Consider the following 144,179-nt stretch of genomic DNA (forward strand, 5'->3'; position numbering starts at 1 on the left):
GCATATTACACTGTAAACAATGAACACAGATCGATTCATGACAAAATTGTGTTTTGGTGATGGTGATTTGTTTGTAGATCTTACATTACTGAACATTCTTGCTGCCTTCAATTTTCTCTATCTATAATTAACTTAGCCCTTTAGTTACAGAGGAAAATATTTTGTAAAAATTTACAAAAATTACCAATTTAATGAAAATTATTAAAAATTTACTATAAAAGGCAATAACTCCTTAAGAGGTCATCTGACCATTTTGGTCATGTAGACTTATTTGTAGATCTTACTTTGCTGAACATTATTGCTGTTTATAGTTTATCTCTATCTATAATAGTATTCAAGATAATAACCAATAAAAGCAAAATTTCTTTAAAAATTACCAATGGGGGGGGGGGGGGGCAGCAACCCAACAACCAGTTGTCCAATTCATCTTAAAACTTCAGGGCAGATCGATATTGACTTGATAAACAATTTAAACCCCTGTCAGATTTGCTCTTAATTCCTTCGTTTCTACATTTTACCCCTATGTTCTATTTTTAGCCATGGCGGCCATCTTGGTTTATTGGCTGGATCACCGCACAGTAGTTTAGACGAGAATATTTTTGTAAAAGATTACAAAAATTTACGACAAATTGGTAAAAAATGATTACAAAAAACAATAACTCCTTAAGGGGTCAACTGACCATTTCGGTCAAGTTGACTTATTTGTAGATCTTACTTTGCTTAACATTATTGCTGTTTACAGTTCATCTCTATCTATAATAATATTCAAGATACTAGTAATGACAAAAAACGGCAAAATTTCCTTAAAATTACCAATTTCGGGGCAGCAACCCAACAACGGGTTGTCCGATTCATCTAAAAATTTCAGAGCAGATAGATCTTGACCTGATAAACAATTTACCCCCCATATCAGATTTGCTCTAAATGCTTTGGTTTCAGAGAAATATGCCAAAATCTACATTTTACACCTATGTTCTATTTTTAGCCATGGCGGCCATCTTGGTTGGTTGGCCGGGTCACCAGACACATTTTTTAAACTAAATACCCCAATAATGATTGTGTCCAAGTTTGGTTAAATTTTGCCCTGTAGTTTCAGAGGAGAAGATTTTTGTAAAAGTTAACGACGACGGACGCCAAGTGATGAGGAAAGCTCACTTGGCCCTATGCGCCAGGTGAGCTAAAAAGGAGACAACTCTCCACAAGAGACCAAATAATACAGAAATTAACCACCATAGGTCACCAAAATGACACATGTAACAATTCAAACTAGAAATCTACCAACCTAATTTATGAACGAAAAAATGAAAAAAAATATGTAACACGTCAACAAACGAGTCAGTGAATTACAGGCTTCCGACATGGGACAGGCAAATACATACAGAAGGTGGCGGGGTTAAACATGTCAGCGGAATCCCAACCCTCACATTAATCTGTGACAGTGGTGTAACACTCCAACATAAGAACGAACTATAGAATCAGTTGAAAAAGGTTCCACTCATCGGATGGGTACACATAGAAAAACATATAACTGAAACACAGAGTGGAAGTGGCCGGGTACTTGTATATCCCAACAACAAAAAGACACTAAGTACGAATCTGGGAGTAGTCGCAGTTACTGACAGCTAGTTAAAAGCCACTAACAACCATGTCTATTTCTGACTGTGTGAAATCATCTAAAGAATAAATTTCATGTTTGTCAATGCGACCACGTGTTTCCATCAGTCGAAAAGGCTTTGAAAGTGAGTTATTGTTTTAATTTAAAAAAGGATATGTTATTTACCCTTTTTATGTTCTTTCGTACATTGAAAATGGATAACATATTTTTCATTGTAAGTAGGTTAATGTACATAAAATTTGACGTTCCATCAAACAAGAAATACAAATGTATTGAACATTTTTTTAGTCTCTAACTTCCATCCTATGTAAGGTCTTAGAATATACTGTACATAGCAACATCATGGACCAGTTTGACAAAAATAAAATACTAACAGATGCACAACACGGATTCCGCAAAAAACGATCATGCGAATTCTAGCTCATCATAACCATCAACGACATTGCCCCAAAATTAAAAAGCAGCAGCCAAGTAGACATCATCCTGCTAGACTTTGCAAAAGCATTTGACAAGGTACCAGATCACCGCCTCCTACACAGGCTGGAATACTATGGCGTCAACCCCAAAACCAACAAATGGATTCGCTCCTTCCTACATAACAGAAACAGAGCGTAATATTAGAGGGTGTCATCTCCTCACAAGTACCAGTACTCTCTGTGTACCCCCAAGACACAGTCCTTGACCATTACTGTTCTTGGCCCACATGCCAGAAACAGCATCTATATCAGAGACCAAATTATTCGCGGATGACAGCCTACTCTTTCGTACCATCACCAACCAAGCAGACAGTGAACTTCTTCAAAAGGACTTATCAGCATTGGAAGACTGGGAAAACAAATGGCAGATGAGTTTCAATGCCAAAAAATGCCTTGTCATTAGAATATCACCAAAAATCGACCAGTACCATCGTACCAACTTCACGATCATACTCTAGACGCAGTGGAAGCGAGCAAATATCTTGGAGTAACCATCAGCAACAACCTAACCTGGGATAAACACATAGACAATAGGCAAAGGAAACAGAACGTTTGAATTTATACGTAGAAACCTCAAAGGCTGTACAAAATCTGTAAAGACAACTGCATATGTTTCCATGGTAAGACCTGTAGTGGAATACGCAAGCACAGTATGGGATCCAACAACCCACCCAAAATGAAATCAAAGCAATTGAACAGTTACAGAAATGAGCTGTACGATTTGTGAATAACAACTTCACAGACCGACAACCTGGCTGTGTCACAAATATGGTCAAAAATCTAAAATGGGAAAGCCTCGAAGAACGGAGGAAAACGAACAGATTATGCATGCTATTCAAGATCCAGCATTAGCTTATAGGCATAGACCAATCAGTCAACCCCGTATGATAACCGAACAAGAGGTAAAAAAAAACCCCACTTCTTCCAATAAAGAACGAGTACAGACGCCTACGGCCAATCTTTCTTCCCGAGGACCATCATGGATTGGAGCAACCTACCAACATTAGTTTCATCAGCCAAAACCGTTGAGGGATTCAGAGCTGCCCTAAAGGCATAATCTGAAAGAAAGTAGGAAAAACCAGTTGTACATAATTTTGATTGTACATTATTGCGAACGTTTTAAATGTAATTTGTAAATAGCCAAGAGAGAACTTTCTGTGTTGCCCGACACTGCGTAAGATTTTTGCGCGAAACTAATAACATTCAGCTTTGAATCCGGTTCCTTACCTGGAAGAAGAAGAAGAACATATCTTAATTTTACAAATTAATTAAAAATTCCTCCTCGCAGGAAACAAAACAACAAAAAAACGAATTTGTCTGTATAGCTCTTCAAAAATCGAGAGTATTATCATTAATCTTGAAGTTCTCATTTAAACTTAAATAAAGATTGTCATACATTTGTGTCTTATCAAATTAACTCAGAATCGTATATGCTATACTAGAATTAAGTATGTTTAAAATACATTATTTATGGGTTTTTTTACCTTGTGTGTGTGATTCCATTCTCACTTATGGTTATATTTTTCATTAATTTCCACTTAGGACGTAACTTACAAAAATATGTCAAAATACATGTAGACCAAACATATAAAAAAATCAGCCGAAATGTTTTATGCGATAAACGACAAAGTTGATAACAATGAAATGATTGGCATTTAACTCAGTTTATAAACAACCTTTATTCATATATGACCATTATATGAATTTGCTAACTGTTAGTTCCTTTACTGTGTGGTCAAATTTGTAAATAATGCATTTTCGTAATTGTTATTCCGAAAGCTTTGCGGAATACAAATCATTTATTGCAAACTAATCTACTAGTAAATCTGTAAACAACATTAATTATCACAGGAATAATCATTTCCAAACTGCCTTTAGCTGGAAATTAATTTTAGTCTTTAAGCTTATTTCCTTTATTAGCATTCTCATTTCCGTTTAGTGTCCAGTCATTTTTCTCGTCATATCAGAAACGTTGTTTACGGAAATGATCTTCATTTCAACAAAAAAATGACCGTATGTCAAATTGTAGTAAGAATCAAAAGAAAGACTATTTCATTAAAAACACGACTGTGATCTTTGTATGTCTATTGTCTAAAATCTATTTGAATTCATTTGATTTCTCTTCACATATTAGTTTCTCTTTACGAATTGTGTGATTTTTGAATTTCTACCAATTACTCAAAAGAGCAGCGGGAATAGTTTACCGTATGCTATCTTCTTGGACTTCTCCAAAATAACTGGAACAACTGGAAACCTTGTTAACCACATTAATTTCTTTTGTTTCAGTTTTAGGATTGATTGATGTTCGGCTATTTTAATCAACCCTTTTCTCCTTGCATATGCTTAGATTATTATTGTCCATGATAATTGTGTCAAGTAAAAGGTTTCCAAAAGCATGTGTTATAAGGTACTAACTGTGTACGGAAACATTCTGACAGTGTTTACACATTACATATTCTAGCACCAATCATAACTTCTTAATATGGAACGAGAAATGCTGGAATACAAATAATCCAACATTGCAACAACCAAGGTTTAAAACGATACACACCAAGGCATCTAACAAATATGAAAAAATAATTTGAAAATTGAAACGTTTTACATAATAGCATCAGAAGAGAAAAAAACTTTTCGTCTACATGTTTAGTTTGGACTAGGCATCATAATAAGACGAACGCTTGTGAAACTTTTTTTACAGGGATCTGAAAAGGTTAATACATCTGAATATTTGTTTTGTGTGGTATGAAGTTCCTTGGTGTACTTCCAATTCTTTATCTTCTAAAATCTGTTTAAATTTTAGATTTATGATACATATAACTAGCACTTGGAATAGATGTACATTTTATATTTCAAAACACAGATTTTATAGTTTCTAAGTTATTGATACTCAAAGAAGAAAGAAGTAGAAATTACATAACTTTTCAGTTAAAAGACTGGCAGAAGATCCCAAATGGAAAACGAACTGACAATGTCATGGTTAAAATTAAAAACAACAAAAAGACAATCAAGTCAACAAAACACAACATACAAATTACAAAACCAGACAAAACGAACCCAAACATAAAAACCGGGATATCTCAGATATTTCCAGATGAGTACGCTGATCCTTCTCCACATGTAGAATCCGTGGTGTTGCACATGTTATATCAATGGGTGCAAAGTTTTATTCAGTAGGTGTTATTGAGGGGAAAAAAAACGTTGTGATTGTCATTACAAAATTTGAAATATCCATCGTCGTCTGTAAGATTCGTCTCAAACGGTCAGTCTTTGACTATGCTGTTTATATTTATGATGTACAGAAAATGTAGCATTAATATTTAACACTCAGTCTCTTTCCCGTACAAATATTCTTCATTAACTATAACGGGACATCTGTTTCGAGGCTCATTATTCAGGTATACCATCCGTTTTATAAACATTTAGAAATTGTTAAAGTTTTATAGCGACAATAATATATATATTTTAGATTTAATGAACCTTCCCTACTAAAAGATTTGTTTAAAACAGAGGCGAATGATATACTTATCTTGAGCTTATAAAGTTCAACGGATTGTGTTTATATTGAGTAAGCAATCAATTATACCCCGGCGTCGCTATTAACCGAGTTTTTAATCCAGAGATGCATAAAATATCAGACTGTCTCGTATTTTTCAACTACTTTGCAAAACATGACATTAATGTTTACAACTTATTTTGAGTGCAAACATTATTAATGTAGTTTTTCTTAATTAAAAGCTGTAAATCAAAACATGTTTATGCGTTACGTAATTGAAGAAATTCATATGTACTTTGTTAATTATGTATTGTTTTACCTTATCTACAATCACAGATAAGAGCTTAACATGTTTGTGACATGCAATCATTTGACTTAAAAACAAAATCGAGATCTTTATTTTCAGACTTCAATAGTATCATCTTTGCACTGGTAAAGTTCGATTAAGTTGTTCTTTTGGAAGTCTGTTTTCTTGGTTAATAGCTTAGATTTATTTACTCTTTATTCACCAATACAACATGCATTTGTTATCAAGTAGGAGGTGTTGTATTTGATGGAACATGCAAGCGGGTGCAAAACTCTGCCCTGATCTGGGACAGCACAACATAAGGATAAACTACAGAAATCAGTTTAACAGGTCTTAATTCAGCAGATTGATACATAGCACTGAAACATGTTACAAAAAAACGCAAAAGACAGAAAGTAGAACTGTAAGTACCAACAGTTACTGAAAGCTATTTCAAATCCAATATCAAGTATTAAAAACATGTAACTAAACAATCAATCGGTACGCAGCCAATATTCAATATTCAATAGATATAGAATTATAATGTTTTACTTAGTGTAAGTTCCATTTTGTTCTTCGGACGAAATCATAGCATACGTAAATAAATTGTGGTGTTAATTTAGGAGAATACATGAGTACGTATTTTCCAGCCCGTAAACTATTCCTCAGTGTTAGTTCCAATTCAAGGACCATTAATCATTATTCATCATATCATAATATTATTTTATCTGTTCTTTCTATGAATCGCATTTTTGAAATACTATCACTGTTATTGTAAGCGTCTTGTGCATTGACATTGCTACTACCTAACTGATTGACAAAATAAATAAAGTAAACGCATTAGCTGTGATCCTTTTGCATGAAATGCGTTGATTGCTGTGTCTTTTGTTCTTTTTTTTCTGCTCCAGTTTGTGGTAAGATAAATTCTTTAATGAACAATAAAAATGTAAAAAAAAAAGGAAAACGAATTAGTCAATAATGATATTTGAATTGCATAGGTATACCGAATAATAGATTGATGTAGATAAACTATTAAGGGATCAGTACCGATGTTTAAATCGTAGTTAACAATTAAAAAGACAAATCAACGTCAAAAACGAAAACTTGGGTATTCGCCTTCAAGGGCTACGAGCTGCCAAATTAATGTTCACCAATTGAATCAAATTCCTGTATTTGATAAATGTATCAGCATTGCGTGTATGTTTTAGTCTAGACCCTTTCTAATTAATTATGGAGATGACCTCCGAAGACTTCCGACGGTCATATAACCCTATATAAATATTAACAAAAGATATAAAGAGATAGAGATCTCGTGCAATTGAATTTTTCTATATCTGTTTGATTTCATCTTATAGGTTAAAAAATAAGTTAATTATCGTTAAGTTTTCACCTGTATAAGATATTTAATTAGTGGATCAAATCAGTCAACAAAATGGTTTTCTTTTGATTCACTTTCAATGTTGACATTTTTTTCCTTGTAGTAGTGAACACGGCAAATGCATGCGCAACCAACCTCTAGCCAATGGGTAAAATTGAATCTCACATGAATACGAATTCAAAAAAGTCGAATTATTCATTAGCAAGTGAATAGTTCATCATCGATGTTTCAATGCATATTTTGACAAAATTGAACCAAATTGGCTGCTAAAAGCGAATTATTATTTTATTATTTCCATCTTTTGAATGATTGAAACAAACAAAACAATATAATAAATTTTCATGTCTCGTAGCCAATGTCCCTTTAACTTCAAAAGTACCTGGTTAGTCACAAGGACAAACGAATCATATTATATACGCAGTATACTTTATACATACAACACATAGTCAAAATAGTCCATTCGGTAAAAGTACAGTTAGGACTGCTATTCTTGTACCTAACAGTTAAAACAAAACTTCAAGATATATTGCAAATGTGTTCAAACACAAAAACATAGCGTATTAGCCAATTAATTATTGAAAGTGACTGTAAATCCAATTTGAGTCAATATGCAAGTATATATGTTTATTGTTGTAAATAAATTTTTTTTTTTTATTTATTTGTACTGTGAATTCCATAAAACACGTTGATTTCAAACCTAAAGGAACGTATGTCGAAGACCGTCTCGCTAATGAAAAAGAAGACCTTTCGATATTATAAACGTGTTATTTTGACATTTAACGTTAACGAACGGATGTTGTTGGGGTTTGATTTGTTTCTTTTTTGTAATATTCTACTTCGATTAGAAAAAAAGCCTTTACTACCATAATTACTTTACGTATGTCAATGTTTTCTGTTATAGAAATGACTTTAAAGTATATACAAGACAGTGATTTGGCTGCTTAAATTGACCTGTTAGCCTGCAACTATGTCTAGTTTAATTTATGTCAGATTTGCCTAATAAGATGACATCCGAAATGATCTGTGTAATTTGAATAACATATATGACAGCATAGGTATGACTGTCGTGTTGATAAAGGAAACTATTAATTCACCGACATATAGGAAATCATTGTTTTATTTTGGTCTCACAGCTTGGTTGACTACACCCTTAATTGAATCCCTTTTGACTAAATTAGCCCATGTATTGCATGTCTTGATCTATGTATGGGTTTTAGTACTAAACCCAGCATTCCCATTTCGTGGTTGAACGACATACGTTTTCGAATTTATTGTTAGAACACGAACATTATATCAGCTCAGCTAAGCAAAAAAAATCTTCCTCATACAGAAGACCATCGGAAATTCAATTACGTGTATGTCTCTGGTTTTTCCTCTTTATTTTCAGCCATTTGATAACATGCTTGTACCAAGTCTTTTACTTATGTCCGATTACAACTTTGATCATAAAGTTTACTAGGCGCTTTATTTATGATCTATTTTCAGGTAGAATTATTCATAGTATGTGGTCTGACGCGTTAGTTCAAAACATATAAATTGAGTACCTTTACGCACGAATATTAGTTACATAAATTTCTTTCAAAGACATTTATTTAAAGTTAAAGTATCTTTGTCAGTGGAATCATGATCATTATTTACTGATTTAGTCTTAAAGATATATAAAACCACTACAGATCTTAATCGTAAAACATTTAGGGAATCTTTAACAAACATTTTTTTTAAGATTTTATATAATTCACTTTAGAAAGAAGGTTTGAGAAAAATTATTCTGACTTCATCTTTAAATTCCTCATTTTTCGCATATTATATTTTTGATCATTTTTTCCATCATAATCAGATTTGTAGAAATAACGTTGTGTTTCTGTTGTGTAGTTTGTTTCCTCTTATATTTGAGTGTGAATTCGCATTGCAATAAGATGTGTCACGGTACATTTCTATCATAAATTCATGTATTTGGTTTTGATGTTATATTTTTTATTCTCATCGGATTTTGTCTAAATTAAATGCTTAGTTCGTTTCTGTGTGTGTTGCATTTTATTGTTGTGTCGTTGTTCTCCTCTAATATTCAATGCGTTTCCCTCAGTTTTAGTTTGATACCCGGATTTTTTTTTCTATCGATTTATGAGTTTCGAACAGCGGTATACTACTGTTGCCTTTATTTAAATAAGTCAAATAAACATGACCGTTTTATGACCGGGCCCTATTTCCAATTGTGGGCTACAAAATTGCAGTCCTGGTATCATGAGTTGTTCTACAGTAATCAATCGGGTATGTTTCTTCCAAAAGTAAAATGAGTGTGGTATTCCTTTTATTTAAACGAAAAATTCTATGCTCTTCAACTTCGTACTTTATTTGGCTTTTTTTTATTTTTTTAGATTCGAACGTCACTGGTGAGTCTTTTGTAGACGAAACGCGCGTCTGGCGTATATATAAAGTTTAGTCCTGGTATCAATGACGAGTTTATTGTTAATTAAAGGTTTGTGGTTCCAACTTGAATGCCGAGTTTGAGGGTTGCGATGCTTCGCAATCAATCCAAATGATGTTATTGTTTAATCGGGTAATGACGACAGATATCTGGCTTGGATTGTAACCAGTTATTTCGAATGTTGACATTTATTGAGTTCACTGGCAAATTCATATTACAACTTAGTGGTTCTAATAACTTATTCAGAGTTTATAGAGAAACGATTGATCATGTCACAAAGTCAACAGTAGATTTTAACTACAAGTTTCAACCGTAAAATGTGTGATCTGTCTGGCCATAAAAATATAATATATGCCGAAACACATCATTAAAAGCGCATGGTGATGTTTCATAGCCTGATCAGTTTCTGTCTATAACGGACAATCATTATGAAACAGAGAGAGGGATTAATGTACGCACCCTATTTATATAGATAACTTAGGTAGCCATCTATATAAATATAGATTTTTCTGGTCATTGTGACCAGATTGGCAGAAGAAGAAAATTATTTTTTTCTTTTTTTTTATTGAAATGGGTAAAGTTATTTTTTCAAATCCGTAAAGGATTATTTCCCGAGTCATAAAGTTTTCTGTTTATTTTTTGGATGTGTGAGATATCGGACTGTACTTACGAAAGACAGTATGGTTTTTAAGGGCAGACATTCGGCATTTCAGCTATCAGGTTCTTCAGTTTTATATGTTGTGTCATGTGAACTATTGTTTGTCTGGTTTTTTTTGTACATTTTTAGCATGGCGTTGTCAGTTTATTTTCGATTTATGAGTTTGACTGTCCCTCTGGTATCCTTCGTCCCTCTTTTGCAATAATTAATAGATATTTGCAAGTTTCTTTGAACATACAGTGAGCGATGCAGTCTCACAACCTGATCATTTGCACCTCTTGCGACTGAAATTGACTACTCAATCATATATCTCGTTTACCAAATCAAAACAATACACTCAGCACGAGTCTAATGGTTAGACAGTACGAATCTAATGCAAATTTTAATGAGAGATTAATTTTATTTCCCTCAACGTGAGTTCTTATTATTCGTCAAACAAATGTGTTGGGTTTAAACTCTTACTTTGCGTGTCAGACATGTTTCCTGATATTTCAGGGTTTATATGTTATTACACCAGGCTTATTTGTCAAGTTTGAGGTGAGGCTTAATTTATGTTTGCTGCTATTTTTTTAGCAGTACTTTTGAATAGTTAACTGTGTACATAAGTTGATATCCTGTTGGTGTTATTCCTTGTTTATGCGTATACAATAATCATTAATGTTTATGTGTACAATAAAAAAGACTCGAGAAAGACTCTTATCCCCGGCTTAGTATATATCTAGGAATTTGATTGGTTAACGCACGTCGTTACAAAACCCATAGCCCCTGGGTGTTGCTAACCCATATCTTCGGACGTTGCTAACCATTATCCCGGGGAACTTCACGCAAGTTTTCCTTAGTTCCATGATTGCTCCTTGTGAAAAATTGAATTCTGTAGATTATCCATGATGTTTGTAATTAAATATTTAATTCATTAACGATTTTGTTCTATTATGCCGATCATTTACACTCATTTCTTAAAATGCATCACTTGACTGCCACATTTTCAAGGAATGGGACTATAGACCTAGCTATGCAAATGACCCATGTTGATGTCACAACATCTATGACGTAACTCTCACAACATTGAGCGCCAAATTTGACTCGTTCCAGTTTCTCTGTCTCTGTATTAAAAACGTCTTATATTTGACTACCTGCAGGGTTCTACCAAAGGTAGTACCCTACACCCCGTAAAAAATATGTAAAATTTCCAAATTTCAATAAAACTTTTTTAGATTATGAAAAAAACGTTGTTTTCACGTTACACTTTGTACCCGAATTTCCATAAAACTCGGCCGATTCGGACTAAGACCGGGGATAAATTCGTTATCTACGTTCATATCCGTAGACATGGGTATTTAAACACTCTTCAGCTATGAACGTAGATAACTTATAATATCGTTTTCCAGCATTAATGTCAGGCGATATCAAAAGAATTATAGAATAACTAATCGAAGAATTCAAATAGAGAAAAATATTTAACGCGTGACCGAACAACACATTAATTCACTCATGCGCGTAGCGCATGAGTTAATTATCAGTGTTGTTCGGTCACGAGTTGAATATTTTTCGATATTTGAATTCTTTAATTAGTTATTCTTTTTATTACATTGGCAAATGGCTTTTTTGTAAGAAGTTAATGTATAACATGTAAGGAACTATATTTTTTTCTACGCATTCACAATTTGTTTTGATCCGCCGTTATCGACGTCTTGACAACGCCTATTGTTGTATGACGTCAGAGAGTGAAATAACCACGTTTATTTCACATGTGAAATTATCGGTTTTTATCTAACTGGGAAATCAATGTAATTCATTGCAACCAATGTAATAAAACGTTTTATCATACAAACAATCATTCAAGAAGATTTAAAAACTTAATTTTTAGAAAGAAATTCTCTTTTCATTTTTAAATAGGTTCGTGCTATTCAGCAAAGATATTAACAATCATACAATGAAAGATATATTTTCTTCTGCACTGATCATATTTGTAAAAAACAGGAAGATTTCTATTGGGAATTGTTTATTGCGTTTCCTTCCTTGTTGATAAAAGTGACGATATGTTCTTAATAAGATACAATATATAAAAGTACTGCTTGCCTTGTAAAACAAATTGCGGATTAAGATATCTATCGTATGTATACAATGAAACCTATAGGTAAATCAGATGGATTTGACATCTAAACAAGGGCTGTCAAGTTGAATGTGCTTGTAACAATCAAGTCTTTCAGGACTCCTGTTGAACAAATATAGGTCGTTTTAATCGATTATGAGTATAAGTTCTATAAGAATCATTTTCATAACAGCGTGCACAACCGCAAAACTTTTTTTGGTAATAATACTGAATCAATTACCGTTAACTTGTTTGATCGGCTATCGATAACAGTGATTGTACGCTCACTCAGTCTGTCAAGGACTTTTCGATGGGGATTTAAATAGAATAAAAGAGTTAAGTACAAATACAAAGGAAAATACAGTTTACGTATTCAACATTTAAATTAACATACAAGGTTAAGTCAACTGCTTGTTATTCGTATTATTTGATTTGGGCTTTTAAAACTTTGGCGACCCCACAGTTGGAATGTCTATAACACGAACAATATTACAAGTGGCTGTTACAGACGAACGTTCACCTTATCTGACCTAGTCATATCGATAACCTGAGCGCGCAAATAAATGGTCTACGCTAGCTAGTGCTGTTATGAACATGATTCTATTTTCATTATTCGTTTGTTTTTAAATTGATTTTAGTTAACCTTGTGTTTGAAAGATAGTTCACCGTTCTTTTTGTGACGCCTGGATGTATTCGGTTTAACTTAATGCAGATTCACTGTACACCACCATCTTGGATGATACAGTTGCAGTACATGATTGGTCTAGTTATTTGCCCAAATCTGCAAACCGTGAGATAGATTTCCGGATTATGTGTAAGACTGTTTATTTGCCTAAAACTATAAAGGGATTTATTGCATTACCAAAAATGTTTAATCGACTAACAAAATCTTTGCTTTTAGAATTAATTTTGCAACTTTAAGGGGTGATAAAGCATATAGTAAATAAACTTATCATAGATACTAAAAATAAAATATTTTTGTATTTTAGTTCGATGCGCGTTTCGTCTAACAAAGATTCTTCAGTGACACTCGATTAAAAAAAGTAAAAAGGCAAAATTTAGTATGTGAAGAGCATCGGTGATAAATCATGTCAACACAGAAGAGCTGACCACAAGGCTGGTAATACTATCGTAGAGTTAAAACTCCACCAGCAGTGTCATCGATTCAGTGGTTGTAAATAAATTTATCATAGATATCAGGATTTAAATTTTGTATTTGCACCAGACGCGTTTTTCTTATACAAACGATTCCTCAGTGACGTTCGAATTAAACAAAGTTATAAAGGCCAAAAAAGTACGATGTTGAATAGCTTTGAAGACCAAAATTCCTTAAAAAAATTGCTAAATAATCTTTTTTCATTTTTAGCCATGGCGTTGTCAGTTTATTTTCGATTTATGAGTTTGACTGTCCCTCTGATATCTTTCGTCCCTCTTCTATTCCTGAAGGAGAAAAGCCTTAATTAGTTTTTCAAAAATTCAAAGTTTTGTAAACAGTTAAGTATGATTATGACCAAATCAATTATAATTCATGTCAATAAAGAAGTGCTGACTTCCAGGCTGGTGGTACCATCATGGAATAAAAACGCAAAGCGTTATACTGCAATGATACTGCAATTTTTGTAGCAAAAAAACAAGTTAGATGAAACATGTTTTCTTTTTTTTTTCTTAAACCATATTATAAAACCTGTCTTCTCATATTCTATTTCAAAATTCCATCTAACAGGTTTCTTTTTATTCGCATAAATGTAGGATTTTTTAATTCACAAACTATGCAAATACTTTGCACGACTTATGGCTTAAAAACTCGCATGGTGACCAATACTTTTTTATGTTAAAAAAACAATTAGTACAATCTTCACTTTGGGAAATACAAGAAACCCCATCTGAGGGAACATAATGTCAAATGTTCTTGCTTTCCTCTGAAAATCATATTGTGAGTCATAAAAAAGACATCCATGTCTGATGACGTCTCATAGAAATAAAACTCTTTTTGAAGGTTGTTCCAAAGGTAGAATGAAATTCAAAACAGTGTGGCTGTGGCCATTGATTGACACATTAAATTCATCCATTGACTGGGACAATTTAGGTGAACGTTTGTATGTAACGACCACTGCTCACTATGTACTTTTTAAAGACACTTAAACTATGGGGTCACCAAAGGTTCTCAACACCTTAATAAAGTAATTCGATAAATTAATCAGAAATAACACGATGTTTTGATTTATATCAATTATATAAGTCAAAACATAAAGGTTATTCCTGATTAATTTTTCGAATTATTTTATAATTAAAGGCGTTAAGAAACCTTTGGTGACCCCACAGTTTAAATGTCTATCGTAGGTACGTCGTGAACAGTGGTCGTTACAGACAAACGTTCACGTAAATTATCCCAGTCAATGGGTGAATTTAATGTGTCAATCAATGGCCACAGCCACACTGTTTTGAATTTCATTCTAGTATTGAATTGGCTGAATTTTGTTTAATAATCGTTAGAGAAACAGATTACACAACCAAATCTTGTGCAATACGATATATATCAACTCTCGCTGTAAAATTTTATCACCTTCGATACAGTGGTAGATTCTTTATATGTTAACAGTAGTGAATTATTTTTTAAATAATTGTTTCGCAGCAAAACCCTTTTAAGAAGACGTTATTGTGGTGCCATTTGAACTATTACTTGAAAGTCATGAATGGTCCGATATTGGGCTTTAATAAGAGAATATTACATAAGAAAATGCCTGTACCAAGTTAGGAATATGACAGTTGTTATCCATTCGTTTGATGTGTTTGAGCTTTTGATTTTGCGATTTGATAAGAGACTTTCAGTTTTGAATTTTCCAAGGAGTTTGGAATTTTTGGTATTTTACTTTTTACAAGCGCTGCATGATAACCATTTCAGTAAAGTGAATATCAACATTTTGAAAATAAGAACGTATCTTAATTTTTGAGATTTTTAAACCTTGTTAAGTATCAATTCGTGATGGCGTCTGTAAAATTCACGAAGGAATGATTTCAACATAACAGTTTGACAATCTTGGTTTTATAGCTTCCTTGTGATCAAGAACCTTCTATCAAGGAAATCATTAGGAAACACAAGCCCTAGAATATCGTATTAACTGGGAGACGTATACTCCGTTTGCAGGTCCGGATTATTGCTCCATAGAATTGGAAAGTTCACAATTGGGAAGCTGCAGTCATCTATTTTGTCGTAAAGTTTTGATTTCAAGCGACCCTCGTCCAATGTTGTACAGAAATTACATAACATTTAACCAACTCGTGATGGCATCTGAACAATATACGAAGGGATAATATCAATTTCACCGCTGGGAATTCTTGGTGTTTAAGCTTCCTTATGAGCACTGACCCTCTATCAAGGAAATCGTTTGGAAACACAAGTCCTGGAATACTGGAATATCGTATCAACAAGGAGGCATATACTCCTTATCCAGGCACTACTAGAATGTTGCTACATAGGAATTGGGGAGCTCAAATCATATCTTTTATCGTATAGTTTAGTTTTCAAACGATCCTCAATGTAAATTTACAGATATAAGTCTAGATATGAAGCAACACTTATCTGTATATGTTGTTTTCTTTGTCCAAGTTCGATGGGAAGGATAGGTTCAACATAGCCACCAAGTTCAATTTATTTAGTGAGATAACATTGTCTTTATAGCGGAAATTAAAGTTTACGGGTACTGCTTCTCAAGACGTTTCTGTATGAAGTTATCCTGTTATGAATAAAGGAACAAATTTGCAAGACGTTGTTGTGCATAAGTATTAAAAATGTTGATTGGGTCTACCACAAAATGCTCATTTGTTTGATGAGAAGCCAAAACTGGTACCCGAAGTGAAAGATTGCAGTGAACAGTTTAAGTTTAAAATTATATAACTGTTTTGCTATATCTTTATCTTTAAGACATCAACAACGTTATAATGCAATACGTTAACGACCAAAGAAAAACAAGATCGTTGGTAATATGGGCTAGTGAAATGTTAGATAGTGGAAAAAAGAAAAAGTGAAATTTAAGCTGATAAACACTTTCATGAGCTGTCTAAACAAAGGACTGCTGTTAACAAATGAAGCAGTGTTCCTTTTAGATAAAGTGTATTTCTTAAAGCCGACAATTATCCATTCATTTCTCTTTTTAATGTGTTATTGATAGGACTATGTTATCCGCCTTTTTTTACTCGATCGCAACAGGACAGTCTTGAACAAATCAGAATAAATATCTAAAAAAGAATTCATTTGCATGAAATAATTGATATCGCCATCATTTAATCCGCTATTTCCATAAAAAACATGAAAGTTATAGCCTTCGTTTGTGACGTTATGCCTATTTTTATCATTAAATCTTTTTGTCCTCTAGAAGGAAAATATCTTTTTATAGATATCAAATTGAACCTAAATGACTAAATGACCTGGCTTTGGAATGCATTTTTTTACGTGTTTGCATTGATTTTTCAGAGTACTGACCTACTATACTACAATATAATCAATACCCATCCTCATATGTTACAATAATTGGTAATGACAAATGAACAATGTGTTTACATTAGTATTTTTGTATAAATAATTCAGACTTGTTTTATGTTTTTTTGTTCTATAGTGCGGTAGTACGTTGTTCGGATTAGCAAGTTAATATTTATCTCATTGGAAATTAGCAATATCAAATAATGACAGTTCATTATCACTTAAATAAATCTTTATTAAAAAAAACAGTGTAATGAAGTGTTTGTATAGAAGAATGATACTGTAAAAGCAATAAAAATTTCGCACTGTTATTTTGCATAAACAAGTCAAAAATTGTGGTTTTCTGTCTGTTTAAAGATCCGAATTTCATTATAATTTATTTTAGTAAACTAAAACTAAAATTGAGTTTGAGTAAACAAATAATTTAAACTTCAACTAGAAAAACGAAGGCATAAATTTTGTAGGAAGCATGATGCCGCATGTAATGAAGGATTTTGACAAGTTAAACCTTTAGTTTCCTATTATGGTTATGAAGTTATTGTCGAAAAAATTAGAGTGTAGGGGTGTATCAACAGGTTTATTACCTTGATTTTAAAAACTGAGAGTATTCATGGATAAATTTATATTTATTATTGCTATAGTTGTGTCTGTTTTGTTATCTTTTTGATAGTTGTTTTTGTGTATAATTTTGTTTTATGCGTTTTTTTCTATGTATATTTTTGTATCTGACTGAGCGATTGTCTATCATACTTAATTCTTTTGTACTTAATATTTTTTTATTCACGGATTGATTTAGGTCTATACATTTTATGAAAACTTTAATTAGTGTTGTAATATTTTAAACTCGAAACTAGATGTCTTAATTTTGTATACTGCCGCCGTGACGGATCATACATCTTTTCAATCTTTTTCTATATTATTTGCTTGAATATATATAAATGTGTACATGCACTTCGGGTGACTGTAATGTCTTTTTAGATAAACTGATCTAATTTCTGTTCCCATCTTGATTTGCAGGTTTGCTGGTTGTTTTGTTTTTACTCTTTATTTACCGAAATACAAGTTATGCAGAGTACAAGAGGTCGGAAAATCCTTGAATGTATGTTAAGCAACCTATGAAATTTGCAGTTTTTCTAGCTTCATATTCAAATTGAATTTACGAATATTGACCATCGGTAATCGGATGTTGCCTCTTTTTTTAAAGACGTTGATCCAGATCAGACTTTCTGGCACCACTAACAAGACTGTGGAGACGGCAGGAAGTCAATGCATATGTTTTTCTCAGCCGAAAAAATATCAAGAAGAGGAATACGTCATTTCCATGAGAAAATATCATGTTTTTTACCAATTTACTGTATATGGATCAGTGTTGACAGCAAGTATTCGTGTAACCTTCAAATGAACTTTTGTGTTTCGTGATTTATTAGTTCCCGTGTCCACTCAAATGTTTGTCGACGCTGGTTCTATCTGAGATTGTTTTCATTCATTAGCAGCTTTTATCAGCGCTTTCCGTGTAACAGAAAAAAATATTAAGTCAAATTTCAAGATTATTGCTGAGTAATATGTGTTAAAGTCATGTATAATTAAAGATTTTTTTATCGTTTGACACACGACACGTACATCATTTGAATTTGACATTTAATCGATATTTGAAAGCAATCAAAGTGTGCTTCGTGCGTCCTGTAATTTAGCAATCTTAACGTTCTCTTCTTTACATTTTCTTTTTTTACGAAACAAAAACATGAGGGTAATTAAGAGACAACAATGCAAGTCTTGTCTTTTATGCATTTAACCATAAGTGAAAAGTTCCCATTGATAATACATACATGTAATCATAACTACGACATTGTGTAAGATATGTTGCCCCTGTATATAACAAAAAGTAATTTTTTGATATACAAATATCCAAATATACAAGGGAGATGTAGTATGGCCTATACTCCTTGGACTACATGTATAGGAAGAATATGTAAACAACTAAAGATCAGATACGAGCTATGAAAACTAGCTGGTATTAATCTCTACGATCTGCTATAGATTTACTCTCATTTTCTACGATATTTCCAATTTGTATCTGTGGACACTAATTTTCACTCTTCGAACACTTTAAAATACTTCCAAATATAATTGTTTTACTGCTTTCTTTGCTTTTTTATATCGTTCTTCAGCTGTTTTTATATTGTTATTCTTTACACGATTGCAAGAAATCTTAAATTGTGAAGACGTTTCTGGTATCAGTTTATGTAGCCCTGATGCATTTACTTTGTAAATTCCTTCATTTGGTCGCTATGTCAAACTTTTATATATTACTGTCGCGTTATTGTCAATTAATTTTCTTAATATACTTGAAATTGCTCCCTCTAAATAAAGGTTAATCATTTTCAACACACTCTTTCTTTTTTTAATTCCAAACGTAATTAAAGATTTCTATTTATCAAAGACATGTTTGATGGACGAATTGAAAAAATAGAACAATATATACCTATAATAATCAATCATTTTCAGCTGTGTGGTATACAAATAAGTCGTTAACTTATGATACTCGGTCGATACATCAAGTTCACTAGTCCATTTTCAGTAACGTTGTATAAAAATAGGTCGTAAACTTATAAAACTCTGTCAATACATCAAGTTTCTGAATAAAAATGAGCACATTAGCAGATAATTTTTTTATTGATTTGAATGGCAGATTTTTTCCTATTTGAATTTTGTACATCTCCAATTCTAAAGTTCTGTTTTACTAAGCGAAAACATTGTTTGTGTGAATAAATGTATTTAATATTCTTATCATAATTAACAGACTTTTAATCTGCAGTAACCATTGTTGAACTATTATTAATTATCACCAGCCCAGTAGTCAACATTTCTGTGCTGACATGAATTTTCATTGATATGGTCATATTTATAAATTGACTGTTTTCAAAACTTTTGATTTTTTTTAAATACTAAGGCTTTTCTACCTCAGGAATAGTTAGTTATCAAAGGTACCAGGATTATAATTTAGTATGCCAGACGCGCGTTTCGTCTACATAAGACCCACTAGTCGCGTTTCGTCTACATAAGACTCATCAGTGACGCTCATATCAAAATATTTATAAAGCCAAACGAGTACAAAGTTGAAGAGCATTGAGGATCCAAAATTCCAAAAAGTTAGATTACCATAGCTGTATTTGGCAAAACTTTAAGAATTGTTGGTCCTCAATGCTCTTTCATTTCGTACTTAATTTTGACTTTTTGAATTTTTTGTGATTCGAGCGTCACTGGTGAGTCTTTTGTAGACGAAACGCACGACTGGCGGAAATACAAAATTTAATCCTAGTATCTCTGATGAGTTTATTTATTGTACATAATTATAGTGATATTTTCATATTGTTTGATTGTTACTTGTTAAATATTAAAGTAGTAGACAATTATGGCAATGAAACTTACAGGCGTGAAATTAAAATGTTATCACTGATTCTCGCTAAACAAAAGTAGGTGACATTACAGGACGAGTTCAAACAGTCAACAATCATTGAATTGGAATTGAAAATAATCTATATACAAAACAATGTTGTTTTACTGAACAAACTAGTAAACAATGATATTTTACCAATTCTGTTCCTTTTAGCGATGCCTTGATACAGTATGTCACGTTTCCGACAGAGTGTGCTGCTTTCTCCAAAACCATTAAACATCACGTTATTTATGATTGAGGTAATTAGTCCGTACTCTTTCCTGTGATTTAGTTAAAAGTCTTTAATAAACATATTGAAATCGCTAAATTAAAACAAAATAAATAAGACTAAAGTAAATCAAGCTTAATAGCAGTCCTCTCTAAAATACAATATGAATATATACAATAATAATCGAAGGAGCAAGCATGCATGTATATCTAGCGAACAGGTTATAGAATACGAGCTACAATGTATAGATAAAACACAAAGAGAAAAGAAGGAAAGATTGAAAGTCTGCAAAGTCATATAATTCTGTGATGATGACTTAGATGGTGATGATCATGGTCCGTGTCAGTATTAATAAAGTTTAATGAACGTACGAAAAATCGGTTTGACCTTTTGATAATATTTGATCATGTTTGAAAATTCGGATATGTTGTACATTCGAAAGTTCTAAGTTTCTGCAAATTTTTTCGATGTACTTTTACATTTACAAAGTTAACTCGAAAAAGGCAATTATAGTTCAAGAATAAACCGGAACGTCGCTATTGAGTTAGAACAATATTTAATTTCCTATAACGGACAAATAAATAAAGGCAACAGTAGTATACCGCTGTTCAAAACTCATAACTCTATGGACAAAAACAAAATCGGGGTTACAAACCAAAACTGAGGGAAACGCATTAAATATTAGAGGAGAACAACGACACAACATTAAAATGTAACACAAACAGCAACGGACTAAGCATTAGACAAAATCCGATGAGAATAACCAATATAACATCAAAACCAAATACATGAATGTGGGATAGAAAAGTACCGTGGCACGTCTTATAGTAATGTGAATTCACACTCAAATATAGGAGAAAACAAACGACACAACGGAAACACAACGTAAAAATGTTACACACACAGAAACGAACTATGATATAACAATGGCAATTTTCCTGACTTGGTACAGGACATTTTTAAAGAAGAAAATGGTGGGTTGAACCTGGTTTTGTGGCATGCCAAAACTCGCACTTTAATGGCATTATTAAATATAACATTAAAATGACAACATAATAATATAGGACTACAATACAAATAAATAGGAGAACGTATTAGGCAAAGAAACGCATGAATAATAGAAAACAAAAGGCATCAGGTTTAAAATTCATTACGTCAAAAACGCGCCTCGTCCAAACAAGACTTACCAGTGACGCCCAGATATAAAAGTTTCAACTAGGAGACTATCGTTTTTCAATTCTTCCATCAATCTAGATATAGAGTCGACGCAGTTTCTTCTGATATTCTGGATTAAGAAAAAAAACAGTCTTGAAAAAATAGCTTCCCTGTAATAAAAAAGACCCTGATATAACTCACGACCTATTGATCAATTACTATATACAAGCGTTATCTAAAAAGTGAGACAAAACACAGAAGGCAATCAACAATATTAAATCTATACTAAAAGTTATGTTGTTCTCTACTGATTCCATCCGGATCCAAAGAGAGTTAGTAAAGGGGTGAAGTCGAAGGTATGGGGGAAACAAACTGTCTGGGTTCTTTAAGGTTCGTAGATTTTCTGTATTTCCGGAATGGATATCTCCAAATCAAATGTAAATATATGAAGGTACGTTCAGACAAGTCCTTAACGGAAAAGGCTACTAGAAGTAATTATCGATAAGTCAGAGCAGACAACAGTACGAAAATCAGCTATGAGGTCCACCTTAAAAAGAGAAAATTGGGGAATAAGATGTATATCAATGTCTCCGCCAAACCATAGGCGTCTTATTGGTGGATGATTCTTCTTGTCAGGTCCAAACAGAGTAATGAAGTATATGAAACCCGTAGTGATCCGGAGAGATTATAATGTACGATAACCTGTCGCCAAGTGCAAGAAAATAGAGAATAGAGCTCTTTGAGGGAAGTTCGTCTTTTCTAGCTTTTTTTTACTGCACCGGAATTACTGTGTATCGTAGTTATGAAACCCAATATACGAGAGACCAATTTTATCAGTACCATTGGGACAGTTACAATGTTCTGTTACCAAACTTTACACACATAAAACCCTATATTGAACCTGCCCTTAAACATGTTTTATCTTATCTGCCAGGTTTCTCAGATAAGGAAACTTGTTTCCCGATAATGCAGGGATCACCTGAGCTGATACCGTTAGGGCAAGACCAGCCAATACTATGGTATCCTTGTATATCGAGACTTATAACAGAAACTGAATAGCGATTTATTTTTGGTTTTAAAGACATTCTAACGACTCAAACCAAACAGAAAGTCACAAAAAGAAAATTGTTGGACTGGGCCGACCGGGTCCTCTTATCAACCTCTAATGTTGGGATCTGTGTAGTTTTTATATAGGTTTATCAAACATGTAATTTTCTGTATAGTAAAAATGTCAACCCTTTTTATAGATTTACTGTTAATTGAATTCCAAATTTGTAATGCAATATATTCGTGTAAAAGATTATCCATAGAATCAACAATTTATGCATAAAGATTCAAATAACATCATTTCTACATTCAACAAACACGAATCGAAATAGTACCCGCTGTTTCAATTGCAATTCGTGTACCGGTTTCGTTTCTATTTTCAATTAGTGTCACTAATATTGACACGTTGAAAGATTATTTTTGTTGTTTAACTATGCGATCAATATATTGCACATCTGCTTTAGTTTACAATATATGATCTGTACAGAAATCAGATCTCCGTATTTTCTGATTTATCAATTTGTTTAATTGGCCGCTATCTACATCTATTGTCGAAATCAATTTCGCTAATTCGTTTGTTTATCATCGGACAAGATGGTGTCCTTTAATGTTGATGAATTACTGTTGTTTTGTTTATCTTTAAAAAAGAATATCGATCTTTCTCTGGATTTTACCTTGGCTTTCATGAGCTATGTTTCATTCGGCACTTAAAGAATCGCAATAGGATGAAGTATTTGCCAATGGAATCAATCATTCTTTCGGAATTCATTGTAATCATTTTGTGAGGACGTTAAGAACTTAAAACAGGTTTTAAATTTTAATGAGATATAACAATAAAACCAATAACGAAAATCAGTTTTCTTCCTTCTACTACAAAGGCAAAATATCCAATGAAAGATTTGAGTTTTAATGACTAATGATTTTATCTTTTCAATTATTTTACATGTACAAAATGTGACATTAAATAAAGGAAACACGAATTATATAACGATGAGACAGCGACTCAGAGGTCCGACATCAACAATGAACAAAAGTTTATAAATTAAGAAACATGAAGGTGAACCCGCAACTAAATTGATTAAATGTTGTTTGCTTAATGTCGAGTGGTAAATATGCATTTGCATTTACATGACGAATAAAAAGTAACAATACTCCAGTTGGTAAGTTTAGGAAAGTGTGTAAATCTGAATAAAAGACAGATATTTTGATTGACACCTGAAAATGAAGTAATTGCTAGTGAAACTATTACTTTGCAAAAGATCACGTACACATCTCTCAGAGTGATTGCACAGGTTTATAAATGTACAAATATCTCACCGCTTTCCTAACACGAGGCACATACAAGACCTAATGTGTATGTGTATTTATACGTCCATGGGTAACAAGCCTTCTATACCTCGGCCAACCCGTTGGTGGCAAGGGATGTATCCGGTTGGCTCTATTTTCGGATGTTGAATAAAAATAAATATTTTGCATCACACTTTCCTCAGCAATTCAGAACAGATTTACTTCATAATTTGACAGTAGGTCAACAGTGATGAGTGCAATGGTGTGTGTTTCATTTCAGACAACTATTTCCTGGTTTCTGATACTATGAATAACAAGAAAGATATGTTTAGCATAACCCGTGCATTTTAAATGTTTTAGACATTTCCTTATTCTAAAGTTTCCTTTTCAAAAAGTAAGATCGCAAAAATAGTGAACTTAGAGGAAAATCAATTCGGAAAGTCCATAATCACATGGCAAAATCAAATAACAAAACGCATCAAAAACGAATGGACAAGAACTGTCATATTCCTGACTTGGTACAGGCATTTTCAAATGTAGAAAATAGTGGATTAAACCTGGTTTTATAGTGCTAACCCTCTCACTTTGATGACAGTCTCGTCAAATTCCGTTATATTTACATTGATGCGTAAACTGAACAGACACAATAAATAAAATAGTTAAAATAAGGGTACAGCAGTCATCATCGTATAACAATGTATACGAATTACCAGGTGTAATTATATTCACAATTATATTGATCCTCATATTACATGAGCATTTTTGTACCTAATTTGCTGATAAACATAGATTCTACCAAAGGCATACATGTGTGATACAATAATTCTCAAATCGAGACACTTAAATTCTCAAATTAAATCAAAACTCGAGGTTCGCGGAGCGTTTACAATATTAGAAATTTAACTTCCGAAAGCTGAGAAACATCATATTGCACGAGATTTGGAGGTGAATTCTGTTTCATATTTTAAACAATAATTCAAAAATATTTTACTTACTATTCTTGACAGCGGTTCATTTGATGCAAAATAAAATCGGGAACTAGTGATTGACTACTAGTTTGTTCTGCTTTATATGTATGTCACATAAAACCATTGGGACAAAATCACGACACATTTCTTATCTTCCTGTCCGAAGTCAGGAGCCCATGATTGAGTGAATTTTGTTTGTTGCTCTATCATATTTGTTTATTACTTGTATAGTGTGTTCTTGGTTTGTGAAGTTGGACCACTGCTCCAACTGAGAGGAAGGTTTGGCACCATCTTACTAGTAAAATTCTGCTGCCTTTTATGCATATGTTATAAGTCGGGAGTACGTTTTATACATTGTGACTTGGATGGAGAGATGTCTCATTGACAACACTATAACAGGCAACAGTACATGTATAATAAATCGCACAGCTATTAACCCGAAATAGGTAAATAGGTAAATTGCTTCAACACTCAAGTTGACAACGAGGATAAACAGTTATTCCCAAGAATAATACAAAATACAATCTATTTATAAGTATCTACAAGAGTTATTATCAAGACAATAATGACTTAATTAGGCAAGAATTAATGTATTTCCGTTTTTCTGTAATGCATGCCAATTTCCTTTCATTTGGCATTTCCTTTAATTCAAATGTCCCATGCATTGTACAAAGGAATATTGCTTTGATGGTTGAAAACGTTATCAACTTGAGGATTACAATGAAGATAAATAGAAGTTTGTTAACAAGATTATATATCGAGGGTCAGATATGTAAAGAGGAAACGTCGGTAATATATTTGTCTGAAGAAGTCTGAGGCAATGATAGAGTTTATTAGAGAGGTCAATTATACGTAGATTTGCTGATTGCTGTTGATGAGGTTTTTTTTAACGTCCTGGACTACCCATGAGGGTCTTGCATGGTCAGTAATTGTTGTGTGCTAGCGTCCAGTGGCAAATATACACTTTCTTAATGCATTTTAAAATCAAAAATGATAATTCTGTATATTGGAACGATTGGGATGATTTGTTTTTATTTTTTTAATTCGGGCGTCACTAATTAGTATTTTGAAGACGAAACGCATGTCTCGGGAACAGAAATTCAATCATGTTTTTTTGTATTTTTGATTCGGATTTTTGTGTTTCTGTTTAACTTGTATATTTGTGTTACTTAAGTTACTCTTGTCTCAATTTCTATACTCTCTAAACCTAACAATTAATAAAATATCCAATTAAATTCCTGTCCCCATTTGAAAATAATATTTACATTATAAATGATAGCAAATAACATATAGAACACACATTTCAGCCTTCATCTGACCTATAGATTGATAAACGAGATTGTGAAGACTTTATATTCACCTCTTTATGATTTATGAGCAAAAATAAAAACATAACGTTGTAACGGTGAAGAGATATATCCAGCACCAGTAATTCAATCTGACCAACTAGTGTCCATATAACGATGATTCATGACCAATGTATCGATTGGAAGGATCTTTTAGTATTGTCTTTAGTCAAATAATACATTTCTCGATTACGATCAGACCTTTCATGACCTACTACTTGATAGCATGATGTTTATATACAGATGGGGACGAGTTATAAAAACACTTAACTATTTCAACCACAAATTGACTTCTCCATTTGTTGGTATAATTGACCATTAAAATAAGTTAACGTATAGAAAAAAATCTATTTCTTTTCATTCAGAACCGTAACAGGCTTAATTGAAAGGTCATTTGCCAGCTGTTTTCGCATTGCTTTGTCCAAGTCATTGATCGTCCTATTTATGAAGACAGTGCTAATTAGATAGCTGCAGATATTTTGTACTGCAACAGGTGTTCTTCTATGATAGTTAAACAACATCACATAGTCATCGCCATGTATAGTTTATGTATTCATTTCTTATTAAAAGCGGAACTCCAATTCAATCATGAGGTTTTGTTTACCATATTGAATTATTGTACAGATGTAAAATAACAACAAAATAGTTGATGTAAATTTCCTGTATGCCATTTCACCTCTAGTTTTTTGGGGGGTTCGTGTTGTTTCTTCTTTGGTTTTCTATGTTGTGTCATGTGTGCTGTTTTTTGTTTATCTTTTTCATTTTAAGCTATGGCGTTGTCAGTTTGTTTTAGATTTATGAGTTTGACTGTCCCTTTGGTATCTTTCGTCCCTCTTTTATGGTGTCTTACATATGACTAAAATGAGTTGTGAGACATACATCTATAAGACAGAAGCACTGAAATTTATAAATCAAAAAAAGACATCTACAGGTAAACAGTTCCTGGGGTCTTCGACAATATACAATTATGGCCCGTTGAAGAGATGAATATCCAAAATTGTCAACACGAGAAGGTTATTTCATTGAGGGCTCAGCCCGAAGTGAAATAACTTTTTAAGGTTGACATTTTTGAATATTCATCGATTCTAAGGGGCCACAATTATTTTATTATACCGAACTAATAGTAGTAGAAGGGCCTTTTGAACGCTTACAGTAAATACTATTTTTGTTTACATGACTAACAAATGACGTTTGAAAATACCTCATTTGAATTTCTCGAATGTACAACAACGATAGAAACTTTTTTGTAAAATAATGATGGCCCTGAAAAGGACCGTTACTCTTTGAGAGATATCTTCTGCTTTTGGCACTCTATTCACTTCCATAGCCTTATTTCCTCGTCTCTCGATGGGCTTCCATTTTGTTTATTTACGTCTGTGACGTCATTTTCATGGGAGATAACTCAAGTACAAACCAACAAATTCAAAAGGTAATTCACCGGTGAATAATAGGGTTATTCACCACTGGTTGAAATTTTTATGGTTTTTCGTCCTACCTTGCAATTGAATGAAAAACAACTGAAATATTCCATGTCACGTGATAACGTTTCACCCAATAGAATTGTTTAAAATAAATGTAAGGTATAATAATAGAAAAGTATACATGTTCCTATCATAAATAAACCTAAATCCACGCACGTTTAGACAATGTTTGAATAAATTAAACAAAATATGAAGACGGAAAATGATGTAATTGATCAGGGCACAAAATCCAAACACGCAGATGGTAAAGCTTTCATTGTTGCCTTTTTTCTAGAAGTCATGTAGTAATTCAAGCACGGAAAAAACCTCACATCTCACAGCACCTTCAAGACAGTCTGGAGTTTAAACAGTGGGACTACAGACTACTATGAGGATAACCCTGAGATCCGTTATGGATCAGATCATAAAAAATTATTTCCTAGTCTTACAGCCCTAACTTTACAGGAAGAAGTCTTCACTAATGTTTTATAACTTCTGTCCAATCATCAATTTTGCTACTTTTGCAAAACAAATATGTTTAAACTAAACTAAACTAGTAGGTGTTATACCCCTTTTTAAAGAAAATTACTTGCTTAAGGTTCAAAACATATGTTATATGATATGTTAATCTTCTTAAAGTTTAGGCATGTTGTTTATTCTTTAGTTAATACAGCTTGCAAGTTCAACACCAATATAACGACAAAAGGTTTTGTCTCGTTTAAACATTAACAAAATATATAAAGTCTGATTCAGTTTCTTAAACTATTAAATTATGTATTTCTAATCGACAACTCGAGCTTTGTACACATTACATTGAAACATTTTACTGACACTATTCGTAATACTTGTCAAATGTTATCAGAGTTTTTTTACTAGAAACACATGCAATGCTGTTTTGTCTTCTCTGAATAAGTATCATTAGTATTTTGTGACACGCCTTTCAAACAAGTCTAAACAGAGTTACTACATCATAAAAAATCAGTTACATATTTCATTTTCTAACTGCTCCTCCAACATTTACAGAACAATATACGTTAGACAACTGTATTATATTTATAATTATAGATGATGTATTTTCCACAGTTGTAATTTGTTATCCGGATTTGTTTTTCTCACAATCGATTTGTGGCTTTTGAACACCGGTATACTGCTGTTGCCTTTATTTATCAATGCATCTGCAGGCATTATTCTGGAAAGAAAGACAAGACTTTTGCAACAATTTTAATCCCTTATATTTATTACCATAAAATGAGTATTCAGTTATATCATTTCATTCTTATCAATATCCTGCAAGTTGTACTTATAGAATGTGATAAGATAATACCTTGAATAAATTTGATTATTGAGAAAACAGAACTCAGTAGGAGTTTTGTTCGTTTTTTCCTATAGTATGTATTTGATTTTTCTTTTACTTCCGACAGCATCAGAACTAGGAAATGAAAATAACAGGCTATAAATGTAGACTTGTTTATTGTTATATCATTGGCGATCGTTAACATTCCTAAGACAAAAAAAATCCTTTTTAAATAAGAACACAGATGAAAACATTACTTTAACAGTCCATTGTTCCGAGGTTATGACAGGTAGGAAACTCTTAGGAATGCAGATTCTATAATCATTTGATATATCCAATATTCCCAATTCAATTAAAACTGCTCATCGTGGTATTATTATAATCATTACAAAATGATATATCATTGATGATAATTGCAATACTAATATGTATTGTATTGATTGTGAATCGTAAGTGATTTTTAATAAACATGAATACAAACACGATATTGGTTAAACTATATATGACTATAAATATATAAAACAAAACAACACTTATTCGGTTTAGAACACTAACGAGACATGATAATGTCCTTATCAGTACATGTCTCATACTGTCATCGACATCCAACAGGGAAAAAAATCCAAAAAGGGATTTAGTACTTGTACTTGCTGAACCTGTATCATGACAAAGTAAATCGTTTCTGTCGTGTGTGGTTTTAATTCTATATATTATTCCATCTTCGTGGAAAAGAAAATCACATGACAACTGACATTAAAGTACGAATGTGCTTTTGTTACTCACTGGAATGACACAAAATAAAGGAAATGTTTTTTAAACCCCATGGACTTTAAACATCATTAAAGGAACAAACTATCTTCTTTTTTAAATACACCTGATTGAAAACTAAAACTCAGATAGCTCTAACGTGTTTACCTTCTGGATGACAAGGTTAATCCAGAAGGCTTTTCGGACGCATCGACATCCAACAGGGAAAAAAAATCCAAAAGGGGTTTAGTACTTGTACTTGCTGAACCTGTATCATGACAAAGTAAATCGTTTCTGTCGTGTGTGGTTTTAATTCTATATATTATTCCATCTTCGTGGAAAAGAAAATCACATGACAACTGACATTAAAGTACGAATGTGCTTTTGTTACTCACTGGAATGACACAAAATAAAGGAAATGTTTTTTAAACCCCATGGACTTTAAACATCATTAAAGGAACAAATTATCTTCTTTTTTAAATACACCTGATTGAAAACTAAAACTCAGATAGCTCTAACGTGTTTACCTTCTGGATGACAAGGTTAATCCAGAAGGCTTTTCGGACGCATCAAATTAGTAACGACTTTACGTGTTGGTTTTTTTTTATTATTTAAAACATTGGAAATGCACAAATGTAGTAAAGCAGGGGTTAAATTGCATGTGGAACCTCCGTCCATTCATTTGAGACTCCAATTTTTCACTGAAATGATCCCAGCTTTACTATAGATTATCTAGTTTGTATTTATTTTGGAATTTTGAGTCTTCAATGCTCTTAAACTTCGTGCTTTACTTGCACTGCAAAAGTTTAAAAGTCTGAAAAGACCAGATTTGTCTTGATTTGCATCAACCTTTACTCGACATTCTCCAAAAGTATAACTTGTGTCTTAATTTTTCTTGACAAATCTCATTTATATCAAATTTGTATGAAATTTACTCGACATATTCTTGTCATTCTGAATATGGTCTTAAAATTTCTTGACAAATTCTTGACATTTGAATACTTTTTTGAAATTTCTCGACATTCTTATTTTTTCTCAGAATGGCTTGACATATTCTAAACATTTTGAATTGTAGCTTAAATTTACTTGACAGTTCTGAGTTTTACAAATCATGACCAATAATATTCATGATAAAAATTTAATCTTTATTTATCTTTATATAATATACTGATGTTTCTAGTTACACTTCTTACAACAAAAATAAAAGTTGGGCATGCAAAATAATTGAAAATTTGAGTATCTAAATATTTTACAAATGCAAATATGGCTATGAAATCTATGTATAACATAATTTAAATGTTGTTGTGTTGATTTAAAACAATTTAAATGTGGATTTTTAAAAAAATGCAAATTTTGATTCCTAAATCTTATAAATTAAATGATTAAAACCAATCATACTGTAGACATATTTCAATCTACATTCATAATATTCAGTGTTAATATGGTAAATAATTCGAATGTAGGACAGAAAGTCACAGGACAAAAAGTGAGAGGACAAAAAGTCACAGATAAAAAGTCACGGACAAAAAGTCACAGGACAAAAAGTCTCAATTCAGTTTTGAGATTATTTTTCTTTGAATAATGAAACATTAATTTTGAAAATATTTTTTTAATTTTTTTCAAGAACTATCATATAAAAAGCAACTTTTTAATTAAAATGTATTCAATAAATATCAATTATGACCAAATGATTGTTATAAAAAAAAATGTCATTGTGGTTTGGTTATTAAATGGCTTTATTGTGCCAAGAAATGTAAAATTGTATATTTTTTCATTTATCAAGGCATATGAACAATATCCTAAACTTAGAAATAAACATATCTAATAAATAGAAAATATTTCAAGATCTTTCTCTTATATATTCAACAATGGTCAAAAAATTATTTTTGACTTTTTGTCCTATCAAATTTGTGACTGTATGTCCTGTGATTTTTTGTCCTGTGTCCGTTTACCAATAATTATTGTACACAAATGTGGTTTATATAAATAGCAAATTATGATGATACACAAACCATTCATTTAACAGAAGAAAAATGTGTGTAATGTCATCTGTTGGAATATATTATATATATACACATATATGTATTACACATCGACAGGATGTTCCCCATAAAATTAAGGTATTCCACATCCCAAAGTACACGCAACTGTCAAATTGGGATTACTGCTTTACCTGTAATCAGCCATACAACTTATCAGTTGATCAGTTACATCAAATTTAAACTACATTGGAGATTATTCAGGGTATTCCAACTTAGTTGCACCAAAAGGGTTTCTTACTACTAGTATATAAAATTAATCCTTGATTCTTCAAAGTTTAGTTTAGCCATAATAAAAAGGAGTATATAACAGCAATAGAATGACATAAACAGGGCAGAATAAGTCTGTACACATTTCAGGTGAAACTTATACTGTTGAGATAGTGTGAAGACATATTTAAGAATGTCAAGAATATATCAAGACAGATCGAGACAAATTGAAGACAGTCAAGAATTGGTTGAGACTAATCCAGACTCTTATCAGATGATAAGGAAGTGTCGAGAAAGAAATTTTAAGACAATGTTCATACTGTCAAGACACTTGTCAAGAAAAATCAAGCACCTTATTAGACAAATTCATACTATGTCAAGAATTTTTAAAAATTATTCCGACAAATTAAGAATGTCGAGTAAAAATTCATGCAAATTCAGACAAAAAACTGGTCTTTTCAGACTTTTTGACTTTTGTAGTGTTGACCCTTTGAATTTTTGTAGATTCAAACTTCACTGATCAGTCTTTTGTAGACAAAACTGTCGTCTGCCGTACAGAATATTGAGCCTGATATCACTAATGAGTTCGTTATAAGATTATGTCTGTACTTTTAACATTCGAATTGACATCCGTATACTTTCTTCATATCTTAATAATTACATATATTAATTAATACAAATAAATATATTTGTTTCATTATGATACAGTTATTTTAATTGGCTAACAGCAATTGTGCGTCCTTCGGAAATTAACATTCATTACACAATGAAGATGACGCGAGGTCCCACAATAAAGTAGACAGGTGAATTAAAGAAAACTTGATCGAAATAGTGTTTTCATGATCCTAGATATAAAAAAAAGCAATTATAAGTATTGAATGCTTATTTTTTTTTAACTTCATAGGGGTATAAAAGCGTTGACCGTGGGCACATTTTTAGAATGAAGCGCTTCCGTGTTTCATACAAAATGCACTTCGGTCAACGCTTTTACACTCCAATGAAGTAACAAATAGAAGCATTCAATTCTTAAATGTATTATCTATTTTTGAATATGCATAAACAATTTGCAAGAGCATAAGCAAGCAACCGTTAATGATAAAGCCATTCCTTTAAATTATCTTGCTGTGACAAATTATGATCTTGAGTATCCTTAAAAAAGTTAGTGTTGGCAGAAAAAAAAATTAATGCTGTCAAATTCAGACAAGCTCATTCATCGTACGTTTATTGAAGTAATCATGTAAGTCATTCATGATACAGCATTCATTACACATGTCCTCTGGATAGTGTACTTACAAGATAATAATTCAACTTCAAGAAATTATTTAGAACCAGAAAAACAAAATCGGTATTGATTCCGTTGCAGAATGTATAAATATGAGTTTAGATTGCTTGATAAACTTTTGGTGTTTAATGTTACTTTTTAAATGTAGCACATTTGGTTATATCATGGCAACCAGTCTTCATTGTAAAGGAGACTGGAGAGAACCACCAAGGTGCGGTTTAAAAAGAAGCGGTAAGTCTTTTGAGATCGGAATCGAAAGTATCTTGACACGAGTTGGGTTTAAACTCACAGATCAGTAGTGGCCACAGTAGATAAGCACTTAGATCGCTAGACCACCGAGGGCCAATGAATTCAGATAGAGGAGGTAAAATTTATGTTTCATCTGAATTGTATACATAAAGTACAATATACTTTAGACAAATATCTTCTTAACTGTTATCAATGTATTTTCATGCATTATGCTTAAAAGATAGACAAGACTTTTGCAACAATTTTGTTCCCTTATTTTTATTACTATCAAATGAAAATTTAGTTATAGCATTTCTTTTTTATCAAATATCCTGCTAGTTGGATCGTACTTATAGAATGTGATAACATAAAAGCTTGAATTAATTTTGATTATTGAGAAAACTGAACTCAGTAAATGTCTTATTCATTTTTTCTACATTTTGTATTTGATTTGTTTTTATTTCCGACATCATCAGAATTAGGAAGTGAAAATAACAATCTATCATTTATTGTTTTGTCATTGGTTATCATTTACATCCCTAGGACAACAATGTTCTTTTGTAATCAATTACACAGAAGTAAACATTACTTCAACAGTCCATTGTTCGAGGTTATATGACAGGTAGGAAACTCTTAGGTGTGCAGATTCAATAATCATTAGATATATCCAATATTCATAATTATAATCAACTCCTCATCATGGTATCATAATAGTCAGCGCAATATGATGTATATCAGCAATGCTAATAATTATTTATTGCATTGACTGAATATCGTTAGTGATTTTTAATAAACACAAATACAAACACAGGTTGGTACAGCTGTGGGTAAATAAATAAAAACAAAAACTTATTCAGAAACACTAACAAGACATGACAAAGTCCCTTATCAACATATGTCTCATACTGCCATCGACACCCAAAGGACAAATTATCCAAAGGGGATTAAGTACTTTTACTTGCTGAACTAGTTTCTTGACAAAATAAATCGTTTCTGTCGTTTGCGGTCTTAATCTTATCTATAATTTTATCTTGGTGGAAAAGTAGAACACATAACAACTGGCATTTAAGTACAAAGGTACTGTGTGTTACACTGGAATGATACAAAACTAAGAAAATGTTTTCAAACCCCATGGGCGTTAACATTCTTTAAAACAGCAAACTATCTTATTTTTTCAATACACCTGATTAACAAAAAACTCATTTTCATTTTCTACCAATGTAACTGTTGCTCAAACATTCACAGCAATCAAATCCACAACAATATGAAAGACCCTGGGCACCTTGTATTCAGAGCCACGAATGAGATATACTGTAACTAAATTGTACACATAATAATAACAGAATAATCCGACAGTGAAACATACGTATTAGCTCTGGATTGTTATTGTTTAAATTCAATTCATTTTCTAACATATGATTATTTTAATAAATCTTTATTCAACTTTAACAAATTATTTTCAACCAGAATAACCAAATCAGTATCGATTCCGTTGAAGAATGTACGCATACATTATTATGGGTTTAGAAAATTATTCAATTTTGGTTTTTACTGCTATTATTAGAATGTAGCATCCTTGGTAATATCACGGCGACCAGTCTTTATTGTAGAGGAAACTGAAGAGAACCACCGACCCTCGGTTGGAATACTGGCGTTAAGTCATTTAAGATCGGGATCGAACGCATATTGCCACGAGCAGGATTTTACCTCACAAGCTCAGTAATGTTCAGTATCAATAAGCATTTGGACCATGGGACCGTCGAGGCTAAATGAATCCAGATACAGAAAGTCAAAGTGTATACTTCGCCTGAATATGATACATAGAAATGTTTTATATATTCATCTTTTATCAAAGTATTCACAAGCATTAGATTTAAAAGAATGAAAAGACAATTACAAAAATGTTGTTTCTTTATTTATATTACCATAAAAAGAAAATTCAGAAATATCATTTCATTTTTAACATATTCTGTATGTTCAATTGTACGTATAGAATGTGATAACATAAACGCTTGTTTAAAGTTTCTATTATTGGGGAAACAGAACACAATAAGAGTCTTATTCTTTTTACTTAAATTATGTATTTGAATATCTTTTTTCACTTCCGATAGCATTTGAATAAGGAGATGAAAATAACAGTACCTAAAAGTAAACTTGTTTATTGTTTTTCATTGGTTATTATTAACATCCCTAGGACAACACTTTTATTTTGTAATCAAGTATACATAAGAAGACACTACTTTAACAGTCCATTGATTGAGTTTATGACAGGTATGAACTTTAAGGGTGTAGATTCAATAATAATTAGATATATCCAATATTCCAAATTCTAATAAAACGCCTAACTATGTTATCTAAATTGATATATCAGCAATAATTATTAAAATATTAATAATCATATATGTATTAATTGTAAATCGTTAGTGATTCTTAATAATCATGATTAAAAACAGATTGTTGATACAGCTGTATGCGACCATAAATAAATAAAAACAAACACACATTCAGTTTAGAAACACTAACGAGACATGATAATGTCCCTTATCAAGGGAATTAAGTACTTGTACTTGCTGATCCTGTATCATGACAAAGTAAATCGTTACTGCTGTTTGTGGTTTTTATTCTATTTAAAGTTCCATACTGGTGGAAAATTAAACACTCAATCTTGACATTAATGTACAAACCTGTACTATTTTGTTACTTACCGAGATAATAAAAAAGTAAGAAAATGTGTTTTAAACCCCATGGACTTTAGCATTTCATAAAGTAACAGAATACCTTATTGAAAATTTTACTTTTAAAGAAAGTAACTTAGTAAGACTTACTTCAAAATATTGGAAATCCTAAATGGCGTTAAGTAGGAGGTACCTCCGTCCGTTTTTTTTTAGATTTCTATTTTGTTCACTGACATGATCCCAGGAATGATTATCGATAACCTTCCCTGTACTAGATGAAACCTTTAGGAATTTCGAGTTCTCAATGTTTTTTTACGTTAAACTTTTTCACTGATCAGACTTTTGTAGACGAGTCTTGTCTTTGAGTACACAATTATAAACCTGGTATATATCTATGAGTTCATTATTTTTTTGTGTCTGTACTTCAAACTTTTGAGCTAACATCCGTATACTTTCTTCTGCATATCTTATTATATTGTCTGTTTCTGAATAAAGGTATACGAAGATATTGTATGAGTGTAAGAGAGGGACGAAATATACCAGAGTGACAGTCAGATGAGATAACTCTCAATCCAAGACACAATTTATAACAGAAAAACCCTTATAGGTTAAAAGTAAGGTCTTCAACACGGAGCCTTGGCTCACACCTATCAGTAAGCTATTAAGGGCCCCCAAACGACTAGCGTAAAACTATTAAAGCATGAGTAATTTGCTAGAGAACATAAGAACCCAATCATCAATGATCAAGCCTTTCTTTTACGTTAACTTTCTGTGGCAAATAATGATCTTAAGTATCCTTAAATATGTTAGTATTGGCGGAAACAAATTTAATGATATCAAATTCAGACAAGCTAAATTATCATACGTTCATAACAGTAATCCTTTAAATCACTCATCATAAAGATTTCAGTGCAAATGGCCCCTGGGTAGTCTAGTGACGAAATAGTGTACGGAACTACCCCAAAAGATGCAGATCTCGGTGCATATGGCCTCTGGATTGTCTACTAACAAGATGGTGTACGAGACTACTTCGAAAAGCTGAAGATATTAGTACTAATGGACTCTTGAAAGACTACTAAAAAGGTAATGTACTTTACTTTTTACAACTCCAAAAGCAACAGATATTAGTACTAATGGAGTCTGAACAAAGTACTAACAAGATAGTGTACATAACTTCTCAAAAGCTATACAATTTCGTGCATATTGAATTGCAACAGACTATTAACAAGAAAGTGTAATGTACTACATCAAAAGCTGCAGATCTCAGTGCTAATTGAGTCTGGACAGACTACTAACAAGATAATGTACTGGACTCGTAAATAAAGACTTGAAACCTAAAAATATCATGGTGAGAACGTTACAATGTTGTTATAACGTGTGTCCAATCCCTTTTGCTACTTTTGCAAACACAAATATGTTAAAACTTACAACTCAACTAGAAGGTGCTATACCCACTTTAGCGAATATTGCTTGCTTAAGGAAAAAGACATGTGTCATATGATCTACTAGTATGACTGCTAATCTCCAAAGTTCAGGTATGCTATGTAAAATTATTTAGTTAATATAACTTGAAGTATAATACCAAAATCATGACAGGGGGTTTTGCCTGGTTTCAACATTAAAATTATATATGTAGTCTGAATCAGTTTCTTAAACTATGAAATAAACTATTTTATACTCTAAAACTCGAGCTTTGTAAACACTGTATTCAAACATTTTCTTCTTACTCTTCGTAATATTTGTCAAAGGTTATCAACGGTTATTTATTAGAAAACCATGAAATGCTTTTTGTTTACTCTGAATAAGTATCATTAATAATTTGTAATACGCCTTTTGAAACAGTTCTAAACAGAGTAACTATGTGATGAAAATAAAAATTCTTTACATATACATTTTTTAACAATTTAATTGATGCTTCAACATTTCCGGCAATCAAATCCGCAACAATGGAAAGTTTCTTAGCACATTGAATGAAGAGACAGTCCATTGGAAATATACTGTGTATAACTTGTACAATGAAGCAATAACAGAATAATCAGACGTTGAAACATACCTTTAAGTCTTGGATTGTTATTGTTTCAATACATTTTTTTTTTAAACTTAATGTTCATGCAAAACTGAACATGAAAATATGAGCAAAATAATTTTGATAAATCTTAATTCACCTTCAACAAATTATTGAGAACCATATAGAATAACAAATCATTAATGATTCCGTTGAAAAATGTACAAAAATGAGTTTAAATTAAATGATAATATTTTGGTGTTTAATGCTGATTTTAGAATGTAACACTCTTGGTTATATCGTAGCAACCAGTGGAGGAAACAGGAGAAAAACACTGCACCACGGATTGAATACTGGCATTAAGTTATTTAAAATCGAAATCGAGCACTTTTTGTTACGAGTTTGGTTTGAACTCACATGTTTATTAAGGGTCACTGTAGATAAGCAATTCGACCAACATGCCCAATGAGATCAGAAAGAGGAAGTAAAAAAATAAGTTTCATTTGAATGGGATAGATTAACTTAAATAAGTACAACATAGTTTTGACAAATGTGTTTTGTTTATATCAATGTATCTTCACGCATTAGGCTTAAAAAGTAGACAAGACATTTACACGTTTATGTTCCATAATTTATATTATCATAAAAAAAGTATTTTTTAGAAATATCATTTCATTTTTATCATTATCCTGAAATTTTGATTGTACATATACAATGTGATAAGTTAAAAGCGTATATAAAATTCTGATTATTGGGAAAACATAACTCAGTAGGAGTCTTATTTCTTTTCCCCATATCATGTTTTTTATTTTGTTTTTACTTCCGACAGCATCAGAATTAGGAAATAAAAAATAACAGTCTATAAATGTAAACTTGTTTGTTGTTGATCAATTGTTATCATTTACATCCCTAAGACAACATTTTTCTTTTGGAATCAAGTACACAGAAGAAAACATTAATTTAATTTACTTTAACAGTCCATTGTTCGAGGTATGACAGGTAGGAAACTCTTAACCATACAAATTTAATAATCATTAATATATATCCACTATTCCACATAATAAAATTCCTCATCGTGGTATTATAATAATCATCTCAAAACGATATATTATGAATGATAATTGCTGTAATAATAATTATAAATGTATTGATTGTAAGTCTTTAGTAATTTGCAATAAAAAATATTAAAATCATGTTGTTGGTACAGCTGTATGCGCCCATACATATATCGATTAAACACATATTCACTTTAGAAACACTAACGAGACATGATAATGTGCCTCTGGTATCTTTCGCCCATCTTTTATAAATATATGCCATATACTACCATTGACAACCAAAGGAAGAATCATCCAAAGGGGATCAAGTTCTTGTACTTGCTGAACCTGTATCATGACAAAGTAAATCGTTGCTTCTGTTTGTGGTTTTTATTCTATTTAAAGTTTTATCCTGGTGGAAAAGTAAACACTGACATTATAGTACAAAAGTGTTTTTGTTTTTCCCGGTGATAATACAAAATTAAGAAAATGGTGTTTAAACCCCATGGACTTTAGCATTCCATAAAGCAAAAAACTACCCTATTTTAAACTTCATTAAAAAACAAAACATAAACATAACTAAAAAATATTCAAACGTGTTTCTTTTCTATGTGACTTACTTCAAAATATTTGAAACGCACAGATACTTATGGCAGGAGGTACATAGTATGTGGAACATCCGATACCAGGAATAACTATAGATGACCTTACCTGTACTTAGTAATACCTTTTGGAATTTTTAGTCATCAATGATCTTCAACTTCGTACTTAATTTGAACTTTTTTATTTTTTGTTGATTCGAACTTCTCCAATCAGTCTTCTGTTGACGAAACTCGCGCCTGGAGTACACAATTTTAAGCCTGGTATCACTGATAAGTTCATTATGAGATTGTGCCTGACTGTACATGCGCCTGGAGTACACAATTTTAAGCCTGGTACACTGATAAGTTCATTATGAGATTGTGTCTGAATGTACTTTTAGCATTTGAGCTGACATCCGAATGCTTTCTTCATATCTGTTCATATTATCTATTTCTGAATATGCAACAGACTATATTAAGCCCCCCACCCTCAATGATAAAGCCTTCCGTTTATGTTAACATTCTGTGACAAATTATGATCTTGAGTATCCTTAGATATAAGTTAGTACTGGCGGAAAATGTAATGATGTGAAATTCAGGCAAGCATATTCGGCGTAAGTTTATTGCAGTAATCATGTAAGTAATTCAAGCTGCTGATTTCAGTGCACATTGCCTCTAGATCGTCAGCTAATGAGAAAAAGTAACGGACTACCCCACAATAGCTGCAGATATCGGTGCATATGGCCTCTGGGTAGTCTATTAACGAGAGAGTGTATTGAGCTACCTAAATAGTGCAGATCTCAGTTCTAATGGTATATGGACAGACAACTAACGAGATAGCGTACTTGACTATTCCAAAAAGTTTAGGAGCTCAGTATTAATGGACTCTGGATAGACTAATAACAAGATATTGTACATAACTTCTCGAAAATAGATTTCCGTGTACATGGAATCCGAACATACTTTTAAAAATATAGTGCACTGTGCAGTGAAGACAGAAGGCTGTAAGGTGACATGTAGTTGTTAATTTCTTTGTCATTTGTTCTCTTATGAAGAGTTGGCTTATTGGCAATCATACCACATCTTCTTTTTATATGATCAACCCATCGCTGCAGAATTCATTGCTCATGCACTCCGTACAGACTAACAACATCATAGTTTATAGAACTACATATATATGCAAAAAACTTTAGATCTTATTGCACATTTACTCTATGTCGCTACAAGGCAGCCCTCGCATCCGCAAAGTGAAAAGGAATATATATATATAAGTTGCAATAACTTGTTTCCCAATCCACTATAAATAAATATGTTTAAACTAAATTTACTCTGGATAGACTGCTAACAAGGTAGTGTAAAGAGCTGCTAGACACATGTAGATCTCAGTGCACATGGACTAAAGACAGTACTATTGATAAAGCGTATTGAACTAAAAAAAACACACTCTCAGATCTCAGTGGACATGGACCCTGGACAAACTAGAAACGAGATAGTGTACAGAATTACATAAAACGATACAGATTTGAGTGCACATATCGAACGATTCAACAGGAACTCGAATTCCTTTCGTGTAGTATTAGGCATCGTTTATAGTTCCATTTTGTAAAAACTTATTGATAGCCTAGCTTTTTGTAGTTTTGAAATACCCAATTTTATACATACAATTTTTAGTGTACGTTTCAATTCCTGTGCAATGAACGCTAAAGTGCATACAAGTAATCAAGTGTTCAAAAGTGCCTCATTCAATACGTCGGTTTGAACTGTTACCTCACTACGGCTTCCGACACCAATATGAAAAGTATCTAAAAACTTGCTTAAGTGACTATTCAAATAGGATCTAAATGTTGCATCCAGATAGTCAGATCAATAGGCAGAGGGTAAACGAGTCTATGTTCTTCTTGATGTCATAACTGTAAAGGCAGATGAAATACAGTAAATTTATTCTACATTATAATCTGCGTTGACCAAGTGTTGAACAATTCCATCAAGAAAACCAACGTCCGCTTTTATGCCACTGCTGGTGGAGATTTATTTCCCCGAGGGTATCACAAGCCCAGTAGTCAGCACTTTTTGTGCTGACATGAATTGTCATTGATATGGTTATATTTATGAATTTACTGTTTACAAATTTTGGATTTTTTTTTCAAATACTAAGGCTTTTCTACCTCAGGCATAGATTACCTTAGCTGTATTTGGCAAAACTTTTAGGAATTTTGGTCTTCTAGCTCTTTGTATGTAAAGTTAGAAAAACCTCACAGATTTCTTGTCGTAAACCAGATATACGCCGGCTATTCGATGAAATTTACAATACGACCGACACGATTTAAGAAAGACAAACAAGCATTTTTTATCCAGGCATCAATATAATGTGGTAGGGTTTATCGTGTTAGCTAGCTCTTAATCCTCCCATAACCTTGGGCATAACATAAGAATAGAATGATATCTTATAATACAAGGCATATTAAACAGTTCTTGTATTGAAGATATAAGCATTTCATGCAGTTCTTGCATTGTAGGTCCTTGCATTGAAGATTTAGGTCTTAGAGCAAAGACATCTTATATGTTCCGGTATTTCACATCCAATCGTTTATGGTAATATTCTTTGCAAAGCATAAAAATGTCGGCATTCACCTTAAAGGCTAAACAGACCTTTAAACAGACTTATTTAGAAGGGATATAGTTACGATACTGTGTTGTCAGGTAATTAAAGATGGCATATTTTGGTATTAATATTGATTCATTTATAGGGTCTTTGCATTGGAAATAAACACATTTATTCTAAAACCAGCTAATGGCATGATATGGTTTATGCTTGATGTCACATGACACATCTTTCAATCAGTTTAATAGAGGTCTAGAGCTTGCATGTCAGTAACTGCTAATAGTCCTTTGTTAATGTATGTATCATTACCAAAGAACTAATAGCAGTTACTGATAGAAGTCTGAAGCTGGCATGTCAGTTAATTGCTGGTAGTCTGTTGTTATTTATGTATTATTGTCATTTTGTTTATTTTCTTTTGTAACATCTTCTGACATCAGACTCGGACTTCTCGTGAACTAAATTTTAATGTGCGTATTGTTATGCAATTACCTTTTTACATTGGCTAGAGGTATAGGAGGAGGGTTGAGATCTCATAAACATGTTTAACCCCGTCGCATTTTTGCGCCTGTCCCAAGTCAGGGGCATCTAGCCCTTAAGTGGTTTTGTAAGGTTTTTTTTTTATTTTAGTTCATTTATTTGTTTTGGAGTTTAGTATAACAATTACGTCCATTTTCACTGAACTAGTACGCATTTTTGTTAAGGGGCCAGTTGAAGTCCACCTCTGTGTGCGGGATATTCTTGCTGTATTGAAGATTCATTGGTGGCCTTAGGCTGTTTTTATTTACTCTTTAGGCGGGTTGTTGGTTCTTTGACATGTTCCCCCTATCTATTCTCAATGTTATTGTATGTATGACAGATTATTATATTGAAAACATATGAGGAATCTTGTCTGATACTTTCTGAGCACTTTTAATGATCCTTTTCAAGGGATAAAACATTTATATTAGGTAGTAGAAGTTTTTGCGAGATGCGTCTTATGTAGACGAAACGCGCGTCTGGCGTACTAAAATAATCCTGGTACCTTTCATAACTATTTCAGAATTACGATAGTTAGTCCCGGGGGTGACTTGTATGGAGTTAGTTATTAATAACTTTATAGAACGGTTCTTTGATCCCAACATTGCATGTATTATTTTTGAACTAAATCTATCATTGAAATTCGGAGTCGTGATATGCTTTGAAGTGTATTGTTGGACTCATAATCATATATCTTAGCATTCATACTTTATTAATCTAAGTTTATTTTAATATTTATGATAGCTAGCTGATGACATTGCTTTATTTAAAAGTGCACATTTATTTGTGTTTCATTAAAAAGGAAGTTTATGGAGACTACCCTAAACAACTTTGATTCGAATAAATATTTAAAAAAAAACAATACACACATTATATTCGTTATTCAATAGAACACCACATTTATTCCAATTAGAATAAAGCATAGATTTGATTATGATAATTATATTATAAAACGTAAATTCAGAAACGGGATATAGAATTTATTCTTTTTTAAAATCGATTATCAATTGAAAAGACTATTATTTCAGTGCTCGATAATATGAAAAGTTACCATTAAAGTGTCATTTAATGTATTAAATAGGATTTAAATTTGTGGAAAACCCAAAACATAATATTTATTATGCGAGTTCAACTATCAGCTGACGATAGTTATTGAGGTTCAAAGGGCTTTCCAATCGACTATAAATAAACTTTAAATTATCTCAGCTGCACTGCTATGTACCTCAAATTATAGAGAAAATCTGTTCTCTTCGGTCATAAAAAATTACAAAAAATCCATAAATGGAAGAAAACCAACCCTATCTTCAAATATAGTTTTGTTTATATTTTATAACATGCCAGTATTAGATATCCCTCGGCCACACTCTACTTAGCATGTGTACGATCGATAAGCAGAGTACAGGTTTCCGCAAAATGGTAATGAAATGCCTTTTGAAAAATGAAATTTTAATGAAACTGGACCTATAGCCAAAATATGGATTGTATGATACCGTTTTAAAGGACTATTTTCTAAATGGATATCGTTTAAATGGACTTAAATACTTCTGCGTTTTCCGTATTCTGTATCATCTATTTTTAAAATTGTAGTAGGTCAACCACAGTACTCGATAAAATGTAAACATATAGTATTCTCCGTAAGGTAAGTGAAATTAAAAGGTAGAATGACACTAAGCTAGACATTTATATGACTGTATTGTTATATATATTAAGTATATTTGTTAGTTTCAATGGTAAAAACATTAACCTTAATTTGTCAACAAATTGTAATGTTGCTGCAGTTGTGAATTATAAAAGCATATTGGAACAATCCGTATTATTGATTTCGTGTTACGAACAATAATATTTGTATATAGCTTTATTTATATTTTTAAAATGATGTTGGGTTTTGGTTTTGCGTAAGTGTGGTTTGTTTAATTAAAAGGTCAGTGTCAGATTTATCAAGGGACATAATTCAAGCTCTGTGGTGCTCGGATCGTCAACAATGGAATGACGTCATTAATTAATTAATGCGGCAATGTTGCACAAACAGAGGTTCTACTAAGGAACTGTCCTTCAAAAGATCGATTTTTAATTTAAAGAAAAATAGTGATAATATTTTTGATAACTTGTTATCATCATCTTTTTAAATCATTAATATTTTATGCAAATTTTCTAATGATGAGATTAATCAATTAAAAGCTCAGGAGCATCATGGAAAACCCATGTTTACCAATAACTTATCGCAGCCTCGTAACAGAACATGCGTTCTCAGTTCGAATTGTTATTAAATTCTGAAGAAAAACATCAAAATATGGCGAAAATCAATAGCAGTGGAAATACAACTGAAAATAGTAATAGTGGTTGGATTTATTTGCATTTTTTCAAGTGGAAAGTAATAAAATTTGAGAGACTAAGTGGAAGAAAAGCTGTATTCCATATATTATGACGATAGTGAAACATGGAAAGTCCTAAAATATGTGGAATGAGGATTGAATTTGATTTTACTATTGTTTTGTTTACTTGTGTAGTCTCTATTCATCGTAGTTTTTATCACATTATGGAAGAATCAGGGTGAGAGTTTTCAATTTAAGTTGTTCAGCCCTTATAAAATAAATACTGCCTTACTTCTTGACTGTTGAAACAAAGACATTTGTATAGTTCCTCAATTGTCTTAAATTTGAGTCGCCTATTATTTTGTTAGGCAAGTATACTGTCTTACCAGTAACTTTAGTTCTTACAATAGTTTGTATAACCATTTCTAAATATTGTTTAAAGGATTTTCAAATCTAGACATCTAAATATTTGGAAAATACGTTCATTGAAATGGTTTCTTTAGCCATTTTCCGGGTTTTCCAAATATTTCCAGCATACTTTTATATCTGAAAACCCAGAGCTCCATCGGATACCGTCACGATTGATCGAGGAGCAAGTAATTGTTTGTCAGAAGACAATTTTTTTTTAATCAGGCGGTTACCAATTTTTATTATAGAAAACTTTTACGACTTACAATAACTGTTTATGTCGGGGTTTATTTATGTATATGAATTGAACATTTTCTTAAGGAGACGTTAAGTTTATAACCTATAGTTGCTTATATCCATGTCATTTTTTATATTTTGGGTTTGTCATAGGTTTTCAAATATAAGCATAGCCTGTGAATATTTGAAAATGAAAATGAAAATGTACTTTCCTGCCATTTTTTCTTTATTCATTATTTATTCATTGTTCTCTTCTTAGTATACAGCGTACTGAAATTGATACCCTTTCCAAAAGTGCTAGACCTAGCTGTAAAACTTCTTTTGTAATCCGGTTGCCATAGATATAAAGATTTTACCTGACGAATAGTTGCGGAGAGGATGCGGTTTTTTTTTTTTTTTTATTTGTTTGTACTTTTATATTAGACATACAATTCGTATCAGCACAGTTAAGGATTTAGTGTTCTGAATTTCTGAGTAAGATATTTAAATTTCAGTTTACGTCACTTTTAAAAACTTTTCATCAGGTAACAAACTAAGCATCAGTTACAGTAAGATAATTGGAATAGAGAATAGTAATAAGGACGAAATTGAGTCCTTTGTTTTTGAATATACATGAAACAATTAAATCAGGGACTTAATCCGGATTTTTAAAAGGGGACGTAATTGCATAAAAGTGAAGAAATTAATTTTACAGGATTTTACAGTAAAAAATATATATATTTTCCAATCAAAGGAGGGGACTACGACCTGTACTCACACTCCTGAATCCGCCACTGCAAATGATATATTTTTCTTCAAATTTTACTCTACAAACTCGTTAATCTAAAGAAATATCCGACTGACTTCAGTAAGCTTGGAAAAAAATTACCATGGGTTGAACTCATGCATATGAAGGATATAGCTCCGCTTTCTCTCTGATATCGTAAAATTTACATATTACATAATAACAGTAATTGGGTGAACCCCTACCCCCTTTTTTTTTGGGGGGGGGGGAGTCAAAGGCAAATAAATCAGCATAGATAAGTGGCTGTTTCTGTTCCACTAGTGATATCCATGGGTTTCGTTTGCTTAAATCGGTTGATTAATAATAACCACTCGAAAGGTATCAATAACGTAGAAAGAAATGAAAGTGTAAAAATAAGGTGATATGATATGATGGCCAATTTGACAACTATCCACCAAAGTTGAAATGTAGTAGCAGGAAGTCTGTATCTTATCTGACCATGATTTATTACCAAATTAACAGTGGTTCTATCATTTGGACAGCGGCTACCTTCAATAGACAAATCTTCCGTGCACTTTGTTAAAATCATATATGAGCTGCAAAGGAAGTGATCGATATAGCTGTTTACTCTTACGTCATATTTTTAATAACGGTGGTATATACCTGTACAATATTGAATCCATTTGGAAAGATTCCAGATTATAAATTTACTTTTGTAAATGATCCGTTGGTGAATTTACAAATTAGTAAGTTACTGAAATCCCTTAAACAAACTATATAACTTTAGAAGAATTGATTTAGAATTAGAATAAAATCCCTTTAGTCGTTCAGATCCTTGCGTATTCGGTTATTTATACCTACTTGACTTCAACCTTGTTGGAGTTTCTTATAGTGGTAATTCCAGAAAAGGTCGAACCACAAAATTTATCTACATGTATGAAGTGTATGCTTAGATTGAATGATTGCATCCTATTTTGTTTCATGAAAAAGAGCTTCTCGTTTGAATTGTTTAACATTCAAACAAATGGAAGTTTTTAACGACCTTGACTGGCTATACAGCCCTTGCACGGTCGGGTCCAACATTGTCATATCGGGGCCTTTTATAGCTGACTATGCGGTATGGGCTTTGCTCATTGTTGAAGGCCGTACGGTGACCTAGAGTTGTTAATTTCTGTATCATTTTGGTCTCTTGTGGACAGTTGTCTCATTGGCAATCATACCACATCTTCTTTTTTATATTTAAATTTACAAGTATTTCAAAGTATGATATTTTAAAGCTATGTTTGACAGTGACAGTCACAATGAATATATGGCGGGTCATCATTAGATGTTAATAATCATATACTTATTAAATTCTTAACCTTGGTTAATAGTAATGCAAATAACATCCTTTCGACTCACATTTGTCGTTTTACATAAAAAAAACAAATCATACATGTATATACAATGTTTATATAGGTTACTACAGCCAAACATGTGGTGTAAAGTAAACAAATAACAACTGATACATTCAATAAAAGATTTTAAAGAGATTTGGCTTTGGTTGTTGTTGTGTCTGGATGGCTATCATGCTAAGAACAAGCGTAAAGTAAGTTGGGAAGTACCAGGAACTTAAGTTGTACGCTAGAAGACAATTTGTGCAAATTATTTTATTTCTGAGACTTTTCAACTTTGTGAGGGCTTTAGACATAAACAAAAGTAATCGGGTAACAAATTGGTTAACTAACTTTAAGAATAGATTATCATGAGATTACTCTTTTGTAAGTTGATTAATTTAGGGTCACAAAACAATAATTTTTTGTAATAAGTAGTTTTATAAAATTATAAAGTCTGAGGTAATTAAGTCTACGATAAACGTTCTCAATGCTACTAGCAAAGAAAGCCATATATCCTAATTTTATTTTTTTATTTTTTAGTGTTGGCTAATTCTGTAATATATAATCTATACTTTACAGTGAAAAAGCTTCATGCGAGAAAGGAGCTGAAGATGCATTACACCATTTGCATGAAAGCAGACAAATGAATGATCTTACACGTTCTTCATCGTCATCATCTAGCGATAATTGCAACTACTGTGTTAACAACTGTTCCTGTTTAGAAACAGGATACGTGAGTCAAATAGGAGAAAAAATATCAACTTGTGCAAATGGGAAACGAGAAGAAGTTATCTGGGCCTTTGGGATTAATATATCAACAGCGGCAAAACCCACACCAAGAACTACATCAACAAGACGTGAATTCATAACCATTTTCTTTCGAAATCTCATCGGACAAAAACATTTATTTGTGAAATCAACTGTTTCGTTAGTTTTGAATTTTTTTCTAGCAATAAGTATTTTATGCACACTATTTTTATACGGTAATAGAGATTCGCCTAGAATTTTATCGACTTTGAACGAAACACAAGTATGTATTGCTTGCAATGGTCTTGGACTACATAGAAGTGCATTATCCGCTTATAAACAATTGTATAATATTGACAGAGTGAAAACAGATGAAGGTAGCCTTCTTTGTTGTTATGAAAATCAGCGTCACGTGTACTGGTTACTTCACATGGTAAGTATAAATAAACACAGTAGCCTCACTTTTCCACTCTTCTTTATTATAGTGATTTACTCTAATTCTAATAATTTATTATGTTTCTCTAATTCTTGAGTTCGTCAATTTATCCCTATCTGCACCCATTGCATAATCAAAGAGCAGATTGCTCTGAGGGATACTATTGCCATTGTTTTCATTGACACATGTATACATGTAGCTGGATAATATTATTTTCAAAACTAATTCAACTGCACATGTAAAATGTAATTTACGTAATCTGAATAGTTACAAAATAGCCAATCCCGGTTTAAAGTGTATGAACAATAAACTTAGGCCTAACCTATTGTGTTTTATTTTTGTACTATCAATTCCAAATTTACTTTCCACAGCAGTCACTGAGACTCAGAGTGAGAGAAGTATTTCAATTCGTATCTTCTAGGAGCAACCCCATTCCTAACTCTTCAAATATTTAATTTCCTTTGGGTCAGTGATCATGACTCCTTTCCGTACACATTCCTCGGTTTAAATTGCGATCGTTTTTAATATAATACGACGTTTATCGACAGAACGAGTTAATTGTTCTCAACGTGTTGTTTTGATTAAGAATTCACGAAGGTGACTTCCGGAAGGGAGACAACTCGAAACGATAATACGGAAGACTCCATTTCGCCTGAATGGGTGTTGAAGTTAAACCTTTACGATGTAAACTACATTTATTTAAATTTAAATGATGCATATGATTTAAAATTATGCAACAACAATAACCCTCAATAGCAGACTCTGACGTGTTTCTAAATTTATAAAACACTAAATATAAATACTGCTTAATTCTGTTTTCCGTGTTGTTAAAAACACGCATATAAGTCAAGGGAAATATCAAACATGAAGATTATGAAAAGAACATTATAGGAAAGTTGTATAAGTTCAATCCCTTTGTTTGTTTTTATCTTTTAAACCAAGACAATCATATGAATCTGAGGTTGTCCTTAATGTTTAGAATAAAACGGTTGACGTGAGGGCATTGTCCTGAGCCAATGGTATAAGTCTACAGATTGCTTGAAAGCAATTGTATCCCAAAAAACAATTTAATCAACGTGTGGTTCGTTTGATTCAGATCTTCATTGGTTAAAATCCGATTATGACGTCGAATTGTCTTGCTTTCCTCTGAATTTCCTTTTGTGGCGACATGAATAAAGGTGACCATGCCTGATTACGTGACGTAGAAAGAACACATCTTTTTGCATATCACTCGAAAAGTAAAAACGTTTTGCCTGCTTATTATTTGATATTTATCCACTCTCGGCGAGACTCGCGTTTTAAATTTGAAAATTTAACTGTCTCGAGTGAATACATATCGTATCACACTCGATGCAGTGGTAGAATCTATGAATACATCAGCTTAATCTCTATGATTCTTGACCATATCAGCTCGTACAAGTACACATTGAAACAATAAGAGACGATATATTTTAATGATTAAATAGATTTTTTTTGGCATCTTATAGTTTGATAATACCGGTGCATGAAACGAACAGTCATGCTTGCAAATATATTAAATATGCATTTTTAGTTTTTTTTAATACTGAAATTTTGAACGCCAGTTATATCTTTCCTTTTATCACAAGGAATATTCAATCTGCTTCAATTAGTAGTTCAACTACAGTTTACATTACATAACGGCCAAGGCATGACACATCAATTAATAATCAAAGTATTTACAATGTTATTCGTGCGTACTGTTTAATTTGGTTGCAGAATGAACATTATGAAAGAAGTTGTGGTTTCTTTGATAGTAAACATGATTTGTTTTACACTTGGATACAATGTACTTTTATCTTCAGGGACGAAAGACAAATTTCCACATAATTACTTTTCAATTTAAATTCAAAGAACTACTGGACTACATTACTATCTATATTACCATATAAGTTTGCACACATGTTGAAGGATAGAACTACTATATAATGATGTTTAAACATTTACTTTCATTTTTAATATTTTGATATTTGCTTATAATATATTCAAACATATGTTATAGACTATCCTTCTTTTAAAGACAACATGTGAAACCTGGCCAGTTAAATATGTGTTAATGTGTTTACTTTTTAAATGATTAATTGTATCGTTGTCAGAATATTTTAACAGTAGCTATTTATCTATTCAATGTAAACATGAACAAAAGCAACAATACAATATTTTCAAATTATTTATTAGACGTCCGCCGTTGTTTGAGATGTTTCAAATAAGCAACTGATACATAATTCGCCCGTGACGGTATTAGAATGACAACCTCGTTGTACGAAAAAGGACCCTTTTGCATTATTCTTTCATAATAGACCCATTGTGGACAGTTGCCTAGGATAAATTGATTAACTCTATCTTTTATGATAATTTTTTTTTTCTTTTGCCTCGTAACTCATTTATCAGTTTTCTAATTCACTTTTTCTCAGCTTTCTGGACCATCTTGATATCTGCTAGGCTGAAGTTTTATTTAGAAAAAAAAAATGTTTTCCTTTTTTATAAGGTCGTGACTAAAAAAACTAACCTACGTTATTAGGCATAGCTGTGATAAGGACAAAAGCAGCTTACAAGATAAACCTTATTCTCGCCACGATGCAGCATTTTGTGCTAATCCGAAGTCACAACCATAACGCACATATAATATATAATAATTATTCATAATAATGTATTTCTATTAGCTCGATCGTTATTTCTTAACTGTGGGTTGTCAACTAAGGAGGAGCTGGTATGGTCATAATTTGCAGCATTCAGTTCAAAAAAAAAGGTAGACCACAACAGCTCTATTTCATTTGCATTATCGTCATTTTGAGTAACGAACCAGTTCAATATTCCTACGGAAGACTGAATGTTGAATATTCAGGGAATTTACTTTTTTGAGAAATATATCGTCACCATGTTTGCTGTATACCTACCATTGAATTTTAAAATCTTGAAATTCAAACATTGCTGCAAATCGAGTTCTTAACATTTCTTTTCGCAGAATTTTTTAATTTATTATTATTCCCTAATATAGGTGAACGACTAATTTCCCCGAAGGTCATCTGACTTTTGTCTAAAAGAACAATTTTCCTGCAAAATAATTATTAAAGAGTCATTTAAGATATTTCAACAAAGTATAATAACCTTATTAAAGAAAAAAGCAGATTGACTACCTTAATACATTGCATGAAGCCATGTCCTGAAATGTAAACCGTGTTATTCTATATCTTTAGTTTTTCTTTTATGACTCCTCGTCTCTGAATGATCGAGTAAAATGTAATGGCTTTATTATTAGAAGAAAATCATGAATGTAAAAGAAACGATAATTAAAAAATAACTAATCAAAGATTTCGTGACTGAACAACTTGATTCAGGAACGCGTAGCCCATGAGTGAATTACTGTTGCTCGATAATTACTTGGATATTTTTCTATATTTGAATTCTTGGATTAATTTTAAAACGGGTTTTCCGATGGGAAAATCCGGTCATGAATCTGGGGTAGTACGTTGGTCCAAGTTGTTTTCGTCCAATAACTAAATAACCGTTCAAACAACGGTTTTCAAATTTTAACACACACAACACGGCTGGTTCCATATGTCGAGCAAGATTTGCTTACCTTCCTCAGCACAAGATATCACCCTGGTTTATGATTGGGTTCGTGTTGCTCAGTCTTTAGTAATGTTATGTATTTGTCTTTTGATCTTTTTTTCATTTTAGTCATAGTATTGTTAGTTAGTTTTGGACTTGTGAGTTTGAATATTCTGTTGGTATCTTTCGTCTCTTCTTTTATAACTAATGACACTACAGAGGTTAGATATGATATAGATGTTTTTTACTCCAGTCATTTTAAGAGTGTTTAAGATTTATGATCCATGGTCGATTAGAAAACTAAACTGTATGATGATTCCCTGCTTTCCTTTTCAAATATGAATATTTCAGTGTTGTTTTTCTTGACAAAATGGAGACCAAGATAGCGTTTGTGGATTTTACTTATGCCGATCATGAGCAAAGCCTTCATTACTTTAATCATTTTACACTAATAAGTTTAAGAAAACCGCGTAACCTGTAAAAAGACCTTTTATCCTTTTTTTTTTTTTTACAGTTTTAGTTTTGATATGGATTTTGGAAAATTCTTCGACAACGTATTGACACAAGTTGTGTTGTATAATGTGTGTCGTCAGAGAAGTAAAAATAAGAGATTTATTTTACACGTGAAATATTGAGTTTCATTGTCTAATAAATCGTAACCACTGAAGCAGACTGCCATTCGAACTGATAAACGCATCGAACAGTTTTACATGTTTTTTTTACATTTTCATTTGTAAAAAAAAATAGTGTTTTATATTATATATCATAGAATATACGAATATAATGTTATTTTATACCATGTAAACAAGATTATTAATTCATGCGTATATATGATATTACATAGTATGTATAACATGATACCATATATCGACCTCACTTGTTAGCTTACAATGTGTGCCTTTATATCAACGTTATTGTTTTTTAAACTGTTTGCACCCTTTTAGGTCACTGTGACGAGGACGTTAAAAAATAATACTTTAAGATATATACTGGCGAACTATTGAATATATCATCAGATTATTCTTTTGAATCGTCATGTTCAAATACTTAAGTATGCAATACTTGTATAATACAGCTATATATAAACATGCACTTCATTCATGACATCATTGTCTGTGTAAGGTTTGCAGTTCGAAGTTTCGGTTTATGTGGCATGCACTGAAACCCTTGTGTCCTCTTTATCAAATGAATGTGCCACCGTTAGAAGTAATAATTGTTTGTATTCATCGCCAAATTTATTGAAAAAAAATTCATCAAGTTCTGTTTGGTATTTTTTCATTCTGTATTATAATAGGTAATTACCTTATGCAAGTCAGGTATGGTATTTTTCTGAGAGAAAAAAATATTGTAAGCATGAAAAGCAAATAGTTATTATGATTTTGTAAATTTATATCCCCCAAAATGTCTGTTTCACTTTTAATTAATGTGCCGTCAGTATATTTAAAAAAAAATGTCACGATAAGCACGAATTCTTTACATGCGTAGCACTTTTTTCGTTTCATATATGCACTAGGAACTTTTAAGCAAATGTCTAACAATAATGACCAAAGGCGTTTAATGTCAATTTTGAATGAGAAATAGGTTTTATGAAAATTGTAAATGCTAAGAATCAAGTGAGATTTTTTTAAGTCGGGTCCTTTAATGAAGATTTTTAGTTTCTATACTTCTCTATTATTTAAATTATAATATGTTTGCATCTTTCAATATCTCAGGTCGTTTGCAATTGTCTACCTTTTGTTGAAAATGTGAATATCTCGTATAATTATTGTTTTATTGTTTGAACACGTTGTTTGTGTTTCTCTTTGACTTTTGTGCATCGTCTTGAAATGCCTCCGATTCCTTAAATATACAAACAAAAAAACGATTTTATCTTCAAGTTAAAATCTATGTAGTTATTTATATTCAAATATTCACACATTGATCACAGAATTTTGTCCGTCATAAATCTGTTGACCTTAATGCGAGATCCACTGACGGCATGATTACCAAATGCCTACTGTTGTCAAGTAGGTTTGTCAAGTTTATAGTATGAAGTACAAGGCAATATACGATCTGAGTATACGATACGGGACTTTTTTGTGTGAAAGGAATCGATAATGAATTATTACATAAACCGAAAAAAACACTCCGACGGAATTTTTTTACGAAAAAGTATAGTTTTAATCTCTCTTGTCAATTATTGATAAAAAAAAACTAGTCGTGTAACAGACGATTGAATGGAACCAATCATGAAATGTCCACATGAAAAGTGAGGAATTATCACTGTTGTGATTCATCAGATTCTGGAAAAACCCGATCGTAGAAATATCGACAGAATCAATTTATTTCTGAAACAAACATTTCTTGTTGTCGATTTTTAATAAACCTAGAAACAACGACAACACATCCGACATTAAAATCATTTTTTTTTTTTTTTTTTGGTTTTATCAGATTCTCCTGTATATTAGGTTCGACCTATATTGAATATTATATAAGAGACTAACTGAAGACTATATACTTTGCTAGTATATATATATTTGACACATTGAGTATAGTATCATTTGTATATATATATATCAGTTTTGTTTTATCTCTAAGAGATCATGAAACAGTATGTAATTTATTCATTTCACAAATTATGTGAAAGCATGCGTAGAATATTTGAATGCGTGTTTGAATAATTGAGTTTTATTCAAGTCTTTATAACAAAATACAATAGAATATGGTATACGCTTTCAATCCTGCATCTTGTACAGTATTATATATAAATAATAATCATAATAATGATAATAACTAAAGCATTATTATTTTAATTTTTAAACGTATATAATAACACATACCTAAGGACTGGTTCCATCAATTTAACGTGTTGCAATAAATAATTAAGCTTTAAACCAAAGACCCTTTTAAATAGCAATATATATTTTAAAGAACTTGATAAAATATTGTGTAAATAAATATATGTTTTTGTAGAAATTTGCAACCTCATAAGTAATATGCACCAACATGAATAACAGGAATGATCTTTAAAAAAACAGTACAACAGGCCTAAGTTTACACCATCAACCGAACTCTCCAAAAACATAATGATAACAAAAGTCAACTAACAGTTACTGTACATGATCCAGACAGCCTGTTTCGGTACAGACACAAAATGACGCGAGGTTAAGAAAAGTCTTACCTTTCTCGGGCAATAAATATTCACTTAGTGTATGCTTTTTTGTAGGGAAATAGCAAGTTTGGGGTTTTTTGTGCCCTAGGCTGAGCCGGGATAATCAGTTGAGTTTCATTGGGGGGAAAACTTGCTACTTCATTTACACTTTTAACCAGTCATTAGTATTTCGTTGTAACGAACAAGACCACTCTCACAACAATTACATACACCTTGCAACGAAATTGTTCATACTATGTATAACAGCCATATTTTGTTTTTCGTACGTTATTTATAAATATTTCTTTTTTGTAACTGTAACCAATGTTCCGTGCTTATGTATTCCGGTTGCTATTAAAAAAAATATACAAAACATGCATCCCAATATTCACCAACAAGGACGACGACGACCAACCTTCAGGTTAGGGGGAGGGTTGGGATCCCGCTAACATGTTTAACCCCGCCTCATTATTTATGTATGTGCCTGTCCCAAGCCAGGAGCCTGTTATTCAGTGGTTGTCGTTTTTTTATGTGTTACATATTTGTTTTTCGTTCATTTTGGGTTTTTTTTACATAAATAAGGCCGTAAGTTTTCTCGTTTGAATTGTTTTACATTGTCTTATCGGGGCCTTTTATAGCTTACTATGCGGTATGGGCTTTGCTCATTGTTGAAGGCTGTACGGTGACCTATAGTTGTTAATGTCTGTGTCATTTTAGTCTTTTGTGGATAGTTGTCTCATTGGCAATCATACCACATCTTCTTTTTTATATTTTCACTTTACATTTGAAATGATTTCTATCAAAAAAGGGTTTGTTTTTTTTAAATACTTCATCCATTTTTATTTTTAAACATTGAGCTTGTGAGTAGTTTATTAGTTGGAAACCAGACTTAAATGATTGATTACCTGTTTTCAATATTTCAGATAAAATCAATTTAACCTCAATTTTGGAAATAAGGGTGAGATTTCATCAACTAAGATACTCATTCGAATCATTTTCATTTAAACATGTATACGTGTAAGATATTTACATTCGAGGAACAATATAATACTTCTTGAAATCCGGTTATTTTAATTAGTTCCTGGTTCGATTCCCGTCTGGGATGAAAAATTAAGTAAAATTTCAGGGACTGAATTTTTGGCGCTCCATTGACACCATTTGCGAGTATGGTCTTGAGGAAAAGATTATAGTCCGTCGGAAGAGGACGATAAATGGCTGACCCGTGTTAAGAGAGAGCCATATCTCTTGCATGTTAAAGACACCGTTGTAGATTTCGAAAAAGAGCAGGCTAATGCCGCTACAAGGCAGCACTCGCACCCGCAAAGTGGAAAGGGATTAATATAGGTTGCAAAACTTGTTTCCCAATCCACTATAATTAAATATGTTTAAACTAATTTAATTATCAAGTAAACAAGAACATGTGACGGACAGAGAGGCGGGAAATCAAACTCACAAGTCGAAAATAAACAGACAACAGCATGGCTAAAACAGAAAAAGACCAACAAACAATAGCACATAAACCACAACATAAAAAACTAAGGCTGAGCGACACGAACCCCTCCAAATATTGGGGATCAATCTTAGGTGCTTCGGAGGGGTAGGCAGCTACTGATTCACATGTGGCGATCGTCTTGTTGCTCATATTTGTACAATCAAGATCTTTCTCTATTCATACCCTGTGTAAATGTCTTTGATTGCAATGTTTTTTCTGTTCATAATATACACGGTAGGCAGTAGGTGTTCGGTTGTTATCGGTTTTTTCCGAATAAATCCTCTCCTTTTCTAAGTTTTTTCTGCAAATTTAACAATAATGAATTGTGTATAATATACAAATATTACTGTCTAATTGACTTTTTTCATGATTAAACAGATTGAAATGTTTGAAAGAAGATTATTTGTTATTTCAAATTGTAAAAAGTAAATGAGCATAGCCCTAAAAGGCTTCCGTAGCAGTCACCGATATTGTGATGAGTAGCATTCTGAATTCTGAATCAAAAGGTCATGTTCGTACTTTAACACTGTTTAATCTTGCTTTAAGTGACTGTTTCCCTACCTAGATATTAGAGTATTTAATATTGACTATATATTATAGATATAAAGACAATGTTGACCCCAAAAATAAATACGTCTCCTGTGTAGTTTTTAATCGTATCTTTATTTTAATTCTTTATGTCACGTAGCTTTTTTAATCACAACGACCATGACACATTCGTTATTTTTTTAAGAAATATATTTGTTTTTTCACAATTGCGTATGTAAAACGATTGTTATTACAAAATTCTGCTGTTGGCTTTCCGTGGCGTTGCTGAGTGAAACGTATGTAGAACAACAGAAACGTAAGGCGGGGTTAAATATAAGGTATATATTGTATACAATAAAACGCTTCGCGTGGTGCAGCTGTATACGACTTTTAAATCGAACCATGAACAGTAAGGGCAAGTATGGACAGTAGAGTCAAGCTTGATACAGCATTTGGATTGTGATTAAATATTTGACACATCATGTTTGTGACACAGAATGACTGTGGTCAAAGAACGGGAAAATCATGTAAATGGATGTTTTAAATCTGTGTCAAAGAACAATAATCACTAAAATTTTATATTTAAATCAGCAAATTTCTTTACTAACAAATATTCAGCTTTACAAACACCCCAATTGACATTTTCGGTGAAATCAAACAAAGTTGAATTTTGAACAACGGACCCTGATTTGGACATTTTGAAAAATGGGCTTAAAATAAATCTATCTATAAATACATAAAAGTCATTATTATATTCACGATATTGAAATGAATCAAAGATTTAAATTTGACCCAACTTGAAAATAAGACCCAAAATCTAAATTCTCAATTTACGGTAAGATAAGCATATCAAAGACTCACAATACTTTTTAAATCCCATTTAAATTTGTCAAAAATTTAGCAATTCAAACAAAATTTAAAATTTGGCATTTTTTACCCACTCTTTTGGTGCAAAATTCCTAAGCGGATACGACCATAACACCCAAATGCAGTCCAACCTTCCTTTTGTGGCATGGAACCTTATTGTACAATTTCAAGTTATTGAACTGAAACCCGCAGAAAAATGTTTGCTTTTAGTCCCTTTTCGGCCCAAATTTTTCTAAACGGTTAGGGTCATAACCCCAAAAATCATTCTCAACCGACTCATGTTGTATGGTTCCTTGCAGTACTATATCGTAGAGATCCAGACACTTTTACTCCATTAATTGTCTGAAAACCAAATGTATCGGACGACATCGCCATGCCATCATAGAATACAGTTTCTTACATTTCTTGTACCCAGCATATAAAGAATATGGCTGGTTTACATGTTTGTAAGCGTTCCCCCTAACATTGGATATGCTCATAGCATATGTAACACTTGTTATTTCTTATTGTAATTGAAGCATGTTACTCCAATAAAGAGAAAATAACACAACTCATTATACAAATATGATTAAAATAATCGCGTATTAGTACATACCTTCAATATACAATGTATAATAAGGAAGTGTTCCTCTGCAAACATTTTCATTTATCCCATAGAAAAAAGTCTTAATATCTAGTTTTCTAAGAATTAAGTTTGTTTCGTTTATTGCAATGGTTATCCTATACATTTCACATACATGTATAAATCTTGAGCACTTTTATTAAACCATAAGTATGTGTAACTTAGTATAGCACACACAACAAGATATGAATATGGCAAAATAACCAGTCTCGTTGACTGAATGCTCTTAGGAAAATGATTGCTTTATTGGGACTTCTATATGAAATAACAAAAATATTTCATCAGCTTTAAAAATAATTTCCCGGTAAAAATTCTAGAAGATCTGATGAGTCATATATAGCATCGATCTCAATAAAATGATGTGGTTGCATTTTTGTTTAGTTAAATGAAGTGAAAGCCAATTATTATCTATTTACGGGTATTATGGATTTGTTTTTTTTTTAATTTTTCAAATTCCATGAAATTGCTTATTCACATTTGACATTTGTTATAAAATAGGTAATTATGCAATGCTATTAATATTAATACTTTATAGTAATGAAACATTTTTAATTGATAGCAAATAGCACGTTATATATAAATTTTATGAACAACATAGATGTATATGACAGAACAAAGTGAGTAGTACAACAAATGGAAGTTTTAAACGACCTTCACTGGCTATACAGCCCTTGCACGGTCGGCAAGTGAGAAGTGAATCCCCCCCCTTTTTTTTAAAGCGACAATAGTTTATAATCGAAGATCAAATCTCTTAAATAGAAAGAGACAAATCAAAGTAAACAAAAATTGAAGGAATCGAAAAACAAAATACAAAGAGATTGAATACGGATGCGTCGACATGGTCAGCATCTCATGCACTGTATTATATTTTAAGTTCCGACGGCACCAATCAGTTATTTGATGGTCGCAAATTAAGTTTACTGTCGAAGTTAATCACAAATTGATACCGTCGGAACTTAAAATGCAATATTGTTATCTCCATTTCTAATGAAACTGACAGAAAACAACGTCAAATCAGACATATAAAATATTGGCATTAGTTGTCTGCACTTGAGCGTAAGTTTTCATACTAGCATCAATTGTAAACTGATGCCATCAAAATTGGTGACGTTATCCAATCAAAATGGACGTTACATACGATGTTGCATTAGAATGTTGTATCATGTACCTGAAACTTGGCCAGAAAAACAAAACAAAAACGGTTATTTTACAGATAAAACATGTCGTTAGTGAGACGAGACACCGACCTATCGTATCGGTTGGCCAAATGCGTGATGGTGATTGCAAAACTTATGTAGTGTCGGTATTTCCTGCATGTTCAATATAATTTAACAACCAGTGGCCGATATGGAACGGAGATGTTTGAACATGTTCATGTATATGGATGTAATTTATTTCAAATCAATCAGAAAGGGTCAAAATATAACGGAAATTTCCACTGAATCAGTTATTAAATAAGTCACGCTCAAGACCGAAATTTTACAATGCTATCTTCAGACTTTTCAAGGGTTATTTTAAGACAATAGTAAAGGTTCTTTCTTGGATTTATTTTTTCTGGTTTAAACATGATGGTGCAATAGTAATAAAATTCATGATATATGTGTTTAGAAGGTAGTACAGTATCATAGCAACCTACATTTACATAATAAAATTTCCTTCATATTTTTATAGTTGAGGTTCAATGGTGCTGAAATTTATTATCAGCTTTTGTTCCTTGTCCAGCTTAAGTGCTGACTATATTTATGTCGCATTGATTATATGACTAAAAGTACAATATAAAAAGTAATCAAGAATAGATTCATTTTTCATTCTTTTGAAATATAAGTTAATGATAATACATTGAACATAAGCTCTAGAAGATGTTTCTTAAGTTAACGTTTCCGTTTAATATGTTTTCATATTTCATATCAAACATTAAGAAAACAAAAATCTCATTTCAGTTATCCTTGGTTTTTATTGTTTTATAAAACTCTCCGGTGAGACTGAATATGTCAATTTCCTATTGACATACAGCATCACGTAGCAGTTAAATGATGTTTCAGTTCTAGTAACCAATACTTGACACTGAACAAATATCAGAAAACCGTAACGACAAAATGTACTTCTGTATCTTGCATGGAACTAGACCGAGGAATTTTAAACTTTGAATAAAATTCTTTTTGCACTGAAACATCTATCAAATATTCATTCATATCATGTAAAGTCACGCATTGTTATATTGATCTAGATATAATATAAATTTCGAAGCAGTGTATACACTCAGATATACATATATAATATTGTCTGCTTTTGAAATTAAACTTTTTATACCTGTTGCAATCATTGATTTGTAATCCAGTGGTTGCCATTGGTCGATGTTTGCTGTATTATATATTACTAGAACACACCCGCGAAATAGTGGGCATTTAAAGCTTGGTTGAAAGTATGTAAACTCTTGTAGGATGAATTTTTGTAAAAGATTTTATGTCTGCAGAATTACAGAAAAAGGTATCAAAAGTCAGGTACTTTGAGACAGGACACTTATTTTAAGCCCTCTCCCGGCCTTTTTTTTTTCCAAAGTCCGTATTTTTTTTTTTTTTTTTTCTGTTAAACTCAATGATTTTGGAGAATTTCAGAAAAGGTATCAAAAGCCATAGGTACTTTGAGACAGAACAATTATTTTAAGCCCTCTTCTTTTTTCCAAAGTCCGTTATTTTTTTTTTTTTTTCAGTTAAATTCAATGATTTTCGCGTTTCTGTATACTATGGACATACGTATATTATAAATACAGTGTTTTTGCTATCAATTCAAAGTTTCTTCTCCACGATCACTGCTACATTATATATAGAGAGTATCTATATATTATAGGAGTATAATCAACGTGAAAATTATTGTCCTATCCCCGAGAAATTATGAAAATTATGTTAAAAAGTTAAAACCGGAAAGCGTGTCTAAAGTCGGTCTGATGACGGAAACAATATCCGGACGCCTTCTTTTTCGTTTTTCTCCCAAAATAACCCAAACTGAATAATCGTAAGAATGGATGACAAATGTGATTATGCATACGACACAGAGGCATGATGATTAATTTATTGCGGAAGGAGGAGAAGCGACACACAAAATGAGGTCTTCTAGTTAAATAGTATAGATTTGTCCATTGTTACAATAAAAATTAAGCTATTGGTTTTCGGTTTTGAGTTGTTCCATATATTATTAGCTTGGCGTATTTTAAATACGAAGTGGTTTCTGCCTTTTGTTTGAAGCTGTAAGGTTATTGTAATTGTCCACAACATTATAGTTTGGTCTTTTTGAATAGCTGTCTTGTTTGTATTCTTACTATATCTCATAAATGTCCCCTGCGCGTTGCAAAGCATGGTCTCTAGAAACTCATCAATATTCAGACACCGTCTGACATATAGCTTTTTATGCTTTTAGAATTATTTGTTGTCCTCTAGAACGTTGTCAGTTGGATTTGAAAACAGGAAGCTGTCTTAAATGGCACTATTGTTTGCTATAATAATTATTTATGTAGTTGACCATAATATACAGTTTTGATTTGAACATTTGTTTGGGGGTAACGGGACTTATATACCATATTTTGACTATCGTACTACAATGACACATACATAGTGACATACAATATAATTCCTCATATACCGGTATACAGCGCGGGTAATATTTTCCTACGGCGATGCAATATTGTTTTTATACTATAAACTTCCAATGATACAATGATGCGTGTTTTACTTCTAGAAAAAAATAATATTAAACAATGTAGGATATACATTACTTTTGAAAATAGAAGCATAGCATGGTGTATTTCAATAAAACAAAAATGCATTGGAACGAATACCAACTATTTTGATATAAATTTTATTGATATTCAATTAAGTGTTTCAGTATTACTTTTGTTGTTGGATTGGTATACACAATAAAGTACATCCATAGCTATTGATTTGTGTTAGAAAAGTTAAATTAAATTGAAATGGGGAATATTGCATGAGGATATTGACATTTTACGTAAATAACAAAATATTGTGAAATAAATTTTCTGTAACGTACATGCAGCTTCTAATGAGGTTCACCTCGGTGCGTTTATGTAACTTTAGAAAGAAAGTAGATATTTACATTGGAAATGTGTCAAATAATCAATGCCCGCACGAACTGCGTCAGAATTATGTGGTTACTTTATAAAATTAAGAATTATCTAAAAATAGCAATTTTCTAATTAAATCCGAACATGTCATTTTCCCTCACATTGTTTTTTCAGTGTGTTTGTAATAATTTTATCAAAATAATAACAATACAACAGATTGTTTTCTTTCCTTCAACGATGTTTGCTTTGATTTAGTCAGGAAATAACATATTAAATGGGTTTTGCTAATACAGCTGTGCGCATATATATGGATCTTTCACATTGATGTTTTATTTCAAGTCAAGTTGAAGGAAAACTGATTGAAAACATTTGGTAAAAGGAGGAGTACATGAACATTCCGAATTTAAATCTGTCCATTTCTAGACATTTTTTTCATGTATTTATGTTTTATCATGATAACTTTCGTATTTTTTAAACGGGTTTTTATTCTGTAAGCAAGTCCTTCAGGTCACACATAATTTGGGTACCTTCACTGGTTGGGATTTTTTTGATTTTTTTTTTTTGGGGGGGGGGGGGTTGGATTCTAGTGTTCATGCAGTTGATGAAGGTTGTACGAAACACGGAGATAAGCATATAGAATTCAGTACGTTTTGTTTGTATTTTACTTTTTTTATTCTGTGTTTTAATATTAAGCTACTAAATGTAGTTATTATCATAATTTATGTCTTATTTTCCAGCTTTTCTAACAGTAAATGTTCTGTTAAAATTAGGGTCTTTGTCTATTTTTTATTTTAAAATCTGTCAAATGGAACTTTTATAATTATACAGAAACATAAATAAAAATATTAAGAACACGAATGGAAATGAGTGTAGATGAATAAAAAAGGTAAAAGATTAATTTTCGAAATCACTCTTCATCTGTAGTTTTCAGGTGGTTCATTAGTGTTCCTCAGGAAACCAAAAACCTTCTTGAAAGATAATTTAGGGACAACTAAAAATCCCCTTTTCTTCATATAAATAATGGGGATAACTCTTGAACATTTACAGTCTATGATATTGTTTTTAAATTTCAAATATTTGAACAAGCGTGTCTTCAATAATCATCCAGAAAGAATATGGCCGATGAACGGACAATACCAATACTTTATACTATAACCCTCTACTCTAAATTAAGGCATGAATATAGGATAATATACTTCGATACTATATAACACAACCATCTTTGATAACAAATCCAGTTGAATGTTATTTGTAACCTTGTTAATCCAATGTGTTTATTTCACTATGTCATATGATGTTGAACAGTGTGCGCATTCCTGATGTGAACTAATGCGAAAACGCAACATACCTAAGGAGTTACATGTTTTAATTTTCTTTTGAATAATATTTTGAGAAAACTGTGCTATATGCCTTGTATGCTCTTACTTTAGTATTGTGGTAAAATCTCTCATTCTAATGTTGTCTTATATTTCATTGTGACATTTACTCAAGTCATTTCTACCTGTATCAAGTCAGAAATATGACAGTTGTTATCCATTCGTTTGATGTGTTTGAGCTTTAAATCGCTATTCGATTAGGAATTTTCTGTTTTGAATTTTCCTCGGAGTTCAGTATTTTTGTGATTTTACTTTTTTCTTACTGTTCTATCATGGATATGTTGCACGTTAAAGACACCCTTGTAGAGTTAAAAAAAGAGCAGGCTGATGCCGCTACAAGGCAGCACTCGCACCCGCAAAGAGGAGGGGAATAACAAAAGTTACAAAAGTTGCTTCCTAATCCAGTATAAATAAATATGTTTAAAGTTATGGATAAAAAGAGATGCTGGTTATGTCGTAGAAACAGCAACCCGATGAAAAAAATCAAGTCATCTAGAGAACAACATTTTGATTTAAACAGTAAAGTGTATATACGATACGTCTAGCGAGTGTAAAAAGGATTGGAGTTAAAACAATAAACGGGGAGCGTGGGTATACGCACATGAGACAGCATCCGACAAAATCACACAGATAGTCACACATAAAGGGAACAACATGTAACCGACAGCATGTGTTGCTGTTTATCTTAATATTTGTTTTTCTATGATTGTATTGTACATAAAATATGCCATAAGTTTTGCTCTTTGTTGATGACCTATAGTTGTTAACTTCTAGAACGTTAGATCTCCGATTATGAATTGTCACATTGGCAATCATATCACATTCAGCACAAAAGTGCTGACATGAATTATCATTGATATGGTTATATTTGTAAATTAACTGTTTACAAAATTTTGAATTTTTGAAAAACTAAGGCTTTTCTACCTCAGACATAGATTACTTGAGCTATATTTGGCATAACTTTTAGGAAACTTTGGTCCTTAATGCTCTTCAACTTCGTTCTTTATTTGGCCTTTTCAAGTTAACTTTTTTTTTGGATTCTAGCGTCACTGATGGGTCTTTTGTAGACAAAACGCGCGTCTGGCGTATATACAGAATTTAGTCCTGGTATCTATGATGAGTTTATTTATATACAACATTTTCTTATATTCAACAATAGACAGGTATCATGACAATAACACATCAGTCTACTCAAACCCATTGATGAAGCTCTTGAATAGGAATACGGCGGGGTAAAACTAGTTTTTGACATTTCGATCCTTCCTTTTCAATCTTGATCAACATACTTGGAAACAGACATACAATAACATTTGATAGAAGTCTGATTATTAATGACACTCTACCCAGAATATGCACAAGTAAAACAACGATACATAATACTCAATGAGAACTCTTGAAGTTACTAAAAGTAACCTAAAAGTACTTTACCTGCTTTTATAACATCAATATGATATCGTCGGCTGTTCATCGAACAAATACAAATATAGATTTAGAACAGCATATTAATCTTAAACAATGTAGCTCATTTCCAAAAAAAGCTTTACATTATAAACCTTCAATACAGTAAAATAAAGGAAACATATAGGTATTAATGAATCATATGCTATAATCGATCAACAACAGACAACTTTTTATCAATAAGTCTATTGACCAAACAGAACGATTTAGTAGGGAATGAATATAAAAAAAGATATGTGGTATTATTGCAAATGAAACCAAAGGAGAAGTTAAAAATATGGGGTACTTTACTGTATTCAACCATGAGCAAAACCGTACCATTTATTAAGATATGAAAGGCACTGACATGACAAATGCGAAAGAAAAAATCAAATAAAAGAGAAATTCCAACGGCCAGGTTTATGGTATTCTGTTTCAGTCTGTCGTTCTACCTTTGTCTTGTACTATCGTGTTAGATTCCTAATTAGATCAATATACGTAGGAATCGACAGGAAAAAAAAAACCACTGTCCTGCCTCCTACTCTTTCTTTTTCTTTTTTCTTCAATATATTCATGTACAATATTGTATTTGCTAATGTTGTCCATCAAGTCTTTATCCTCTATAAGTTCTAATAACTTCTCAAAACATGTTGCACATGTGAACTACAGACTTAATATGAGAATAATATGTTATGGTTTAAATATTAATAATATAACTTAAGGCTTGAAAATCAAAATGAACAAAGGTTACTGTGTCTGTTATGTTACCGGATTAGAAATAACATAGAATATTAAACCGATGAGTGCTCAGATGAGTTCCTATTTAGACTAATATATATATAAAAAAAAATGTTATTGAAATCCACAAAAGTATTGCGATGTCCCGATAAAAGACGACGGATATCGTTAAATAACAGTGTTTATAGACGAAGTATAAAAACTGTGAGTAAAAAAAACATCTGAAAATAGATATAGGAAGATGTGGTGTGAGTGCCAATGAGACAACTCTCCATCCAAATAACAATTTAAAAAAAGTAAACCACGTTTCCATCGCTTTTCATAACCATTCTTATTTGATTTCTGAAAACCTTCGTTCAGATGGAATTTTAATTAGGCAATATTTGAATCTTTGTTCTCTCCATTGGTTTTATAATAACTAAAGCAAAAAACATACTGTTTATGTGATAGTTTGTGATTGTTGTCAAATAAGATAAGGTCTGTAAATTTTGTACCAATAAACTTTATTGCACAAATTGCTATGCTTTGATACATAGACATTGAAATTTATTTTTAGTAAATTTTAAAATCATGCATTCAGGCATGTCTAATGGGAACAACACAACAGACACTTTTGATCTTCGGAATAAGCGTTGCATATAGGACAATAATACCAGATATTCATTTCTAGGGCTCCAAGGAATTGAATTTTAATATAACTACAAACATATTATACGTATTAACAAAAACCCTAACTTCAAGGTAAATTAAAAAAGAGGAACAGTCCATGAAACCTGAAAAAAAACGTTAATCCATATAAACCAACGGAACAAATAACAAAGAACTGTCATATTCCTGACTTGGTACAGGCATTTTCAGTAATGTAGGTAGTGTTTTTTATCACGATGTTCTTTGTATTTCGTCGAGAAATGGCTGGGTTGACTTTTTAGTAACTCATTAACTGGTTTTGCTTTTGACAAGATAATATACAGTACTGATAAAACTACCATTCTCTCATTAACATCACTAGAACACACCCGCGAAATCGTGGGCATTTAATGCGTGGTTGAAAGTATGTAAACTGTTGTAGGATGAATTTTCGTTAAATATTTTATGACTGGCTAATTTCAGGAAAGGTATCAAAATTCTTAGCCTGCGGATGCCGTGTTGATAGTACAATTTTGTTTTAGCTCTCCCCCTTTTTCCAAAGTCCGTTATTGTTTGTTCTATATTTTTCTGTAAACTATGAACATACATATACTAACAAAAAAGTGTCCCCAGTACACAGATGCCCCACTCGCACTATCATTTTCTATGTCCAGTGGACTGTCAAATTAGAGTAAAAGCTCTAATTTGGCATTGAAATCTGAAAAGTTGACTGGACTTCAACTTCATCAAAAACTACCTTGACCAAAACCTTTAACCTAAAGCGGGACGGACAGACAGACGAACGAACGGACGGATGGACGGACAGACCAGAAAACATTATGTCCCTTTAGTATAAACATATTTTATTTACTCAAAGTAAAATGGACTGGACACAAGTAAGTCATACTTATGAAGTCCGCTCCGAATGACAATAATTTACAATACAAATTAATATGAGCATGCAATATCAAAATAAACAATATTTTACGAGTCTATCAATTGAGAAAAAAAATGAAACAGAAATAAATGTGAACATTGAAAACGATGATGATGATGATAATGATGACGTGGATGTACCGTAAATACATTTTTCTACATACCAAGAAATCTCTCAAACATTTTGTAATTTGTTCATCAGAATTTCTCTCTGGTGTGTATATAAAGAGCAGTCGAAAAGGAAATGGTGTACAGTCTCAATGTTACATCCACAAAAGCAAGATGGATCAGCAATTATATTGACTCTAAACAAGTCATAGTTCAAGAAAGATGAGTAGCATCTGAATTGTGTTAGAATCATATTTAGTTTCCTCTGTCCAAATAGATAGTGCTTAGGTACATCTTTATTTGTGGTATTTAACCTCTATGTCTTTAATGTCCCTTTCCTATCATAGGTGGGGAATAAAAATAAAGTGTATTTGCTTTTTACTTTTCCTAGTATACTATCCACGGCAGTCACTGATTTAGTATATATATATATATATATATATATATAGAGAGAGAGAGAGAGAGAGAGACTCTTTATATAATATATCAGCCACAACGTCAGCGAGCGCCGTGGATAGTATGTATGATCATAGCATACAGAAACCGTTAAAATAATTGTCCTTCCCCAAGTACTTTTAAAATTATGTGCAATTTTATTTGAATTAATTCTTTTATGGTATATGAAGGCAATAAAAGATCGAATTACAAATGAAAATGCATGCTTTCTCGTTAATGCATATACATGTTCCAATTTACGATCCTTTGTCTTGGATCATTTTGAACTGAACGCATAAATATATATAACTAACGTTGATATTCTTTGATAAAAACAAAAAAAAATTGCAGCCATCCAAAACATCCCCAAAATGGTACTTTCTAATCACTGAGAATGAGTCATCTAATTTCCTTTTTTTAACTATTGTTTATAAGGTTTTATATGCTCTTTTCTGTTCTATTTTTATCTATTTATACAATAACATGCATACTAGCTATGATAATCTATTCTAAGTGCATATGCATTTATATTTGTTGTTGTTATGTAGTAATTGCAATGTATTGATGGTGTTATGGCCCATTCGCGATTCGATCAGATCTATGATGCAGCACAATTAAAATGAAACATAAATGTCTTATTTGACCTTGCCATTCTGTCAACACTGATTATTCCGGGAATTGATATTGTAACCATTACCACAAAAATGCATAATATATATGTATGTTTCCATTGGGATGACACATGAAAACACGGTATTAATCACTTCACAATGTTTTTCTGTTTACATTGCCATTACCGATGAAGAAGTTTAAATAATACATCTTTCCATCATTGTTGTTTAAATGTTTGTTAAATGGTTGTTATGGAAGAATATTCAGGTAACTTGCTGTTATTCTAATCTCAATGATGTAACACAAGTATTGACTTAGATAAACTGATAAATGATATTACGAAAATCACTGGTTAAATGGAAAATAAAAAAAGGAATAAAGTGATGAGACTTTGTTAACAATCTATAGTCTCTTCGGGTGCTTTACTGAGCCATTCTTTTTTCAATAATTACAAAGTGTAAAGCAATACTTTGTTATTGTATTGGTAATTGTGCAGACCCGCACATCTTCTTTATCTTGCATTTCCAAAACAGGAAAATGGAAAATGTGGACACCAATTAGTTTCATGTAAATGAAGTTTTTTGGAATTTGAATTTTGCAATCAATTTTCCTTGTGTATCGTAAATACAATAAAAATCGATTCATCAAGAATACTTTGTCCTTGTTTTAAATCAACTGTAAACACTTTAAAGCCATATGTGATCGAACACATTCATTTGAGTGAAGGTCGACATGTCGGAAATTTTTCTTCATAGTTTGAAGGAAATATGTTGAAAATTGATTTGCGCACAACGAATTATGTAAAGGTTATATGCATAGGATTTTTTTGGACAGGAATAAGCATTTGGTGTTACCAAAGTCCCCTGAATATATAGATTTTGATAACACTGCGATATATTTTAAATTATTTCATACCCAAGCAAGCAGCTACAAGATGCTTTATCCCTATTTTTCTCATTTTTTTGTATTGTTATATATATTCATCCATATAAGGTTATAACGTATTTTTCCCATAGAAATTAAATATTTTTCTTAGCTGAAGAATGTTGAGACATTAATCAAAACGCTACACAAATTATCTTAAAACACTGGTCTTACAAGGTATTATAATCATATTAATAATACTTATCTTTCATTACAGGTTTTCTTGAGGTCCCAGTATCTCGAGGGTGGAGATAACAGAGACCCGTTATATAGACATGCTGCATTGACGTACCTGCATGCAGTTCAAGTCCCTCAACCCGGTAGGTTAAACACAGTAGTCGTCTCCCATTAATTACGACTTTCGTAGCAAAATATGGTAAAACCGAACCTATATGGTTCATATCAGTGCATTTTGGTGCATTTTGAATAGCAATTTTGAAGAGATCATTCAATTAACATCTTTTTAAATTAAAGAAAACGACTACTCTACTTTAGTTCAAAACGATTCATTTCAACTAGCAGCCAAATTGTAGCAAAACCGAGCAACTTATCTCTTTATAAACTAGCCTGAACTTGATTTACAAACCAACATCTACAAACAGGAGATAGCAAAAATAAATATAGATGTATTTCACTTTGACTGTAAACGACAGCTGAAAAAATATCGTAAAGCTAAAAACTACACATTTACAATATTATTATCAGCACACTAGTAAAAATCTCTCTTGTGTCATACACCAATACACCAAACTTATTTTATTGGGAAGTTCACCATTCAAATGCTGTAAATATAGCAAACCGAGCCTGTATATTTATCTGTTAGATCGATTCACTTTTCTTTCTTAGAAAATAGCGTTTTTACTTGAGAATTTCTAATTACTTTGTCATTGAAACTAAATGTGAGACTGAAGTTTTCTTGATTCTAAAGCATCAAACTTTAAACTGGAAATGACACACGCATACAATTGTAAAACAATTCCAATACTTCTACTATATGCATACAAAGATCTGTTTAAATGGAACTGTAATTATATAATTCTTCATCTGACCAAATAATACATTGAAGCGAGGGCATGGATTTCAATTACTGAAGTAGTTTTCCATTCAAATTCTATACCTCTGTTCTGTGAGATAAGCTTTGGACAATCGTACATTTCCTGTTAGGTTTCAAAGGATGTTCAAGTTAATGTGAGATAGCTTGGAGAAATCAATACGGTTGAACTCTTAACCATATTGATTTTTGTATTGATGCAGAATTATTAAAAGTAATAAGTATGCCTTAGGTCGTAAATACGAGCAATGCTGGCTTCAACAACAAAATAATTACGTGGCCTATAAAAAATGTACAAATCTAGGTTATATTGGATTTAAAACTTGAATCTTATGGTAATTTTTATAAGCAGATTCAGTCAATTAATTTTGTCTTGCACGAGCTGGAGAGCATTGCTGCATTTAATAATTTTGTATTCCTATATGTTGTGATTAAAATCTAAGAGAGTATTATATGACAAAGTCAGAATTTCAACCTTAATAGAAAAAGATTAACCTTTGTACAAAATAGCTCAATCCGTTAGGGATTCGAATGTTTTTTCTTCCGGATAACTGACGAGAAAAGGATGGAAAGGACAAACAGCATTGGAACGTACAGAAGGTCGTTGACCTAGTAATTGGAAAAGGATTTTTTCCCCTTTTCAGTAAAGATTTACTCTTGTGGGTTGGTATAAATCTGATTAAAAGCAAGCTAACTTCGCTTTATAAATACACATCCAAGTCCCGTCAGTATAGGGACTTTAAAAACATTTTGTAGTTATAATCTGATGTATTATAATTGCCCTATAATATTCACGAAATGTTCAGCACTAGATGTACACCTTAACATGAGTGTAATTGAGAATTCGAATTTTGTCTCTTTTAAAAGATATTGAAACAAAAAAATCTAGTAAATCCTTTCTTATGAATTATTAAATTAGATAAATATTAACCATTACTTATTTCTATATAGGAATCTCGCATTGGAACACACCAAAAATTAAAGATGGTAGGTTAGATGTTGTTTTATTCAGTGTTGTTTATATCCTTTTTATGTTTGTGTTTCTTTTATTTGATTAAATTCCTGATGGATTTATGTAATTCAACGTTATTAGTAGTGTAAGATGAGTTTTGTTTATGTATCACCAATAAAAAAATATATATAAGGGCCACGCTTTCTATAGGGAATTTACCCAATTATACCACTAGAGACACGGAACAGACATTTATAATGAAATTCATGTTCTGTGGCAGTAATAAGACAGCAAGAAGAAAAAACTCAAACATGATCATCAACTCCTCTTCATAAAATGATTATATCTATTAGATATGAGTTAAATGCATAAACAGTTTATATTTAATATGCGTTCAGTGCAAGTACACTTTATACTAGATAACAGTTTATACTAGATATGCGTACTTCAAGTACATTTTCTACTAGATATGAGGTAAATGCAAAAACAGTTTATCTTTACATGGTTCAAAGAGATGAACAGTTAATACTATGAATAAGAACGCAGTGCAAGAACAGTTTACAAAGGTAAAACAATCATTTTCCAGAAAGTGCAATGGTCGTTATCAAGTCGAAAATGTGTTGAACCTTGAACAAACTCGCCAGTGCAAATTTATATGCAACTATAGGTCACCGTACGGCCTTCAAAATTGACTCTCAGTAAGCTATAGCTGTCCGAAAATAAACAATCCAAACGAGAAGAACGGCTTGATGTAAGTAAAAAACAAAACAACAACACACTTTGGACAAACGACAACAACTAAACTTCAGGCACATACATAAAGTATAAAAATTGGTTGCGGACGCCTAATGCAATCCATTAACCTGAAACAGTGATGAAACAGCAAAACATAAGAACGAACTGGTGATAAGGGATTCACTCTTCATTTCATACAAAGTACAAAATTAATTTAACAAAACACAAAATACTAGTACACAAAGTACAGATCTACGGGTTATCGCAGTTATTGACAGCTAATTCAAAGACGATAAAGTAATAAAGAAAAGCTCAGTATCTTAGACTAAATACAATAATGAGTACACATCCTATGGATCCAGTGTTAAGACAGTCAATTAACTTGAAGGAATAACACGACGAATGCAACTAGGAAAACAGGACCTGCTTACACTCCTGGAGCGTCTGTGTTCAACCTCAGTTTCATGATGGTGTTTGTTTGTTAAATCTGTAGTTTTCAGTGTAGTGATTTATGAACCTGTTTTTCTTTTAATAGTTCTTTTTTTCTTTCTGACCATAATATTATCTTTTATTTGACTTCTATTTTTTTTTTTTTTAGTATTTTGACTTTTTTCAAATGCAATCTGTATGTATTTCCTTTTTACCACTCGGCACTGAATAGCACACACTGACAGATTAACGTAGCATCTGTTGTGAATTAACGAGTTAGTACGAGATCTGAACATTATTTATACTCAAACTAGTATTATCTCAGAAAACTAAATGTATTGAGGAAAACACAAATCGAAAATTATTGAGGAAACATAAAAATGAAACTGTATAAATTTGGTGCATCCGAAAATTTGTTCTCGATTAAACTTCATCAGGAACATACCCCAAGAAATTTCAACATCAATTATTTCACTTGTGTCAAATAACACAAAAATTCACGAATATGACTTGAGACCAGTTAAAACGTACTTAATTCTGTATTATAACGATTATGTCTGTTAACTGTAGTTAAAATGATACTCGCGTTTTGTAATGCATTTGCCAAAGCATTGTCAGTTTATTTTCGAATTATGAGTTTGAATATCCCTTTGTTATCTTTCCCCTCTCTTTTACATGAGCAGCACAGTTAAACTCTCAGTCCATTTCAGAAAAGAATCAATAGTAGTTCATCAATGTTAAAACTAGTACATTTATTTGGAATATACAAAGGGAAAACCATGATAAACGTATGAATTTCAAACGGAACCAGACATGATGCTTCCACAAGAAAAACGTCTACTGCTATAAATTTATGGCCCAGTCAAAAATCGTTGTCACGAAAAGAAAAAAGTTACATTGATTTCGATAATTTTCGGATCCGACAACTTTTTCTGGTGTCAAAGAAATAACAAAACAAAAAATACAAAATATACCAAACTCAGAGGAAAATTCTAGAAAGAAAGTCCCTAAGTAACTGGCAAATCAAAAGCTCACTCATCAAACGAATGGAAAATAACTGTAATATTCCTGACTTGATACAGGCATTTTCTTATGTAGAAAGGATTGATTAAACCTGGTTTTATTGTTAGCTAAACCTCCCACTTTACACCGTGAATATACGTCTATAGTGATTAGAGACACTTGCATATCATTTCGGCCAACCAATGCGTGATCAGTTCCACTGAAGTAGTGTCAATTTCAATCATTATACCGCACAACCTGCTTGAGAAGGTTTTGAGGTTGAAAGACTTTATAAATCAATGCCGTATAATTATAATGTGCACGTATCTTTATAAGAATACGTAATTAATTGCTTAAGATAAACATCCAAGATAATCCCCTATCTTTGTACGTACCAACACTAACCATAGTGCAAACTCCTTTTTGTCCAAAGTGTCAGAATTTAGGTCTTACATTATTTCTTTTCCATCTTTGCATATTTATAAAAAGAAAACTACATTTATAGTCACACCATTTATGCAAAATGTCGAAAGTGAGGATCATCATCCCTCTCAAGATATTCTTCCAAATTAATATTTTGTTTGTTATCCTGTAATCAATATCTGTTATTCACAACTTTCCATTAAACAATTTATGCAAAAAGTTAGAAGCCTTAAAGGCAAGTATGCAATATAACATTAAAGAATACAAATACTGACATTAGTCAGAATACATCTTGTCCACATCTAAGATTCAAAATACTTCACTTTTAAACTGAAACGACCACACGTTTAATTTTCTCATTGTATACATTAAAAAACATCAGAATCATCAAAACAGTATACAATTTCTTGCATTCACATAGCCAAATCCGTAGATTCATAATTTTGGTTATTGTAATTCAAAATATGACCACAACTGGAATGATGTACTGTTAACTATCTTTCTCCAACGACTAATACATACTAAGATGGCGATTAAATTTGATATTAGTTGGATTATACAATTTAAAGTTTTAGTATTTATGATATACTTTCAATGCTGAATTTACACATTTTAAAACCCATACAGGAAATTGTTACATAATCAATTCATTATTTTGAACTCAAAATAACATTACACAAAAATAAATACTGTATGCTTCTCCGATTATATTACAAAGTATTCAACAAATTCTACTTTTGTTTCAGTTGGAAGACAACAACCATGCCCAAATCCCACTTACAATTTAAGTTTCATCAGCGATCTTGTTGGTGAGCATACAGAAATGCGTGTGGATAACAACGGACTTCACATTGATGACAGTGGGATGTACTTCGTGTTTATGACACAATGTTTAAGAACAGAGGACAGATGCATTTCAAATCCTACACCTAATTTTAAAATGCAAATGCAGTTGAAAAGCACTGAAAAAGTTTTAATACAATCAGACGTAGTTAGAGCAGCGGGAAGCTTGGTTTTCCAACCATACGCATATTGTTTATTTACAAGACTTCACCAAAGAGATTCTTTGGGAATGAACATATCAGAGCACAAATATTTGAATTTAATGCTTGGCAGCAACGTTTTTGTCGCCTTTAAGTTACATGATCCTAGTAAGAAAGGTTAAAAACATAGTTGTTATAAATTATTTCTATTAGGATATTGATTGTGAATTATGGCAATATTATGTTTATTATGAGCGAGGCAGGTCCCGAAGTAAACTTTTCTTCTGTACTTTTGAAATATTGATCATTCGACACTGAAATAGTTCTTATAACATTTTAATAATAGTATTTTTTTATGTATTATTCAGAAAAGTTGTTTTTTTATTTGTTTCATTGTTCGTCCATAAAAAGCTACTAATTGTTTAAAACTATAAAATTTGTAGTAAGGTGAATTGCTAAATTAAATAATACGTCACACTACATGAGTAACAAAACCTTGAATTTTGGTGAAATTTTACATTTTGCAAAACGAACAATATTTCAAATTGAAGTGACTTTATGTAAATTCAGAATGATATATCTTTGACAGAAATTTGCTGGTACAGATATGAACGATACTATGTCTTAGATTTATTTTAAAACATTTGCTCATTGATCATATATTATCAGGCATTTGATAAAATCAGTCATTATGTATTTACTATATACTTGGTCCATTCAAAATGGCGTTGTTTGTTTATACCATAACTCATTTGCATCCATTGATCAAGCATGGTTATGATTTGCAGATAGTGTTGTAAGCAGCTACAAAACACCAGTTGGAACACACAATTGTAATTAAAATAGATTGATCATAAAACTGTTTAGGCCATTTTGCAAAAAAATAGTAATTCTAATTTGGGAAAAGGATTATTCATGTGTAGCCGTCTATGGAATAAAATGAAATGAATTGATAAGTGACCAGGGGATATCAAACATTCCACTTCTTAAGGGCAGTGAACATTTCAAAGCAGCAATTTGTTCTTTAATGAAAAATCTTATTATGGATAACAAGTGTAAATTATTTAAACAGCAAAACACAGTGCAAGAAGAGGCAGCATTCTCCGATACGAAATATCTCCTGTGCCTTTCTGTTCCTTGCGTCACTTATCAGCACGTAATGTTATACAATGACAATAAGATATATTGGAAAGGTTGAAAATAAAACGTTAAAATTGACTAACAACTTTGTACTTCTAACATTTTTATTTGAAACCGAATTTGCTGTAGATGGCATTTATTAAAGGTTGCCATTCTTCTAAAGTTTTGTTTGATATCCGATATTGTCTTTAAATAATCAAAATGAATGCAAAGATCATTTTTATTCTTCAGGTGGATAATATAATATTATAATGCTTAAGGGTTTGAGATTTTCCTTTTAAAATATTTCCTTTCAATGTCATTCAACATTTTGAATGATGTCTAAATGAGAGTTCACTCAAATGTAATCATTTATTCAAACTACAGAAAATGATTACGGAAGTATAAAGTTGTTAGTCTTTGACGTTTGATTATTATGATTGTCATAATCCATATGCTAATACTGGACACCGATTTACTCTTGCGGCTCAACAGGTTCACGTATTTTAATTTAATATAGTAATTGTATATAATTATTCCTCTTAATGTGTCATCACATCTTTCACTTAAAAATTTCATAATTTTAAGCACGTAAAAATAAATGGTCTGGAGTATTTTACCAACTTTCAATGTGTTGTCCTCACTGGTCCATGCAATGTATAAGGATATCAAATATCCTCTACTGGCAGCATTTTTAAACTCTAAATTTTGTAATGAGTAATTGGTGTTTTCTTATTCCAAATTATGCAGTAATATGTATTATTTCTCAAAACATACAGGAATGTAACATATTAAATTTCCAGAAATGTTGTGTGTGTCAATGTGGGCAGCTACGTGTACATTTTCTATACAATGATAGTATACTAAACTGTATTCTTTAAAAGAATGGTTGACAGTTTATTAAAAATGCCCTTATTTCAATATAACATACATTCCTTAAAACTTTTAGGCAGCATGTTTAAATAAATTAGAATTACAAACATTACATGATTGAAAAGTGTTGCAGTATGGAAACATATAATAAAACTGTAAACATAAATTAATAAAAAAAAAAGCAAAATACACATTCATAATTGTTTCGATTTCCACTTTCAACGTGACTTATAGTAAACAACTTTTCGTTGATTCCCATCTTTTAAAGGTAAGCTAATGACATACGTATCACTTGTTTCTTCTGAAGGCATTTGTTTTATTTACTTGTAATATATTTGTATATTTTTTCTTATCGCTCACTTCTCCCTTTCAAATGATGTTAAGGGATTTTACATGTTTAATTTATTCTTAAAATACGTGTTGTTGTTAATATTTGTTACATTATTTATTTTAATAATTTTGTATACTTTTTCTCTAAATGATTTTATTTGTAAGTAATATTCGCTTTTGGATCACTCCCTTTTAACCGTTTCTATTGTTATAAGCTTTTCAAATTTGTAAAATATTTTTTTCATTCTGAATACATGAATGGTTTTTGTTTTGGAAGTATTGATTGAAAATCTTTTTTTGTATTCAAATCAAAAAGCTTCAACAAGTTTCAAAGACATTTATGAAACATTTAAAAATTTGATCACAATTATAAATTATTTAATATTTCATTTTGATTTTCATATTTTCTGTTATGTGCCTTAGCAGTGTCACGGTAGGACAAATACTAAATTATATATTAACTGAGTGTCAAATGTATAAATGGTACTGTGTCAAATATAAGGAAGAGTTACTACATCTCCAGGAATATTCATTTGCAGACATGGACGGTGTTTAGTGCTATTTTGGATTATGTAAAAATCTGGAGTGATATAACATCTTTCTATCCGTCCCTTACATTTCATTTCTGTTAATGACATAACTTACAATCCATGCATATGAAATGCATTTAATCTGCACCCTGTTTAAATTCCTATTTTTTCCAGAAATTCCAAAATTAAGAAAATATAATTACCACTCCTTTTTAAGTTTTCTAAATCACTTTCATTGTTATGAGATCCATCGCTGGCATCTTGCTTCAGATCATCAAATTGTCACATTGATAGCGGCTGTAAAATTGTATATATGTGTTACTTGTTTTTGGATTATTATTTTCTTCCTATCTCCGTAAGTTTCTGTACATTTTATATCACAATGTCCCACCAAATGCTTCGACAATATATGTTATGATGGTATATTCTAATTTTTCAGTTCTCTGAATATGATATAATTGTATAAAAGTTAAGATAACGTACAGTATTGTTGATTATCATTCATCATAGCTTCTAAATACACGCATGATATGTCATCAACATCTTAAGACTATTTTTGGTTTTGTGAGTAGTAGGATAATTTCTTACACACAAATGTATCTATAAATGAATATTTTTTTAATATGGAGCTTGATAAAATAATACATCATTGCTAGCATTAACAGTAACAGTTTACATTATGTTATATTAGGTATTATGTAAAATTGCAAGAAAAATACTTCTGACAATAAGTTATACATTTTCGTCAATCGATCTAACTACTCACAAACACGATACACTTTTATTTCAATAAAATACGACCAGATATGATTATTTTATAACTGTTAAATTTGGTAATGTTCATTTGTTTAAGTTATAAGGGAAGTGGTCACTCTGTTATTGTAGTACACTAAATATTTGACCAACAAAGAAAGGTTCCAGGCAATTAAGTTCAACTGTAAAAAATTTATTGTAGTCTGATAAACATTTTGCACTGGAAATATCATGATGATGAGTGCCATACTTTTGCTGCTTGTTGCAGCTTCTTCAATTTATGACCGTGATTTCAATGTGTTTTATTTATATTTTTGTCCGTTTTAAGATTATAAAATGTACAATGTGTTGTTGAATGGTATTGTGGAAAATGTTTCTGCAAAAAAGAGTAATGATATTACCTTGAATAAATATTTTTCTGTTTTAAAAAAAAACAGGTACACACTTTATAGATATCTAATTTCGGTGTTTTTTTGCTGTTTCCACTTTATTGTATTATTTTAGAAGGAAGAGTTATCTCCCGTTAGTCATGTTATGAAGCATTTAGAGAAAATTGTTGGAGTAATTAATCCTTCACGTTTCATTAACTGCATTCAAATACTTAGTTTATTAGGTTTTTTTAAAATAAAAAATGTTAACTAAATGATAAACTATTATAAAGCATTGTTTTCATTAAAGCGGGTCAATGCTTTAAAACCTTTATCATCTAAGAACAATGTTAACTTTAAGAACAATATTTCCCAAAATAAGATATGATATGATCTTTGAACGCAGGCAAGGCCATAAAGCTACAAAACTTTCAAAATAAACACCATACATTAAGTATTTTACTACGAAATCAAAATTTTTATGGCTATAAAATGCTCTGACAGGATGTTTTTCATGGACATTACTGTTTTCTGCGCATTTTAACCATTTCAGCAATTTTATGACCTTTTAGATGTCAAATTAATCAGCCTTAAAATTAAATATTCAATTTGCACAGAGTTGCAGATAAAATGTCATTGTATTTGATGCAGATTTGATAGAAGCTCACTCGAAAGTAAATACATATAATGTTTACAAGTGTTGTTGAAGAGATATTTATAATTTCATGTCAATATAAATGTTCTTAGACAAAAGTATGGGAGAATTTTATAGAAAAGTCGTAGAGTAAACCTTTCCTTTTCGAAATTCATGAATATCCTTTTTACTGAATAGCAATGAATAAACATTCCATAATATTTTTTTCTGATTTTTTATATCTATTTTTTTTTATTTACTATGACAAACTTTGAATGCGTATATTTCTATACTTGCATTGCATCTTTTTGAAGCGAGTTACATTTTCTATACTCGCATTGCATCTTTTTGGAGCGAGTCGAGCGAGTAACATTTTCAACATTTGTGCTATTTCGTGCCAAAATTTAGTTAGATGCTTATCAATACTTTATTACAATAGTTTCCTTTTAGTAGATATTTGCACCTATTAATGTTTGTCGTTGAAAAAGATATTTGTCTAAAATCTTACTGAAAGTAATAGCGTGAGTTTAACTTATTTCAGAAGTACTATTTTTAAGTAAATCCTTCCAATATAATTGCTTGATTAATCAAAGACCATGTGCAACTTACTTTTAACGATTTATGCAGTGTTTTATTCATCTCTACTCGACCTAGGATAATAAGGGGAACGATTGATATGTTTTAGCAATATATTAAACAAATAAATAAAATAGATGGTTAATTACAATTCTTTTAACTGTAAAATTCACTTTTGGGTAAAGATTGCCTGAAATGTCATCAACACCCTTTAGAACTGGCTTCTAGGGTTTATCACTACTTTTGTGATAATAAAAATATAGTGCATTGATCATAACATTCTATTCATCCTATCCATGAAAATTTCCTGAAATTTATCAATGAAATATATGCTCACATATTCAAGATGCATAATGATGTTACATTTGTCAAGAAAATTACATAACTTTTGCAAGGTGCAGGAATCTAGAATCTGTTCTAAAAATACCAAAAGTCATCTTGAAAATTGGAGTTGTATTCCTTTGTCCTTAATTGTAGTTGAATCAACTACAACCAATGCTTTATACAATGACATATTTAATTTTACTTTCCACTGATATAAGCTATGTTTACCCTCAAGTGCTAACAAGCACTTTGATTACAACACAGAATCATCATATACTTAATATAACTGTGGTCATCCACAGTATGTTACTCTATCTTATATTATCAACATAAATGAAATTAAATCATTCTTATTTCGTATATTGTGTATTCATCTGCATGTTTTCCTTATATAATAAATTATGTTCAAAAGGTATCATTCCGATAATAACATCATGACATTATAACTCAATAAAGAATTCATAGAAACAAGAAAGTTCTATCCTATTAAAATGTATTGGCGATTTATTATTTCAAAGTTTCTTTCTTTCTTCGGAAGACATTATTAGGTGTTATTCTGTTTAGCTAAACGTGTTGTGTATGTCTTGTGCTTATAAAATATTGTTACTTATATAAATGATAAATAAAGCAGCTAATGAAAGACAATTGTTATTTATATAAGCAATCCAACAAGGGTGATATGTGGTCGTTATATTTGAAAACTGTTCTTTTGTTGAGTAACATAAGACACTCAATGTATGGTGATTTCACAAAAATACCATGCAGTGACGGCTAACCACATCAATCACAATCATTAATGGATTCTTAACAGATCACAAACCAGAAATGGTGCTAAGATTAAAATCACATACTAAGAATGATGACAACAAAAACATCACATACCGTAAATATAACAACAACAAAAACAACACATACAAAATCACGAACAGGGATAACATACATCACATACCATGAGTGGAGATAACATAAATGGTATACCAGATATGGCAACACCACAAATCATTAACCATGAAGGAATAACATATATTTAATGGCCACTACAAAACTAAACACACAACATGCATGTCACTACTACAAAAATGGCATATAATGAAAGGGTGCTATTAAATGGTATGGTTCTCAAAAAAATACATACCACGAATTGTCACTACAAAAATACATATATGGGTTGGAAATTATGTTATAACATTGTTCATATCATCGTTTCTCACAGCTTTGAATCCGAAATTAGATAACATCACGTCAATGGACTGCAAAGGGTTTTGATTCCAATATTAATTAACAATCTTGCATTTTCAAGGACCAGATTCTTTTAATTTGACACGTCTAATAAATGCAACTGGTTAACAAAATGTCAATGTTAGGACATGCCAAATTTTTTTTATCGAAACTGATTATTACAGCAAGTGAAGATATGATAATGACATGCAACGATTTGCACTCCGAAGAATTATTGTAAAATCTTGAACCCATTTTTTTTTTTTTTTGTCATTCAAAAACAAATATAACTTCTGCTGTTAACAATGTTCCTAACTAGTGCAACATTCCACTGAAAGACCACTGTTAACTATTACCAGAAATCAAGGGTTGTTTTCTTATAGGCATTATTATACTAAGTTAACGTTACTTTTTATTTTTACAGCTAATCCCAATCTCTACAATTCTGCAGCAATAAAACAAAAATATATAAATATTCAACATTCTACCCTCCTTTTTCAATGTCAATTAAAAGATCGCCAACATCGTCTAATTTAAGCAGCCAGTAACGAAGGCATGAAAATACGGATGTTTTTGTGTTATTGAAATTTGCTGTTACAAAATGTTAGAAATTATTATAAATTAAGGAATATATCTCCCTCATGCAAAGCTGATTCCTTTCACGGATTTGGCTTTTCTTTTCGGACCTTTTGGATTATAGCTCTTCAACTTTTATATAAGCTTTGGATTTCAAATATTTTGGCCAGGAGCATCACTGAAGAGACATGTATTGTCGAAATGCGCCTCTGGTGCAGGAAAATTGATACCGTTAATGTTATTAACAGAGCCTTTTCTTTACAAATTGGAATAGTAGATACAAATACATTAATTACAGTGGCGGATCCAGAAATTTTCATAAGTGGGGGCCCACTGACTGACCTAAGAGGGGGCCCGCTCCAGTCACGCTTCAGTGATTCCCTATATAAGCAACCAATTTTTTCTCCAAAAAAGGGGGGCCCGGGCCCCTTCCCCCCCCCCTAAATCCGCCTCTGAACTAAGGTAAGAAAAATATCACTTTGAGAACCACACTGATCCCAACAGCAAATACACCAAAGATTTTATAAAAAAAAATGCTTGATTTTTATTATCAACAATATATTTGTTGGGATTAATGTATTGAAACTTCAATGTCAGAACAGTTGGTTATTCAAGTCGTTCTAACTATGTACTCCTACTTGCTGACTGGCTTTGTATTTGAATGGAGACGGACGCATAATGACCTCTTTTAAGACAAAAAGTAAAAATGCATATTGCAAAATTCTAAAATTTCTATATGAAATATATTGATGTTGTCGTGTCACTTTTCTGACAGTGCTTGCATCTCATATATTCCAACAAACTATAGATTACGAATACCCACGAAATTATTACGTCTGCTTCATATCTTGATTTATTTCCTTGGAATTAATACATGTGGTTGACTTCAAGCTATTTTATGAATATGATTTTTTATTTTTTTTTAGTAACCTAATTATTCTCTGCTACATCGTATACAGTATGCATAAGTAAATCTAAAATTACGTGCGTCCTTCGCTTTGTAAACAAACCCATGCTCGAAATCCAAAAATCGTTTGCACGTCCGTATATTGACAACTGCAGAAAAAAATATTTTATCATATTGGCATGCATTGAATATATTTTTGTTAACTTAAAACTTAAAACTCTTAAATGATGCACATGTGGTATTACATATACAATGACAACAATGTATTGCAATTCGCAATTGACATTTGGGCAACGTTCATGTTTGCTGTTCAAAACCCCTTCCTCTGAAAAACACATTGCGTCTTGACTGCTTGTTTACAAACAAAAATTAGGGAGGTCCATAGAGGAGCCTATATAAACGTTCTTTACTTCTACACATCAGACATTGAAATTACCGGAATTTCCCTAATCAGAATCAAAATAATTGATGCAAGCTATACTTAATTGTAGTTTTAACATTGGTAGGCATTATATTCGTGATTATTTTATGCCCGAGCGATCAATTATTTCTTAAATAAATACGTTTCGCTCGTGCATGTTTCCATATTACGGACTTCATCAACAAAGATGTGCTCCTGACACACAAATAAAATGCTTCATTGTAGTTATGAGGGAGAAAAAGACTGTAATCAACACTAAATAAGTTTCATGGTTCCCATAAAGATTTAGTTGACAGATACAATGTGTCTGTGTCTCAAGACACTAGAGGCATCTTTTAGGTCCTTAGATTCATTTACCAAAATAATTGTGGCGTTTATTGCATGCATAACAAGGGGATGATTACCTTGTCGATACACCGGTTTTGTATTTAGGTTCGTGTGAATTCTTCAATGTTTGTGTTTAAACTGATTTGCATCTTGTAAAAAAAGGGCGAAAGATACCAGACGGACAGTCAAACTCATAGATCGAAAATAAACTGACAATGCCATGGCTTAAAAAGAAAAAAAAACAAGCAGACAAGTAGAAGTACACAAGAGACAACATAGAAAATGAAAGCTTACGCAACATGAACACCATCAAAAAAAAAATCTCATATGCTCCGGAACTGATTTATGAGATCAATATATTGGTACAAAAAAAGATAGCAACAGATGATAAAAAAGAACACTGAAAAATCATAAATCGAGATAAACTTATAAAGCATTGGCAAGAAGCGAAAGAAGTTGGAAAAGACGTATTAACAAAATTAACAAAAAGGTAAATCTAAAAATGGAATGTCCATAAAAAAAGACAAAATAAACATATCAATCAATGGAACGAATGGAAAACAACTGTCATATTTCTGACTTGATATTTGAAATTTTCCGAAAACACAATTATATAAAGCTAACAAAAGTATAAAAACCTCATATAAGGAGCACATTCCTTTAAATTAAGTCTGTAAAGTGGAAAAATACACGAACGAAACTTATTTATTAAAATATGTATACTGAATACAATGTAGCAGAAAACATGTTCCTTCTTAAAAATTAAAGGTTAAAATCATCTTCACAAAACATAGTTTGAAGATAAAATTCTGTGTTAATTTCAAGGAACAAAATCAAGATATGAAGCAGACGAACTAGTTTGTTGTAAAAGACCAAAGCACTCTCTGAGAAATGTGGTTTCTATACTGATACGACATCAATATATTATATAGAGAAATTTCAGAGTTTTACAAACTATTATTACTGTTTATATTAAATATAACTACATGTGAACACATTTCAGTTATCAAATATGCATGCATCTTAGGGATAAAAACTGGCAACTGATTACTACTGTTACCTCCAACGTTTTGCTCTGTTCAGTTGCCAGTTGTTATCCCTAAGATACTTGCATATTTGGCAATTATTAAAAATTCCCTTATCGTACATAAACGTCCTCCAAACCTAATCTATATTTTTTGTCTCAAATAATTAGGTATAACAGATCTGTGATTTTAAGTCAAATGCATCCCAAACTTGTCTAGGCTGCTCGAATAAACATTTTTAAAACATTGACATTTAGTATAAACATTCCTTATTTTTCAAGATCGTATGTTGACCTCTGAAACACATACACCATATCTCCATTTAGGTATACTTATAAGCATCTGCGTCATTAACGCTAAAAATAAGTTGCCCGAAATATTAAAGGTGTAATGCTGAGGTATTAATTGTTTACAAAATTAGAGCAACATAGGTAAGAGTAAAGGTTTTGATAAAATACTACATCGTTAATCGAGTATAAAGTCAACCTTACTGGAGAACTAAACCAATCATGTATATGATTGAAAATTATCAATATTTACCACTGTGTTTTCAAATAATTGCTATAAATACTTTTTTTTTTTACAGAATTTGCAATATATACAGATAATTGAAGATAAGCAAACATAGATATTGAGGTTTTTGTATTCATATCATCAATCGGAACTAGATGACAAAAATATATTTTTAAAACTACAATATGGTCAACTGGAAGAAAACCATTACTAGTATTAAGCCATTATCATATCAAACACTGACGACAAATGTATCGTTCTATAGGAATATACGTGAACACTTATGACATAAAAGCCCATATAATGATGTCAATTAATTGCAGGTTGTCCATAAGCTATTACGTAAAGTCTGTCTTGTATTATTATGCAAGTCATCTTGAAGCTGCAATTAGAAACACATCGATGCTCTTGTTTAGTGAGGAAGTTATTTTTTCTGCAATTTATATTAGCACTTTAGCGAACAAAACAAAACAAAATCGTTAGCACAAGAAACCATTAAAAGCTGAAGAAAATTACCGGATATGAGCCCAAGAAACATTCTATATCGATTTCAATACAATTATATAGTCACTCACATTTGACAAAATAAGAATAATAAATGTATACATTTTAAGATATGGATTTTAATTTGATTAATTGAACAATTACTGAATATCATATTTATGCACTTTTAACAGTTTTGTATGGATGTTTTTTCTTTCCTGATAAACGAGTTCTAAGAGAAAAAAAGTGTTTTTTCTGAACATATTTCAATAAAATAACAAGTGCTTAGTGTAATTTTTGATAAATAAGGATAATTATGGTAATATAAGGACCAAAATAAACGTTTTTTAGAATCATGTCTTTGGTTGTCTATTTGATGAGTAAGGCCTTTTTTCAGCTGATTTTGCAGTTTTATTATGTTGTGCTGTGATATCACTTTTCATGGTTGAGTTGGTGGTTGAGCGCTCGCACAAAATAAAAAAATGTGTATTTTTATATGAAATTGTAGTAGATAATGAGTTAATAGCAAAAATATTCTACAGAAACAAGTCTACTCAGTTGCCTCCATACAGTAGTTATTCAGTTGAATAACCATTTTACCGCTTATTTGACTTTTATACAGAAAACAACCGTAGAATGAGAGAGAAAATAGCAAAATAGTTCAGAAGAACTAGAAATAAAAAAAGAGTTGACATGGCTGAAAATGTTAGTGGAAGCCTTAAAGGAGTTTGTGCTATTGGATGACTTTTTTCAACAATTCTTATCGAACTTGAATAGATAAAACTGTAAATAACCAGATACAGAAATATACAGAAAATAAGGTCTACAAATTAGTCAAGATGACTCTAATCATCAGCCGACTCCTTGTTGGAGTCCATGCAGTTGTTGTTTCCTAACCTCTTTTGTGGTATGGTTATATTTTGTATTCTTGTCTTTTTTATTTTTGCTTATGTTTTTTGTCTATATAGTATCTACATTCAATTTTGCTTTCTTTATTGGCATAGTTTGTTGTTTTTGTAGTGGCTAAGATAATAACACATTCTTGACTGCTGTACCCCAACTTTTGATTTTTTTACATTTTATGTCTGTTTGTTTTGCTCACACATTGTTGTTAATATATAATTGAATTTTTGGCTACTGTCATACACGTGAGATGTTTAGCTAGCTATAACCCCAGGTTTGATCCACCATTTTCTACATAACGACAGTCTTGTATCAAGTCAGTTTGGAGTATGCAATGTTTTTATTCTTTAAATGTGTTTGAGCTTATGATTTTGCAATTTGTTAGGACTTTCCGATATGAATTTTCCTTGGAGTCTGGTATGTATGTTTGTTATTATAGTTTTCCCTGTTAACGTGATAGCAGACATTTCTTGGATTCTATCCCTTTGTTCTGTTTTCACATTGGTGGCCATGATGGTTTCCAGGAGATACCAATGAACAAATATGTAAACAAGGAATCCCAGGAAAACTGTGGTCAAGTCTAATACAGTATTTTCAGAGGAGACTATTTTTTTGTAAAATTCAACACCGTCTGGCGTACTAAATTATAATCTTGGTACCTTTGATAACTATTAACGACGACATTCGACTGGAGACCGACGACAAATGAACAAAACTGTCACCTAGCTATTCCTGGTAAGCAATAAAAATCGTGCTAATACAATCTATTTATCAAAACAGCTGACAATTATACAGTTAAGTAGAATAATTCTGTTACAACTCCTTTCTAGAATTTGTTTTAGATATTGCGTTAACAAATTTTTTATTGACGAGCAGACGGTTGAAAAGACAAAATATTACAATTATCATTTAAACTTGCATTCGTCCTGCGGCATATTAAAATAATAGGAGCAACCAAATATTCGTCTATGTCAAAACAATTTGAACTATGCCCTTAGGTGTATATATAAATAAGGAGATACGGGGTGATTGCGAATGATATTTACAACTTTACACTAGATTTTGAAAGAAGTGTGTTTATCACTGTCCGACCTTTAACAATGAGGAGAAAATAGCATACTGTATAGTCAGTTATAATAGGCTCTGGTAAAAAATGGTAAAAATTCAAACGAGAAAAACAGCTTATATTAAAATAAAATTTACGGAAAAACAAAAATGACACACATGAACTATCGAAAACAACTGAAATACAGGCAAATGACTTGTCACAGGTATAAAAGAATGTGACGGCATTAAACGTGTTTGTAAGTGCTATATATATTCGGCTGTATTTAGGTATGTATAAATACAAATCATCAAATCTTACGAACCGATAAAGGAGGAACGAAAGATACCAGAGGGACAATCAAACTCATAAATCGAAAATAAACTGACAACGCCATGACTAAAAATGAAAAAGACAAACAGACAAACAATAGTACACATGACACAACATAGAAAACTAAAGAATAAGTAACACGAATCCCACCAAAAACTAGGGGTGATTTCAGGTGCTCCGGAAGGTTAGCAGATTCTGCTCCACATGTGGCACCCGTCGTGTTGCTTAAGGATGACAAATTAAAGTAGCATTAAAAACCCACAGCAACCAGAACTATTGAGCTGATAGGGTGTGCGTATCTTGCTATTTATTCATCACATACATTTTGTAAACATTCTTAATCTGTCAAAACAACCACAAACGGTCAGGCTTGTATACCTGTCCTTTTTTAATGATGCAGAAGACATGCCATTATTTGTGATCAATTTATCAAAAGTTTTTGTCTTTGCAAAATCAATTACTAGTAGTATTATTTCTTATGATAATTATGTACATATTTCTGATATTTTTAAAAGCAAAGACAAAAACACCCCTCCTTGTAATGGAGATAAAGTAAGAGACGGGTGGATGTGAAATCATTGTATATATCTTTTATCAAATACATCATTAGAAACAAGAAATAAGGAATTTCAATACGATTAAATATATTCAGATGATTTTTTTAGATATATATATTCTGATTAATGATGTTGAAGCGCATAGCTGATAAGAAACAAATATGTTATATCAAAATAAATACATTCAATAAAGACGAAATGTCTGCAACAAAGCCATAGTGGTTACATTTATATGATTATGTTTAAGCTCATTACTTGCAGAAAATAAACATGCAATATCAACATGTTAAAAGTATAGTTTGCAATAGTGAAAGTAGTGGTTATATAAGATTATAAAAATTGGTAAGAGAACGAGTTGATTTTTGTAAATTTAAAGCAGAGAAACATGTTGATGAATTTCACAAGGTTAGAAATGCAGGAAATAAAATCTTTCTTTTTCAATTCGTCCTAGCAATAAGTTCTGCTAACTTGTCGAGTAAATCGTTGTTTGAAAACTTCTCACTCTTGGCGGATTTTCTAAAGACAGGTTTGGTTTTGGTGATTGGCAATGGATTGTGTTTTGAAAACAATTTATGTTCTCGCCTGTAGTATGGTCTTCTGAGTCTTCTCTCTGAAAGATAGACGAGAACACCATTAATACTACAATGTTCTTGGTGGAACACCTGCTGCAATGCAGTAACAAATTCAACTAACATCAGTTACACATGTTTAAAGATGTTGGTCTAAAAATTATGCAAATATAAAAATATGCAATTGTTTTCTAAGGGTCTGAAAGTTTTAGAAAAAAATGCTCTCAAATAAGACTTCGAACGAAAAGGTGAAGATTAAGGATACCAGACCCAGAAAAAAAATTAACATGCAATTAAAACATTGTGACACTCATTAATATACTGACGGAAAATGTAATGCATTAACATTTTTTTCAAATTTTTAGGAACTGACATGGCTAATATGGTGTATTTGATTGAAAAGAAGTGTCAAGTATTTTGTAATACTCAAACTAATGCATTTGCTTCCCAAAATTCTTGGTATTGAACCTACTCAATACGTTTTTAATTAAATATATATCGTGCTCGGTGAAATCTGTGTGATATACGTTTTTATAACTTTCAGATACCTACATGTATGGTTGACTTCACTTTTTAATATTCTAACCAATGATATTGTTTTTTAAACTCATCAACTTGTCGATGACTTTTGCATTCAAATGTTCCTAATGCAACATTTCTGTTTGAAATAAATAGTTCCCTAACAATCAGAAATAAATAAATACTTTTTTACAAAAGTCACAATCACATATTTAGGATTTTGATATCCTTAGACATACCTTGAATATTACAATGATCTCCTTCGTCTGAAAAGTCTTTGCAGTCCTGGAATTTATCACACCAATATTTTTCTTTGATACATTGCATCTTATCATTACATTTTTTGTAACCCTTTGTACATTCAAAATCTGTATAATAATAACAAGTTATAGCAGTTTATAAAATTATGTAGTGAATTCTATCATTATATATGTAGAATCGTCTCCTCTCTGACGAATCTTTCTCTCTCTAGCGCGCCTGCAAACAAGTTTGTATTTGAAACAAACAAACCTGTCGCACACAAATAAATATGCAAAAAAGTAAAATCACAAAAGTACTGAGCCTGAATTCAGTGGTTGTCGTTTGTTTATGTGTTACATATTTGTTTCATTTTTTCATATAAATAAGGCCGTTAGTTTTCTCGTTTGAATTGTTTTACATTGTCATTTCGGGGCCATTTATAGCTGGCTATGCGGTATTGGGGGCTTTTGCTCATTGTTGAAGGTGACCTATAATTGATAATTTCTGTGTCATGTTGGTCTCTTGTGGAGAGTTGTCTCATTGGCAATCATGTCACATCTTCTTTTTTTTACACATACGAAATACATATTCAAAAAACAAACACTCTGGATTTATAGATTATCGTTGATCATCTCAACGAGATTGATTTTCTCGCTTGAGCTGGTACAGCGAAAGTGAGAAAAGCAATCGAGTTGAGATGACCAATGATAATCTGTTTATCGCTATTTTACAAATGACGACGTTGTCAATTTCATGTCCATTTCGTTAGCAACGCCACGTGGCCTCCTAGTTTCTAGCGATAATTTTTCCATCTCAAGCGAAAAGCATGATATGAAAATTATCACAAAAAAAGATCAAAAGAAAAATGCACAAAATAGCGATAATCATAATTATTCCTTTATTCTAAAACTTTATTGATTTCATAGATATTGGTAAACCATTTAAACAATCAAATGAAGTTTCATTTCGTATATCCTTGCAAGCAGAACTTTGCATATAAACCATGAAATTTTATATCCATGAAAATACATTTTTCACTAAAAATTGGAATTCACGAAAATAAGTGAATCCACAGAAAGCAAGTATTTACGGAGATTGTATCCCCTTTCGTTGTCTTTGATTTTTAACGCCTCATAATGATCAGTGACGTAAACAGAAAATTGTAATATGAACTTTTGCTCAAAATAGAGAAAGGAGACAATACTTCTATACAAAGAGTTCGCACAATGAAACTATTTATTATTTGTATATAATTCTTATATGATTTGCATATTAGGGAATACGTTGATATTATTGGTCTAGAAAACTTCCGATAGTTGATCTTCAATAGACCACGTTGACCGAACTTCTTTTCGTAACTAATGTGATCAAGATGGCGGCGATAATAACACCAACGTCACCAAATTTATTTTTACTGCACGTTAATCGTTAAATAGAATAACACCCAAAAACATTGGTGTGAATGATAATAAGAGTTTTTTGCAGTTTACTTTTTATCAGATAGCAAATTTCATTGAGTACATATTTTTGCGTTAACCAACAAATATATTCATGCGCCAGCCCTATCCAATGACATAAGTATACAATTTACGTGTGGTAAAGGTAACGAGTGTGGAAAATTATATTCCCTATCTCCAATTTAAAGAATTATAAGGATTAAACGCCTTTTTAAAGGAATTTATTGGTGTATAAACTGGACCTAGTCATTCACAAACATATCCTTCGGACTTTTTTGTGAGTGGCTTGGTCGAGTTTATACACCAATACATTACTTTAAAAGACGTTTAATCCTATAGTACAGAACATGCAACTTTTATATCCATTATTCGGTCTATCTTATACATTATCTTCACCAGTAGCGGTACATTTTACTTGGTAAGGAGGAAAGTATTTACAAACTGCAAACCAATTTTAAAAGAAAACCTATAAGACAAATTTTAATTTCGTGTAAGCCCTGACGACGTACGCGGTCTCCTTTTATAGTGCATGAGATTCCCTAAATTGTTTGCATATGGTATATATTCGGGGTTTTTTTCTGTATCGATTAATGACTTTTGAACAGCGGTATACTACTGTTGCATCTATATATTCAAAACAGATTTGAACATCGTATAATCACTATTGCCAGTTATATGTACCTACCTATACATGCTTCTCCTTCGTCAGATTCGTCTGTACAGTCATCAAATCCATCACATTCGTAAGTCATATGAATGCATTGTAAACCATCCGCACACTTCATTTCATCGTTAGGACATTGTGTGTCTGTAATTTCATGGGAATAGTTTGATACAAAGGTGGTTGTGTTTAATTTAAATCGAACGTTTCATTTATTTTATATCTTAATTTTCTCAAACCATCTTATGATTACAATAAGTATGTAATTCTAAAAATAAAGATTGCATTTAACAGTTTTGCAATAATCAGCAAAACTTATTTTTTAAAACAAAACGAAAATTAAATAAGCGAAGAATATGAATAAAAATTTTACTGTTATTTTTAAGTTTGAAAATGTTCCTCAATAGATGTCAAACAATTAACATGACTTATCTCCCTTTCACTGTGTTTATTTTATGTTACAATGTACAATGATATGAGATAAAATTGGCAAGCTTCATCAGCAGAGGTCGAGTAAAACGTGTTTATATAGGCCCATGGCGCTGCTGGTAGATGTTCCGTCCCAGCATAGGTGTCTTGTGTTTTGAAATGGAGTATCAATGATATGTTCATGTTCTGTAAATTGGATAAAATTGAGAATGGAAATGGGGAATGTGCCAAAGAGACAGCAACCCGACCATAGAGCAGACAACAGCAGAAGGTCACCAACAGGTCTTCAATGCAACAAGAAATTCTCGCACCCGGAGGCGTCCTTCAGCTGGCCCCTAAACAAATATATACTGGTTCAGTGATAATGAACCCCATACTAAACTCCAAATTGTACACAAGAAACTAAAAGTTAAAATAATACAAGACTAACAAAGGCCAGAGGCTCCTGACTTGGGACAGGCGCAAAAATGCGGCGGGGTTAAACATGTTTGTGAGATCTCAACCCTCCCCCTATACCTCTAGCCAATGCAGAAAAGTAAACACATAACAATACGCCCATTAAAATTCAGTTCAAGAGAAGTCCGAGTCTGATGTCAGAATATGTAACCAAAGAAAATAAACAAAATGACACAAATACATAAATAAGATCAGACTACTAGCATTTAACTGACATGCCAGCTCTGGACTTCAATTAAACTGATTGAAAAATTATGTCTTCATCATATGAATATCAGGCACAATCCTCCCCCTGAGGAATTTAGTATCATACTATCATAACAAATATGAGGAGAACATAACCCGTGTCATGCCAACAACTTGTTTATTAATAATAAATGTGTTTAGTTCCAATGCAAAGACCGTATAAGTGAATCAATATTAACGCCAAAATATGCAATCTTTAATGACCTGACAACAGTATCGTAACTATATCCCTTCTTAATAAGTCTATTTAAAGGTTTTGTTAGCTTCTGAGGTGAATACTGACATTTTTGTGCTTCATAAAGAATATTTCCATAAAATATTGGATGTGAAATACCTGAACGTATAAGAAGTCTGCATGTTGAGCTAAATTTACGAATGATGTCCTTATACCGATGATAAAATTTAGTAAATGTTTTGACTAGTTTGTGATATCGAAAACCCTGGTGTAATAATTTTTCAGTAATACATAAATTTCTCTCGTTAAAATCTAAAAGATTGTTACATACACGAGCGAATCGTACAAGTTGAGATATATAAAGGGAACGTCACCATCTAAAAATGGATAATTAACGATAGGAAATGAGAAATCATCTCTTTTATCATAAATTTTAGTATTAAGCTTTCCGTTAATGATATATATATCAAGATCGAGGAAAGGGCAGTGGTCATTTTTAGTATTAGCTTTATTTAAAGTAACAGGATAAATTTCTTAAGTATACATACTGAAGTCGTCATTATTGAGAGCTAAAATATCATCCAAATATCTAAAAGTATTATTAAATTTGTGTATCAGATGTTGTTTCGATGGGTCTTTGCTGATTTTTGCCATAAATTGTAACTCATAGCAATACAAAAACAGGTCCGCAATAAGTGGATGTTTGTAAAAACTTGAAACACTAAAGATTTCTTCTTCGGGTATAGATTTAGATGATTTGGCAGAACTTTTCGGATTTTTCAGTTTTAACATATTTGATTTGGCCTTCGAACAGTTTTAATTCGAATACCACTGAATGACGAAACGCACATCTGGCGTAACAAATGTGAAGCCGGTAATCTTTAATATGTGTTTACATATCACCAGCCCAGTAGTCAGCACTTCGGAGTTGACATGAATATCAATTTTGCGATCATTTTTATAAATTCCCTGATACAAAACTTTGAATTTTTCAAAAAACTAAGGATTTTCTTGTCCCGGGAATAGATTACCTTAGCCGTATTTGGCACAACATTTTGGAATTTTGGATCCTCTATGCTCTTCAACTTTGTATTGTTTGGCTTTATAACTATTTTGATATGAGCGTCACTGATGAGTCTTTCTGTAGACGAAACGCGCGTCTGGCGTACTAAATTATAATCCTGGTACTTTTGATAACTATTACAACCACTAGAACAATGTAACTGGTGGAGAGTATAACCAACCCAGTAGTAAATACTTTTGTGTAAACATGAAATATCATTGTTATTTAGAATTTCAGTAAACCAAATGTTTAAATAGCACTAAAGTATATATTGCCCAAGACTTACTTGGCACACCTTTTATACAATTTCAATTTTGAATGCTAAATTTATGATTTGGTCTTCTAACTGTTGTTATTTGAGTGCCATTAACGAGCCTTATGTAAGCAAAACGCGCGTTTTTTGGCTAAATTCTAATCTGTTATCATTGATGGGTGTTTACAACGACCGGAACGATGTAACTGCTGGTGGACTTTTTGTCAGGGAGAGTATAACCAAACAAGTCGTAAGAACTTTTTGTGTTGACATTGAATATCATTATTATTTCAATTTCTGTTAATATATAGATTAGAAGATGTTGAAATAGCACTAAGGTTTCTTCCCAAGCTATAGAATGCCTAAGCCATATTTTGCACAATTTTTAAAGATTTTTTCTAATGTAAATGCTCAACTTCGTATAAGATTTTGCCTTCCAACTGTTGGTATGGGTTTAGTGCCATTGGTGAGCCTTATGTAAACTAAACGCGCATCTTGCTGGGCAAATATTAAACCTGTTATATTTGATGAGTGTTTACAGCCACTTGGTTGATGCCAGTGTTGGTTAACGTTTCGTATCCGAAGTTTTCGATGCCTGATTGTACTTTTGACATAAAGTATCATTTTTACTGCAAATGAACTGATTATTAAACGTTAAATAAGTATATAGGTTTTTATCTCGTATGTATCGATATTCATTATACACTGTGTCTAAACCACACTGGCAAAAATTGTTCGGACTCGATGGTATCTAACATCCGGCTCAATGACGGAACATCAATAGACAGAAGAAAGATAGGTTTCTCCTTATTTTCCTAATTGTTTTATGATATCGAAGAATACATATACATATACAACTATTTTCTATTGTGAGATGCAATATTTTCTACAACCGTTCTATATTAACGGAGAAATAAGTAAAAATCCACGTCAAAATGACGAATTGAGTGAACCTTGCATCGAAATTGTTTAATTATGTTTAAACTTGAAATTACAGTTAACGGTCTTACAAATCGAAACACACAATTGATATGTGATTTTCTCGCACAATAGGATGGGCACCTCTATAAGTAATCTTTTCGTGGGAAAAATTTGGTATATTATATAGGGAATCACTGAAGCATGACTGGACTCCTTAGGTCAGTCAGCGCCCGCCTCCCCTTTAGTAACAAGTTTGGGATCCGCCACTGGACAAGATATACGGACAGACGGATTCAGTTTATTTCAAAGTGGACGTAATTCGAACAGGTTTTACATACCGCCGAGCGTAGAGAGTCAAATAATTTTTCCCTATTTTTTGCTTTAAAAAATCGTTAAATACATGAATCAAATAAGTTGGGGTTGACAGCGTGCAACCTATATGTCTTATAGATTCGCTACTCATCTTATAAAGTGTATACCGAATTAAAATATTGTAAGAAACAAGAAAACAGGGACACACGCGAAATCGGATTATGTGAGTTTGATTATGTTTATTATAAATATTTTCATTGATATTTTTAAACAAGCGAGACCAAGTGATTCGAATTCATAGTGTTTTGAACTATTTGTATAAAGCTGCATATGTCATAAGTTAGAAGGTTTGACTGTAACACATACAAGTGGAACACAGACCTTAAGATTTTTTTTCTATTTTCCTTATGTCCATTGCCCTTGCTCTGACTTCATTTCTATATCATTTTTCCTTTGGCCACATGAAGATTCATGTGACCGAAAACTTAGAATGTGTTCATGTCTGTCTGGCAGGATTCATTTGACCTCTACTTAAATGGTTCCATAATCAATCGGTAAAGTTTCTGTGACCATTTTTTTTTTAAAATCTAACAGACCTTCAAAATAAATTGAATTGCGATCATTAAAGCATTTGTGACATGTCAATGTGTTCACTTAAGTAAAAATAATATGTCCTTTTTTTTGTTAAAAACAAAACGCCAGTGAAGTTGTTAGTTATGTCCAATTAAGTTATCTCTTTCGTGATATTTGAAATTTTCAGTTGTTACACATTCTTTTTTTAAATTCAAGAACAGTGCAATTTTGTTTGAAATTCTTGGTTGTCTTTAGCAAACTTGACCCAACAGGAAAAGTCATTTTTTTTCATCACTTGGGCACCGGTCGCCCGTCGTTCATTATCTTTCAATACATTTTTTTACATAAATTTTTACATCTAAAATTCCTAGACTGCATTTAACAAAGCTTATCCAAAATCATATGACTTTTTTAATTATAATTAGGGTATCTAGTTTTGAAAGAGTTTAGTGTGACCCCGCTTGTCAACCAAGATGGCCGGCATGGCTAAAAAATTAACATAGGGGGACATGCAAGTGCATGATGATGATTATCTGCAAAATGTTGAGCTCTACCATCTGTCTATTTACTTAAAAATCCTCATATTACTTCTTAAAGGAGTTATTGCATTGCCCTTAAATGACGAATTTGAAGTTCTTTTTATCAATTTCTAACTATTATTTTCAAACCTATAAAAGTAATATAGCAAAAATAATATAGGAAGACAAGATATACAAATAAGTCGACTTGGCCGATATTATTCTTTGCGTTTTTACACGCCCGTCACAATTTTGACAGGACGTATTATTGTATATATCCGTCCGTCCGTCTGTCCTTCCTTCCATCCTCCCGTTCCTCCATTTATCAGTCATTCTGTCCGTCTATCCTTCTGTCCAGCGTAAACATGTCACACCGTAACTAGAGAACAGCTTATCTGGTTTTCATGAAACTTAACAAAGTTATTTCCAATAATGGTCAAATGATCTGTTACAGTAAACCTTTTAGTGAAAATCAAATTAAATCTTTTTGAGTTACAGGACTCTGTAAGTAAAACAGGAGTGTGGTTTTTTAACATGTCGGGCCATATCTCAAAAACGATTTATCATTATTGCATCAAACTTTACACCCTTCTTAGTAAAAAAGATATTAACTTCTGCATACGTTTTGGTGATGTTTTAAATTTTGTTTAAGCGTTATTTAGTTTTTTGTAAAAAAAAAAAAAAGGTGGGGTCACATATTGCGATGTATCTCAAAATCTATATAAAAAAATATCATAATGTTATAAAATAATTAGATATCAGTGTTTGCTTTTGATTATTTATACTCCATTTAAAATTAGTTTGAAGATAGGTGAAATAAGGGATACGCCTTTCATTAGGAAAATGTTTATTACTATAATTACCTATGTCCAAAAATGCCCTTTTAAAATAAATTTTAAACACGACAAGCTTAATTTACAATAAATATATATTAAAATTCTTTCGAAAGACAATGTGCAGATCCGTGCAAAAGTTGCTTTTCATAAATTGTCGGTTTTAGAAATTTTTTTAAAAAAACGGGTGATTGTATAGTAAACAACATTGACAAAACCGGTGTATTTTAATTTAACATGACCCATTTCTTTCGTTCCATACTCAGAAATACAAGTATTGAGATGTTCATAATGACAAGTTTTGCAATCTCCGTGTCAGTATCTATCTTTCCGTACCTTTCTTTCCGTACAATGTGAACAATTTAACGAGAAATTAAACAATTTCGAGGCAAGGTTCACTCAATTTGTCATTTTGACGTGCATTTTTACTTATTTCTCCGTGAATATAGAACGGTTGTAGAAAATATTGCATCTCACAATAGAAAATAGTTGTATATGTATATGTATTCTTCGATATCATAAAACAATTAAGAAAATAAGGAGAAACCTATCTTAGTTCTGTCTATTGATGTTCCGTCATTGTGCCGGATATTAGATACCATCGAGTCCGAACAATTTTTGCCGGTGTGGTTTAGACACAGTGTATAATGAATATCGATACATACGTCTAAAATCAAGACGACCTATAATATTGTATGTGGGTGGTTACAGTTTAAAATTTTCATAGATCTGTTTATAAATACTAGATGGATATAAACTCATCATAGATACAAGGACTAAATTTTGTATATACGCCAAAACCAGTATCTACAAAAGACTCATCAGTGACGCTCGAATCCAAAAAAGTTAATAAGGCCAAATAAAGTACGAAGTTGAAGAGCATTGGGGACCAAAATTCCTAAAAGTTTTGCCAAATCCAGCTAAGGTAATCTATGCCTGAGGTAGAAAAGCCTTAGTATTTCAAAAATTCTAAATTTGTAAACAGTTAATTTATAAATATAACCATATCAATGATTATTCATGTCAGCACAAAAAGTGCTGACTACTGGACTGGTGATACCCTCGGGGAAATAAATCTTCACCAGCCGTGGCATCGACCCAGAGGTTGTAAATAAAATCCTCATAGATACCAGGACTATATTTTGTATATACGCAGACGCGCGTTTCGTCTACAAAAGACTCATCAGTGACGCTCGAATCCAAACAAGTTAAAAAGGCCAAATAAAGTACGAAGTTGAAGAGCATTGAGGACAAAATTCCTAAAAGTTTTGCCAAATCCAGCTAAGGCAATCTATGTGTGAGGTAGAAAAGCCTTAGTAGTTCAAATATTCTAAATTTTGTAAACAGTTAATTTATAAATATAACCATATCAATGATAATTCATGTCAGCACAAAAAGTGCTGACTACTGGGCTGGTGATACCCTCGGGGAAATGAATCTCCACCAGCAGTGGCATCGACCCAGTGGTTGTAAATAAACTCACCATAGATACCAGGACTAAATTTTGTATATACGCCAGACGCGCGTTTCGTCTACAAAAGACTCATCAGTGACGCTCGAATTCAAAAACGTTAATAAGGCCAAATAAAGTACGAAGTTGAAGAGCATTGATGACCAAAATTCCTAAAAGTTTTGCCAAACTCAGCTGAGGTAATCTATGCCTGAGGTAGAAAGCCTTAGTATTTCAAAAATTCTAAATTTTGTAAACAGTTAATTTATAAATATAACCATATCAATGATAATTCATGTCAGCACAAAAAGTGCTCACTACTGGGCTGGGGAAACCCTCAAGGAAATAAATCTCAACCAGCAGTTGCATCGACCCAGTGGTTGTAAATAAAGTCATCATAGATACCAGGACTGAATTTTGTATATACGCCAGACTCGCTTTTCGTCTACAAAAGACTCATCAGTAACGCTCGAATCCAAAAAAGTTAATAAGGCCAAATAAAGTACGAAGTTGAAGAGCATTGAGGACCAAAATTCCTAAAAGTTTTGCCAAATCCAGCTAAGGTAATCTATGCCTGAGGTAGAAAAGCCTTAGTATTTCAAAAATTCTAAATTGTGTTAACAGTTAATTTATAAATATAACCATATCAATGATAATTCATGTCAGCACAAAAAGTGCTGACTACTGGGATGGTGATACCCTTGGGGAAATAAATCTCCACCAGCAGTGGCATCGACCCAGTGGTTGTAAATAAAATCATCATAGATACCAAGACTAAATTTTGTATATACGCCAGACGCGCGTTTCGTCTACAAAAGACTCATCAGTGACGCTCGAATCCAAAAAAGTTAAAAAGACCAAATAAAGTACGAAGTTGAAGGGCATTGAGGACCAAAATTACTAAAAGTTTTGCCAAATCCAGCTAAGGTAATCTATGCCTGAGGTAGAAAAGCCTTAGTATTTCAAATATTCTAAATTGTGTAAACAGTTAATTTATAAATATAACCATATCAATGATAATTCATGTCAGCACAAAAAGTGCTGACTACTGGGCTGGTGATACCCTCGGGGAAATAAATCTTCACCAGCCGTGGCATCGACCCAGTGGTTGTTAATAAAATCATCATAGATACCAGGACTAAATTTTGTATATACGCCAGACGCGCGTTTCGTCTACAAAAGACTTATCAGTGACGCTCGAACCAAAGTTGAAGAGCATTGAGGACCAAAATTCTCAAAAGTTTTGCCAAATCCAGCTAAGGTGAAGTCAAGGTTTTTAAATTTCATTTTTTGATATTTGTTTGCGGGTAATAAATAATGTTAATGCATCACTGCATAAAGAAAATTGTTCACATTGCATATTCGTGTCGGGGAAAACGTAACAACTAATCCAATTGCCAGGCCTTGTAGAGTTTGTCGACAGCCAATGGAAAATGAAGGATTTTGTTAAATGCCAAACTTTTTCATTGCAACAAATCTAGACCAACTTTAGGTCATTTGTAGAGTTATGCATAGGACCTTACATGCGCAGAGAGCGTAATAATCGATTCCATGCATAAGATATCGGATAGGTCTCGACTTCCAGAATTCCAACTGGACGTTGCAGCGTATTTATACATCCGACAAAGCTAAACGGACGCCTTATTAGCCACGAGTGTTACTGTACAATGTTTAAAATCAAAACTCTGGTAAAGATGTATTACTACAAGTTTTTTTCCATATTATTCCCGATGAGTTCTTAAACAAATTTTAATCTGAAGAATCTGGAATGATATCTGCAATAAAACACTAAATAACATCACAATCTTTTTAGTATATAGTCCTTTCATGCACATACTGTTAATTCAGTGACATCATCATATAATGCATTAATGCACATAATTTGAGACTTCGGGTTCTTAAGAGTATAATAATATTACCTTGATCATTTTGAGTTCCCGAGTGTACCACTGCGACAACATAGACTAGCCAAACGTATATGAAGTTCCTCAACATCCTAAACAAACAATTATAAAGTGTTTACTCATTCTATTTTTCTAGCTTTTGATTGCATAATGATACTGCAATAAATTATTCATAACACAAAGAGACAAGCATCAAAATAATTATGAACCAGATTCTTTTTTATCATAAAGCTGTTTTGTTCTTATACTTGCTCAGCTTTCAAATATTCGGCTTTGAGAGTTTTTAATGGAGGTAAATCCAGAAAAGAGTTTTGGACGCATTTAATTATAACGTGTTATTACTATTGAACGACAGTACAAAATGTTAAAAACTATTGTAAATATATTCAGATTTCTAATTTGACCTAGCATGTGACGTGCATTCTTGTAATCTTCAACACATTAGAACACATTTTAACATATCATATATAAAAAAAAATAAACACTAATTGATTTAGGCAATTAAAGTAACAATATCGCTCATTAAAGAAGTGAATTTAGAAAATAATACAGTACCTGGAGATTTCTTTAGCCAGTCCGTTTTCAAGATTTACCAAAAAGACAGTTCAGTTGACAACATAAGTTAAAAGAATTTATATTTAACGGTTGCATCTGCCATGCGCAATTCACCAGTTTAACCCGCTCCATTAGACGATATCACCAAGCATATATTATAAATTTAACGTAAAGATTCAGTTTGCAAATAACAATTTTCGGCAGTCAAGCAAGAAAAAAATATTTTACAACTAGTTTGAAAGGTTGTTCATAAAAACGTAACTATCGTATCGTGCAATCAGTTTGATGTCTCTTGCTTCAAGGGAAAATAATACAAAGGTCATATAAATAAAGTAAATGTACAAATACATCACATACCAGCGACGGCCTAAACATATTTTTTCATTAGTTCTATATATTTTGTATTGTTTATATCACCTCACAACACTTTTTTTCAAGTTCAGGTAGCCCATAGCAGTTTAAGCTGAATTCGTTGTTACAGGTATGTCTACATACTTGATTTGTGCAATTAAAAGCATTCCAACACTGGACAAATCTGTCAACTTTTTAAACTATTCATATCCAAAATTTGGTATTCCATATAAAAGACAAACAGGACGTGTTTTTTACAAGCGAACACAGTTTAGAACGTTGATACCACTTCTTAGACCTAACCAATAGAACTATCAACGTCTCAGCAATGATGATACCTCTGCTTAGAGTATTTAGTAAACGGGAAGCTGATGAGAAATGAATATGAAAATTCAAGTTAATAGGAAGTACAGGAGGGGCGAATCTGAAAACGCATCACACAGTATATTATAAAGCTGAATAAGGAAGCTCTGATCTTTAAGTTCATGCAAGAATTGTGATGAAAATATTACGAGACAGACGGACGGACGGACATATAGAGGCAAAATATTAAATCCCCTCCTTTTCAATGGGGCTAAGGAAAATTAAAAATTAGATGTTATACCAGCATTTGGATAAACATAAACTCTGGTTCAGACAGCTTTATCTAGAATTAAACGACACCAGACAGCATATCCTCAGGGTCTAAAAACAATATCAGGGTACAGAGGAAAAAACATTCTTCAACTGACTTTATTGATATCATGCATATGTTGATAACAAAACGGAAATTGAACTTGCCTTATATATTTTATGAGTCTACCGTCCAAAAATGTATACCTCCATAGTTCGATAACATGCAATTGAAAAATCGGTTATTATTTCGTATGCGTATACAAAATAAACAACTGCTACAGAAGAAGCTTAAGGTAGTATGTAACTTGATTGTCTAAGCTAGGATTTTGAGGGCTTTAGTCATTTTGCGCGCTATGAAATTTTTTTGTGTAACAGCAAGGGTACAAGGATTTATATTACTAGCTTCATCTTTGACTTTGTTAGATTTTAAAGGACGTAAGGCATGATTGGCAGTCAGTGTTGTATGATTTTACTGTTATGATCACAGCAGAAATTAAATTGCACACGTGAAAAGTGACACGTGGATGAGAAATTCAAAACGAGTCCGGATTCATCAGAAAATTATCATTTTTCGGTTTAATTTCTTTGAGTAAGAGATAAATATTTGTCTCTCTCGTTTAATTGATTCTAAATGATATCGTATTTTACGTTTTTAAACAGGGTCTATAAATAGTCATAAGAATATTTTCTCGCATGCGTAGCACCCAGTACAGGAAGCACCTGTTTAACACGTGAAGACTTCTCTGAGCGTTTTGAATAAAGTTCTATATTTTAATGGAAATTGTCGAAAGTTTTTGATGGCAATTTAGATTATGCGTTCGAATGACGAATCTACGATAAAAGAACTTCAATTTGTGTCGTTTGAGAAATAATGAAATTCAAATGCGAACTGTCCGGGGGGTAACAATTTCGATCAAATGACGAAACTATACTCCTGGTTGTCGAAATGGCGACTGACTGATTTTTCTGGGGGAATAATTATGATGGTCAATTATGAGGTTAATTAATAATTAACGGATTAGTGACCCTTCTGATGGCGATAAGCGGATTAGTTGTAATCACAACTTGTAACACCTGTTGAAAATGTTAATTTAGTCAGGAATATGGCCATTGTTATATTATAGTTCGTTTCTGTGTGTGTTACATTTTAACGTTGCGTCGTTTTTTTTATCTTATTTTTTAGTGTAAATTCACATTGCGATAAGACGTGTCCCGGTACTTGTCTATCCCAAATTCATGTATTTGGTTTTGATGTTATATTTGTTATTCTCGTGGGATTTTGTCTGATGCTTGGTCCGTTTCTGTGTGTGTTACATTGTAGTGTTGTGTCGTTGTTCTCCTCTTATATTTAATGCGTTTCCCTCAGTTTTAGTTTGTTACCCCGATTTTGTTTTTTTGTCCATCGATTTATGAGTTTGAACAGCGGTAAACTACTGTTGCCTTTATTAATTACCTGGGGGTCATAAACTTGTCACAAACATAAAGACAGGTAAAATTATAGTACTATTTTAATGCGGAAATATTTTTACACTTTCAAAATTTAAGTGACGAAATTGATTTGAATTACTTTCGTCAATGCGAAAACCTTTTCGTAAATTACGAAAGTGACGAACGCTAGCAAAAGAAGCAGGAAGAATACATTATAAATGATAGATTTTTTTTTATAATTTGCTAAAGTGTTGTATATATGTGATACTGTTTTAAAATATGATAAAATTGATAGGTAACTGAGCTGGTTCTCAAACTAAAGGTTACGAAAAATATGACACATTATGTAGGGATTATACTTAAAAAGCATCATTAACTTAGAGGAAAGAAACTACATCCTTTAAATAAACATAAAGTTAAACTGAAGATGTTATTTGCAAGAACAATATAAACTTTTCTGATTAGAACCCATTAATAATCCTGAACTAGAGATTACAAACACCACTTATAACTATAGCTTTCTCGGGTTTATTTTTAGACATTTACCCGGAGTTTGACTACAGCGACCATATCAATACCTTTGTATATGGCAAACGAATGATTTCAATTTTGAAATTATAAATTTTCTTCACTTTAGCAGCAATTTATCAAAATCATCCGCGTATGGAATATACAGTTAATCAAATGAAACGATAGTCCGGAGTTTGCAGCTGTTACTCAGAATATGTTAATCGACATCAGTATCTGACGAAAAAATCAATGAGCGAGGGTTTTGTAAAAGATCGTTTTGTCTTTTTCCTCAAAAAGTTCTTTGAAAAATACCAAAATCATATAGATCAATAATCAGGGTCTACAACACAAATAATACAGGATGGTCTTGGGTTTTGATTCTAGGTGCTGACTTCATATAGAATGTTATCGGCTTTACAGTTTTACCTTAATTTGCATTTGTGCTATAATTATGATTTGTCGTAATTACTCTTAACATAATTCGCTAAATGTACATCTAGCTTCCAGTTTTAGGGCTTTTGTCGTTTTTTTTTTTTCTGGTTATGGGGCCATACATGCGAGTCAGGCACATGGAGTTTTTATTGTGTTGTTTTCAATTTGAATACCCTTATATCTTTCTTATGTTGTACTTTTATTGTCGGGAAAGTGTATAAAGCATTATGTACTATATGCTTCCCTTTACTCACTGTTATCAACTACAAAGTCTTTTTTATTGGTTTCTTTGTTGATTGAATTGTTAGTATGTTTGAATTTTTAGTTTAGTTGTGTTGTTTGTCTGCCATGAATGTTTACAGAATTTTGGTTGTTTGATCCAAGTTGTGGCCACGCCACCTATTGTGTCATGTTCGGTTGTTCACCCAATTTGTAACTATCACGGAACATTTAAACAACTGTCATACAAGTGGGCCTGTTATCTTGCTCGAAAACATGGTTTATTTTCTTAGTAAAATGTCTGCACCAAGTCAAGAATTTGACAGCTTTTTTTCTTCAGTTTTTCTACCAATATTTTAGTTTTATAGATATGAATGTGCATAACAATTCATGGATTTCAGATGAGACAATCTTCGCTTTTCATAAAATGTATGCGGGACGGACAGACGGACATATGTTGCTATTAGACAAGTAGTCGGTAATAATAGTTGATCTAGAAGGTAGTCTTAAATTTGCATGGGCGTAAGGTACATGTATTTATACTTTTTCGTCTCACGCGGATGTACTTTTTGATTTAAATCGTCTGATTTAATTCATTAAAACAAACCTTCAAAAACAGATTTTATGTGATATTTTACTTTATGTATGTACTTTTTCTTCAAATTCACAGATGATGTTTAATCATAAAAACGGTTCATCTCACTTAAGTATGTTTCTATAAATGGTAAAATGTTTTGATCTTTTAGTCCTTTTAAAACACACTTAAAAGAAATCCAGTACGCACGTACTATAATATAAAAGTGAAGAACAAGGACCGGATAAAACCAGACTTAAAAACTGGTATTTGCTGATTCTCTATTCACATGTTATGAAAGATAAGAATAAAATTTGAATTATATCGGTGTCAGACTGATTTGTAAAATTTACTATATTTTAAAAAATCTAACACGCAATACGTAAAAGGGTTCAATATAAAAAATAAAGAAATGTGTTTTGATAGAAAACAATCCATCAACAAAGTGATAGTAAGCAATTAAATGCCACAGTACGGCCTTCGACAATGATAAATACTTAGACATGAAAAATGTAATATAATACAAACTTAAAAACTGAATGCCAAATTTTTAGCTACGCAATTCACGAAAATCAAATATAACAGACATGAACCAACGTCAGCCATTGTTCTAAAGGCTCCTAGTTGGAGACAAGCATATGAATAATGTGGCGGCGTTATACCTGTTTGTGAGCATATGACAGGGATGTAACAGCACAACATATTAAGAACAGTTGTAATTGACTTAAACCGATCAGTACGTACGAGGAACAAAAACAATTAACATAAAAACAATAGATACAAAGCACCGATATAATATTACTGGCATTTACTACTGAAAGTTAATTCAAAGCCATTATTACAACTAATAGATACATCTAGTTCTTCCAGATTTAAGTACCAATTCCTACGCATCGTACATTTGTGTATCTGAGACACCATAAACAGTCTGGAAAACATATGACTTTGAGCATTGCCAAAATAAATTATAAGTATACAGTATCAACAGGATGTAAAATATTAAGTTGCTTAACTATGCATATATAGCAATATATATTTAGTATGAATTTATTTAATTTTTCGAAGAAAAAAACAAAAAGAATGTTAGTATCAATAAAAACAATATTATAATGATTTTACTACTGAGTTAGATAAACAACCTTTAAAAATACGTTGTTTCAAATTGATAAGGATCCATTAGTTTACATGAATCTTATCTAAATTTAAGATATGACTCAAACACTAATGAATATACATGCGACAGTTAATAATAAGGTGTCATAAAATACAGGTTTACGAAAAGGTTTAAGCATATCAATAATTCCAACAAATCAATGAGAAGATGATTTCACTTATACATGTACAATAAAAAAAAATATATGATAAGACTATGATGCAATGTTTATAATGAAGTATAAAGATTCTAAAATTTGTTGCAGACTAGTACGTTACAGACGCCACACAATTAGGTTTCCTGTATGCGTATTGCATAAAATTAATCGCCAAACTTCATCTCATATCTTAATGTTTTATATGTAAAATTACTATTAAAGCTTTAAACAAAAATTATGTATCACTACAAAAAAGTGTTATGTTTATACGAAAATTCACAATTAAAACAATTTTTTATCAAAAGAAGTTCTGCCAAAATGATAAAAAAAATCTTACAATGTGATAGCACCAACTTGAATTGTATGTAGCTCATTTTGACTTAATTTTAATTATCAAAAATGTTGCCTTAATCTAAGCGTAATCCTATCATAAACAACATATAGAATACAATAAAAAAAAAATTACAATACAGATGATACTATGTGAAACTTCCATGTGCGTTATTTATAATCATGTACAATACTATAAATACCAAGCAAATATATTTTTCAAAACTATTTTAGACTGCGCAGCATTTGTAAAATATTGATTACGTTTCAGTTCGTAGATTCAATACCAAAGGCACTGATGAAAATGTTGGTTACTGTTATTGCCACGATAAGTCCTATTGTTGCATTGTTCATTTTATGAAGCCACAATTTATTATCTGCCTTTTTCTCCGTGGCTCCTATGATTAACAACAAGACCGCCACTACTAGCTGTATAACAATGGACACTGAGATTAGGACCAATAGTGGTATGTAATATTTATGAGACGGCCCATTAGATATTACAGCCTTAAGCTGTGTAGCATTAGCAATTTTAATATAGCTACATCAAGTAATCCCTCGGCAAATGTTTTCTTTCTGTCATATGCATTCGATCCTGGTACTTTTGAATCTGACTACAAAAGAAATGAATTCAGCTTACAAACGCATATACATGTGCTCATTGGATAATACAAGAGATATCTTACAGATACAAAATGTGTCAGCATTATAAATGTACTAAACCTCACCTTAGATGCCGCTTTTGCCAGTTATATAAAAACAAGATGTAGCATGGTTGCCAATAAGACAAATATACATCAGAGACGTTTGCAGCTACGATGTGACCGTACTAGCAATGTAAGAAAAATGCCTTTTAAGATATTTTCAATACAAACACCTTATAAATGAAACCATCAAAGTTTGATTTGAATTCACAAAGCATTAAATTTATACGGAATAAACTGGCTCTAAAAATTAAGTTTACATATTGAATCTTTAGTTCTATTAACGAACACGTATCAGACGCTAAATTCCTGAATTGATATTGATCTGAGCATCACTGATGTGTCTTATGCAGGCGAAACGCGCGTCTGGCGTATTAAATTATAATCCTGGTACCTTTGATAACTACTTACACCACTGGATCGATGCCACTGCTGGTGAATGTTTCGTCACCGAGTGTATCTGTAAATGAATATGTCGTTGGACCACAATTTTAACCATTTACTTATTGATAATTAGAAACACAACAAAGTACAGACGTATGGAAACATCAAATAACCTAAATCTTATCAAAGCATCTTACCTAACTTGCATACATTTATAAGATTTTCAATTATTTTTCCATTTTATATTCTAGTAAATGGGAGATAATCCAATTTTAATAATGTGCCATCGTCCATTTTACTGATAAAATTGAAAATGGAAATGGGGAATGTGTCAAAGAGACAACAACCCGAGAGCAGAAAACAGCCGAAGGCCACCACTGGGTCTTCAACTCGGCAATAAAATCCCGCACCCGGTTGGTTTTCAGCTGACACAAAAACAAAAATGTGTACTAGTTCAGTGAAAATGAACATTAATTTATATTAGTCATTGTACTAACCATACGGACGTCAAATATAATTTATTGAAAGGAAGTTTATTATACCCCTAAAATTATGTGTGTAATTTAATGAATATAGCACAGGACAACGACTTCGATATCAAGAAATATATTTATGACTGTTCAAATACAATGATAAAAAGAATCAGTGTTCACAATTTCGACAAGGTTGTTTAATTTATAAAATTCATTAAGTATTTCAAGCCATTCTTTATTTTTTTCAGTTATTGGCAGGTTTTGTCCAAAGAAGGTTCCTTTGAATATACTTTACATCTATTAATTGCGAAAGTATTGATCTTTTGATACATTGTTACATGTATATAGTTGATTTTCCTCTTATCTTGCCCGAATAAGCCATAACAGGGAACTAAACATTTTAAAAAATTGTGTTCTTTTTACAATTACATGTAAAAGAATAAAAGAAACAAAGTTTAGTCTGAAACGATCATTTTGATAATGACATCATTTAAAATGTATGAAAAATAAAATTGTTTCATTCATGTCTATTTATTTTCGAGCATTTTTTTTTTTAGGTAAGGCTAAGACTTTTCGCATCCTGCTAATATTTTTATTTTCAACAAGCAGTTTTTATTTTTTTCGTTAAATACCGGGTAAATAACTTTTACTAAACATTTGAAAACAAAATATAATCGACCACCAGTGAACAGCACTGAATTTTAAAAATAAAAGACTGATATACTTTAAATAACCAAAAGATTTATTTTCAGTCCTAAAATAAATATTTGTTTCCGATCAAACTGAAAATTTCATTTAGAAATCTATTTAGAAGAGAAATGCATGCTAATAAGACAACAATCCAATATGTTCATTTTAATATTAACCAGAATATTATTATTGGATAATAAAATTGTAAATATATTCGTCCTAAAAGAGACCATGTCAGAATTTGAGATATGCAAGTTAAAGTAGAGTTAATTTTCATATGACTGTCATACAAGTGAGAAGTTTAGCTACCTATAAAACCAGGTCAAAAATATGACAGGTGACATCAATTGGTTTGATGTGTTTGAGTTTTTGATTTTGTCATTTGATTATGAACTATCCGTTTAAGATTTTCATCGAAGTTCAGTATTTTTGTGATTTTACTTTTTTCACCAGAATTTCCGCTGCTATACCAATAGTAGCACGACGAATAATCTATATGAAAGGAGACAGTAAAGTATGTTCAATTACAAAGATTGATGAAATTACTCAAAGTGATTCAATATTTTAGTTGAAAATGATATGAAGATACACGTTCCAAAGTGGAAATTAAGTACCATAAATGGACGAACGTCTCGTGTCAATAAACTTGCTACAACAAACAAAACTCAATATCACACAATGTTAATTAACTGTGTCCTCTATGAAAATGCCTTCGTGTTCTCCTTGTGCTGTGGCTTCCATTTTGAGTCACAAAAATGCTGCAAGGCATAGAATTCAAGGCAAAATTAATAAAAAGTCGAATGGAAACCCCATATTATATTTAAAAAGACTCCACCTAACATGAAGTCAAAATGATACATACATCCATACTCGCTTAGTATTTTAACCGTATTGAAATATACGCGAAGTCAAAGTACACTTGCCGACATAACCGTTAATGTATGTTCATTGCATCTAAAGTTCACAATATGAAGGATCATGTGAGCAATCACGTCATTGAAAAAGTGAAGAAGTAATATGGAAAACTGATATATTTTACCTTTTGTGGGGAATTCATTCCAACAGTTATATCTGCCATCTTTTTTTAATTTCTTGTGATCGTCTGTTATAATTCTTGTTATATATATGTATTATATATATTATCTATATTCTGACAAAGACACTAAATATAAATTTAATATTGTTCATCATAGAAACTTTCCACTTCGAAATATATAGGGACATGTCAAGATAACAAAGATTTATATGTTGGTAAAGCCCTTTTTGTTTACTTATTGCATATTGTAGTATTTATGTTTTAGATAGACGTGGGCCTATCGGAAAAATCACTATTCTATTCACCTATATATTGGGTTGATATTGTGTATATAAAAAAATTATCTTTAATGTAGACGATCTTACATGGCAGGGTATTTGTAAATCTCAACAACAAAAGGGAAACAAGTACAAATCTGAGAGTACTCACAGTTACTGGTAGCTAGTTCAAAGCCAATAACAGCTAATTATAAAAAATATTATGTATCCAAGACTTAAATAACAGTCAGTATACAACTTACATCCAATTATAAGTGAAAAAAACGCTATTTACTGTAACAGTCAGAGAAAGCATTACCTAGTGCAATGCCAAAATATAGGTATCGGCAGATTGTAGAAAGCAGTTATCAAAGGTATCAGGCTTATAATTAAATACGCCAGACGCGCGTTTCGTCTACATATACTCATCAGTGACGCTCAGATCAAAATAGTTAAAAAGCCAAACAAATACAACGTTGAAGAGCCTTCAGGACCCAAACATCCAAAACGTTTAGCCAAGTACTGTTAAGGTTATCAATGTCTGTAGAACCGTGAATTTGCACATGTATTTGTTGATAACAATAATATTAACTTGATTATAATTTAATGAATAAAAAATCAATATGTTTGCCAATAAAAAACAATATTCAAAGGTCTAATCACAGGGTTTAGTTTGTAACTTAACAAGTTAATGTGAAGAATCGATATTTTTTCCCAGATCGTAAACTATCCAAATTTCCGGACTCGGTAAACAACATCTAAGTAAAAATTAGGATTTTCTATCCCATGTGAAATACATTTTTAACAGGTACTGTCAAACTTCCCAACCAAATCTTGGTATATATGAAAGAATTTACAGTTAAAATTATTTGTGGTAACGAATACCCGCCAAACTTATTTTATATAATAAAAGCACAAATCACTGCACGTGTGACTACTCAACTTAAAAGGACTAACAGATCGTGCTGTTTATCGAAGGCAATTAAATATGTTTTAATAAAGAAAGGATTTTTATTAGTCAGGAATTTGTTATTGTTACTTTATATAATAAAAAAAATCAGGACAATGATGTGTTATGTATGCTTTATGTTTTAGAAGTATTCGATTGTACATTTTTAAAAATGAAGTCAATTGATGACAGGAGTCAAATGATGACAGAATCATCTTTTTATGAAACTTACAAAGGGAGATAATCCAATTTAAACCATGTGCCATCGTCCATTTTACTAATAAAATTGAGAATGGAAATGAGGAATGCGTCAAAGAGGCAACAACCCGACCAAAGAGTAGAACACAGCCGAAAGCAACTACTGGGTCGTCAACACAGCGATAAAATCCCGCACCCGGGGGTGGGCTTCAGCAGACCCAAGAAGAAAAATGTGTACTAGTTCAGTGAAAATGGACGTCATGTTATCCATTATACTTTAGCATACTGACGCCAAGTATAATTTATTGGAAGGAAGTTTATTATACCTTTAAAATTCATTGTGTAATTTACTTAATATGGCACAGGACAACGACATCGATATCAAGAAATATATTTACAATTACAATGACGATTTGTTTGTATGTGCAGGTAAAAAGAATTATTGTTTCACAATTTCGACAAGCCTGGTTGTCTCATTTATTACATTCACAATGTGTTTTATCCATTCCGTTTCTTCATCTACTGGCAGGTTTATTTTTTGTTCAAATAACTTTCCTTTGAATATACTTTACTGGTTTTCTTTCAATAGTGTTTTGGTTACAATCAAGTCGATTTTGTTTCATCTTCTATCATCTTGTCTGAATTGGCCATAAAAATGAACTACACATACGGAGTTTTAAAAATTGTGTCCATTTTACATTTCAGGTAAATGAATAAAAGAAACAAAGTTTAGTATGAAACGATAATTTTGATATTGATATCATTTGAAAAGTCTCAAAAATAAAATTGTTACATTAATGTCTTGTTATGAAATTCGTCTATTTTTTTGGCTTTTCGTTTGGGTAAAGCTTTTACTGTTGGTAAAAAGAAATGTTCGGTTTTTTTCCCGTCAGTCGTTATTTATCTTTTCGTAAAATACCGAATAAACAACATGTACTACACATTTATAAAACAGAATATAATCGAACATCCAGCGTATTGACTAAACAGCATTGACTTTGCTTCAAAGAATATGTAAAAAAAAAAAAAAAAAAAAAAAAAAAAAAAAAAATGAGATACTACAAATGACACAAAAAATATACTCAGTCACAGAAGATTTGTTACATATCAAACTGACCGTTTCATTTAGAATTCTATTAAAAAGAAAAATATATATTCGTAAGACGGCAATCCAGTTTATTCAGTTTAACATTAAATAGAACATTATCGGATAATATAATTGTGAATATATTCGTCCTGAAATATAACATGTTTAACACTGTATGTATGTGCCTGTGGTTGTCGTTTGTTGATGTGTTACATATTTGTCTTTCATTCATTTGTTTGTATATAATTAGTTATCAAAAGTACCAGGATTATAATTTTATACGCCAGACGCGCGTTTCGTCTACATAAGACTCATCAGTGACGCTCAGATCAAAATAGTTAAAAAGCCGAATAAATACAAAGTTGAAGAGCATTGAGGATCCAAAATTCCAAAAAGTTGTGCCAAATACGGCTAAGGTTATCTACTCCTGGGGTAAGAAAATCCTTAGTTTTTCGAAAAATTCAAAGTTTTGTAAACAGAAAATTTATAAAAATGACCATATAATTGATATTCATGTCAACACCGAAGTGCTGACTACTGGGCTGGTGATACCCTCGGGACGAAACGTCCACCAGCAGTGGCATCGACCCAGTGGTGTAAATAGTTATCAAAAGTACCAGTATAAATAAGGCCATAAGCTTTCTCATTTGCATTGTTTTACATTTGTCATTTCGGGTTCTTTTATAGCTGACTATATGGAATGGGCTATGCGCTTTGTTCAAGGCCGTACGGTGACTAATAGTTGTTAATTTCTGTGTTATTTTGTGTCTTGTGAAGAGTTGTCTCATTGGCAATCATACCATGGATATTCAATTTAAAGTAGAGATAGTTTTCATTAGAATGTTCGCTGCTATGCCAAGTATCACGACAAATCATCAATATCAAAGGAGACAGTAAAGTATGTTCAAATATGAAGATTGGTGTAATTACTCAAAGTGATTCAATATTAACGTTGAAAAGTATATGAAAATACATGTTCCAAAGAGGAAATTAAGTATGATTTATGGGCGAAACATCTCATCTCCATAAACATGATGCAACAAACAAAACTCAATATCACACAATGTTATCAAATGGTGCACTGTCCTCTATGAAATGTGCCTTCGTGTTCTCATTGTGCTGTGAATTACATTTTGGAACTCAAAAATGCAGCAAAGCATAGAATGCAAGGCCTTCGTAAAACTTATTCAAGTCAAATGGAAACCCCATACTATGTCTAAAATGCCTCTACCAAAAGATTTATAACGAATTGTTATAATTACTTTGTAGTTGTTGAACTGAAGTCACAATAATACATACCTTTATGATTAGTAATTTAACTAGATTGAAATATACGCGAAATCACAGTACACTAGCTGACAATGTATGTTCATTGAATCTAAAGTTTACAGTATTTAAAATAAACATGTAAGCAATCACGTAATTGAAAAGTGAAGAAGTAATATGGAAAACTGATATATTTTACCTTGTATGGGGAATTCATTCCAATAGTTATGTCTGCCATCTTTTTTTATTTCTTGCGATCGGCTGTTTTAATTCTTGTTTTATATATGTATTACTAGAACATGAAATCGCGGGTATGTTCAAGTAATACATATATTTGATACAACGCATTGTTGGGTAAAAGTCAAATCAAATTAAAAAATTGCTACGCTTCAAACATGAAATAAATGATAGAATTGAGAATGGAAATGGGGAATGTGTCAAAGAGACAACAACCCGACCAAATAAAAAACAACAGCAGAGGGTCACCAACAGGTCTTCAATGTAGCGAGAAATTCCCGCACCCGGAGGCGTCCTTCAGCTGGCCCCTAAACAAATATATACTAGTCCAGTGATAATGAACGCCATACTAATTTCCAAATTGTACACAAGAAACTAAAATTAAAATAATACAAGACTAACAAAGGCCAGAGACTTGGGACAGGCGCAAAAATGCGGCGGGGTTAAACATGTTTGTGAGATCTCAACCCTCCCCCTATACCTCTAGCCAATGTAGAAAAGTAAACGCATAACAATGAAATAAATGAAACTGCTTATAGACCATTAGTATTCTAATAAAATGCGCTTCTATGACAATCCATCAGTGCTTTTCCTTTTGAGAGCCCCATTAGCATGCCCATGGTAGGATTTGAATCTCGTATAAATGACTAAGGCTCATTTGAGGGGTGGTCTGAGAGGTCTTAAACCGAAATCCCGGGCTTAAAACATGAAATCCCGAGTTGCGTATTTTAACGAAATTGATACCCCGACATCCCGAAATTAAAAAAAAAAATTTCCCGCATCCCGTAAAGATCAATCCCGAAATCCCAAGCTTAAAAGCACCCGATCCCGACGTCCCGAATAAGTCCTGCCTCCCTCTAATATCTACCTTACTTTCATTTTGGCCACAAATCACTACTTTCACTTTCAACAATAAAGGACAAGGTATGATAAGGGCTATTTTTGGCCCCCTCTCCAAATAAGTTTAAATTGATATCAATGATGGTCTTAGTGTAGGCACTTGAAAAAATAATGATTTTATTGTGTTCCGGTGAAAGGAAGGTTGCCTAGCAACGGTTTTTATTAAGAATGAAAATTATCACATATTAATTGCTTTATCAGTAAAAATTTAAATATTTGCACATGATATTGTTTGTCCAAGAAGAACTTGAAGTCACAAATGAAAATACCCTTTGATTTTGTTTATTATATGCTTAAAAACAACCTTGGCAACAGAAATGTTGCCTAGCAACGGTTAAAAAATTGGTGCTTGCCCCTCTTAAGTATGAATTAAGCTGTTGTTTGAAGATTTTTCTTTCCATTTGGTGTTTCATTCCAATATTTTTTCATATACATCTTTTTTTATTCTTTTAAATACAAATTCCGTATTGAGCATAGCAACACAAGTGTTGTTTAGCAACAGCAAAACATGTTTGAATTAAAGCCAACTACAAATCAATAAGCCATTTTATTGAACAAATTAAATTGAATGCAATGCAGATTGTCTGTTTGTGAACATGTTTAGTTAGAAATGAAAACTTAGTTCAATTGTAGGTCACTACACGCTGATCAACAACTAAGTTACATAACAAGTGCATATCAACCATGCAATAATAGGTTCTTTATATTTTTATAAGTATGAGCTTAGTTATTTTTTAAGAATATACTTCCTAATACGGTGTTACACTATAATATAAACATCTAGATTATCATTATTTTTTGGACGAATTCTATATCGAGTATAGAATCCCACATCTTGCTAAGCAACATCAAACATTTTTTTAAATTGTAGACCACTACAAAATCTTTGTTTCAATGTGAAAGTCTTTTCATGAAAACAAGAATATATAGGATTTAATAATTTGAGATGAGTTTGAACAGCTTTTAAAGATACTTAACAGTTAATGGAACGAAAGAGACGTGACTTGTTCCACTTAAAGACATTGTGTGGAATAAAATGTCTAATCCAGGCAATTACGATTTAATATGATGTAGGGGTTGGAATGTGTCATCTGCATGGGTACAAAACCTATGGTGAATTAGAAACGACTTATCAAGGCAAAAAAGGGGTGTGTATAAATCATTTTTGGAGTTATTAACGAGGCATTAATTGACCTAAGAAAATAAGCCTATTGTGCAGTAAAGAAACTGGCATAGCCTGTAAGAACATATATAGTTTAAGGGTTGGACAATCATTTAACCATGAAAGTTAAAGGTCAATTAATTGGACCTTGAGATCAACGGTAAATGTCATAATGATATTAAAATTGAGAATGGAAATGGGGAATGTATCAAAGAGACAACAACCCGACCATAGAAAAAACAACAGCAGAAGGTCGCTAACAGGTCTTCAATGTAACGAGAAATTCCCGCACCCGGAGTCGTCCTTCAGCTGGCCCCTAAACAAATATATACTAGTTCAGTGATGATGAACGCCATACCTAATTTCCAAATTGTACACAAGAAACTAAAATTAAAATAATACAAGACTAACAAAGACCAGAGGCTCCTGACTTGGGACAGGCGCGAAAATGCGGCGGGGTTAAACATGTTTATGAGATATCAACCCTCCCCCTATACCTCTAGCCAATGTAGAAAAGTAAACGCATAACAATACGTACATTTAAAATTCAATTCAAGAGAAGTCCGAGTCTGATGTCAGAAGATGTAACCAAAGAAAATAAACAAAATTAGACTGTTATGATATTTGAGTCATGGCTATACACTGTATGCCAAATATCATAAGTCAATGTATAAAAACTAAATAAGTGTAGACCGGGACAAGTGTGTATGAGAATAAAATTCCAAAAAAAGAAGAAGAATAGTTATGTTTTTGAAGTATACTGATATTTCTTTATGAAGATAACTTCACATGAAAAACATTCCTAAGCTTGAAAACATGTTTGTTTGAAAATAATCATCTGTAAAGTTAAATTAAAGGGTGCTTGAAATTTCCTGAAGTTTTGTCAATGGGGGGCACATATTCGCCGTTTTTACACATCTATTTAAAACCAAATAAATGCAGCTTTTTGTAATATTTATCAAATAAATTTCATTATAGATGAACAGCAGACATTTCAAAGGTGTAAAAAACAGAAATTTAGGCCAATCAGTCAAAAAATTACTAAGAAAAAAATCTTTGAAAATCCTGTTTTTCATTCAGGAAATTGACCGAAAATTGTTGTCCGTTTTTCGATCTTTTGCAGTTAGTGCCGTAATTTTGTTAAAGTTTACAAAATAATCATATTTGTTATAAAATTATAATTTATCGGCATATTTTCTTCCATTTCAGCCATCCTTTGAAGTGTTTATACCTCAAAATCATAAAACGGCGAAATTGTGTCCCCGGCGAATATGGGCCTCCCACTCTATGTTGCAAAAGTTATTTCTTTTGGGTGGATGTGTATGTTTAAGCGCGGATTCATATAAGATGGATTCTTACAGTATGCACCCTTTTATTAATTCATTGTACAATAATTTAATAAATATAATAAATGAATTAAAACGCCTGATATCGTGGGTTCTGACACCGGCCTGGTCAAACTTAAGACTTAAAAAATGGTATTTGCTGATTTCCGTTAATCAATTTGCATTAAGGGGTAAGAACAAAAACTAGTTGGATCGGAGTGTGAAGTTAGGGTAATATGTCTTCAAACGGACTGTAACCTTTTAAGGTATAGCACAATAAAAATTAATGAAACAAACAACCCATGCAGCAACATGATGTCCAAAAGTTAGCACTTTGTGTAAACATGAATTATTATTGAAATAGTAACTTTTATTAACTGTTAACAAAACTGTATATTGTTTGCAAAAACTACGGATAATATATTCAGGAATAAATAACCTTTATTCACAAAAAAAAAAATCGGAATTTTGAGCCTTTTTAATATGGTCATTTGACATTTTTTATTCGACCGTCACTGATGAGTCTTTTGTATGCGAAACACACGTCTTACAAGCAAGATATCTTTAATTATGATGCGTTTTATTCCTTTCATATTCAATACTCATTTTATTTTCTTTGACCTGTAAATATCTGATTAAAAATAAAAGAAGCTTTTATTCTTTTGAATATGTTTAAATTCATTATACATGTAGTGCAGTTATTTTAGAAGAAATACGAAGTCGCGTTGTCGTCAAGATAGAACAACGGGAAGGCAGGTGACAATTACAAATAATAAGTCCAATAAATTCAACACCATGACCAAAAAAATGTTAACTCAAGATACATAATTTAGATCATAAAAGTGTTGGATAGTTTTGTTTAATCTTGATTATTGTTACACTTACACAATTAACTAATTAAAATTGTCACATGGTGTCTACTTATGTGATATGAATAACAATGTATGTTATTATTCACAGTCCTGTAGTTTATTTTCGCCATCTGTATTTTTATTAAATGATTGTCTAAAATATTAACTTGGCATGCCATACTTGGTAGAAATGCGGACGTGAAAGAAAGCACTTTTCACAAAAGTGTCAACGGAGATTAAAACATTCCAGGGCGACGATTTTGTCAATTATGAAACAAAATACGTATATATGCACTTTTTGAGTATGAACCAGTTATTATATTCATTCACAATTACGTTCCTAGTATTTCTCTGAAGTTTATCACAGTTCCGTCTAATTTTGGGTCATATTTCGACGGTCTGCTAAAATGTCACTTTAAATTCAAGAATAATGATTAAAGGAATATCCTGTTTTCCTGTCTCAAATATGTTTATTTTTCTTCCTAAAAAAACTAGCCATTATTATAGCGTAGCAAGAATACATTTCCGTCGTCGGATCTAGTAAATACCGGAAATCATCTCCGGTCCGCAGTTCGGTTAAAAATTTCGATGATTCAATGAAAACAACGACGATTTTTTGTCACTTTTTTGAATTTTTAACTATGAGCGTACTTACGACCCACTAAAATATTTGAACTGCATCAACATTTATGTTCAAGGAATGCCTGGTATAAATATGATCGTGGGTCGTAGGTACGCTCATAGTTTAAAATGCAGAAAAAGGTTTGGAAACTGCCATTTTTCTGCCCTTTTCCAGAATCTTGAGGTCTTTACAGCAACAGGGCATGAATAATATCAACGGAAGTTGAAAAATCTATTGATGTTTACAAAAATATAGGTTTTAAACTTTAAAAATAATGTATTATATTTAATAGCAAGTCACTTTTAATTTGAACGAAATTAGGGGGCCGTTCTCTGATGCTTATCGTACCTTGTCCTTTGTATTCCCCATTTATGGGAATTATGTTTTCTAGTCTGTTCGTCCATCCGTTCGTTCGTCCGTCCTTTTGTCCGGCTTCAGGTTAAAGTTTTCACTTTTAACAATAACTTTTTATGCCCCATTTATGGGAGTTATGTTTTCTAGTCTGTTCGTCCGTTCGTTCATTCGTCCGTCCGTCTGTCCCGCTTCAGGTTAAAGTTTTTGTCGAGGTAGTTTTTGATGAAGTTGAAGTCCGCCCAACTCGAAACTTAGTAGATATGTTCCCTATGATATGATCTTTCTAATTTTAATGCCAAATTAGAGATTTTACCGCATTTCACGGCGGCCCACTAATCATAGTAAATGATAGTGCCGATGTGGCATCCGTATACTATGGACACATTCTTGTTTCCACATGTTTTACTTATTTCAATATATATGCAACTGGTATGACCCCTAAAATAATAAATTTTTCAGAAAAAAGTAGACAGAATATAGAGAGTCTCTGTATATTATAGTAGTATAATCGTGGATTAATCGAACACATAATTGTCTCTAAGGAGGTATAATAGTTGTGGTTCTTGCGATCTAAAAACCATGATATGGAGAACGCTCTGATTGGCTTATTCATTTTTCATTTTTGTAATCTATCATACGATTGGTTGTTCTTATGCATGTTTAAAACCGGAAGTCTTATCTATGGCTAAAATTCAGTGTGATAACGGAAACAATATCCGGACACCTATTTTGTAGTTTTTCTCCCAAAATAACTCAATCTGAATAATCAAAAGAATGAATGACAAATGCGACTATGCATGTTACCTAAAGAACACACAGGCATGATGATTTATTTTTTGTGGAAGGAAGAGAAGCGACACACAAAATGAGGTCTTCTCGTTTAACAGTATAGATAAGTTTGACAAAGACACTAAATATACATTTAATATTGTTCATCGTAGAAACTTTCCACTTCGAATATATAGGGACATGTCAAGATAACTAAGATTTATATGTTGGTAAAGCCCTTTGTGTTTACTTATTTCAAATTGTAGTATTTATGTTTAAACAGACGTGAGCATATCGGAAAAATCACTATTTTATTTACCTATATATTGGGTTGATATCGTGTTTATATTTTAAAGGAAGACTAACTTACATGTAAATATATAAGTAAGAATATGTATGATTTCAAATAAGCCAATTCTCGACCAGAACTATAGGTCATCGTACGGCCTTCATCAATGAGCAAAACCCATAGCGCATAGTCAGCTGTAGAAGGCCTGCTACGACAAAACTAAACCGACTCAAACGAGAAATATAACGGCCTGATTTATATGTATAAGATATAAAGAAAATATTCAAACCCCACCAGTCGAAGGGAAAATAAAAACGCTATGACAAGATGTAGGCTGTAACAGTTTGTGGATTTCCAAGTACTTTTTGAGGTCATCCACCGGCGTGGTGCATTGTTAGTTTGAATAAAACAGGATTTTACATAAAAATAATATCATTTAGTCAGTTCAGATGTGGAAATGACTACATTGTTTTATAAGTACCAAGGAAGTGTTTATTTTATTGGCATACAAGTTTTAATTTCCTTTCAAAATTTTAATGTATTAAATTCAAATACTTCCTGACAGATATTAACAATTACTAATTTGGATAGTATATAGTCGTCGATAGACTAACAATGTCCTCCCTTAGACGACGCACAGAAAGTACAACAAATATCTTAGACGACAATGACACAAACATTTGGACAAATAGACAAAAAAAAATAAGAGGATATTTACAAAAATCCTTTATTGTTAATACAATATTATTAGTCGCTCTTGTGGTTTTACTCATCTTTAAAGTAGGTCTTTATGAAAAAGACAAAAAGACATTAAAAGATAATGAAGTGTCGTTCGGGACAACAAATTCTAACAATGGTGTTTGTATACCTTGTGACTCCCTAGGATCCACTGTCAAAGCTAATGATACTTTATTTGACAGCATCAGTCGTACGGGTGATGGAGGGAAAATATGCTGCTACAAAGATCAGGAATACATGCAGAAAATGATTTCACGGGTATGTAACATATATGTGTAAAATCCTTTCGAGCAAAATACATTTCTGATTTTTCTAATTGTGTAATTACAAATATTTTGTTCATACACAGGACGAGAGCAAATCAAACATATAAAATATTTCTGCAAAGGGTGTCCGTCGGGATAAAGGGGGGATTTTTACTGACACAGGAAAAAACCGAGGATCATGTTGTATATTTTATATTTAAATGGGCAACTTACGTAACCATCATACAGTTGTCAAGAAGAAATTCTTAAACGTGCAATACACGTTGCACTTCCAGGAGCACCTCCTATATGTGGCATCAGATTTTAAGTCCCCATATCAACCGGCGTATTAATACACTTCTCTCAAATGAAGCCAAAGGGAACTTTGCCACTTGCAAAGGATTTGGAACTAGGTGCCGACCTCTATATCGTCGGATATCGACAGTATAATTTATTTTGGGGTCAACCTACTGCCTCGGTTAACATCCTCAATGTACCCCTTTTGTTTAATCTTATAGACCCAAACAAAGGAGTTTATTGGATCAATCTCTGTTCCTAGAAATCAAACGTATACAACCAATACTCAATATGTCAAGGCATCCAACACTAGCTAATTTGTTGTTGTCTTATTTTTTTTATGTATAGATGATGGATCCAATGATAACAAAACCAGCCTTGGATATTGGTAAGTAAAATATTAAATCTTAGAATGTAAATGCACGTTTTTGTTTAATTACCTGTAATGGCCATAGACCATAACCAAGCTTTAACAAGTACATTTATTTAGTTAAATTGTGTCTGTACATCATGGCATAACATTGTAACTCTTCGTACTACATATATATAGGAAATAAGGACAAATAGTTTGTGTTATATTCAATAAAGCAAAGATGGCACATGGTTAAACTTTTTAGAACATAAGAAAGTGATTGTAAAAATATTAATATTTTTTGACGTTTTATCACAAATCTCAGGAATTTTTTTAAGGTTTTTCTAAAGAGTACAAGTTTACACCTCATCTTTTTTTTTTTTGCATTCGTAAGAAGCTGTACAATAAAACATAAAGTATGAAAAAAGCTTCCAAACATTGTTCGGCTAATAATATTTTGTAGAATATGATCCGAAAATTCATTTTAATTTTATAAAGATACTGAAAACAAATCTGTATGCCAATGTATTTACAAAAAATACGCAATTCGACCTTGTTTTTTAAAGGTGTCAAATAAAAGACATCCGAGCATAAAATCGCAAAGCAATGCGTATATGTAAAAAAAGGGTAAATATGTATACCATTCCAATAAAATTGTTTGGTATATCAACAGCCAATAAAACCTTTCAGTGTACGTTTTATTGTGCTCATACCGTATACTGTAATGGAAATTAATAGGAAAAGTATACATTAACATTACAGATTATGTGATTGAAAGAAAGATTAAATGGTGGAGCACCAGACCACATTCTATCCACATGTATTTAGATTTGAACTCGCTGACAGGTATTTGATTTATCATTTTGTTCTAATTGGATAATGAATAGAAAATAATTGTCACGTGAAAGTAAAACCGAAAAAAATAACATCACACCCTCACTTAAAAGTTGCAGTGATTTTGTTAACTGAGCCCGTACATTAAGAAACAATACATATAAATTTGTCAAACCTTTATATAAACTTATCCAAAATAGTTATAAAATCCTTGGCATAGTTTTTTATCGGTACTTTCATTGATGTTGTTATTAATTTATAAATTAATGAATTAATGAATAAAAATAAAAACAAAATGAGTATTCCTAAACAATTATGAACACTTAAAGTCTACAACCTTCGGATACTTATATTTTGCGTTGTACAAAGTCATATTTTCTCAATCCTCTTTTACTCGTTCAATTTAGGAAGTCACGTTAAAAAATGAGCGAAGGGGAGTTTTTAGTAATAATGGTGCTTTTCTTTCAATCAGTTTGCGATTAACATGTCCACCTGACAGAGGTTACGTGGCTCTGGAGTTATTTTCAGTGTTTGAAGATCAATGATAAGAGAAGATGTGAGGAATACGTCAGTCATTGGGGAGCAATTAAATAAGAAACAAATAACCAAAAGACTTTCAGAGGGCACCACTCCAACATCAAAAATATCTCTTACAATATTGCAAGTTCTAAATTATTCCGAGTGAACAACATAATCATAAAAATTCATCGACAGCTATATATATGGGATCATAGCAGCCATCTATACCTTATTCTGGAAATTAAAGAAAAAACAACATCAAGATCACATAATAAAGTATACCCACTGATGAAGTTCAAGGGATAACCACAAAAAAAGGTCCATGCATAATAAATAGGTGGTGAGGTTGTATATAAATCGCAATATCTCCGTTTTTTAATCCCGATTATTATACTTGAAACGTCACAAGAAACTGGTGTCACCTAACGTTACTCTCTGGAAGACGTTATCCTAAATAAAAACGTTAAGAATGCACGTTTTTCAGATGGTTTTCTAAAATTAACGGATTTTATGAGCGAAATTTATGAACTTTAGATTCATGTTTTCTTAGATAAAATACTAAGCTTTTTTACATTAGTTTATATTCTCCGCTATTTTCAGGAACGAATCTTGCGTGGACGTATAAGTATGACCACCTAGGAACAGCACATAGAAACGATGTGACCTACAATGAAAAAAATCATAGCATTGAAATAGTAGAAACGAATATTTATTTCGTCTACTCTGCCATTACCTTTGATTTTGGGGATGTTACTACTGTTGGGTTATATCGGCATAAGATAAAGCAATGGCTTAAGCTTCTACCAAAGACTGAACGACAACCTTTACTGCGAAGTAGATTTGGCGGATCTTCAGAAACAAGAAGAGTGTATACTAGTTTTCTTTGTGGAACTTTTAAACTTGATAGTGGTCTCGTTGTGCAGAGCGAAATTTCTCCTGAGGCAATCAAGCATGTTAAAAAATCAAAATATGCGAATTATTTTGGACTTTTCAAAATCTGAAAACTGATACAAGTATTACCCGATATGAGGATATTCAGTTGAAAGTAAACAATAGAAATGGAACTCTTAATTCTAGAAGGTACAACATGTCCAAGTTGGCATATCTGGATTGTTAACATACGATTTCGTGGCCTTTAAAATTTTAAATACATGTGTATACTTTTTATGTTTGTATCTTACACATTTTATGCTCTAGTTATTGTATGGAGCTACAAGATATTATACATTTTTTAAATTCAATACAAATTATTACAAAACATTCGCTGACGTTTGGATCAACTCATTTTGCATATGGAAAAAAATGTATTGAAAAACATCCAAGGAAAGATAACAGATTGATCTGTTAAAAGCATCTCTCCCCCGGAAACACAATTTTGGAAATAATCCTGAAAATGGTAAATAATCTTATCGTGAAGAGAGAGTCGGATACAGAATTTTATTTCCGGGTGTGTTTCAGTAATCTGTCATTAAAACATAAAAAAAAATGAATTTCAAATACTATAGTATGATGTCTTTCCAGATTCAATATTTTTTAATGTTACAAGTTGATAAAATAACAAATAAAAATTAACTTTTCTGTATGGGTCCAGTGAAATACCTGGTAATACATGTAAATCTTCATGACTAACTAGGTGTGTTTGAATAATAAACACCCAAAAAAATCATAATAGTTCTATGCTTTTGGATCTTGAAATGTAGGACTGTTTGTCTTTAACTTTTACAACGAAAATGTTGTTTATTAGTTAGGATTGTAGCACAGTAAATGTGATATTCAGGTGGCCAGTTGGTTTAGGAAAGTAATGTTACAGTTCTGCTGCCTTGATGTGTCTTTTCTATGTTCTATTTTCAACTTCATTACCCGCACATCGTCAATTTTAAAAGACCCAAATGTTGCAGAACACTTAAACAATTAAACGAGACTCGCCTTGGTAAGAGTCGAAGTTTGATTGTGATTCTATGAGTCATAGAATAACTGATGGGATTAAATGAGATAGTGTTTGCGGATGAATGACTTCAATTTTTAAAGATGGTTTTTGTTATTTCAAATAGAGACGAATGGGTTAACTTTGTAATGCCTCCTATAAATAAAATGTACCAGTATTACATACTAATTTAAACAATTACCCTTTAGTAACTTACCCTATTCAAGTAGGGCGGGCAGGTGGCATTTAATCCCATCAGTGATTCTATGACAACATGATAATATTGACTGTTTGTTTAGAAAGCCCTCGTTTTCTGTATAGTTTCCTGACACAAGACAAGCAATCAGAACTAGCGTTCTCTGAAGTGAATGGTCCTTGTCTTGATGAGGAATCGTTAACAATTTTTTGGTTTTTGGAATTATTAAGGGATTGTCTATTAACAATTCCACCAACCTGGTAAGCCACGGTTGCGTTGTCCAAAGAGATGCTATCAGTATTCCGTTGGCCTTTTCCATCCTTATTTTCTGTACACAAGACAGTAGACTGAAAGGATGGAAAATGTATACTGAATTAAAATGTTTCCAATTCAAAGAAAATGCATCTATAAATGATGCAAGAGGATCTGTTTTTTGTCATTTCAAATAGAGACAAATGGGTTAACTTAGTAATGCCTCCCAAAAATATAATGTACCAGTATTACATACTGAATTAAACAATTACCCTTTAGTAACTTACCCTATTCAAGTAGGGCGGGCTGGTGGCATTCAATCCCATCAGTGATTCTATGACTGATAGAATCACAATCAAACTTCGAATCTTACCAAGGAGAGTCTCGTTTAATTGTTTAATTCTATTACGTCATATCACTTACCGGAATTAAATGAGACTTTAAAGCCAATGACAACTGTCTACTTACAATACTTCTTCAACTTCAGATTACTGCAAAACTGCTGACACAAATACATCCTCTGTAAGCACCTTCTTGTTAGTTATAAAACTTAGAGAATGTTCTCTCATTTGTCCATCCTGCTTTGTCAAGGATTTCCTGAATAGGGACTGCCTTGAATTTTGCTGGTGATGTCGTTGCTGAGCGCATACTGTGAGCACCATAAATCTTCGTATCTATGCCAGATCTTCGCAAAACAGTTTTAACCCATCGTGCAATTGTATCTTTAATAACATCTTCGTGTGGTTTTACATAACTAATTAACAATTTTGAATTTTTCTGACGCAATTGTTTTGTTCTGTACAAATATTCTTTTAACACGGTATAAACACAAAGTCTCCTATCTGGAAGATAAGCTTTAAAGTGTACCTGTGGGTTCCTATACCAAGGCCTACTTTGTTTCAATAGTCCCTCTGTTTCTACAACAACTTCATGTACCTAATCATTAACGGTTGCGAACCTACTAAGTGTCCTTCTCATTTCAGTCTTAATGCTGACAGAGATCCTCTAGCAATATTAAGAGAACTATATTCAAGGCCTGCCTCAAATAAACTGGTTAAGAAACCTAAAAAATTCTACAGTTGGTTGAAATGAATTAATCTGTTTTTCACTACAGTATAGTGAAACCATCTTTTTGTGAACGTCTGATATTGTTTTTTAGTACCAAGTTTCCATGACGACATGATAATATTGACTGTTTGTTTAGAAAGCCCTCGTTTTCTGTATAGTTTCCTGACACAAGACATGCAATCAGAACTAGCGTTCTCTGAAGTGGATGGTCCTTCAAGTTGTCTTGATGAGGAATTGTTAACAATTTTTTGGATTTTGGAATTATTAAGGGATTGTCTATTAACAATTCCACCAACCTGGTAAGCCAAGGTTGCGTTGTCCAAAGAGGTGCTATCAGTATTCCCTTGGCCTTTTCCATCCTTATTTTCTGTACACAAGAACCCAGTAGACTGAAAGGAGGAAAAATGTATACTGAATTAAAATGTTTCCTGGAATATGGGTACATGACAACCAGATCCCATTTTTAATACACAATAACCATAAACTTCTACTTATTTCATTTTAATCTGATGATTTTGAACCTCCCATATTATTGATGTATGCAACAGCTGTGGTGTTGTCTGTTAAAACTTTAACATGGTTATGTTTTATTTTTTCCCTAAACGATTACACAGCAAATTTAATAGCTAAAATTTCTAAATAATTGATGTGCTTCTCTCTTCTTTTTCTGTCCATTGTCCACCTATCTTTTCTTGCTCTAATACAGCCCCAAATCCCAATCCAGAGGCATCAGTCTCAATTATGAAACCAGGATTTCCTCGAGAAATTTTCCTGTTTTGTGTAAATATATTTAAAGACCACCAATTTAACTCATATTTCATTGACTGTGTTATAACCATATTAGAATCAAAATTTCCATTTGATTTTTTAAGAGCGTTAGTTTTTTCATTTTCTAAATTCCTGTAAAATAATTTACCAATATCTACTGCAGAAAAACTTGAAACTATCAAGCCAATTACTTTTGCCACATTTCGAATTTTGTCTATATTTTTTAAATATATTTTTTTGCATTCTTCTAGATCTGCAATGCGTTCTTTTTTTATCAAGTGGCAAAGTGACAATCATTTCTTCAGAATCTATAATATTTCCTAAAAATGTAATCTTTTTAGAAGGTTCAAATACTGATTTTTTTCAGGGTGAATCATAAAACCTTAGTTTTCCATAAGTGAAATTGTTTCTTGGACATTATCAGCACATAGCAGACTATCATCAATATAGCCAGCATTAGTATAACCTAAATTTCTCAACCTAGAATAAACTGGTTATACTTAAGAGTAAACATTAAATCGAATACCAAATCCTTAAAACCTAAAAGTAATACAAATGCTATTTTTTGGAATATCAATGAAAAGACGAATTGGCCTGTTTTTGAAAGTAAACTGCGCAAAAATTTCTCTAATTTTAATGTATTTTGTAAAGAAACTTTGAATGTTGATAAAAAATGGAACTGCTGGAAAGAAAAAGTAGAAAATGCAGCTATAAATTCAATCGGTAAGGCAAAAACTGTCCGGAATTATAGGTTTTTGGGACAAAGAGTTAAATGAACTTTTAAAACAAAGGCGCGAGGCAAATCGACTTAAGCGTATACATGATAAAAACCACCCTCACAACGATGATGTAGGCCAGCGACTAACAAATATCTATAACTAGAGGCTCTAAAGAGCCTGTGTCGCTCACCTTGGTCTATGTGAATATTAAACAATGGACACAGATGGATTCATGACAACATTGTGTTTTGGTGATGGTGATGTGTTTGTAGATCTTACTTTACTAAACATTCTTGCTGCTGACAATTATCTCTATCTTTAACAGTACTTTCTGTTGAAAATGTTATTGAAAATCTTCAAATTTTAAGAAAATTGTTAAAAATTGACTATGAAGGGCAATAACTCCTTAGGGGGTCAATTGACTATTTTGGTCATAGTGACTTATTTTTAGTTCTTACTTTGCTGTACATTATTGCTGTTTACAGTTTATCTCTATCTATAATAATATTCAAGATAACAAAAAAACAGCAAAATTTCCTCAAAATTACCAATTCAGGGCAGCAACCTAACAACCGATTATCTGATTCATCTGAAAATTCCAGGGCAGGTAGATCCTGACCTGATCAACAATTTTACTTCCTGTCAGATTTGCTCTTAATGCTTTGGTTTTTGAGTTATAAGCCAAAAACTGCATTTTACCCCCATGTTCTATTTTTAGCCATGGCGGCCATCTTGGTTTGTTGGCCGAGTTACCGGACACATTTTTTTAACTAGATACCCCAATGATGATTATGGCTAAGTTTGGTTAAATTTGGCCCAGTAGTTTCAGAGGAGAAGATTTTTCTAAAAGATTACTAAGATTTACGTAAAATGGTTAAAAATTGACTATAAAGGGCAATAACTCCTAAAGTGGTCAACTGACCATTTTGATCATGATGACTTATTTGTAGATCTTACTTTGCTGAACATTATTGCTGTGTACAGTTTATTTCTATCTATAATAATATTCAAGATAATAACCAAAAACAGCAAAATTTCCTTAAAATTACCATTTCAGGGGCAGCAACCCAACAACAGAATGTCCGATTCATCTGAAAATTTTAGGGCAGATAGATCTTGACCTGATGAACAATCTTATCCCGTCAGATTTGCTCTAAATGCTTTGGTTTTTGAGTTATAAGCCAAAAACTGTATTTTACCCCTATGTTCTATTTTTAGCCATGGCGGCCATCTTGGTTGGTTGGGCGGGGCACCGGACACATTTTTTAAACTAGATACCCCAATGATGGTTATGGCCAAGTTTGGTTAAATTTGGCCCAGTAGTTACAGAGGAGAAGATTTTTCTAAAAGATTACTAAGATTTACGTAAAATGGTTAAAAATTGACTATAAAGGGCAATAACTCCTAAAGTGATCAACTGACCATTTTGGTCATGTTGACTTATTTGTAGATCTTACTTTACTAAACATTATTGCTGTTTACAGTTTATCTCTATCTATAATAATATTTAAGATAATAATCAAAAACAGCAAAATTTCCTTAAAATTACCATTTCAGGGGCAGCAACCCAACAACGGAATGTCTGATTCATCTGAAAATTTCAGGGCAGATAGATCTTGACCTGATGAACAATTTAACCGCGTCAGATTTGCTCTAAATGCTTTGGTTTTTGAGTTATAAGCCAAAAACTGCATTTTACCCCTATGTTCTATTTTTAGCCATGGCGGCCATCTTGGTTGGTTGGCCGGGTCACCGGACACATTTGTTAAACTAAATACCCCAATGATGATTATGGCCAAGTTTGGTTAAATTTGGCCCATTAGTTTCAGAGGAAAAGATTTTTCTAAAAGATTACTAAGATTAACGTAAAATGGTTAAAAATTGACTATAAAGGGCAATAACTCCTAAAGTGGTCAACTGACCATTTTGGTCATGTTGACTTATTTGTAGATCTTACTTTGCTGAACATTATTGCTGTTTACAGTTTATTTCTATCTATAATAATATTCAAGATAACCAAAAACAGCAAAATTTCCTTAAAATTACCATTTCAGGGGCAGCAACCCAACAACCGAATGTCCGATTCATCTGAAAATTTCAGGGCAGATAGATCTTGACCTGATAAACAATTCTATCCCTGTCAGATTTGCTCTAAATGCTTTGGTTTTTGAGTTATAAGCCAAAAACTGTATTTTACCCCTATGTTCTATTTTTAGCCATGGCGGCCATCTTGGTTGGTTGGCCGGGTCACCGGACACATTTGTTAAACTAAATACCCCAATGATGATTATGGCCAAGTTTGGTTAAATTTGGCCCATTAGTTTCAGAGGAAAAGATTTTTCTAAAAGATTACTAAGATTAACGTAAAATGGTTAAAAATTGACTATAAAGGGCAATAACTCCTTAAGTGGTCAACTGACCATTTTGGTCATGTTGACTTATTTGTAGATCTTAATTTACTGAACATTATTGCTGTTTACAGCTTATCTCTATCTATAATAATATTCAAGATAATAACCAAAAACAGCAAAATTTCCTTAAAATTACCATTTCAGGGGCAGCAACCCAACAACGAAATGTCTGATTCATCTGAAAATTTCAGGGCAGATAGATCTTGACCTGATGAACAATTTTACCCGTGTCAGATTTGCTCTAAATGTTTTGGTTTTTGAGTTATAAGCCAAAAACTGCATTTTACCCCTATGTTCTATTTTTAGCCATGGTGGCCATCTTGGTTGGTTGGCCGGGTCACCGGACACATTTTTCAAACTAGATACCCAAATGATGATTGTGGCTAAGTTTGGTTAAATTTGGCCCAGTAGTTTCAGAGGAGAAGATTTTTGTAAAAGTTAACGCAGGACAACGACGGACGACGACGACGACGACGACGACGACGGACGACGACGGACGCCGGACGCCAAGTGATGAGAAAAGCTCACTTGGCCTTTCGGCCAGGTGAGCTAAAAAACGAAAAGAAAAAGTTTACCAAGCTATTAAAAGTAAAGTGCGTTTAATAAAAATGAAACAGTTCACGAACAAATTCAAAAAATAAAATTAAAGGCTTTTGGGATTTCTTAATTTAAAGCAAAATGCTAGTTTGCCATGCGAAATATTAGATCCTGTTAATTCAGGTGTAAGATTAACGGAACCTGGTCGAATTAATAAAGCCTTATCTGATCAATGCAAAACAGCAAAACCGAATTAGCTAATGATGTTGAATCTTTGATGTACAAAATAGATAACAATTTGATTCAGGCGGACACACCTTTATTGCTTTCAACCGACCGACAAGAAATTACGCAAATTCTTAAGCGAATCAAAACAGTAAAGCTAGTGGGTTCGACAACATACCCAATGAAGTTCTAAAATACGGTGGTGATATACTGGTTGATTCCTTTTTGAACTTTTCACTAAGATAACCGATTTGGAATGCATCCCTGTTGAATGGCATAAAGGTATTGTAAAATTAATTCACAAAGGAGGTTCGGTTCATGATTTGGCAAATTACAGGGGCATAACCTTAACTTCGAATGTATATAAGGTTTATTGTAAAATTATTGAGGAAAAAATATTAATTATATTGAAGACAGGAACTTATTAGGCGAAACCCAAGGCGCATTTAGAAAAGACTTTAAGGAGATTTTCTTAAAAAAACCAAAAAGGAAAAAACGTTTCTAGCTTTCTTAGATCTATCATCTGCTTTTGATAAAGTCTGGAGAGATGGTTTTTGTATCTTCTTTGGCAAAATGGTATTCAAGGAAAATGCTGGAAACTACTACGTTCCCTTTATAAAAATGTAAGTAACAAGGTCAGTTTTGGAAATTACGAATCAGACTGGTTTGATCAAGAATTTGGCCTAAATTATCTAAAAAAAAATTCTCTGAAACTGATATTATCAAGATGCTTGATTTCTTGATTGACAACATATTTGTTACGTTCGGAGGACGTGTTTTTCAACAGACTGTCGGCATTCCAATGGGAACAAACTGTGCCCCTCTACTCGCCGACTTGTTTCTTTATTATTATGAGGCTGACTTCATGCAGGAACTTCTTAGGAAGAAAGATAAGAAGTTAGCAATATCCTTTAACTCTACTTTCCGCTATATAGATGATGTTCTTTCACTAAACAATTCAAAATTTGGTGACTATGTGGAACGCATCTATCCAATCGAACTAGAGATAAAGGATACTACAGATACAGTTAAGTCGGCTTCATATCTTGACTTACATCTAGAAATTGACAATGAGGGTCGGTTGAAAACAAAACTTTACGACAAAAGAGATGATTTCAGCTTTCCAATTGTGAACTTTCCATTTCTAAGTAGCAACATTCCAGCAGCACCTGCATATGGGGTATACATCTCCCAATTGATACGATATTCCCGTGCTTGCATTTCCTATCATGATTTTCTTGATAGAGGTTTGCTGCTAACAAGGAAGCTATTAAACCAAGAGTTCCAAATGGTGAAGTTGAAATCATCCCTTCGTAAATTTTACGGACGCCATCACGAGTTGGTTGACCGTTATGGAATAACCGTTTCACAAATGATATCGGATATGTTCCTTACGTCGTAACTACAATCCCCTTCCCTTTCATGAATATGACCTACCGAATTAGACAATTTACCGGATTTGTAATCACATAAGCAACACGACGGGTGCCACATGTGGAGCAGGATCTGCTTACCCTTCCGGAGCACTTGAGATCACCCCTAGTTTTTGGTGGGGTTCGTGTTGTTTATTCTTTAGTTTTCTATGTTGTGTCGTGTGTACTATTGTTTTTCTGTTTGTCTGTTTCATTTTTAGCCATGGCGTTGTCAGTTTGTTTTGGATTTATGAGTTTGACTGTCCCTTTGGTATCTTTCGTCCCTCTTTTATTACCACTGGGTCGATGTTTCTGCTGGTGGACATTTTGTCCCCGAGGACATCATCCGCCCAGTAGCAAAACCACAATTGCATGAACTTACGAAGATCAAACAGGAAACTGGCTCGGACGTCGCCCAGTATAAAAAGGTCCGAAACAGACGTCACCATGGACACGGTGTCGTCTGATACGGCAGGTGTCCCCTCATCACCAGACATGACAAATATCTCTAACACGACTCATTCAGATCATCGTCCTAGTGACAATAGCAATATTTCACATATACAGCCATGTTCAGTTCTCCTTAAAGACATTTTGGTGTTTGATGACACAGTACAACACTGTCGCATTTCAAAATGTGAGACCAAAGGCTGCAAAACTTGTGCTATTTTAATTACAGATGCTGAATTCACTAGCAATTTGACCAAGAAGTCATATTTTACCAGAAGTTACGATGATCTGAATTGTAAATCGATAAATGTCGTCTACGGATTAGAGTGCAACCTTTGCGGATTGGTATACGTCGGTGAAACGAAAGGAAGGCTTAACAAACGTATGTGCGGTCATAGATCAGACATTAACCTTAATGCTAACGACATTCTATACCAGCATTTCAATCAGCCCGATCATTCCATCGTTTCTATGACAGTTCGCATTATCGAAAAGATATACCATAGCTCTAATAATCCTAATCTTTCAACGACTCTCCGTAGACAAAAAGAAGACTACTGGATTAGACAATTGGGAACTGCAACACCTTATGGCTGCAATGACAAAATTGATGGTATAGGTATTCTATCTAGTCCTTCGTGTAACTCGGTGAATGTGATGAATATTTTCAACTCGACTCCTCGACGTAGACGCAGTCATGGTCATCGTCATTATACATCACCTTCTCTGCATGATGTCTCTATTAATGACTTGCTGCCATTCATACAAAAGCCGTTAGGTATTCATCACATTCGCACGAAACTTTATTCATTACCCCTTTCAAAACTTCATTCTCTGTTTAATTTATGTTTGGAATCCACTGTTACAAACCCTCATTCAAACCAATACAAACTTGAAGCTATAATTTCGGATATTGCAAGTCACAGACTTTTCAAGCCAGTTCGCATTGGAAAAGATGAAAAAGAGAAAAGGTTTTTTCTTAATCTTTCCTTTGCCAACAAAGGTCTCGATGGCGTCAACCTAGGCAATATCCTTCATCATAAATTAGTGCAATCGAAAATACCTCCTTATTTCAAAGACCAGTCTGTACCAATAATTTCTTATACCTATACCAAACCTATTGCAACTAAAATTTTCAATTACAAACGCGTTTTGCAGGATCTCGATATTGACGACTTCAAGTCTAAACCTCCTGATTGCACTTGTGCTAGTTCCAAATTCACATATAATCCTGCTGGCCACGTTATTACCGGTGACCTTAACATTGTTAATAACACTTCTCTACGAAATGTGTTATCGAAAGGTCCCAAATATCGTGAGCCTAAATCCATCAATTGGTAATACAACTTTAAAATTTTGATGGATTCAGTCGAGGATTATGCCAGGCAATGGGCTAAGCGCGAGAAGGAAGACGTAGACACTCTTTCCAAATGGATTAAGGCAGTGAGGTCGTTGATACAAATCAGAATTAAGAAACTGAATGGGTCCATCAATGCCCATGCTACGTCAATCTTTAAAGACCCAAATGTTGCAAAGCACCTATCCCACCTCCATGACAAATATGTTGTTGTCCCCGCAGATAAAGCCCCAAATAACATCGTTTTTGTGTGTAAAAGTCACTACATCAACTGCTTGATAAACGAATTAAGTATTGACAATTCACTTGGAAACTCAACATATACCCTCACGACACTTACCAAAGAGGAAATCCTGAATAATCATAGGTCTGTTCTATGTTCCTTTGGAATTTCAACCAAAGATGAAGAACTGGATCTTCCATCACTGTATTGGATACCTAAACTACATAAGTGTCCTTACAAACAACGGTATATTGCTGGGTCTTCCAAGTGCTCCACGAAACCTCTTTCTAAATTATTAACATCTATTTTATCAGCAATCAAAGACGGGCTTCAAAGTTATTGTGAAACTGCCTATTCTAGAGGTGGTGTGAATCAGATGTGGATACTTAAAAATTCAAAAGATCTTTTAGAGTACATACAATCTAACTCTCTTTCATCTTGTAACAGTATTAAAACATTTGACTTTTCTACTCTGTACACAAGTATTCCACATTCCAAACTAAAAGACAAATTGAAAGAGTTGGTATTACTTTGTTTCATAAAAAAGAATGGCCAACGTAGATACAAGTATCTTGTCTTAGGGAGGGATAAATCCTACTTTGTAAAGAATCACTCTGATTCAAACAAAAAATTCTCTGAAACTGATATTATCAAGATGCTTGATTTCTTGATTGACAACATATTTGTTACGTTCGGAGGACGTGTTTTTCAACAGACTGTCGGCATTCCAATGGGAACAAACTGTGCCCCTCTACTCGCCGACTTGTTTCTTTATTATTATGAGGCTGACTTCATGCAGGAACTTCTTAGGAAGAAAGATAAGAAGTTAGCAATATCCTTTAACTCTACTTTCCGCTATATAGATGATGTTCTTTCACTAAACAATTCAAAATTTGGTGACTATGTGGAACGCATCTATCCAATCGAACTAGAGATAAAGGATACTACAGATACAGTTAAGTCGGCTTCATATCTTGACTTACATCTAGAAATTGACAATGAGGGTCGGTTGAAAACAAAACTTTACGACAAAAGAGATGATTTCAGCTTTCCAATTGTGAACTTTCCATTTCTAAGTAGCAACATTCCAGCAGCACCTGCATATGGGGTATATATCTCCCAATTGATACGATATTCCCGTGCTTGCATTTCCTATCATGATTTTCTTGATAGAGGTTTGCTGCTAACAAGGAAGCTATTAAACCAAGAGTTCCAAATGGTGAAGTTGAAATCATCCCTTCGTAAATTTTACGGACGCCATCACGAGTTGGTTGACCGTTATGGAATAACCGTTTTACAAATGATATCGGATATGTTCCTTACGTCGTAACTACAATCCCCTTCCCTTTCATGAATATGACCTACCGAATTAGACAATTTACCGGATTTGTAATCACATAAGCAACACGACGGGTGCCACATGTGGAGCAGGATCTGCTTACCCTTCCGGAGCACCTGAGATCACCCCTAGTTTTTGGTGGGGTTCGTGTTGTTTATTCTTTAGTTTTCTATGTTGTGTCGTGTGTACTATTGTTTGTCTGTTTGTCTGTTTCATTTTTAGCCATGGCGTTGTCAGTTTGTTTTGGATTTATGAGTTTGACTGTCCCTTTGGTATCTTTCGTCCCTCTTTTATCTCCTATACTATTTTCTATCCTAATGCCTGATCTTGTCTCAATGATAAAAGAAAAGAATCTCGGTATCAATGTAGCGACTGAAGTTATAAGTAGCCTACTCTTGTTTAATGCCAAAAAATCAAAAGTTCTAGTGGTAGGAAAAAGACTTAACGCAAATAAAATCTGGTTTCTAGGGGATGTTTTAATTGATGAAGTAAACGAATATACTTGGGAGTTTATTTCTCAAGAACGTTAAAATTTAATCATATTGAGAAATACCTTAAGCTGGGGTCACACATTCACGATTTTTACTGCCGTCCTTGACAGGACCATTCCCGATTAAAATTTGTCAAAAGTCTGATCAAGATCCTGTGAATCGTGGATGGAAATTCGATTTGTATCTTTCGCCAGGTAAAATTCGACCGAGTCTGTCACGACTGCGTCCCGATTCTACCGAATGCAATCCGACAGAGATCAGATAGTGACAAGACAGTGAACCGACGCTGACGGAAGTTATCCGTTCGAAAACTGTCGGCATAATCGGGATGATCAGGTACTGTCGGAACGTAATCCTATCACGGTCCGCTCTATCGCTTTGCAAACGGCTTTGTCTGGTCTCAGTCGTATTGTATTCTGTTATTGTCGGGACTTCTCCAGATCATTCCCGTTCCACAGGACACCGTCCCGAATACACAGAACATTGTTAGGAATTCGATCCGATACAGCAGAATCTGTCACGACATAGGCACGATTGTAATCCGACTAGACAAAATCGGCTGAGTTTCCCCGAATGTTACGGGACGCACCTAACTGTCGGGGTGCTTTGCCAAACTATTCGGACCCTTCCCGACCAGTAGGAATCTGTTACGAACTAAAACGACTGCGTTCAGACAATAATAGGACATTCCAGATAATTGAGGATACTAATCCGACTTTTTCACTTTTCGTGTCGTATCGCTGTCTGATCTCAAACGGGAGCAATAATCGGCAATGTGTGAACCCCGCATTAAGGAAAACTTTGAAAAGAAACTGAACTATATTATTCGCGTTGTAGGAGAACATGGCGATTTTAATCGGTTTAATTTTGGCTGTGCTTTGTGGATATCGGTTTTCCGTCCATCCATTGCTCATGCTTGTAGTGTATGGTACCCAACGTCAAAATCCGGAACCGAAATTCTAGACAGCTGGCAGTACAAAGTCGCAAAATTTATAATTAACTCTAAATGAACTTTCCAAAATGCTCTGTGTTATCGGAGTTAGGATGGGAATCTCTGACAAATTATATGGACCGTCAAAGGATCACATGTTTTGCTAGATTAGACTCTCTACCTGGTACAAGATATGGCAAAATGATTTTTACCGAACTTAAGTTATAAAAAAATGAATATTTTAATCATATAAATGGTATATTTCAGTCCACTGGACTGGACCATTATATACATGAAAACGTTAATATAAAAACATTTAATAAGTTTTTTGGTATTGACGCTTGTAATAAGTTGAAGTCCGAAATTCTAGAAAAGCGAAGCCTAGGTGATTACTGTTCATTTTATGTCACACAAGCACGACAATCGTATTTATCAAATGTAGATGATTTTTGGGCCTCTCGTCTTAAATTTCTGGCTAGAACGAATTGTCTTCCATTGAATGCTGTTTTATTCCGCATGCAATTGAAAGATAGTAATGCATGTGAAAGTTGTACTGAAGAATCCTTTTTACATGTACTGAAGAATCCGTTTTACATGTACTGTTAGAATGCCAAGCATATATTGATATTCGAGAACGTTTCCTTTCTGATTTGCACGATTTCCTTCTTAATGCAGGAACAGGCGTGTTTTTCTCAGAGTTCATTTGCCACGCTTTAATAAACTTCAATTTATTATCGGAAACATAGCTTTTTTGTTTGGTGATCATATAGGAAAAAAGGTTGATGAAATGGGAAAACAACATCACTCATTAATTAAAGGGGCACTAGCTACGAGATATATAAAAAATCTAAAGTTTGATTTTTTTGTTTTGTTCAATCAATAATGAAAGTGAAATAGTGAAATAACAATTCGCTTTTTGCAGCCAAAAAGGTTCAATTTTGTCAAATTACGCTAAGAAACATTGATAATTAGTTATTCACTTGCAAGTGAATGAGTCGACCTCTTTAAATCCGTATTCATGTGAACTTCAATTTAACCCCTAGCTAGAGATTGACAACGCATGCATTGTACGTGTACTGGTTATTTAAAGAAAAAGAATGTCAAAAATGAAAGTGAAACTACGGTAAATTATTTGATTACTAATTCGATGGACATAAAATCATTCTTAAACGGTTAAAAGCAATGAGAAACATCTATTTTTAATCTATAAAATAAAATCAAACAGACCAATAAAAATCCAATTGCACGTGTTGTTTTAATCTATTCATATCTTTATTTATGTTTACATCGCTTATATGGTCATCTGAGGTCAAGTCGATAGTTAATTAGATGGCGTCTGGACTAAAATACACACGAAACTAACCTATATATTATCTACCCCATGCTCTGTAAACTGTTTATTTTAGACTTTTGATAGTTTGGATAAATGTTTTACATTGTTATAAATCAAATATGAGAATTTGAGTCAAATCGGTGACCATGAATTTGACAGTTAGTGCCCCTTTAAAGCTCACAATGAGTTGTTAAATGTTAATGTCTAATTATTTAAATGTATGAAAGTTTGAAATTGTGTCAAGCTTATATGAATATGCATGTATTTAAAAAAAAAAGTCTGTATATATGTGTAATCTTTTAAAAATGTTCAGGATATAGCAACGTACTTTTACAATTTCTTTTACTCACTTTTATAATTTTTATTACCAAATGTTGGTTTTTAAAAGAAATAGTTTTACAAATATATTGACATTTTTAATGATAGTGATGTTTTTATTTATGTATACTGTATTTATTGTATTTATAGTTTGTATGACGCAAACATTAATACCCTGTTGGTGTTTGCCCCCGATGAAAATGGGTAGTTTCTCAATATATATATACAAAAATTATGAAACCAGTTATATATATATATAGTGTCTAAAAATAGCAACAATCAACATTCAATCTATCTAGGTGTGGATCAGTTTGTAAATAAACTGATGCAGTTACTAAATTAAATTATATAAGTGTCTAAGAATGTAACTTTAACACACTAATGAGTGTTATAAAATTAGGGACGCCCGATGAAGCTAATTTGTTTAGCGAAATATTGCGTGAATAATATATAAAATATAACAGCTAATTTTATAACACTCATTAGTGTGTTAAAGTTACATTCTTAGACACTTATATATATATATATACATGTATATATATAACTGGTTTCATAATTTTTGTAAAATATCTTGTTGCTGAAGCTAGCCCATTAGGTAAGCAGGTAAATTGAAATATTTTATCGTCCCATGAAAGTATTTTAAATTTGATGTTCTTGTGCTACAGGCACACTATAATATGCATGTCTCAAATCGACACTAGCCATGTACGTGTTTTTATTCACTAGTCTCAGTGCAATTTCAAAAGTGTCCATTTTAAAATAATGGTATGGAACAAATTCATTTAATCTTTTCAAATTAAGTATCATTCTATATTCCCCATTAGGTTTGGGTCTTAAAGATATAGGTGACAAAAACTGTTCCTTTTGATAAGGAACTTCTACAAAAACTTTATTGTCTAATAGTTTTTGTATTTCTTTCTGTATAATTGACGTTTCTTTTGCATTAAAATTGCACTGATAACTAGTCGAATTTTCAACTAAAAAATCATCGTTTTCCAGTTCTACATGACAATTTTTTAAAATATCTAAAATTTTGTCATCAGATGTCAATTTTTTCCACCCATGGATAAAATATTTCAATCTACCTGCTTCAAACTCATTCAATGTACTAACCGCATCTTTTTCTTGGTTACTTACATTTTTCTGAAACCTCTTGAACCCCCTCTTCTGGGATAGTTATTTGCTCCAGAGTCATTACTGGTACTGGCAAAATCTTGACGTGAATGGCTTTCATAAAAATCTCTACCAATACCACGTCCTCTACCTCTTCCACGGCCAAATCTGCCTCTACCACCTCTACCAAACCGTCCTCTAGACCTTGAACTTCCACGTCCAAAGTGAATACGATTTTCTATCTTAGAGCAGTCTTCTATGTCTTTGACTACTTTAGATACATCATCTCCGAAGAGAAAGGTGGTATAAGGTTGTGACTGTACACACGGATGAGTGTATTCATTATTCAACTCATATTTAATAAAACAAATCTCTTCTTGCTAGATTAATTTGTCTATTAGTGTGACCTAGTAATGCTAAAACATCATTTCATTCATCAATAACCTCACTAAACTCATTTGTTTCATTGTCTGTTTTTGCTATATTATTTACGGTCTTACTTAGCAATGATATCGGATATGTTCCTTACGTCGTAACTACAATCCCCTTCCCTTTCATGAATGTAACCTACCGAATAAGACTATTTACCGGATTTTTATCACGTAAGCAACACGACGGGTGCCACATGTGGAGCAGAATCTGCTTACACTTCCGGAGCACCTGAGATCACCCCTAGTTTTTGGTGATGTTCGTGTTGTTTATTCTTTAGTTTTCTATGTTGTGTCATGCGTACTATTGTTTGTCTGCTTGTCTTATTAATTTTTAGCCATGGCGTTGTCAGTTTATTTTCGATTCATGAGTTTGACTGTCCCTTATATTGTGTCTTGCACATCATTATTATTACCATCTGATCTAGCTTTTTTAGCCTGCGGCTAAGTCGAAATCATCATTTTCATCATCGTACTCTTCGTACTCATTGTCATACATTACGTTGACGTGGCACTGGACGTTTTACTAGCACTGGGAGTAGCCTTCACAGACGAACTCCTTTTACCTTTTTTACATTCGACGAAGAAATATCTAGTTCAGCATCTATCATACTAAGGACATCGTCCTCCTTATTGCTTTTACTTTGGAGAACATCGTCCTCTTAAATTTCTCTTAAGGTGTAACACCACTAATTCGGGCCCGGCCAGAAAGCACATACCAGAAAGTAGTACATATTTAACACAAAATAGTTCCTACGCATGAGTGTAACTGTCAAAATATGTAGAATATTTAAGTATTTTTGGTATCAAATGAAAGCTGAAGGACAGGTGATCATTGTAGAACACTTTTGGACTTTTAATTTTGAATATTAAAAAAACTGCATCAAATTTTAAAAAGAGGGTACATTTTGTCTGTTTGTCAGATCTGAAGTACCTGTTTGGGTACATCCGAAGTTCTGGGAACCAGTTCTTTCTTATATGCAATTAAAGGTATGTTGATTTTGTCAGTACAAGACACCATAAAGTGTTGCTTTGCAATGCAATGATTGCCACTTTATTTGAACTTAAAACAAAAGAGGTGTGCCTGCTTGAA

General features: G+C 32.3%; 1 protein-coding gene and 3 long non-coding RNA genes across 5 annotated transcripts; 2 read left to right on the forward strand and 2 right to left on the reverse strand.

The window, feature by feature from the left end:
• The first annotated feature begins 44,385 nt into the window (after positions 1–44,385).
• LOC143068069 (uncharacterized) lies at positions 44,386–82,488 on the forward strand. Of its 2 annotated transcripts, XR_012976107.1 has the most exons (5): positions 44,386–44,683; positions 48,681–49,281; positions 70,979–71,081; positions 72,764–72,799; positions 76,100–82,488. It is a non-coding gene; the product is annotated as an uncharacterized LOC143068069 (long non-coding RNA). The 2 variants fall into 2 exon arrangements; XR_012976106.1 differs by lacking the exon at positions 72,764–72,799 and having other exon boundaries at positions 44,388–44,683.
• A 4,472-nt stretch (positions 82,489–86,960) lies between these two features.
• On the reverse strand, positions 86,961–103,453 carry LOC143066438 (uncharacterized). Its single transcript, XM_076239364.1, has 5 exons — positions 103,286–103,453; positions 102,746–102,822; positions 93,622–93,744; positions 91,479–91,607; positions 86,961–90,761 (listed from the first exon to the last, which is right to left on the reverse strand). Exons 2-5 carry the CDS (start codon positions 102,819–102,821, stop codon positions 90,589–90,591), a joined length of 501 nt encoding a protein of 166 aa, XP_076095479.1. The 5' UTR covers position 102,822; positions 103,286–103,453; the 3' UTR covers positions 86,961–90,588.
• Positions 103,454–107,460: 4,007 nt separating this feature from the next.
• LOC143068070 (uncharacterized) lies at positions 107,461–112,529 on the reverse strand. Its single transcript, XR_012976108.1, has 2 exons — positions 112,345–112,529; positions 107,461–109,668 (listed from the first exon to the last, which is right to left on the reverse strand). It is a non-coding gene; the product is annotated as an uncharacterized LOC143068070 (long non-coding RNA).
• Positions 112,530–123,128: 10,599 nt separating this feature from the next.
• Positions 123,129–126,853, forward strand: LOC143068071 (uncharacterized). Its single transcript, XR_012976109.1, has 4 exons — positions 123,129–123,602; positions 124,235–124,274; positions 125,001–125,084; positions 126,192–126,853. It is a non-coding gene; the product is annotated as an uncharacterized LOC143068071 (long non-coding RNA).
• The last annotated feature ends 17,326 nt before the right edge of the window (positions 126,854–144,179 follow it).

Source organism: Mytilus galloprovincialis, chromosome 3 (assembly GCF_965363235.1).
Source record: "Mytilus galloprovincialis chromosome 3, xbMytGall1.hap1.1, whole genome shotgun sequence".
Classification (NCBI taxonomy): Eukaryota; Metazoa; Mollusca; class Bivalvia; order Mytilida; family Mytilidae; genus Mytilus; species Mytilus galloprovincialis.

Excerpts from the sequence above, each read along its gene's own strand:
- LOC143066438 (XM_076239364.1), bottom strand. The coding sequence starts at position 102,821 with ATGTTGAGGAACTTCATATACGTTTGGCTAGTCTATGTTGTCGCAGTG. Across the intron at positions 93,745-102,745 it reads GGGAACTCAAAATGATCAAG|ACACACAATGTCCTAACGAT; the intron begins GTAATATTATTA and ends ATGAAATTACAG. Across the intron at positions 90,762-91,478 it reads AGATCATTGTAATATTCAAG|AGAGAAGACTCAGAAGACCA; the intron begins GTATGTCTAAGG and ends TCTATCTTTCAG.